Here is a 118,616-nt window from a genome sequence, read left to right on the forward strand (position 1 = left end):
GATCCCAAAATTCTCCTGTTCCCCCTCCTAGCCTCCATCACTCTCTTCTCATATCCTTTCTCTCTGTCCCTGTTCCCTGAGACCCAAGAGCTCTTTCTGTGTCCCCGGGAGGAGGCAGGGTCCCCTATAAAAAACTCAACAGAGCTGGTATAGGTGTGGACTTGACCTCCTGGCTCCTTTCAGGACAGGCCCAAGGACCAGGCATGATTCACACACAGCCTGGTACACTCCCTGTCAATCTTCCCTTAAGCATTTCCACATTTCACACCAAGGTTCCAGTTGGCCTGTGTAGCCCCACCGAGAGCAGATCTCCGAAAAAGCCCCATCTTCCCTCTGGTGCTGTGGGCTGGGATGCCAACACGAGCTGGGACTCTAGGTCCAGGCAGTGGCTGAAGACAGAGCACAGCATCCCCCACCAGTCCGTCGGCGCTGTGGGCATGGGGGGGGGGTGCAAGGAGGCTGGGAGAAGGGGACACTTAAAGGCTGGACTCCAGGGAGCAGATTTACAGAGAGGACGTTTTTACAAGTTTCTAATTATATTTATTTGGAGTTTTCCTCTGGCGGTTGAAAGCTGTTAACAGCAGGAACCTGTACCCCTGGTGTTTGTTTTTGTTTCTAACCAGCTGCTTGGCGCCGCATTGGCCCCGTGAATCCCAGGGCAGAGACACCTGCCCACATGCTCCTCCTGCAGCTGGGTCTTTGCCCACCTTTCCCGGGGCACCCCACAGCCCTGCCCTGCCCTCGATGGTTTGGGATCACTGGGGGTCGCTTCTAGGCTGGTCGGCGCAGCCTGCTCTCTTGGATGCTTAAGAGAAAGGAAGCCAAGGATGAAAGTGTAACTTCCGGATCCCCGGAAAAGGGGAGGCTATGGGGTGAGCTGGCTGAGGGTCAGGTCAGGCTCCCGGCCCCTCACTGACTGCCACTCTTTCCTGGCTCTCCTCTCCAGGCCGCTTCCTCAGAGGTACAGTGAGAGTGAGAACCCTGCACAGAATAGGCTGCATGGATCTCATCATTGTGTTTTGTGATTATCCTGTTTATTTGGAGAAAATCCATCCTCAGCCGCGGGGACCCCCCACCTCTGCCCACTCTGTCCCCTCTCCAATGTGTAGTCCTTATGCCATCCCCAAAGCCCCCAAATGCTTGGTTCTCTTCTCTCCACCAAAGGCTCTGATTTGTCCTAATGCTCCCAGCTTTCCAGAACAAAATTATGAGGCCAGGAGCCAGAGCGGGAGTACAGCAGGTAGGGCATTTGCTTTGCCTGAGCCAACCCGGGTTCAATTCCCGGCACCTCGTGTGATTCCTCGAGCCCTCCCAGGAAGTGATCCCTGAGCACAGAACCAGGAGCAAACCCTGAGCACCTTCAGGTGTGGCTCCACCCCAAAAATTATTCAGGGCCCCTGAAAACCTACCTGCTTTAAATGAACAAACAGATAGCACACACCCAATTGTACATAAGCTCCTGCTGTCCCTTGATCCTTCCTGCGTACGCTCCCAGATCTTTGGGGGGGGGGGAGTTAATTGGGGATGTTCGAATGAGTAGATTTGAGCCAGGGTTCATAGCTGTGCAAGGGGTCTGATGAATGAGGAGACGCTGGGGCTTACCCACACCCCCTTACACTCACCAGACACCAAGTGCTTTTCCCAAATCTTCGAGGAGCAGCCTGAGCTTGTGTGAGAGCGAGGGATACTGTCTTGTTCCTTATTTTTCAGTTTTGAGGCCACACCCTGCAGTGCTCAGGGCTTACTGCTGGCTTTGTGCTCAGGGGTCACTCCTGGAGGGGCTCAGGGGCTCAAATGTGATGCAGGAAATAGAACCTGTGTAGTTGTGTTTAAGCCTTAACCCATATCCAAAGGATACTATTTTTTGGTCTCTGGTTTATGGGCCACACCCGGCAGTGCTCAGGCTCTGTGCCCAGGGATTATTCGGCAAGGCTCAAGATACCATATGTAATACCAGGGATTGAACCCAAATTGGCCATGTGCAAGGCAAGTGCCCCACCTGTCATTATAGTATCTCTTTGGGCTTCCAAAGGGTATTTCCTGGAAATGCAGTGCTCTATCTCCTCTCCTGGGCCCCATATGTGGTTTTAGGGTTTTCTTCTGGCCCCTCTGACTCCTGCAAGGCTTTGTTCACGCTGAGCATGAGCTCAGGACTTCATCTTTCCAAATGGGGAAGAGCCTAGGTAGCAGTCTCTGCCTGATTCTCCCTCTGGGGTAGCAGTGGGCGAGCCATGCATGATCTATGGTCCGAGGTCCTACTGGTTCCAGCCGATTTGGGTTCAATCCCTGGTACCACATATGGTCTCTTGAGCCTTGCCAGAATGATCCCTGGGCACAGAGCCTGAGCACTGCCAGGTGTGGCCCATAAACCAGAGACTGGGATGCTTTAAGCCACTTGAATAGAAGACTGGGTGCCCACCAACAGTGGCCGTGGACTGGCTTCATTCAAACCACCCCAATGTCCTGTCATTGGATGTTTACTTTGAGGCCTAGGTACTTCCTAGGAGAGTCTGAGATGATGTTGGTAGCTTCTGAGGACCCCAGATTCTGTGGGTCCCTCAGGACTTTCTAGAGATCTGTGAATCGTGAGTCTAGTTTCCTAGATGCATGGCTCTCAGCATCACCAAATGTGAGGGCACCTTCCCCTTTCTGTCTCCTGTCTCCCTGCTCTTATGGCCAACTTCCTGTGACTACCCTACACCCATAACAAATGCAAAGTAGGGGCAGGAGAGATAGCATGGAGGTAACGCATTTGCCTTTCATGCAGGAGGTCATCGGTTCGAATCCCGGCGTCCCATATGGTCCCCCGTGCCTGCCAGGAGCAGTTTCTGAGCCTGGAGCAGGAATAACCCCTGAGCACTGCCAGGTGTGACCCAAAAACCACAAAACAACAACAATAACAACAACAACAACAAAAAAAAACAAATGCAAAGTTGTAGGGAAGTGAAGAGGAGAGTTTCTTCTTTACAGGGACATAGAACAGAAAGGATACCAAAGTGTGTACTCACCTATACACCTATTATCCATCCATCATTCTCCCGTCATTCATCATCCATTCATCCATCAACCACCCTTCTACCATCCATCCATTATTCATCCTCCCCTGTGTCCATCCATCCATCTTTCATTTATCATCCACCTTTCCATCACTCATCATCTGCCATCCATCTACACATCATTTATTCATTTATCCATCCATCACCCATCCTCTCATGCATCACCCATCTATTTCCCTGTCTACCAATTGGACGAATATTTACCAGATTCTTGCAAGTTTTTGTCTCCTACACTTCTTTCTGCCTGCCCAACACCTAGCACATGACCTACCAGGACATAGATAGCCTGTTACTCTTGGTTGAGTGGTAGAATGACTCTCAACTCTATTCTAGCTGCTGAAAGTGTTTCAGAGGCTGCAGAGGGGGAGGGATACAGCACCAGAATAAAAGTTAGTTCATGGTGCAAGGGAGCAGATAAAGGATATTACAGAATGGTGAGTGGCTAATTCATCAGAGAACCTAACCATAAAAAGTCTTAGGAACCAGTCAGGGGTAGCACCTGAGCAAAGGGTCCTCATGCTAGTGAGATTAAAGAGCATCAGAGGGGAGGGGAAGAGAGAAGTGAGGTGAGCTCACCCATGCCCAGGGCTCCTGACTGTCCCAAGCAGGCTGTGTGGGAGCTTCCTCTCCTCCTCATTTTCTTCTTCCACACCAAGTGGTGCTCAGGGCTTCCCTCGCTCTGTGCTTAGGGATCACTCCTGGGGGGACTCAGGAGACTAGACATGGTGCTGAGAATCCAGCCTGAGTCAGCTGCCTGCAAGGCAAGCGCCTAGCCCTGTGCTATCTCTCTGGGACAGAACTTGGCAGATGTAGTATATATATCTGTGTGTGTGTGTGTGTACGTGTGTGTGTGTGTGTGTGTGTGTGTGTGCGTGCGCACGCGCTTGTGTGCGTGCACTCAGGATCCTTTTGTGGAAACCCTTACAAAGGGCTCAGGACTGCCTGTGTGATATTATCCATCCTCCTGGTCAGCCTTTGAACCCTCCGCTCCCACCCTGCACTGAGTGCTAAGTGGGTGTGGGGTGCTGCTGTCTGCAAAGGAGCTGGAAGTTGTCAGGGAAGCCAGAAGTTGTCAGGGAAGCCGAGGGACTGCAGCCCATGTGCTGGTGCCCGAAGAGGGTGAGGCAGGGAGGGTCTCCCTGCCGTTGCCAATCTCCCCACACCAGCATTTGTTTATTTCAACTCCCCAATGGGATGGGACATAAAGATGGGGTCTTCTCCAGGGGTCTTCCTCCAGCATTCCATTCTACCTGTGGAGTTGGGTCTGCCCATGTTTTCTTTTTTTTATTATTCTTTTTTTTTGGGGGGGGGGTCACACCCGGCAGTGCTCAGGGGTTATTCCTGGCTCCAGGCTCAGAAATTGCTCCTGGCAGGCACGGGGGACCATATGGGACGCCAAGATTCGAACCGATGACCTCCTGCATGAAAGGCAAACGCCTTACCTCCATGCTATCTCTCCGGCCCCACTGCCCATGTTTTCTACTTGCTCTCCTGGGTTGTGTCTCCCTCTCTATGCCAGGCCCCAAGTGGGACTTTCCCGAGAAGAAGCTGGTAGAAGAGAAATGCTCAGAAGGGATTCTGGGGAGAAAGTCAGAGAGAATAAAAATAATGAGGCAGGAATCCCAAATATAGTACAGGGGGTTAATGTGCTTGTCTTGCACTTGGTCAACCATGGTTTTAACCCCCAGGTCTCCATATAGTCCCCTAAGCCTGCTAGGAGTGACCCCTGAGCACTGCCACATATGGCTCCAAAACAACAACAGAATAGTGAGGCATTCTGCATGCTTCACACATAGCAAATCCTGGTTCACTTCCCAGCAGTACCACCCCCACCACCACCACCACCACCACATACACAAATAAACCCATATAAGTACTTACAAACTTTCTCTTTAAGTTTTTTAAAAATTTGAGTCATTGTGATTTCAATACTGGTAAAGTTTTATGCGTACAATGTTCCAACACCAAACCCTTCCCCAGAGTGCCCCACCCCAACCTCCCACATTGGGAAGCTCATTGGTAAGCTCCATTTTGTAGACCTGTTCTCAGGTTCTGTAGCCTTTGGCCATTCAAAGTGAACTTTCACTGAGCTAAAGACCTGATAAGAATCAATTCTGGCTGTGGCAGCCCCAGGAAAAGAAGCTATTTATATTAACACTCAATTTGTTGATGATGTTGGTCCTAATCATTCGCCTTTGCAAAGGAGGGAGTAAGGAAGTTCAGAGGCTGACCAGGATCACAAGGATCCTGGGGTGGGGCAGATGGACTTGACGTAGAGTGGCTCCAGAATATTCCTTTCAGCCCCTCAATTCCATTGCTACTCTTGGTCTTTGCCAGGGTAGAGAGCTCAGACACACAGCCTTGCCCAAAACTCTACAGCAGGGAGGGCAGGCTGTGGTAGACATCTCCAGGAGTCCCAACAAGCAATCCAGGCGACAAAGCTCTAGTGTCCAGCCATCAGCTGGCCAGTGAGCCCAGTGGCTCAGCACCAAACTAGAGAGTGAGCACTAAGGCGAGGCTGCACCCAGGACTCCCGGAGCTCCTGCACACTTGTATGCAAGAATGCACGATTCCTTCCAGGGACCAGAAGAGGAGGAGCTCGCTCTCTCTGCTGCGTAAAGTGAGACTCTCTTTCCAAACTCAGTGTTAGGTCTGTTCTCCTGTGAAAGCTTCCAGCCAAGCAAACAGTTGAAAGGTCCTTTCTCAGGGAGGGCTCAGTCAAGGGAGGAAAGCTGGCCAAAGCAGGCCATAGGAGGTGGCTTTAAAACAAGGACAGAGGAGGCTGGAGAAATAGTATAGTAGATGCAGGCCTTGGCCTTGCACGCAGCTGACCCAAGTTTGATTCCTGGCATACAAATGGTCCCCTGTGGGGTCGGAGAGATAGCATGGAGGTAAGGCATTACCTTTCATGCAGAAGGTCATTGGTTCGAATCCCGTCGTCCCATATGGTCCCCTGTGCCTGCCAGGAGCAATTTCTGAGCACGGAGCTAGGAAAAACCCCTGAGCACTGCCAGGTGTGACCCCCCCACCCCCCAAAAAAAACCATAAAAAAAAATGGTCCCCTGAGCCCAAAGGCACAGAGCCAAGGAGTAAGCCTTGAGTACCACTGGGTGTGACCCAAAATAAAAACGAAAAAGATAATCACAGAAGGCCAGGGAAATGAATGACTCCAAAGACTAATAATCATAAGTTTTGCATGAGGGAGGCCCAGCACCACATGGTCTTCTGATTTCAGAACCATGAGGAGTTCCCCGGCACTGGTAGGTGTGGCCTCAGAACTCAAAAAAATAAAAATATTTTAATTAAGGGCCGGCGCGATAGCACAGTGATAGGGCGTTTGCCTTGCTCGCGGCTGATCCAGGACAGACTGCGGTTTGATCCCCTGCGTCCCATATGGACCCCCAAGTCAGGAGTAACCCCTGAGCATCACCAGGTGTGGCCCAAAAAACGAACAAATAAAAAATAATAATCATTAATACTGAAACCAGAACAGAGTCCCCAGGACCACTTAGCAAGAAGAGAAAAGTGGGGATGCCTCTCTTCTATGAAGGTGGAGTGTGCGGACATGGAGGGTAGGAGAATGGCTATGGAGGTGCTGAATACACAGAGGAGAGACAAGCCTTTGAGTCTTCCTGAGCAAAGCCTGCTGGCAGGAGGACCAGAAGGTGAGCTGGAGGCTGTAAGGGCTTGGCTGGTCCTCAGGAGCTCTAGGTGAAGCCAAGTTAGAGGCAGCACAAAGACTGGGATCTCAGATATCTTGAGGCCAGCCAAGTACCAGCTGAGTGAGAAGTCACCTGTGTCCCTGCAGCTGGCCCCAAAGGAGATGCTTTCAGATGAATTTCTAAGTTGCTTCCTTGGCTGCAGGGAAGAGGAGAGATGAGGGGAGAGTGCGCTGTTAGTGGGACTGGAGTGATGCTGTCATGTAGGATCCTGGGTTGGAATCCCAGCACCACATGGTCCATCCATCCTCCATATTGCCAGTAGACCACTGAGCACTAGGTTGGGAGTCTCTGGACATGACCTCCAAGCATGACCCCCTGATAAACAAAAGCAGCTTCTGGAATGAGTAAATCCTAGGATTGTCCCAGAGGGGACCCAACAAGACAAAGAAAAGGAGGCCTGACGCCATTCACAGACAGGAAGAAGTGGTTCATAACTTCAGGGGACTCAGGGCTTCTGGGTACCTGACTTTCCTCACAGGCTCCAATCACCACCCTGACACTTCTGCTCTTGCCTTCTGCACAGCTGATGCAGATTCACCCCAACCGTCCCCCCTTGAATCCTGAGGTGCTTCAGAGATATTTTCTGGTTTGCCCAGGCCCAGGCACACCCACAAGGCTGTGCCAGGAAGTCTCATGAAATGTTCCACATCTGTGCTGTGAACCTACTGGGAAGACAGGCTCCAGTCCACCTGTCCTATTTTATTTTGTTTTATTTTTTGTGCCACACCCGCCTGCGCTCAGGGGCTACTCGTGGCTATGCGTTCAGAAATTGCTCCTGGCACAGGGGATCAAATGCAATGCTGAGGATCGAACCCTCGTCCATTCTGGTCAGCCGCATGCAAGGCAAACAGCCTACCTCTGTGCAACCACTCCAGCCCACCCCACCTGTTCTATTTTAAAGGCGAGGAACCAAGAGAAACTGGGAGCCTCCCTGGCATATGGCAGGATAGAATTTGATCATGGAATTGACTGGTCCAGGAGCTCAGGCTTTTTCTGTATTGGCGTGCTTGTTATCAGCATTCTCTCTCCATCAGTTGGACAAACTGATTTTCAGGCAGCCTGTTGCTGACTGGAGAGGCTCTTGAGTCTGACTTAAGAATTGGTCTTCACCCCTCTGTTCTCCATTCTTCCCCTTGGACTGGCTTCTCAGCAGGCTTACCCTGGGACTGCACAACCTCACTGAGGTGAGGCGATGAGGCTCCCAGCAGTAGAACTGTAGGGCAGGATTGCTGGAGGGCAACTTGCAGAACTGCAGGAAGTCCAGATTTGAGGCTGAGTGCTTGGGACACACCTCCAGGTTTCTTCACTTCTTTTCTTGGTCTCTGGAACCCTCAAACCAACCCTGGAACCTGAAAGCAGAAACAGTTTCTTGTTTCAAGCTAGCATACGTGGTCATCTAAATCAGAGTGATTCCTGGGTCACTCCTTTAGCAAAAGGATAAAATAAAATAGAAAGCAGTGGGGTCTGGGGGTAGAGGGATGTCCCCCATACTGTATCTCCCCTCCTAAGGCCTACAAGTGTAGACATGGTGGTCCCAAGCACTGCTGAGTATGGCTCCTAATTTTAAAAGTTCTATATTTGTGGGCCACAGATTTGCACACAGGCTAAGGTGTTTTCCTTGTGTGTCACCAACTTCAGTTTGATCCCCAGCAATATATATGGTACCCTAACACAGCCAGGATGAATCCTAGAGCACCCCAAGACCAAAAAGTAATTTGGGGGAGTTGGGTCAGCAAAACCGGCAGCACTCAGGGGTTACTCTTGGCTCTTCACTTAGAAATCACTCCTGACAGGCTCGGGGGACCATATGGGATGCTAGGGATCAAACCAGGATCTGTCCTGAGTTGGCCACGTGCAAGGCAAACACTGTACTGTTGTGCTATCGCTCCAACCCAAAAAAGTAATTTTTGTTTGTTTGTTTGTTTGTTTTTTGGCTACACCCAGTTGTGCTTAGGGCTTACTCCGGACTCTGTACTCAGGGATCACTCCTGGCAGTGCTCAGGGGAATGTATGGGATTGAATTTGGGTCAGCCATATAGCAGGTAAACACCTTATCCACTACATTATTTTCCCAATAATTTTTTAAGTTTTATACATACATATATTTGTATATATAGGGTTTTTTTTGTTTTTGGTTTTGTTTTTTTGGTTTTGGGGCCACACCTGGCGGTGCTCAGGGGTTACTCATGACTGTCTGCTCAGAAATAGCTCCTGGTAGGCATGGGGGACCATATGGGACACCGGGATTCGAACCAACTACCTTAGGTCCTGGATCGGCTGCTTGCATGGCAAACGCCGCTATGCTATCTCTCCGGGCCCATATAGTTTGTTTTGAGGGGCCACACTCAATAGTGTTTAGTGTTCACTCCTGGTTCAACACTCAGGAATCACTCCTGGCAGACCATATAAAGTGCCATGGATTGAACCCAGGTCAGGCAAGGCAAATAACTGTTGTATTATCACTCTAGCACCTAAGTCTTATGTTTAAATATATATTATATTTAAATAAATATATTGATATTATATGTCAAATATATCAATGAGCTGGAGGGATAATACAGGGGTTAAGGCACTTGCCTTACACCAAATCAACCCCAGTGCCACATATAGTTTTTGTTTTTGTTTTTGTTTTTGGGTCACACCCGGCAGCACTCAGGGGTTACTCCTGGCTCTATGCTCAGAAATCGCTCCTGGAAGGCTTGGGGGACCATATGGGTTGCCGGGATTCGAACCACAGTCCTTCTGCATGCAAGACAAACGCCTTACCTCCATGCTATCTCTCCTGCCCCAGTGCCACATATGGTTTCCCCAAGCACCATGAGGAATGACCACTGAGCAGAGCCAGAAATAAGACCCAAGTACTCAAGTGTGGCCCAAAAACAAGCAAACAAAATACTGTGCCAGAGAGATAGTATAGCAGGTAGTGTATTTGCCTTGCACATGACCAACCAAATTTGATTACCAGCATCTCATATGGTCCCCCAAGCCTGCAATAGTAATTTCTGAGTGCAAAGTCAGGAGAAACCCCTGAGCATGACTGGGTGTGACTGAAAACTAAACAATACAAAGCACACACACACACACACATACACACACACACAAAACCAAGCATCTAAATGATTTAGAATCGATAGGTCAGTAATAAAACTGAATGTCTGCATTTTTTGTTTGCTTATTAATTTATGTTGGTTGGCCACTTCTGATGGTGTTCAGGGACACAGGGGATGCTGGGACTCAAATTGGAGTCAGTTATATTCAAAGCAAGTGCATTTCCCCCTGTTCTATCTTTCTGCCCACACCCCAATTTCTTCTTCTTCTTCTTCTTCTTCTTCTTCTTCTTCTTCTTCTTCTTCTTCTTCTTCTTCTTCTTCTTCTTCTTCTTCTTTCTTCTTCTCTTCTTCTTCTTCTTCTCTTCTTCTTCTTCTTCTTCTTCTTCTTCTCTCTCCTCCTTCTTCTTCTCCTCCTTCTCCTCCTCCTTCTCCTTCTCCTCCTCCTTCTCCTTCTCCTCCTCCTCCTCCTCCTCCTCCTCCTCCTCCTCTTCTTCTTTTTTTTTTTTTTGCTTTTTGGGCCACACCCGGTGACACTCAGGGGTTACTCCTGGCTCTGCTCTCAGAAATCACTCCTGGCTTGGGGGATCATATGAGACGCCGGGGGATCCAAACTCACTCCATCCTAGATTAGCGCCTGCTAGGTAAAAGCCCTACTACTTGCGCCACCACTCCGGATCCATCCCAGTTTTAACAAAACCTGAAATTCTGTCATTTACAGATTACACTCTGGAGCCCCCTAGTTTGCATTTAAACCTCATATCTTACACATAGGTCACTGTTTATCCTGCCCCGGATCCCCAGGAAGAGAAGAAGCTTCTTCTGCCTCTGTGCTTGCTTTTAGTGGAGCTTCTCAGATCTTATGAGATGCTCATGAGGCTCATCTGAGGGGTTCTAGAAACTTCTGAGATCCGATCACAGTCCAGACATCAGAGCAGTATCTCCGAGAGTGGCTTTTTGTTTTCGTTTTTGTTTTGTTTCTTGGATCACATCCGGCAGCGCTCAGGGGTTCCTCCTGGCTCTACACTCAGAAATCCCTCCTGGCAGGCTCGGGGGAACCACATGGGATGCCGGGATTCGAACTACCATGCTTCTGCATGCAAGGCAAATGCCCTAACGTTGTGCTACCTCTCAGCCCCCGGGGCTGACTTTGGGGGTCTTTCCAGTTCACCTGTCTGTTCTCCCGGATGCTTTGGAACCTCTGTTAAACCCCTTTCTCAGACTTGCCAAGAACATGTGATGGAACAAAACTTTTTGTTTGTTTGTTTGTTTGTTTTTGTTTTGAGCTCTATGCTCTATGCTCAGAAATCGCTCCTGGCAGGCTCGGGGCATCATATGGGATGCCGGGATTCGAACCACCATTCTTCTGCATGCAAGGCAAATACCCTACCACTGTGCTATCTCTCTGGCCCAGAACAAAACATTTGTCTGTGTTTTTACCTCAGCTTTACATGTCTCCAGAAACTGGGGTCTTGACCAAAGACACTCCTTGAGTCTTCCCCACCTCCTTTCAATCTTTCTTTGCTTTTTGTTTTTTGGGCAGCACCCAGTGATGCTCCTGGCATCAGAAGTTACTCCTGGCAGGCTCCAGCAACCATATGGAATGCTGGAGATCAAAACTAGGTCGGCTGCATGTAAGGCAAGCGCCCTACCCACTGTACTATCTCTCCCCCATTCCTTTCAGTTCTCTCTCTCTCTCTCTCTCTCTCTCTCTCTCTCTCTCTCTCAAGTTTGATTTTGGGACCACACCTGACTGTGTTCAAGTCTCTATGCTCATGAGAGTCACTCCTGGTGGTGCTTAGGGGACCATTTCAAGTGTTGGGAATCAAGCCAGGGTCACCCACATGCAAAGCAAGTGCTTTCTTCCCAACCCCTAACTGAGCCATCTTTTTGTTGATAGCTCTTGAGTGGCTGTGTGAGGAATATAATTATTTCTTGGTCAGGTTGGGGAGCCAGGGCCAGCAGCTCTGGGGGTAAGAATCCCCCATGGGTGGGGCAGTGTGGGGGGAAGCAGGACAGCTGGAGCCACCAAGGCCACACTTAGCAGACATGGAATGGCAGGTGCCAGCCTCTGCCAGCTTCCCAGTGCCTCCGCTGTTGACAGTACCAGGGCCAAGGAAAATCTCCCAGGATGAAACTGCCTTCCTCTAAAGTTTCTTGGTGCCACGGTGGGCAAGTGGGAGCAGGCCTGGCCTGGTGCAGGCAGGTGTGGACGCCCCTTCTCAGCTCCCTTTATTCCTCCCTAATTACCAGGGTCCTCTGTCACTGCCACCCTCTCTCCTGTGCTTCTCCCCTCCCCTTCCTTCCTTCTAAGCCTGCTCTGGTCACCTGGTTCCTGCTCCAAGGAATATTTCTAATCAACTTAAGTGTGCTGTGCTGCAGTCCCAGGGATTTTTGTTTGTTTTTAAAGCCAAGGGGAGCGTTTGAATGATGGGATTTTAGCTGTTAGGGCAGATTAAGTGTATTGGGGCTTCGGGGTGGGGAGGTGGTGGTGGGGTGTCTTTCTGGATTCCTGACATGACAGGATGCAGGATTGTCGTGTCACTCCACTGTCAGAGGGGGGCCGGTGACTGCCTGCTGCTGGTGTGTATTTTCGAGGGGATTTTTTTTTTTGTCCCTGGGGAATTGCTTTCATGCTGCTTCTTGAGAGGCACCAGTGAAGGGTCTCACAAGGTCCCCTCTGACCCTGGCAGATGTGGACGAGTGTGTGGAGGGGACCGACAACTGTCACATCGATGCCATCTGCCAGAACACACCGCGATCCTACAAATGCATGTGCAAGTCTGGATACACGGGAGACGGGAAACACTGCAAAGGTGAGGCCGGCGCCACATCCCAACAAACCACTTGTATCCTGCCAAGGCCAGATGGCAGAGGAGGGGAGAAGTACCACTTTCTACTTTGCCAAGACCCTTAGGGGTGAGGGGACAGCAGAATGGGACTGAGACCTCAGGTCATCCGCCCCCTCCACTGTGGGAATCTGTGTCTTGACACTGCCACATCTTGGGGGTTCTTGCAGAAAACAAGCTCACCTTCCCCGTTTTTGAGGAAGCAAGTACAGGGGGCCACACCTGGCAATGCTTGGGGCCTATTCCTGGCTCTGTGCTCAGGGATTGCTCCTGGTCAAACTCAGAGGATCAGATATGCTGCTGGGAATCTATCCTGGCTTGATCATGTGCAAGGCAAGCACCTTAACCTCTGGACTATTCTCTGGGTCCACCTTTTTCTTTTTTTATTGTAATTAAGAGACCCCAATTAAGCAGCAGTGAGATGCTTTGAAATGTGCAAACTTGGGGCCAGAGAGATAGCATGGAGATAAGGAGTTTGCCTTGCATGCTGAAGGTCAGTGGTTCGAATCCCAGCATCCCATATGGTCCCCCGAGACTGCCAGGAGCAATTTCTGAGGGTAGAGCCAGGAGTAACCCCTGAGCACTGTCGAGTGTAACCCAAAAATCAAAAAAAGAAATGTGTAAACTTTTGGTTTAATAAGGTTTCAGTAGAGAGGGTACACTCCTTCTTGTTTTAAGAGGAGGTATTTGGGTCATGCTTGGCAGTGCTCAGGGGTTACTCCTGGCTCTGCGCTCAGAGGTCATTTCTGGCAGTGACGGGGGCACCATATGGGATGCTGGGGCTCAAACCCAGGTCAGCCTCATGCAAAGCAAATGCTCTATCATTGTACTATACTATCACTCCAGCCCTGAGGTACACTCATTCATTTCTGGTCACTTTATTTGGTTGGGTTTTGTTCTGTATTATTTTTAGTTTTTGAGTCACACCCAGCAATACTTGGGTTGTTTCTGGCTCTATACTCAGGAATTATTCCTGCTGGTGTTCAGGGGACCATATGAGTTGCAGAGGGGATTGAAACCCAGATTGATTGACTACAAGGCAAGGACCCTACCTCCCCTATTGTCACTCAGGCCGCATTTCTGGTAACTTTACAAACTGAAAAGTGATTTTGTCTTACCTATTAATGCTCTTAAAAGTTATTCGAGGGAGTCAGTACAGAGCTTAAGGCACTTGCCTTGGATGCAGCTGCTGCCAGACAATGTCTCAACTCATGATCCTAAGCATTGCCAGATGTGGCCCTTGAGCATAGTCAGCCTTGAACTCTTAGCACCACTATGTGTGGACTCCCCCAAAAAATAAATATTGGAAGGACCAAAGAGATTGTACAGGGGGTTAGGGCACTTGCCTTGCATACAGCCAACCCTGGTTCAATCACCAGCACTGCACGGGGTGCATAAAAATCATCAGAAGAGGGGCCCGGAGAGATAGCACAGCGGTGTTTGCCTTGCAAGCAGCCGATCCAGGACCTAAGGTGGTTGGTTCGAATCCCGGTGTCCCATATGGTCCCCCGTGCCTGCCAGGAGCTATTTCTGAGCAGACAGCCAGGAGTAACCCCTGAGCACTGCCAGGTGTGGCCCAAAAACCAAAAAAAAAAAAAAATCATCAGAAGAGGCCTCTGAGCCCCGTAGGGGTAAGGAAGGAGTTATTTTATACTCTGACTAAGGAATAGTAGAGACGGATTCAAAGGAACTGTAAGGAACAAAGCAGAATAGGTACCAAGATGTTCTTTGAAGCATTATTTATGATAGCAAAAAAAATGTAAGGAATCCAACAAGAATCAGAAAGGATTAATAGATTGGGGGGGCAGAGAGATGGCACAGCAGTAGGGCATTTGCCTCACACACAGCCGATCCAGGATGGATGGTGGTTCAAATCCTGGCAGCCCATATGGTCCCCCGAGCCTGCCAGGAGCGATTTCTGAGTGTAGAGCCAGGAGTAACACCTGAGGCACTGCCAAGTGTGACCCAAAATCCAAAAAAAAAAAGATTTGGGAACCATAGCAATAGTACAGCAGGTAGAGCGCTTGCCTTGCATGCAGCCAACCCAGGTACAATTGCTGGTATCTCATATAAGCACCACCAGGTGGAACCCCAATACAAACCCCAAAAGAAGGATTAATAGATTATGATTATTATTAAATTTTGGACCACGCCCAGCACTGCTCTGAATTTACTTCTGATTCTTGAGGAATCGCTGCTAGTAGGGTTCAGTGGGATGCCAAACTCCAGCCTAGGTTAGCTGTATGCATGGTTATTGCCTTACCCACTGTACCCTTTCGGCAGGCTCATTGTCATTTTTTTAAACTTTATTATTTCATTTTTTTTTTAATTAAGTCACTGTGAAATTACAAAGTCATTCATGTCTGGGCTTTAGGCATACAGTAGTTTAATGCCACCATCCCTTCATCAGGGTCCACTTCTTTCCACCATTACCACCACCCTTAGCATACTATTTGCTTCCCACCCACCAATGTGCAGCTATAAGAGGCACTTCTGGGCCAGAAGGATAGCACAGTGGGTAGGGCAGTTGTCTTGCTTGGGTTCAATTCCCAGCATCACATACGGTCCCCAAGTCTGCCAGGAGTAATTCTTGAGCACAGAGCCAGGAGTAACCCCTGAATGCCACGGATGTAGCCCTCTCCCCCCAAATAAGAGAGACTTCCACTGCCAGGTTTTTTTTGTTTGTTTTTTGTTTTTTAATTTTTGGGTCACACCTGGCAGCACTCAGGGGTTACTCCTGGATTTATGCTCAGAAATCGCTCCTGGCAGGCTCGGGGACCATATGGGATGCCGGGATTCGAACCACCGTCCTTCTGCATGCAAGGCAAACGCCCTACCTCCATGCTATCTCGCTGGCCCTCCACTGCCAGTTTTAAAGCACCAGCAGTTGACCCTGGGGCAAATGGGGAGGCTGGGCTTGCAGGCAGATGCAGCCACTCACCCGCTCTCTGCCCGCAGATGTGGATGAGTGTGAACGAGAAGACAATGCGGGCTGCGTACACGACTGTGTCAACATCCCTGGCAACTACCGGTGCACCTGCTATGACGGCTTCCACCTGGCACACGACGGACACAACTGTCTGGGTGAGCAAGGAGGGCAGTGGGGTGGAGAGCTCCACGGTTCCTGGACTTACCTAACATGCACGCACCCCAGGTTCAATTTTCAGCATCTCCTGGTCCCTTGAGCATGTCCTGTGCAGCCCTTAGCAGGGGTCTTCAAACTACAGCCCGTGGGCCACATATTGTATTTATTCCCATTTTGTTTCTTCACTTCTAAATAAGAAGTGTGCATAGAAATTTGTTCATAATTTTTGTTTTTACTATAATCTGGCCCTCCAAGAGTCTGAAGGACAGTGAACTGGCCCCCTGTTTAAAAAGTTTGAGGACCCCTGCTAGAGGATCCCAGTAATCCTGCGCCCAGGCAGCATCTCATCCTCAAGGGCTTGCATTGAGCCACCTGTTGATCAGGAACCATCAATGGGACACACACACACACACACACACACACACACATCCTCAAGGGCTTGCATTGAGCCACCTGTTGATCAGGAACCATCAATGGGACACACACACACACACACACACACACACACACACACACACACACACACACACACACCACCTCCCAAACACCACTTGGGAGACACAAAATCAGAACTGGTTGAGGGAAGGAAAATATAGTGGGTAGGATGCTTGCCTTGCACATAGCTAACCCAGTTCTATACCCTGCATCCCATATGGTCCCCTGAGCACCATCAAGAGTAATTTCTGAGTGCAGAGCCAGGAGTGACCCTTGAGCATCACCCAAAAACAAACAAAAAAATCAAGCAAAACATATACAAGATAAGTGTCCCCAAGGAATCGGGTGCTGAGGTAGAAATAATCAGGAGTTGGATGAAACACAGGAGGGAAGATTTCCAGTGAGGCTCGGCTCAAGAGACAGCAGGACAGGGATGTGCTCTGTGGCCTGTTAGATGGGTATTCCTGGATATCCTAGCTTCCTCAGCAGGCACAGAGGCCTGCAGCTCTGGGATACCACAGTAGCATGTGCCAAGAGCCCCCCTTGTGCTCCTCAGCATGCAGCAAGCACTGAGATGTGGAAGGACAGAGGTCACAGATAAGGTTTTTGGCCTGGTGGAGCCCTGAATACTGAAGGCTGATTTTCTTCAATGGTCAGATTTTCTTCCAGCTTATCCTGCAGTCTCTCGATCTCTTCAAGTCTGTTCTGGAGTTCTAAGAAATTGGCAAAATAGGGGCAGAAAGATGGTATAGTGTAAGGTATAGGGTATAGGGTAAGGCCAGGGAGTGGCTACAAGGACTGAAACATCTGTACCTCCCTGGCATCTCCTTGTTCCCCCGAGCTCTACAGAGTGTGGCTCTCATGGTCTCCAGAATCGAGGGGCTAGGCAGCATTGGACTCTGGCCTGTGCACTGAACAGCCAGCCAGTCAGTCTCAGTAGTGCCTGGAGGAGCTCCTGACACTAAGCTCTGCCCAAAGGGCCCAAAAGAAAAAAATTAAGTCACGTTCCACTTCAGAGGAGGCTCAGAGGGTCTCACACCCTGCCCAGGCCTCCCCAGTCTGGCTACCTCTCCCCACGGGACACAGCCCACTTCCCACGTGGACCCCTTTGGGAAGAGAAACTGGGACATTGGACCTACTGCAGACAGTGGCTCTGGGCACCTTGGTTGGCCCTAATGCCTACCAAGGCCTGATTAGCCTATGCCAATCAGCCCAGAGTCAAGAATAGTCATATATAGGGTTTGAGTTGAAAGTTTTGGGGTTGAAAGCTGCCTTCGGCATTTAGGGGAGGCTGAGAAGGGGCCCTGGGCCCTGGACTTCAGCCCAACCCCAAAACTAGAAAAGGAATTTGCTAGAGTGGCTCCATCCCTTGACTTTCCTGATAGAGCCTTCTGGGGCAGGAGCCAGCGGGTCCAGGCCTTTGCTCTTTGTCAGCAAGTCAAGGATGGGGCTTCAGGGGAAGAAGAAGGGCAGCGGGACCCTTGGGGACCCAGATTCCCCACAGTCCAGCTTGGGGATTCGTCTCCCTGATGCACTTAGATAAATCAGACTAGAAAGGTTGACATCTGGGGCCTAAGTGGATACAGTCACGCAGGAAGGATTCCCAGGAAGAACTGGGCCCTGGGGACCCGGTTGGTGATTTGGGGTGTTGATTCAGCCTGGCAGATCTCCCCCACTTTTCCCTGCCAAGTTACCAGACTTTGTTTTGTTAAACCAAAATAGGAGAAAGCTGGGGAGTATATGGCAGCAAGCCCAGGCATGATGTGGTGGGGGAGGGAGCAGGCCCTGGAGGGGCCCGGAAATGTTCTCCCAAGGGGTGACACTGCTCTCCAAACCTGGATCATGGCTGTGGTGCTCCCTCATGCATGTACAGTGCTCCCTGGTTTCCACCTTTCCTGGCTGCTCATCATAGCCTGTAACCCACTTCTTTCAGGGCTGACCTGCCCATCCCGCCCCATCTCATCCCGCATGTCACTCCTCCCATCCTTCACTCTTGCCTTGCATGCTGACTCACTTGCACTCTCTCTTTTCTGTTCCTTTCTCTCTTTTTCTTTCTTTTTATCTCTCTTTTTATCTTTTATCTTTTTCTCTCTTTTTCTTTCTCTTTCTCTTATTACCTTTTTCTTTCTCTCTCTTTTTATCTCTCTCTTTTTGTCTTTCTCCTTTTGTCTTTCTTTCTCTTTTTTTTTCAACTTCCTGTTGCTGTTTCCATCTCTGTGCTCAGGAATGACCCTTGTGGGTGCTCCAAGGACCTTAGCCAGCCAGCTCTAGGAACAGAACAAGGGTGGGCCCAGATGCAGGTACAAGCCCCTTCCCCACTCTGCCATCTCTCTGCTCGCCTCCCTTTCCAGATCTCTGCGCTTAGACCCTGTCAATGGGAGAGCAAGTTGCCACTTAAGGGAGCCACGTCCAAACACCGGGTCCCTGCTTGCTTAGCTCTCCAGCTCTGCGTCTAAGTTAGATGGTGCTGAGCTGATGGAGCAGAGTACCAGGTCTAAGGCACCTCTGTTTAGGGTCCCACACTGCACTCAGGCCCCGCCTCTCTTGCACAGATGTGGACGAGTGTGCCGAGGGCAATGGGGGCTGTCAGCAGAGCTGTGTCAACATGATGGGCAGCTACGAGTGCCACTGCCGGGAGGGCTTCTTCCTCAGCGACAACCAGCATACCTGCATCCAGCGGCCAGAAGGTCAGTCTGCCCAGCACACCTATTTCCCTCCATCCCATACTGTGGGCAGAAGTCACCTGGCATGGTGGAAACCACCATGGCTGTGTCCATGTCCTAGAGCCCCCAGACACCTCATTCCCTAGACTGGGTTGGGTGGTGTGGCCTAAGGACTGCATAGTTCAAAGAGTGTCCTGATATCTCATCCATCTGTCACCCGAGGACCTCACCTTACCTGCATGTAATGGGAACTTCATAAATATTAGTTGATTAAAATTGCATTTATATGGGGCTGGAGCGGTGGTGCAAGTGGTAGGGTGTTTGCCTTGCACGCGCTGACCTAGGATGGACCAAGGTTCAATCTCCAGGCATCCCATATGGCCCTCCAAGCCAGGACAGGTTTCTGAGCACATAGCCAGGAGTAACCCCTGAGTGTCACCGAGTGTGGCCCAAAAACCAATAATAATAATAATAAATAAAATTTGCATTTATACAATTGTATGGGGAGATAGTATTGGGGTAAAGTGTTCACATGCAACACACCCTCATTCTATTCCCTGCACCTTATATTGTCCCCCGAGTCCAGCCAGATGTGAACCTCTGAGCACAGAGCTGAAAGTAACCCCAAAGCAGTGCCATTCATGACCCCACCACCACTCCCCTCAATGAGATTATTTTGTCTATACCAGTGATGCCCCTCGCATAATCCAGATTGGCTCATTCTCTCTCTTCCCTGGTTTGACTGTGAGCTCTTAGGCCAGAGATGATGTTTATATTTTTTCTGGGTGCTTCCTAAATTCACCCGGTGCCTAGCATGGGCTGGGTGGGCCACATACCATGACCTGGTGCCTAACACATGTTGGGCCACGCATCATGGGGGACTAGTTGAAGGAGAGGTAATGGGATTAGGTATGGGGGTCAGGTATCAATGCCCTCCAAACATGGTTGTGCTCAGGACCATCCACTCTAGGCAGGACAGGAGGCCACAAGGAGCAGGAGATGCTCTTCTCAGCCAACATGCCCAGTTCCCTGTGCCCCAGTCATCTCTTCCATCTCCTCTTCTTTATCGGGGTGGGGGGTCCCCAAAGCACAGAGCATTCACTTGCCCTCTTTGTCCCTTTTAGAAGGAATGAACTGCATGAACAAAAACCATGGCTGTGCCCACATCTGCCGGGAAACCCCCAAAGGGGGCATTGCCTGTGAATGCCGCCCTGGCTTTGAGCTCACCAAGAACCAGCGGGACTGTAAATGTGAGATAATCGATCCTTGGGGTGGCTGGGGGTGATTGGGGGGTAGTGAGGAAAAGGCAGTGGCACCTGGGAAGAGGCCAATACTGTCCCCTCTTCGGGACCCCGCTGAATCTCAGCCCTCTGTGACAGGAGCCCCCTGGCTTTGTGGGATCTGAACTCAAGATCCTGGGAGAGGGAGAGTGTTTTAAGCCACTGAACCCTCTTCAGGGGACCCCAAGCAAGGGCCTGACCCACCTCTCTTCTGCCTCTCCTGCAGTGACCTGTAACTATGGGAATGGCGGCTGCCAACACACATGCGATGACACAGAGCAGGGGCCCCGGTGTGGCTGCCATGTCAAGTTCGTGCTGCACACAGATGGGAAGACGTGCATTGGTGGGTGAGGTTGGGGGTCTGGAGGGCTGGGAGTGGGCATAGGCCCAGCCATGATGCTAGGGATAGTGAGGGGCGAGTCTGACAACCCCTAACCCCCACCCCTGTTCAAAGCATCCTTCCAGCTTCCTCCCAGGCTGGGTGTCATCAAGGTGCCAGGGCCTACGTGCCACAGAGATGTGGGGGAGACCCAGGACTGGGAGGGCAAGTCCCCCCAGTCGGGCCACCTAGCCCACACAGCCCCATGGGGTCTCCTTACTCTCTTCCTGGGAGTTCTCTCTCAAGACCCCCAGTGACTCAGGCCTGATGCCATCAAAACACCTGTACCCTCTCTCCTGTGTCCCTGCACCCCCTTTCCTGTGTCCCGGCTACATTGCCTATCTCCTGGCAGTGTGGATGAAATAACCAGCTTGTCAATAACTCCTCTTTAATCCCAGCTCTAAGTGATCCCAGCTCCCAGGACAACTAGTTACCCTGTGCTCCCATGAACTGAGAAAGACCAGGGGGGCTGGGGTCCCCTTTTCTGGGAAGACAGCAGGGAGAAAGCTTGTCTGGAGGGTATGATGGCCGCATTCATTTGTGGGTGACATCGTGTTGGGGCGGGAGGTAAGCACAGTCCCCAGAAGCAGGAGAAGCAGCTGCCTGCCCTTCCCTCTTACCCCTCAGTCCCGTCTGTATGCCCAAAATGGTAAATGTGGGGACCGAGTGTTGCACATTGGGTAGGGTACGCGCCTGACCTGGATTCAATCCCTGGCATTCCATATGGTCCCATGAACCTGTCAGAAGTAAGTGGCTGCTGAGTGCAAAGCCAGTAGTAACCCCTGAGCATCACCGGATGTGGCTCAAAAACCAAAACAACAACAACAAAAGGCCCCTGGACTGTTCTCAGAGCTCACTGTTGGGTGGGAATCCCTCACACACCCTTGCGGTCCCTCTGGGGTGCTGTCTGTCACTTCTCCCTTCCTCTGCTTTCCAGTCTCCCATCCCCCTGAACACACCCTGACCCCCATGAAATGCTGCCCTCCTGGATGTGAGGAGCTACCTGGCCTCTTTCTGGCACCCAGGCTCAGCTGCATTTAGTTCAATTCAATAACCCACAGCCCAGCTGTGCCCCCTTCCCTTGCAGGCCTGGGGGAGCTAAGTGGGGTCCCCATTGTCCCTTTCTCCCTCCACCCCAAGGCAGCTCATTTCTGCTTGCCCTGGGTTCTCTTTGTTCTCCGCTGTCCTTTTGGGGGAGATGGGACACACAAGACACTTCACTGTGGACTTTGCAGAGAGGGAGGCAGAGTTGAGCAGAAGCAGTTGGCGCCCGTGTAGTATTTTGGCCTCCCAGCGCCTCACTAGGTGGGATGGGGTGTGGGGGGGTCTGAGCCCTAGTTGGGCCTCATATTGGTCCCCCACATCAGTCATAGATGTAACCCCACCTCCTGGAGGAAACCAAGCTGGGAACCCACTCAGTGGGTGTCTGGCTGGCTCGGGTACAGGGTGGAGGAGGAGGGCGTGGGCCCAGCGTCTAAACCATTTTTTTACGACGTTGCACAGGGGAAAGGCGGCTAGAGCAGCACGCGCCCCCCCAGGCCGTTTCTAATGGTAAATATGTCCCCAACCCGCTTTGCTCTCCTGGCTGGAGGGGAGACCTAACTGCGGGGCCCCACTAACTGCATGCCCGCTGGGTGACCACCAAGTCCCCGAGACCGGCTCAGGTGGCCCCTGCAGGCCCTTCCTGCTTTGCTCCTGCACCCCTGCTGGCCGTCTCCCTGCCCCTGCCTGCCTCCCCTCGCCTTCTAACCCCTGCGTGTGACCCCCAAGAGCAGGTGGGCTCAGGCAGAGCCCCCCAGGTCCATCCCTGCCCACCCTCCTCCCACACTGCATCAGGGTGCCATCACAGCCTATAAGTTTAGATGCCCCCCATCCCGTCTTGTCTTTGCATCTAGGGGGTCTTGAGACTGTGGGGTGGTTGAGAGCAGCATAGTGGGGCATGGCAGAACAACCCCCCCCCAGACAGTGCTGCAAGAAGAGCAGCATTACTCAGTGACCTGCTCCAGCTGGACACCCGCCTGGTGCCAACCCAGCTGCCCCATGCTAGACTCAAGTAGAATTAGGGGGGGCTGCCCTTGTTCATCCCCCAATGCCAGGAATGGGGGGGGGTTCTCTCTTCTTAAGCTCTGAGCAGTCTTGAATAGTAGGTATGGCTGGGCTCAAAGGTCCTCAAAGGAAGCTCCTGAGAGACTAAGGAAGAAACAGGGGACCCCATGAAGTATGAGGGGAGCAGGGCGTGCAGGCTCAGAGGGGAACTGGGCCTTATAGGGATGTGTCTCAGATCCTTGGAAAGGAGCAGTACCTTTATTGTCGGGTCTCCCAGTTCTGCACCTCTCTGTCCTGAGGGGCCAAGGAGGTTTGTCTCAGGGGGAGGCCCACTGTGACTCTAGACCCTGGGTCAGTGCCGTGCACTCAGTTGATGGGTTTGGGGTATCTGTTTTGTGGTACCCATGATACTAGGGGCCTCTCCCACAGTGCTTAGGGGAACCAGGGATGCCTGGGTGAAACAGGGGTCTCCTGTCTGCAGGGGGCACCGCTGCTCTCTGAACTGCCCCTGCTAAGTGGACAGACAGACCCTGCGGTCACCTCATTCCTTAGAGGTCCTTCCATCCCTTTGTTCCTGCTCTGAATTCAACACATTGGGGTGTGACCCCCTTCCCAACCTCGTACTGAAATCCCAGCTAAGAAAAGAGACCCTGGTGGTCCCCAGTTCTGGGTGCAAGCCCCCCACTCACCTCCTCACCCTCTGCCGCTCCCTGGTCTTCCCCACGCCACAATCAGCAGCCACTTTCCCAGCTTGGTAGGAGTAGAAAGGCTGCTGGGTGGGCAGCGCAGCCTCTGGGCTCTGCATCTCTGGGTAGATGAACAGCTGGCTGCCCCCCCCCCCAGCTGCCTGAGGGGGAATCTCAGAGATAGGTGAAAAAGGAGGGGGCCTCTCTCTGCCCCCCTCCGCATTCCTGCCTGACAGCCTGGCTGGTACCTGCCGCCACTGCTGTCCACCTTGTTTCAATCAACGAGGGGGCAGGGATGGGGCTGGATTGCTTGTCTGCACTTGGTGATGGGCCTGGGGGCTGGTTGCTCCGCTTCATGCTCCTGGGGCAGCGGCGCCTCATGGCCTCTCGACCCCCACTCCCCCGCGTGGGGGGCTCCTCCAGGCCCGTAACCCTGCTCCCCTCTCTTCCCCACAGAGACCTGCGCCGTGAACAATGGTGGCTGCGACAGTAAGTGCCACGATGCCGCCACGGGTGTGCACTGCAGCTGTCCCGTGGGCTTCATGCTGCAGCCAGACAGGAAGACCTGCAAAGGTAGGGCAGTAGAGGAGGGGGAAAGGATGGGGGGGGGGCCCTCCCTCCCCAAACTGCTCAGAGGACTAGGGAAGTTCCTCAGCTCCCATCCCTCCGCTTTCCCTCCTCAAAGAATCTGCAGATCCCAGGGCCCTTCATAAACTTGCCCTTGGGCTGGAGAAAAGATAGGACAGTGGTAGGGAGTTTGCCTTGCACGCTGCTGATCCAGGATGGAGCTGGGTTCAATTCCTGGCCTCCCATATGGTCCTCCGAACCTGCCAGGAGTGATTTCTGAGTGCAGAGCCAGGAGTAACCCCTGAGCGCGGCTGGGTGTGGCCCAAAAATCAAAATATAAAATAAAATGAAATAAATAAACCTGCCCTGACATGTGTCCCCAGGTGAAACCTATGTGTGCACAAGATGAGGTCACAGGTGTGTTCCATGACCTCTGGATCCACTTAGCACAGACCGTCTTAGGACACTAGTAGCACCAGACAAGGGAGCCGCTGGTTCTTTGGCTCTAAATGACCAGCGTGATGACAACTTGACTGTGCATGCAGGAAGCCCAGTTTCCTACCCGATGATGCCCAGAACCACACCCTCTTTTTCTGGCTGGGTGGGAAATGGCCCCTCCGCAATGCTGGGTGTGTCCCCCATGGCCACCACTATAAAGACCAAAGGACTAAGAGTCTGGAGCAGTGGCCAGAGCAGTGGCACAAGCTGTGGGGGATTTGCCTTGCACTCACTAACCTAGAACGGACCACGGTTCGATCCCTCAGTATCCCATATGGTCTCCTAAGCCAGGAGTGATTTCTGAGCACAGAGCCAGGAGTAACCCCTGAGAGTCACCAGGTGTGGCCCAAAAACCAAAAAAGGGGAGGGAGCTGGAGCAATAGGATAGCAGGTTTTTGCATGCTGTGTCTTTTTGTTGTTGTTGTTGTTTTTGGGCCACACCCGGCGGTGCTCAGAGGTTACTCCTGGCTGTCTGCTCAGAAATATCTCCTGGCAGGCTCGGGGGACCATATGGGACACCGGGATTCGAACCAACCACCTTTGGTCCTGGATCGGCTGCTTGCAAGGCAAACGCCGCTGTGCTATCTCTCCGGGCCCTTTTTTTTTTTTGCACTTGCACACAGCATATCTGGGCTTGATTCCTGGCAACCCATATGGTTCCTCCAAACCCTCCAGGAATGAACACAGAGCCAGTCCTGAGCACTGCTGGGTGTACTCCCCATAAATGAGAAGGAAAAGGGAGAGGAGGAAGGGAAGGAAAGAAGGAAAAGGAAAAGAACTGAGGCATGAGAGACAGAACAGGGGTTACGGTCCTGCCTTACATGTGGCCAAACAAGCTATAGCACCACATGGTCCCCCGCACTCTGCCGAACTGGTCCCCCAGCCCCCCACAATAGGAAGTAGATTGGTGTTGGCCTATGGTATGTCCTGTGTAGGGCTTGTGTAGATGCTGGGAGCAACACCAGTATGCAGGGAAATTCTGGGCTCTGTGAGGAGGTCACCCCCACATGGCTCCCACATCTTAAGTCCTGGCCATGGAGCTGGCCAGATCTGGGGTGTGGGTGGGAGTACTGTTTCCGGCTCCCACTGTGTCGTTGGCCTCTCTGGGAACAGGACCTGTTGGGGTGCAGGTCCGCAGGTTTGAGAGGTTCCTGCAGGGAAGGACAGGGACCAGCTAATCTAAGTGCTGTGGGCAGACACCAGAGTCGAGGTGAGCAGCACCCTATGCCCCCAGCCCAGCTCTCCTGGGTGCTGAAAGCTGCCGGGTCGAGTCTCCCCCCACACTCCACGCTCACTGTGGCCCCCTTTCCCGCTCCAAGGTCATGTAGTCTCCACATCCACGCCCAAGGCTTCTGTGGGAGGCTAGAAAGGAGGGATTAGAACTAATGACGCCCACCCCACCCCAATTTTGGAAGGGACCCACCCCAAGCAGCCTGGCCCAGAGGACAAAGCCCAGGCATCGTCCCCCAGCCCCTGGCCAGAAAGGTCACTAGTGACCACGGGTCCCTCCCAAGCAGGGGAGCAACCACGAGTGAGGAGAGGGTGAGGGCAGATCCTGTCCCCCATGGAACCCAGAGCCCCTCACACCCCTCCCCGTGTACTGCTTCCCAGACATCGATGAGTGTCGCCTCAACAACGGGGGCTGTGACCACATCTGCCGGAACACGGTGGGCAGCTTCGAGTGCAGCTGCCGCAAGGGATACAAGCTGCTTATCAATGAGCGGAGCTGCCAGGGTAAGTGGGGGGCCCTATAGGGGGGGCTGCATTGGGGTACAGAGGGCCTTGTCAGGGGTAGGGGCCATATTGAGGGGCAGGGGTCTTATGGGGGGCAGGACAAAATCGGGGCAGATGGGGGCCATGTCAGGGTTCAGGGGACCCATGCTGGGGTGCATGGGGGGCCACATCAGGTGGGTGGAGCTCATGTCAGGTTCAGGGGGCCACATTGGGTACAAAGGGGCTGTGTCAGGGCGCAAGGGGCCAAGTCAGGTACTGTGATGGGGTGCAGGAGGCGATGTCAGGGTGCACAGGGGCTGCACTGGGGTGCATTGGGTCTGTGTCAGAGTGCAGGCATGCCACATTGAGGTTCTAGGGCCATATTGGGGGTGTTTGGGGGCACATAGTGGGATGCTTTGGAGATAGAATATTTGGTCCCAGGGCCGAGTCCAAAGCCTCTGGATGGCGCCACTGATACAGCCTGCAAGCGCCCCCTCGTGGCCTTTCAGCCCCCCCAGGGCTCATGGTATACTGTGGGGGAGACCTCAGACCTTCTAGGCCAGGCCAGAGGGTCTCCTAAGCCCCAGTGCAAGGGGGAAGCACTGCAGAATGGTGGATGGGTGCCTAATTCAGACCCCCAGACTCAGGACTTCTACTGCCCCCACCATCTTGCAGACATCGACGAGTGCTCCTTCGACCGGACCTGTGACCATATGTGCATCAACACACCTGGCAGCTTCCAATGCGTGTGCCACCACGGCTACCTGCTCTACGGCCTTACCCACTGTGGGGGTGAGCGGCTGCCCCCCCCACCCCGCCTACCTTCCGCTGAGCCACATCTGTGTGTGTGGTGCTGACCCAGATGTGGTACTGAAATGGGGTGTCAGGCCACAGCCTGCATTAACCTCTCCCATTCTTGCCATGGTCCCGTTAGATGGGGACAGTGGACTCTGACCTGCTCTGCTCCTGGCTCCTGTCACTGGCCAGCATCCAGTGCCGAGGGAAGGAGTTTCTGGGTTTATGTTGAGCCCCTGAAATTCAAACCTAGTGATTCGAGCCCTTAAGGGTATGATGCAATAGTAGGGTGACTATATGAGCCTTGGATGCAATAAGGGTGTGTTTTCAGTCTTTTTCCATAAAGAAAGTTGATTTCCAGGGGAACAAGCGAGTCTTAATTTTTTTTTTTCCCTGAAAAGGAAGCAGAAGGCCAACTCGGTTTAGGAATCTCCCATTGCTGCCTGTTCTCGGGCATCTAACCTGCCCTTTTCCTGTGCCCCCAGATGTGGACGAGTGCAGCATCAACCGCGGAGGCTGCCGCTTTGGCTGCATCAACACCCCAGGCAGCTACCAGTGTACCTGCCCCGCAGGCCACGGCCGGCTGCACTGGAACGGCAAGGATTGCACAGGTTCGTGGCGCTCTCTGCCGGCTATGGCCGGCACTGCGGGTCCCGAAGGGTGATGCTCCAGGCCTGCTAGCTAGAGAAAGCTTTGAGTTGTGGCATGGAATTTCTCGGTGAATAAGCACTGCTTCAGCTTTCATGCACTATCAGAGTCAGCCAGGTGCGGGAGAGGGAGGCAGGAGAGCGTCCTCCCCCTCCTCAGGCCTCTCTCCTCCCTGCCTAGAGCCGGTGAAGTGTCAGGGCGGAGCTGGTGCCTTGAAAGCCATGCTCAGCTGCAGCCGCTCAGGCAAGAAGGACACCTGTGCTCTCTCCTGCCCGTCCCGAGCACGCTTCCTGCCAGGTACCTGTGGGTGGTAGGTACTAAGGGTGGGTGATGGGCAGTGAACTGGCTGTTGGGGCATCCCATCCCGGGTTTCTCTGCACATGAGGTGCTGGGAGGTGCATCTGGGGCTGACAACCCCTTTTTTCTCAGAGTCTGAGAATGGCTTCACCATGAGCTGTGGGACCCCCAGTCCTCGGGCGGCTGCGGCACGTGCAGGTCATGCTGGAAACAGCACGCATTCCGGCCACTGCCATGGTAAGCTGCCCTCACTCACCCCTATTGCATCTTTATGTTTGAAGTCTCTGGCCACTCCCTCTGCCCCACCTCTGATTCCTGGGGTGTCACCAATCCTGGGTGGGGGTGCCCTGCCCAGCTTCTCCAACACCCCCGAAGCACGAGGGGTGCTGAGCTTCTCCTGCCCCTCCAGAGGCCTCAGTGCTGGCCGTCAAACAGCGCGCCTCCTTCAAGGTCAAGGATGCCAAGTGCCGTCTGCACCTGCGCAACAAAGGCAAAACGGATGAGGCTGGCCGGACACAGGGCCCAGGTGTGCACGGGACCCCTTAAGCCTTTTCCCACCCCTATCTCCACACTGAGATGAGTCTTCAGAAACCCACGGTGTCCCATGAGCCTCTCTATGGTGGGAGAAGCAGCTGTAGGCACAAGGCCTGGGCAGCCCTGATGGTCTGCATGTCCTGGTTTGAGAATGAGGGGCAGAAGGTTCTTACTTTTTTATTTTGGTTTTTGGGCCACACTCGATGGCACTCATGGGTTACTCTTGGCTCTGCACTCAGAAATAGCTCCTGGCAGGTTTGGGGGACCGTATGGGATGCCAGAGATTGAACCTGGGTCCATCCTGGATCAGCAGCGTGCAAACGCCTTACCGCTATGCTATCGCTCTGGTCCCTGGAAGGTTCTTTGTGATTTGGAATGCCAGAAGACAGATCATGAGATGGGAGTGGGTAGGGGTGGAGGGAGGGAGCCCCAGGGTGACGAGGCCTCCCTGCTCCCCCCAGGTGGTGCTCCGTGCTCCGACTGCCAGGTGACCTTCATCCACCTCAAGTGTGACTCTTCTCGGAAGGGCAAAGGCCGCAGGGCCAGGACCCCTCCCGGCAAGGAGGTCACTCGGCTCACCCTAGAACTGGAGGCCGAGGTCAGAGCGGAAGAAACCACAGGTGGGACTGGGCTGGGGAGCACGGACAGAGGAAGGACAACCCCTGCCCCGTGCCAGGCACCCTCTGCAGGCACTGACATCCCTGCCCCATCTATCCTCCCTTCCTGCAGCTGGCTGCGGGCTGGGCTGCCTCCGGCAGCGGATGGAGCGGCGGCTGAAGGGCTCCCTGAAGATGCTGCGCAAGTCCATCAACCAGGACCGCTTCTTGCTACGCCTGGCCGGCCTTGACTATGAGCTGGCCCACAAGCCCGGCCTGGCCGCCGGCGAGCGCCCTGAGCTGGTGGAGGCCTGCCGGCCTGGACAGCACCGAGCCGGTGTCAAGTGTGGTAAGGGCGTCTGCTGGGTCCCAGGGATGCAGGGTGGGGTAGGGTGGGCCCAGCCGGGGCCTGGCTCCTGTAGTTCACCCCATGACTTTGATTGCACCCCTCAAATCACAAGGCAGCCAGCACCTTCCTGGCCCAATATCCTCCCATCTCTGGTCCCCGACTGACTGCCAGGACAGAGTGGGAGCCACTATTTCCCCTTACAGGGCTGTGCCTTCTGGCAGAGTTCTGTCTATACCCAAAGATTCTCTGGGAGAGAGTAGGGGAGCGGGCAAGGGAGCCCCAGGCCTGGGGGGTGGGCAGCAGGGGGTGGGGGGCTAGCACGGCCGACTCTCCCTCAGTCAGCTGCCCGCAGGGAACTTATTACCACGGCCAGACGGAGCAATGCGCGCCGTGCCCGGCGGGCACCTTCCAGGAGAGGGAAGGACAGCTGTCCTGCGACCTTTGCCCTGGAAGTGATGCCCACGGGCCTCTCGGAGCCACCAACGTCACCACGTGTGCAGGTGCCCTGGGAACAAACCATGCAGAGTGGGCTCGGGTGGGCAGGGGTCCCCCCAGGGCAGGCCCCGGCTCCTGTCCATGTCTGGCTGTGTCTAACCCCCTGTCCACGAGCTGGGCGCCCCCTGGGATGGCCGTTCCGTCAGAGCCGGGCCCTGGCTCGTTGCAGGTCAGTGCGCCCCAGGTTCCCACTCTGCTGATGGCTTCAAGCCCTGCCAGCCGTGTCCCCGAGGCTCCTACCAGCCCGAAGCCGGACGAACCCTCTGCTTCCCATGTGGGGGTGGCCTCACCACCAAGCACGAAGGGGCCGTCTCCTTCCAGGACTGTGACACCAAAGGTGAGAGGCCCCTCCCCAGTTCTCCCTAGTAGGGACTCAGCAGCCAGAGCACCCCCACCTCAGTTCCAGCTCACCCCCTCTGCAAGCTCCCCTCTGCCCCAGCCTTCCCAACGAGTTTCTGTCCTGCTTTGCCATCAGGCTCCGAGCCCGGCATAGTCTGTCTGTCGGATCTGTCTTTCCTTGGGCTCCAGGCCCTTCCCAACTCCTGTCTTTCCACACACACCCCTGCAGTCCAGTGCTCGCCAGGCCACTACTACAACACCAGCAGCCACCGCTGCATCCGCTGCGCCATGGGCTCCTACCAGCCCGACTTCCGCCAGAACTTCTGCACCCGGTGTCCCGGAAACACCAGCACCGACTTTGACGGCTCCACCAGCGTGGCCCAGTGCAAGAGTATGTGGCTGGCCAGGCTGCAGGCAAGGGGGTCGCGGAGCCCAGGGGGACAGGCAGAGGAAGCAAGGGAGGGGGAGAGCAGCAAGGAGCAGCAGGGTAGGGGGACCCTCCAGCTCCACATCTAGCCCCAGCCCAGGAGATCTCACAGCAGGGCCACTCCCTGGGATGTCAGCCACTGCTTGGGATGAGGGAGCAGCAGGATGGGGGAGGCGGACCCTGCACCTGGGAAGGTGAATGTCCACCCCAGAATTTGAGGCTCTCTTTGACCCCACACCCCACTAATATCTGTCTGTCTCTCTCTTTTTTTGTTTATTTTTCTGTCTCTTTTTCTCTCTCCTCTTCCTCTCCTCTCCTCTTCCTCTCCTCTCCTCTTCCTCTCCTCTCTTCTCCTCTTCTCTCCTCTTCCTCTCCTCTTCCTCTCCTCTTCCTCTCCTCTCCTCTCTTGTCTTCTCCTCTTCCTCTTCTCTTCCTCTCCTCTTCTTCTCCTCTCCTCTCCTCTTTCTCTCCTCTTCCTCTCTTCTCCTCTTCCTCTCCTCCTACTCTCCTCTCCTCTCCTCTCCTGTCTTCTCCTCTTCCTCTCCTCTTCCTCTCCTCTCCTCTTCCTCTCCTCTCCTGTCTTCTCCTCTTCCTCTCCTCTTCTCTCCTTTCCTCTTCCTCTCCTCTTCTCTCCTGTCTTCTCCTCTTCCTCTCCTCTCCTCTTCCTCTCCTCTTCCTCTTCCTCTCCTCTCCTCTTCCTCTCCTGTCTTCTCCTCTTCCTCTCCTCTCCCTCTCTCTCCTCTTCCTCTCCTCTTCCTCTCCTCTCCTGTCTTCTCCTCTTCCTCTCCTCTTCCTCTCCTCTCCTCTCCTTTCCTCTTCCTCTTCCTCTTCCTCTTCCTCTCCTCTCCTCTCCTCTCCTCCTCTCTCCTCTCCTCCTCTCTCCCCTACAGATCGCCAGTGTGGTGGGGAGTTGGGTGAGTTCACCGGCTATATCGAGTCCCCCAACTACCCAGGCAACTACCCAGCCGGCGTGGAATGTGTCTGGAACATCAACCCTCCGCCCAAGCGCAAGATCCTGATCGTGGTCCCCGAGATCTTCCTGCCCTCTGAGGACGAGTGTGGGGATGTCCTGGTCATGAGGAAGAACTGTGGGTGGCTGCAGGGCTGGGCTGGGCTGGGCTGGGCTGGGCTGGGCTGGCGGGGCTGGGGAAAAACTGGAGGAACAGGGGCCATGAGTCCAAGTGTGTGTGCGTGTGATTGCAAATATGCATACAAGCATGCATTGTGTGAATGCGGTGTGTGTCTATGATGTGAGTATAGGTGCATACAGGTATGTGTGTGTAAGCCTACGTGAGTTAGGAGCTTGCGTGCGAGCGCAGACATACATGTATTCATGCATGAGTACATCCATGTGAGTTGTATAATAAATCCAAGCATGTACATGTAAGTACAAGCATGCATGCTTTCTAGTGTCTGCATGCATGAGCAGGAACATGCATTAAAGCGTGTGTGCACGTGTATGCAAGTGAGTGGATGCTTACATCTCGGGAGGAGAGAAGCTCACAGAGGAATGCAGCAGGAGGGACGCTGGCTCTGTGGGGTACAAAGAGGGGTACCCGTGGGTGTCGGCCAGAAACTCCAGTGTGCTACATGCCTCCCTGTCCTGTTGGATCATTTCAGCAGGCCAGTCTCTAATGTCACGTTTCTTACCCACTGAGAATGCCCAGCTGTCAGGGGAGCTGGAGGCTAAAGGGGGGGGTTAGGTGGGTCCCAGGGGCAGGGAAGGTCTATGGGGTAACTCTGCCCCTCCCAGCCCCATAGCAGTCAGCCCGCCACCCTCACCCTCCTCTTGCCCTCTCAGCCTCGCCATCCTCCATCACCACCTATGAGACGTGCCAAACCTACGAACGCCCCATCGCCTTCACCGCACGTTCCCGCAAGCTCTGGATCAACTTCAAGACAAGCGAAGCCAACAGTGCCCGTGGCTTCCAGATCCCCTACGTGACTTATGATGGTGAGCCCCGGGTCGCTGGGGAGGTTGAAAAGCAAGGGGTGCCCAGGGAGGGAGCAGAGGCTGCAGAAACAGCACTAGCCACCCCCTGAATGCCTTCCCTGGGGACCCCACAGAGGACTACGAACAGCTGGTGGAGGACATCGTGAGAGATGGCCGGCTCTATGCCTCAGAGAACCACCAGGAGATCTTAAAGGTGAGTGCAGAGTGATGGCAGTGAGGATGGGAGGCAGGTAAGGAGCAAGTAGCCAGGCTCTGGTCGTGTGCCTCGGACACAAGTGGGTATATTTGACTGATGCATACAGTCCTATTTGAAGCTGGCAATTGGTGGTTCCCATTTGACTTCAGGCAAAGGGGTTGAGGAGGCTGGAAAAGGCAGGCAGGTGGGGAAGCCAAGACCTGAGGAATGATAGGAACTGCCCAGTGGCAAACCAGGTTTGGCACCCAGGCCCTCTGACTGCAAGGGTCCCCCGCCCACCAACACTCTCGAAGAAATGAGGACATGAAACCTCCCCTCGTTCCTCTGTCCAGAAAACAGGAGGTCGAGAGAGACTTGGGCATAAGGGCCTGCCTGCCCTGGCTCCCTCCTCAGCTCCCTTGGAGAAACAACAGAACATCCTTGCACTTCCCAGAGTCAAGGCCTTGTAGACCTCTCTTTATTTATTTTCTTTTTTGAGTGTCATACCAGTGCTCAGGGGCTGCTCCTGGTTCTGCACTCAGAAATCACTCTTGGTGGTCAATACTGTTGGTGAAAATGGCTCTAATTCGCTGTCACTATGTGCCTGAAATACAACTGTGAAAGACTTGTAATTCACATTGGTCTCAATAAAAAAAAAAAAGAAAGAAAGAAAAAGAAAAAATAAATCTCTCTGGCAGGCTTAGGGGACCCTATGGAATGCCAGGGATTGAATCTGGGTTGGCCACATGCAAGGCAAATGCCCTACCCACTGTGTTATCGCTCTAACCCCAAGATTTCTTTTAAAGGAATATTAAAATTGAGGCACTTGGATCGAGGGATGCTAGTTTAGGAATCCATAGTTAAGAAATTAGTTCTGGGGCCGGAGAGATAGCATGGAGGTAAGGTGTTTGCCTTTCATGCAGAAGGTCATTGGTTCGAATCCCTGCATCCCAAATAGTCCCCCAAGCCTGCCAGGAGTGGTTTCTGAGCATGGAGCCAGGACTTACCCATGAGTGCTGCTGGGTGTGACCCAAAAACCAAAAAAATAAAAACAACAACAAAAAGAAATTAGTTCTGGGTGCCAGAGAGATAGTACAGAGGGTAAAGCATTTATTTGCCTTGCACACTACTGACCTAGGTTCCACCCCCAGTTTTGTATATCACTAGAAGTGATTCCCAACCGCAAAGCCAAGAGTAACTCTTGAGTATCGCTGGGTGTGATTCATCCCACCCCAGAGGAAAATAAAAGTGATTTTAGGCTGAATGATAGGATGCTTGCCTTGTACATGACCAACCCAGGTTCAAAACCCAGCACCCTATACATATGGTCCCACAAGCCAGCCAGGAGTGGTCTCTGAGCACAGATTCAGCAGTGGTGAGTCCTGAGTACCTCCAGGTATGGCAGAAAAGGAAAGGAAAGGGAAGGTGAGGGGAAGGGGAAGGAGAAGAAGAAGGAAGGGAAGGAAAGGGAAGGTGAGGGGAAGGGGAAGGAGAAGAAGAAGGAAGGGAAGGGAAGGGAAGGGAGGGGGAGGTTAAGGAAAAGAAAAGAACAGAAAAGAAAGGCGAGGCTGAAGTAGTAGCATAAGCTGTAGGACATTTGCCTTGCACACGCTGACCTAGGATGGACCACTGTTCTATCCCCCTGCGTCCCATATGGTCCCCCAAACCAAGAGCGCTTTCTGAGTGCATAGCCAGAAGTAACTCCTGAGCACCATAATATGCTTTATAACCTATTAATAATGCAAAAGGTCATTAAATTTTATCAATTAACAGTAATAAAGATGAACAACTTTAACAACTAATATAATATATTGGCATAGAATTGCAACCAAATGACAAAAATCTAGAGCTTAGAAAGTACAAAGAATTTAATTTTAGATGCCAGAAAGATGGTACAGGGGGTAAGTCACCTTCCTTGCATTCAATCTACCCCAGTTCTATCCTTCCCGCTCTTTATGATCTCTTGGGAACTTCCACGATTGAACCTTGAGCACAGAACCTGGAGTGAGCCCTGAGCACAACCAAGTGTGGGCCCCAATGCCCCCCCAAGAGAATTTCACGAATGACCTTTCAACTTTGGGGTTATGTGTATGCACCTGTGTTGGTTGTTGTGGCCACATTAAACAATGTTATAGGTTACTGTTGGCTTGATGCTCAGGGTGCCATGTGATGCCAGAGATGGAATCTGGGCTTCCTGAATACGCAGCAAACATTCATCCCTTTGAGCCATCTCTCAGCCCTTCTCACCTTGTTTTAAAAATCTAAACCCTTGGGGCCGGAGAGATAGCATGGAGGTAAGGCGTTTGCCTCACAATCAGAAGGGTGGTGGTTCAAATCCCGGCGTCCCATATGGTCCCCCCGAGCCTGCCAGGAGCGATTTCTGAGTGTAGAGCCAGGAGTAACCCCTGAGTACTGCCGGGTGTGACCCAAAAACCAAACAAAAACAAAAACAAAAACAAAAATCTAAACCCTTATTTTAGTGTGGTATTTGGTGTGGGGGCACTGCACTCAGAAATCGCTCCTGGGGGGCCGAAGAGATAGCATGGAGGTAGGACATTTGCCTTGCATGCTGAAGGACAGCAGTTCAAATCCCAGCATCCCATAGGTCCCCGAGTCTGCCATGAGCAATTTCTGAGCGTAGAGCCAGGAATAGCCCTGAGCACCACCAGGTGTGACCAAAAAAACAAAACAAAACAAAACAAAATTAAAAAATCTCCTAATGCTAAGAAAGAGCATTTGTCCAGGAGTTCAAGCTGAGTCCTGATGCTTGTTTGGAACTGGGGTAGGCACCTGGTAAGTTCTGGGCCCAGGTGGGTTTCTCAGGCCAAAGAGTGGGGAATCTCAGGCTGTGGGCAGGACTCTCAGGCCAAGGCATGGGGCTACCAGCCTCTCAGTGGGACTCTCCTGCTGTGTGGGGGTTTCTGCTGTAATGAGGTTCTCAGGCTGGGGGCAGGGCCACCCTATAGACCAAGTGACATGTTCCACTTAGTGTTCAGGGGCCAGAGCAGAATGGAAAGTTCACATTGGTGTCTCTGTTAGTCATCCTGGGGCATCTGATATTCCTCTTTTCTTTTTCTTTTTTTTCTTTTTGGATTTTGGGCCACACTTGGTGACACTTAGGGGTTACTCCTATCTACGTGCTCACAAATTGCTCCTGGCTTGAGATACCATATGGAACACATGGGGATCGAACCGTGGTCGGTCCTGGGTCAGCTGCGTGCAAGGCAAACGCCCTACTGCTGCGCCACTGCTGTGGCCCCTCATATTCCTCTTTTCTACCCTGCCGCTGGCTAACACTGCCCTCCCCCAACCTCATCCTCCACAGGACAAGAAGCTCATCAAGGCCTTCTTTGAGGTGCTGGCCCACCCCCAGAACTACTTCAAGTACACAGAGAAACACAAGGAAATGCTGCCCAAGTCCTTCATCAAGCTGCTCCGGTCCAAAGTTTCCAGCTTCCTGAGGCCCTACAAATAGTGCCGTTCAACCCTCAACCCAGGTTTTAAAGCCCCCACACGCCTTAGCCCTCAGAGCCAGCAACCCCAGCCTCAGGCCCAGAGCCCTCTTGTCTCTCTTTCTAGAGAGAAAAGTATCTGTCTGTCCACCGGGTCCTCTCCCTCAGGGTCCTACGAACCCCTTGTCCTTGTCTATCTGTCTGTCTGTCTGTCTTATCCCTCTCTTTTGTTTCCTATTTTCCCTGGAAAAGCCATTCAGCACAGGCTCTGTTCCCTCACCAGCTCGAACCCTGGGCCTCATCAGCTTGGAAGGTGCTAGAGGCCCACAGAGGAAAGGGGGTCCAGTGGGGGAACAGGGAGAGGAAATGGGGCTTCTGCCCTTTGAGGGTTGTGCCTTGTTAGTCGGGAGGCTGAATGTACCCTGGCAGGCCTACCCAGGGTGACTCTGCCCACTGTGCAGCTCTGCCATAAAGGTCTCTGACCCCAGACTCGCTGCCAGCACATGTGGGAGCCTTGATCTGCCTCCCACGGCCAGCTTTTTCTCCTCTATCCAGCTCTTCTCTTCCCCCTCCCCCAGATCTAATGGGGGTGTCTTCCCATGGGGCTTACAAAGGCTCACACCCCTGGACTAGTGGGGCACCGGCCAGATGAGGAAGAACAACGGATCAGGCTCTGTTAAACTCAGCCCTGGGAAGAGACGCTAAGTTTGCAGAATGGAATCCAGGTCTTCAAGTATCACGGAAAGAGGAAGGCAAAGAAGCAGAGAAGAAAGATGTATCCTCTGAAGCCTGTACTATAGAACAGTGGGAAGCCAGCCTCGAACACCTTACCTGTCGCCCCTGGCCCAGCCAGTCCCTCAACCCCTCCACCCAAGTGCTCCCTGGGGGAGCACCCCTGCCCTTGCCCGGCATTGCCCTTCAGGAAACGAGGCTGCTAACCAGACACTAGCCTGGGCCCTTCCCCAGACTTTTTCCCCTTGTCACCCCAGACGGCTCTGGGGGGGCTTCACCAAAGAGGACCCCACCGCTCTGCAGCCAGCCCAGAGCCACCTACCTCGGGCCCGAACTTTTGGGGAGCGAGGTGCATGCACTCAGCAAGCCTCCTGCCCAGCCCGTCCACCGCTAAAAAGTGCAATCAAGTTGGAGTCTGTCTGTGTTGTCCGGAGGGAAGGATCGTGTTTTCTGGTTTGGGTTTTGTTTTTAATTTCCTTTTGCTCTGTCAAAGCAATCCTATTTATAGCTGCCCCCCAAGAGAAGAGTGTGTTCAGTGTGGAAGAGACGGTTTTGAATCTCCAAAACCTGGAAGGCTGGAGAATTGGATGCGACTCTAGCCCCCCACTGCCCCTGCCCACTAGTGCTCCTCCAAACCCAGAAAGCTCACAGCAAAGACACCTGGTGTGTAGGACTTGCATTCTGGGCATTCAGAGGAGCAGGCAAGAAAGGGATCTGTGTTTGCTAACCCTGTCCTGCCAGCCTTACGCCTCCCCGTGGATCCAGCCTGGACCTCACAATTGCAGAGGCCAATGGGGTTGATTAGTACCTCTTCACCTCAAGTAAGGAGAGCGTCCATCTCTCCCTGCTCACATCCTGTGTTCTCCTGCGGTACAGATGGAGGAAGAACAGAACAAAGACGATGGGTTGATTTAAGGGCCTCCAGGCCAGAGACTGTGGGAATCAAGAACAGAACAGTTACCCAGGCCCAAAGTTGTTTTGCCTTGGCCAATCTGCCAACCCCTGCCTGTCTGCTCCGCCTTCAAGAACTTGACTTCAAGCCTAGCTTTCTCAGCTGCTGCTTTTCAGAAGGAAGAAGACTCCAGTCCATGAACAAACCCAGATTCTGCAAAGACTCCACCCTCCATTTAACTGCTGCCCAGAAAATTATTTTCCGTTTTCCTACTAGTTTTCCCCAAAGCTGTAGTCCTAGTAAACCAAAGGCTCACCGTTGATTCCTAGGGTTTCTTTTTGAGTCTGTCCTAGGTTACTGGTCCATCTCCCACTCCCTTGACTTCCTCCCCAGGTGACTCAACTCTAAAGAGTCTGACATCCTTCCAACCAATCAGGAGTCTCCAGCCAAAACAGCTTAGATCGTAGGTGATCAGTGCTGGCTCCCATGACATCCATTAGTCATTGTGTTGGCCCTTGGCGGTGGGTATCTGCCTGCCTTTGCTTCTGTGGGTCAACACACACACACACACACACACACACACACACACACACACACACACACACTCTCTCTTCAGAAAAACGAAAGAACTGCTTTCAGGTAAAGAAATGGTCATTGAATACAACTTTGTATTTGATCTACTCTGGCCATCTTAATTCCCCTCCAGAAGCGAGGGTGACTTTGTGGTTACTGGCTCTCTCTGCGCCATTTTGTGTCTTTCATGGAAAGCCAAGTAGAATACTTCCTGACTAATACCAGTGGGGCAATCTGACTTCTCTTTATTCTTTCTACCCCTTCTCCACCTCACATAAACACATAGTCACACTTCCTATATTTCATAGTTTCTGGAACCTGCAGTTAATCTTTACAATACAAAGAGTACAGACCACTAAATCCTTTGAAGTGATGTCAAGACAAAATGGTGTGTGTGTCTGTGTGTGTGTGTGGTGCCAGGGATCACACACAGAACCTTACACATGTGGGGCACAGGCTCAACATGGAGTCAGTTCCCTAGTCCAAGACAAATTTGAATGAGCAGGTGAAGACCTGCCCAATGCCCACCAGGTTTAACTGCATCCAAGTTGGGATAAGAACCAAGCAATGATGCTGCTGCTACACCTCTGGAGGAAGTGGGCCCTGGGCATCAAATCAGGGATTAAGTGGACTCAGTGAGGAGTCAACACTCAGGGACTCTCTAGGCCTCTGGAGGTGAGACAGCAAGAAGGGTGTTTACCTTTGACCGTGTGGGTCCAAGGAAAGATGGTGTCAGTGGGTGCTCTTGAGGAACCAGCCCAGAGACCTCTGTCAGATGTGCTGCTTTCAGGACACAGTGATGCCTGTTTGTCTACAAGGCCAGCAGTGATCGGAGTCTGGGATCAGGGAGTCATTTGTGCAAGTGCTTTGAGTCTAACCAACAGATACCAGAAAGGCACTTACTTCCTCTGTAGTGTGACAACTCCTCGACTCCTAGACCTCTCTTGCCCTATTAGTAGGCCAGGCCCATCCCCTAAGATTGAGAGACTAAAGAATCAAGAGAAAACTAACCAGATCCTGAACTTGAGCTACCGTAACCCCACGCGTACACATCCCCAAGGCTGAGATTTTACTCTGACTGCTCTGATTTGCCCAGAGATGGTAGAGACTCAGATTTCTCCCCCCCCCCCCCGAAAGATTAGTAATCTATAATCCTGGTCTTTGGTACCAAGGATTTTTTTTCTTCTCCCCTAGTAGAGATATGTTTTCTGTATTGCAACAGCCGACAATTCTGGAATGGATCAATTAGGAAGTCATCTCTCTCAGACTGCCAGAAAATGATATCAGGTCTTCAAACTCTTGCATTTGCTGCTTTTCACTCTGATTTAACAGGCTCAAAGTAGGGAAAGGGAGAAGAGTACCAAGGACCATAAGCAGAAAAGAATGATAACCTACTTGACTTCTTTATTACTGCCCTAAGAGAAAAACAAACAAACCTGGAAGCAAAGGAAGATATCTTTAAATCTGACCTGTCTCAAAGGTAGTACACTTTGTCCTTGAGCAAGTCCATGGCCTTGTAAGAAACTATTTGATGAGATCGACCAGAATCCCCAGTATGTTACTTATTTTCTAGACAACACAGATTGGAGCAGTTTGGACAAGTGGAAAACTTGATTCTGTGTGAATTGAACTGAAGTTTCAGAGACTAATCATAACCAGGTGGGAGGCTTGTCTTTTTTTTTTTGTCTAATACAGAAGAAATCTCAAAATATTGTATTTATATCTGCCTTCCACTGCTGCCAACATAGAAAGCATCTCCTACACAATCACAATAAACAGTAAATGATGCGGTTCATAGAGTATTTTGCACTTGGGGGAAAATGTATCTGAACTTGTAAAAAGAAATGTTTGGGTTTTGTATTGTCTTTTTTATTATTATTATTATTATTATTGTTATTATTATTATTAAAATACTAAATGAAATGCCTGAACCTGGTGTCTTCCTGTCTCAGTAGCATAGCCTCTAGAACATGGGGAAAGTTCTGAAAAAAAAAATGTCATTGCTTTCAGACAAATTTACCCAATACCTCCATTTCTCACTCTTAGTCCTAATCATTTTAGAATTTAAAAAGTTTGGGGGTCAGGGCCCGGAGAGATAGCACAGCGGCGTTTGCCTTGCAAGCAGCCGATCCAGGACCTAAGGTGGTTGGTTCGAATCCTGGTGTCCCATATGGTCCCCCGTGCCTGCCAGGAGCTACTTCTGAGCAGACAGCCAGGAGTAACCCCTGAGCAATGCCGGTTGTGGCCCAAAAACCAAAAAAAAAAAAAAAAAAACCAAAAAACCAAAAAAAAAAAAAAACAAAAACAGAAATGCAAGTGTCTTTTCTGCAGTATTTTTGGGCTCATAAGGTATAGCCCTAGGATGGGTATTGCTGAATGGAATGAAAACTCAACTTCTAGTTTTTGAGTAATGTTCTATATTGTTTTCCACAAAGCCTCCAATAGTCGACATTCCCACCAGCAGTGAATGAGAGTCCCTTTCTCCCAGCATCTGCGCCAGCGTTGGTTGTTCTTGTTCTTTCTGATGTTTTCCAATCTCTATGGTAGGAGATGATAAGCAAGATAGTCTTTATTGATAAAATTTACTTAGAAAGACATGAGAAAATGATCCATTTTGACCTCACAATGGAGAATTAAGACATCATAGTCGTGTGAATCATAATGTCCATTGTGATGCCACAATCATGAATTGTGACCTCCTAGCGGTGTGTTTCTTTTTTTTTTTTTTTTTTTTTTTTTTTTTTTTTTGGTTTTTGGGTCTCACCCGGCAGTGCTCAGGGGTTACTCCTGGCTCCAGGCTCAGAAGTCGCTCCTGGCAAGCATGGGGGACCATATGGGACGCCGGGATTCGAACCGATAACCTTCTGCATGAGAGGCAAACGCCTTACCTCCATGCTATCTCTCCGGCCCCAGCGGTGTGTTTCTTAATGTCAGGATTGTAAACTATGACACTGTATTTGTGTGCATCATAGTGGTGTGCAGCATAATATCCACTGTGAAACCACAGTGGTAAACTATGACATTATATTGTGGTGTGTCAGAATGACATCATAGTGTTGCACATGATAATGTCCATTGTGACACCACAAACTTGAATTGTGACCTACTGGCAGTGTGTATCTCAATGTCTACTGTGATTTCACAATTTAGAACTATGACGTCAGGCATGGCGTTTCATAATATTCCTTGTGACTTCGTAACCATGAATTATGACATTATAGTGTTGTGCATCATAATGTTCATTGTGACGCTACAAAAAGAAAAAGAAAAAAGAAAGAGAAAAAAAGACATGCGGAAGAGAGTGTAATATATGTTCAAGAGAAAACTCCGGGCTTTTTCAGAGTGGAAAAAAAAGCAGAAAGATGTATGCAAGGCAGAACACAGCCTTGCCAGAGCAAACCAAACTGAAGTTTTTGTTTGTTTTTGGGTCACAGGAGGCTGAGCTCAGGGCTTACTCCTGGTTCTATGCTCAGAAATCACTCCTGGCAGGCACGGGGGATCATATGGGATGCTGGGATTCGAACCACTGTCCTTCTTTATGCAAGGCAAATGCTTTACCACCATGCTATTTCTCTGGCCCCCAAACTGCATATTTTGTATATATTTCAAGCTTATTGGAATATGTTTAAATTTATTTTTTCTTGTTTTTTGAGTCACACCGGCCACGCTCAGGGGTTACTCCTGGTTCTATGCTCAGAAGTCGGTCCTGGCAGGCTCAGGGGACCATATAGGATGCCAGGATTTGAACCACCAACCTTCTACATGCAAGGCAAACCTTTTACCTCCATGCTATCTCTCTGGCCCCCGTGTTTAAATTTATTTTTATTTTCTAATCATTTACTTTGATTTTTGTGTCACACCCAGCTGTGCTCAAGGCTTACTTTTGGCTCTGCGATCAGGAATCATTCCTGGTTGGACTGAGGGAATCAAATGAGACTTGGAGGATAGAACCTGGGCTGGCTGCATGCAAGACAGGAGATGCACTTGCTGTACTATTTATTTTTAATATATAAAATCTTTATGTAAGCACCATGTTTACAAGCATGATTCTAGTTGGGTTTCAGTCATAAATAGAATACCCCTCTTCACCAGTGTAACATTCCCACTATCATTGCCCCCCCCACCCTTGAGACAGGCATTCTACTTCTCTCACTCATTAATATTGTCATGCTAGTTGTTAGTGTAGTTATTTCCCTAATTGCACCACTACTCTTTGTGATGAGCTTCATATTGTGAGCCGGTCCTTCCAGCCCTCATCTTTATTGTCTCTGGGGATTATTACAATAATATCCTTAATTTTTCTTAAAACCCATAGAGAGTGAGACTATTCTGTGTCTATTTCTCTCCCTCTGACTTATTTTACTCAGCATAATAGATTCCATGCACATCCACGTATAGGAAAATTTCATGACTTCATCTCTTCTGATGGCTGCATAATATTCCATTGTGTATATGTACCACAGTTTCTTTAGCCATTCATCTGTTGAAGGGCATCTTGGTTGTTTCCAGAGTCTGACTATTGTAAATAGTGCTGCGATGAATATAGGTGAGAGGAAAGGATTTTTGAGTTCCTAGGGTATATCCCTAGGAAGGAGTGGTATAGCTGGATCATATGAGAGCTCAATTCCCAGTTTTTGGAGGAATCTCCATGTTGTTTTTCATAGAGGTGGACTAGATGGCATTTCCACCAGCAGGGAATGAGAGCTCCTTTCTCTCTACATCCCTGCCAGATGGATTGTTCTTGTTCTTTGTGATGTGTGCCAGTCTCTGTGGTGTGAGATGGTACCTCATTGTTGTTTTAGTCTCTATTTTAAAGGGTTAACTGGTGGGTGAGGGCAGAGGTGGAGAGACAGTACAGCAGCAAAATGTTTGCCCTGCATGGGGCCAACTTTGCTAGATCCCTGAGTCCTGTTCTAAGGACCATGACCTCCCCAGACCAATATTTTAAGTTAAATTCAGAAGTATTGTGCATGTATATAGTACAAAGGGCAATGCATTTGTTTTGCCAACCCATGTTTAAATCCCCAGGACCACAAATGAGCACCCTCAGGAAAGAAGCCTGAGCATGGAACCAAAAACAGTTCCTAAACACTGCTGGCCCAAACACACCCATCATTCCTCACCCCAGAAAGTTAAATTGCAAGTGTTAGACCCTTAACCACTTACACAAAATAAGGAAATAAAAGATAAATGGTTGCAGGGAAGGTCACAATACAGACACAACACACACACACACACATGTATGCACAATGAGGAGATATATAACAGGATAAAGTGAAATGTCTCACTTCCATTTAAGCAATTCATCAGCCAAAAGCCACTCTTTAGGGGCTTGCCTTGCACATGGCTGACCCGAGATGGATTTCTGGGATCTTATCTGGTGCCCTGAACCTGCCAGGAGAGGTTCCTGAGTGCAGAGAGAACCGGGCCAGAGCTATAGCAAAGCGGGGAGGACTTTAGCCTTGCACACTGCGACCCAGCTTCGATCTTCAGCATCCCATTGGGTTCCCCCAGCACTGCCAGGTTTAATTACTGAGTGTAGAGTCAGGAGTAAAACCCTGGGCACTGTCAGGTGTGGATCAAAAGAGCAAATAAAATAAAATGAAACAGGAGCCGGAGAGATAGCACAGCGGTAAGGCATTTGCCTTGCATGTGGCCGACCCAGGACAGACCCGGTTCGATTCCCGGCATCCCATACAGTCCCTCGAGCTTGCCAGGAGTAATTTCTGAGCACAGTGCCAGGAGTAACCCCTGAGCATCGCCAGGGAAGCCCTGAACCAATCAATTAATATTAATAAATAAATAAACTGAAAAAATAAAATAAAGGGGTCGGAGAGATAACATGGAAATAAGGTGTTTGTCTTGCACGCAGAAGGATGGTGGTTCAAATCCCGGCATCTCAGATGGTCCACCGAGCCTGCCAGGAGCGATTTCTGAGTGTAGAGCCAGGAGTAACCCCTGAGCGCTGCCGGGTGTGACCTAAACACCAAAAAATAAGTTAAAATAAAATAAAACAGAGAGTGCTGGGCACAGCCAGGTGTTGGACCCTTATTCCCTGCGACATCTTCCTCCAGGTCCCCCAAGTCGCAGACAGCAATGCAGTTTAAGACGCTTAGAGGGGCACTGTGAGGGGCAGGAGAACACCTGTTTTATTATTTTATTTTATTTTATTTTATTTTTTGGTTTTTGGGTCACACCCGGCGGTGCTCAGGGGTTACTCCTGGCTGTCTGCTCAGAAATAGCTCCTGGCAGGCACGGGGGACCATATGGGACACCGGGATTCGAACCAACCACCTTTGGTCCTGGATCGGCTTCTTGCAAGGCAAACGCTGCTGTGCTATCTCTCCAGGCCCTATTATTTTATTTTATTTTATTCTGTTCTATTTATTTAGTTATTTATTCTATTTATTTATTTAAATTCTATTCTATTTATTTATTTTAATTATATTCTATTTATTTATTTTAATTTTATTCTATTCTATTTATTAATTTTAATTTTATTTTATTTTAATCTATTTATTTATTTTAATTTTATTCTATGTTATTCTGTTTATTTATTTATTTTGTATTCTATTTTGTTTTATTCTATTTTTTCATTCTATTTTTAACTCCGGGTGGGCACACGGGGTGCCGTGGGCCCCGCCCGGGATCCGAACCCGAGGCAGCAGTCTCCGGAAGCCGCAGGTGTCTCCTTCCCGCCTCCCCATCTCCATCCCCATCCTCATCCCCATCTGCGTCCCTATCCCGGGGGGCGGGGCCAGGCGGCGGCGGCGGCGCCCGTCGCTATGGTGACGACGGGGCTGGACCGGGGCGTGGTTACGATGACGTCAGCACGTCGCCGGCAGGGGCGGGGCGTGACGCGAGCGCCGGCCGGCCGGGCTGCGGGGCCCGGGAACCGGGATAGGAGGCCGGGCCTGGAGGGGCGGGGGAGAGAGTGGGATTCCGTACACAGGTTCCGGGGCCCGGGCTCTGCGCGGCGAGAAGAGCTGCAAAAGCGCGGCGGCCCCGGAACCTGGATCCGTAACGCGCGAGGCGAGGCGAGGCGAGGCGAGCTTGCGCGCGGGCGGGCGGGCGATGGCGCAGGCGGGTAGCGGGGCCGGCGCTGGTGGCGGGGCCCGGTGCATGGCGGTCTGTCGGCGGAGTCGCCCTCGGGGGCTGTCAGGTTGGTGGCTGCGGGAAAGGAAGTGGGGTTGCACCATGCCCCTGGGGTGGGAGTGGGAGAGGCCGGGCGGGTGCTGGGCCTCGAACCCGGCGTGCCCAAGCTCCCAGGCCTGCCCCCTTCCCTCCTCCACCCGGCCCCCCAATACTTGCCCCCATGATCCCCAAATCCCCTACCCCATGACCAAACACACACACACCCCACTCACTCACCCTGGTTTCTGCTTCATGGACTCTGCCCCCAAGCAGGCATCTTCCCTCCAGTGGCTGCCCAGGGACCCCCCCCCCCCCCAGAATCCCCCATGACTCCCTTAGTTCCTAAGAGAGTGACTCACTCACCTGACACCCCCCCATTTCTTGGGGGTCCCACCTATACAACCCCCCAACTACCCTATGCACTTCTACAAACTTGGTGGCTTCCCCCCACCAACCTTAGCTGCAATGGTTTGCCAAAGGCATCTTCCCTCCAAGCAGCTGCCCAGGGACACACACACACACACACCCAAATCCTCCAGTGACTCCCTCAGTTCCTAAGAGAGTGATTCACTCACCTGACACCCCCCCGAACTTCTCGGGGATCCCACCTATCACAACTCCCCCATCTGCCCTGTGCCCTTCTACAAACTTGGTGGCTTCCCCGCCAACCTTAGCTGCAGTGGTTTGCCATCATGGTCTTCAGTACTTGACAAGCTTGTGGTCCTCATGATATCTGTGCCAAAACCAACACCCCCCCCCCAACCCACTGACATGCCTCTCCACTTCCAGTCCCCAGCGTCTGTCAGTACATGACTTGACAAATGCCCCTGTACCACCTAGAGAGATGAGGGGAGAGAGAGGAGTTGAGAAGTGGTGGTGGCATGCGTCGGATACCTCAGGGTTTGTATGGTTCTGGATTCAGGGCCCAGCTCTGTCTCATATCATGCTGAGGGTAGGGAAGGGACCTGGGAGCAGTCTCCTCCAAACTCTGAACCATAGTGTCTCCATATTGTGATTATAGTTAGGTTAAATCCCCCCACCCCCACTTCTTTCCAGCTGTGAAATTCTGTTCACAATGTTTGCAGCCCTTGCCCTGAGAAGTTTATTCCTATAATCAGCCCACGGTCAGCTTGCTTTCCAGACCTTCATTTTTCATCTCTCTGACCCTTGAATGGTCAGATCCACTTCCCTTGATCAGTCCTCACCAATTAATTTTGAAAATCAGGTAGCAGAACGTTCCTGAGCCCCAGGGCACAGATGAGACAAGACCCATGTTCCTGAGGGTCATGACCCTTCAGCTCTGAGGCTACCCCGTTTCTCCTGCCTGAACCTGTCTTCATCCCAGGGCAGAGAAAATTATGGTGTCTGCAAAGTGGTGAACACCAGGCCCTTCTACATAAGTCGAGAGGCTCCCAGTAGGTCTTGTTCTGTCCTGGATGCTGAAGACTCAGCAGCGACTCATACCACGTATTAACTGACTTCCTCTGGCCGCCTGGTATTCCTAGTCTCTTCTTCACTCTGCCAAGGCCTCCTCACTTCTCTCTTGTTTCTTTATCCTTGTCCTTGTAGTGCCTTGATGATGGTTGCCACTCAGTGCCCAGTGCCTAAGATCTGACAAGCTTTGAATGTATAAATTAATTTCTCTCTCAATCGACCCAAAGGAAAATTGTTTTGACTTACTTCCCCTTATTCTCTCCTGTCTCTCTGTCTGTCTCTTTCTATTTCTGTCGCTCTCATTTTAAGTAAGTGGAGGGAGAAAATGAAACTTAGATCCCAAACAGCTGTAACTGGACCCAGTTTTCAAAACCCGTTTGTTCTGTTGTCTGTCTGGCCTGAAACCTACAGAGTTTTCCACATTATTCTCGGCCTTTTGTTCCTTGTTGTTTGATGGTTGTTTTTTTTTTTTGTTTTTTGTTTTTTTTTTAAATTGACTCCTAGGACCGCCTCTCTATTCCTCAGGTTTTCTATGACTTTTTGTCCCGTGAGTTGGTGACTTCCTCAAACTGTCCCTAGCATTTGTCTCTGAGACCCCTGCTCTTCACTGAAGCTTTCTTCCTCCTTTGTGCAGGCAGCCAGCTGCTCTTTCACCCTCAGGATCCCTGGGTCTGTAACCCCAGAGCCATGCTCTTACCCTGAGGTGTCTACCACTTCCTGGCTTTCTTCCTAATCCTCACCTGCAGTTCAGCTCCTTACTGCCCAGGATTCTTGCATTCTAAGCCCCTCCAGCCCAGTGGTGGTTTATCATATGATCTCCTTCTATTTTCAGTTTCTGCTCCCGTGTTCTATCTGCCTGCTGTTCTTGGCCTCAGTCTGTTACCTGAAACCACCTATTACCCTTCATCTATTAAAGCCTTTTAAAAAACCCAGCCCCCTCCAGACTCTTGCAAACATGCTCTTTTTTGTTTACTTGCTTTATTTTTGTTTTGGATCTGCACTGGCTGAGCTCCGGACTTATTCCTTCCTCCGTGCTTAGGGATCACTCCTTGCAATGATTGGGGGGGCTGGGAGCATATGTATCACTTGGGATCAAATCACCATCAACCTACCTACTGTGCTATATCTCTGGCCCTCACCTTTCCCATCTTAGCCTGTATACTGTCCCACCCTAAGATCCAGCCTTTTTGTATGCTGACCAGTGGCTTATTCTCTGATTTCCACATCTCCTGGCATCTTCTTCATTTTCATCAGTGCCTGTATGGCTGGAATTTCCCTCCCTGTGTCCTTGTGCCTACCACTCCTAACGTCCTCTTCCTGCCTTCCTCTTGTCCCCCAGACTATCTTGATCAGATAGTCTGATGCTGTAACACTCTGTCCCTTCTAAACTTTTGAATTTAGCCTCTTCCTGCTGTCTGGTGCAACTCCAGGGCCATGGAGTGACCCAGTGGGTCCTCAATCCCTCACATAGGACTGTGAGCAGACCTCACTGGCCTCTTTGATTTGTCCACAGAACTGCGTTCTTCCCCAGCAGCTCGTAGTACTCATTGTGAAGGCCTCAGTTCTTTGGGGAGTAGGAAGGAGAGAGGCCTTGGGACTCCTCTGGAATGTCTGCTGTCGGTGACAGCTCCCAGCATCCTGCTCTGTTTAAGCAGCCTTGCTGTCTGTTCCCCCGGGGGTAGAATGCTTTGAATGTCAGCCTCTTGCCAGCTTTGAATTGGTCTCTTTGTTCCCCAAGCCCTGGGAGGACTGGATGGTGTGTAGCCAGAGGTGACTTTAAAACTCCCCCTCCAAAAGTCTCTTTTGTGGGCCACCCAATTCCCAGGTTTCTCTGATGTACTCAGTGACCCTCTGGCAGTCTGTACAGCAGAGAGCAAAAGGCTGGGATTGGTTTTCAGATCCTGTTATTTTTGTTTTGTTTTATTTGTTTGTTTGAAGGAGCATTTGCCTTTGCCTTGTGAGTGTTTTGTCTCTTCAGAGCACAGAACTTATTCTACCTCGTGTGTTTCTTTTCTCTCTCTTTTTTTTTTTCTGCCTCGTGTTTTTCATGTGCTTTTCTCACCCACTTCCATGGTGATGACCTTGAAGAGAGGTTGGATCTTCTTATTCTTCTGTCATCCATTGTTTTGAAATTTTTTAATGGGAGAGTGGGAGGCGCCATGGGTCAGAGCAGAGAGACAGTCTAGCTGGTAAAAAGCGCTCGCCTTGTTTTTAGCTGGCTCAAGTTCTTCCCCAGGTTCCAAATCAAAATAAGCCCCAGCATTGCCAGGTATAGTGCAGCCCCCACCCCACCAATCAAAATTATTCCTGTTTTTTTTTTTTTTTTTTTGGTCCACACCCTGCTGTGCCTGAATGCTGTGTCTAGTGGTGCATGGGGCAACATGCTATGCCTGCGTCCAACTTGGCCCTTCCACTTACACTTTGCTCAGTCCATTGAGCTCTTTCCAAGCCCTGGTCTCCTGTCATCTTTATCTTGTTGCTTTTTTGCTGCAGGTCATCACTAAACACATCATTGAGTGAATTCAGTCAGAAATCCCGATGATTAAAGAAAATACGGAGTCGGGCAAGCAGCGATGCAGAGGTTTATTCTGTAGCCATGACAACCTCTGAAGCACTTTGCTTCATCCCTGAAAATGGGCACATCCCTTGGTTTATAGAGTCTGGAATTTAGACCTTCCTTTTAGTCATTCTCCAGGTGAGGGAATGAGCATGTTTGCTTTTATCATATTTCTGGCAGGAGCAGACAGATTGGTTGGCATCGCTGCTAGAATACAGTGGTAACAAGGCCAGGATCTGTCACATCCCGACTAGTTCTCAAGACAACAGCTAGTTTAAATATTTGCTGGGCGTTGCAGTGATGATCAAAGAATAGTTTGACTCCAGAATGGCCAATGTAGGTAATTGTAGAAGTTGCTTAGTGGGTCCGTAGGGTTTCTTTATCATTCTTTTTCTGCTTTGGCATGTGTCTTAAAATCTATGGTAAAAATGGGGAAACGTTTTCTTCAGAAGCACCTCAGAGCAAATACCACTTAGCTGGGTTACATTATACATTTAGTCTTGGTATGTGTGTGTGGTTTTAGTGTTTTTCTTTTTTGCTTTTTTGGGGGGGCCACATCCTATGACGCTCAGGGGTTACTCCTGGCCAATCGCTCAGAAATCGCTCCTGGCCTGGGGTACCATATGGGATGGCAGGGATCGAACCAAGGTCTGTCCTGGGTCGGCCACGTGCAAGGCAAACACCTTACCACTGAGCTATCGCTCCGGCCCTGCATGTGATTTTTGGCACCACGCCTGACAGTTACTCTGGGAACTAGTCCCAACTCCGTGTTTGGGAGTCATTCCTGGTGGTATTTGGGCAACCATGCACTGCCAGGGACCGGACCCAAATCCCCACAAGCAAACCATGCACAAAGCCCATTGAGCTATCTTTCCAGCTCCTACATAAACTATATTTCATTTCAGTTGATTGCTGGCCTCTTTCCTCAGATATACCGAAGCTAAATGCAATAATTGGCAACTTGCACTACTTGGGTGGAAAAGAATTGGGAATGTCCTGCCATAGACACCCAGTGCGTCAGTTTACTGCTTCCTAGCCCTGGAGCAGTGCCTAGCGTTAAAGAGAAGATGGGGGGTGGGGGTTGGTTGGGAAGGGAGAGAGAAAGAGATCATGAGAGCGAGAGCTAGCTCTAAGGTCTCTTTCCCTTTTGCCTTAATACCCTCAGGTTTCTAGAAGATCATGAAGGTATAAATGTTCATTGGTTTTTCTCATTCATTCCACAAATGTTTGGCGAATTTTTGTAATAGGTTTTTTTCTAGTATCTGGGGTAAAGCAGTGAATAAAACAAAGTTCTAGGACTTAACAAGCTCATCTAGTAGGCTTGGATATGGGAAGAACATGAAATAAGCCAGTAAGTAAAGTATATACTGAGAATGAAACCAAGAAGAGAGGTGAGTTCTGGAAGTCATGGTGTTTGACCTTTTGAAAATTGAAGTACGGGCCAGAGAGATTAAACAATGGTTGTTAGAGCATTTGCCATGCACGCAGCCAAACTGAGTTCGATCCCTTATACCTCATAAGGCCCTTGAGTGTAGAGCCAGGAGTAAACTCTAAATACCGCCAGGTGTGGATCAAAACACAAACAAAAAATTGAAGTAGTTTTGGGGCTGGAGAAATAGGACAGTGGATAGGGCACTTGACTTGCACATGACTCACCCAGGATCAGTATCTAGCAACTCTATAGGTCCCTGAGCCTGCCAAAAGTGCAGAGCCAGGAGTAAGTCCTGGGCAGAGTCAGGTGTGACCTAGAAACCAAAAATAAAAAATAAATCAAGCCCTCCAGACCTGGGATGTAGTCTCAGTGGTTAAGTGCCTCCCTTGCATGCAAGCGACCTGGGTTTGATCCTCAGCACTTCTGGTACTCCCTTCTATTACTGCTATCATTACTACTACTTATTATTGTTGTTGATGTTGTTGTTGTTATTATTATTACTATTTGGAACTCTCCAGGACATTGTTATGAAAAAGTAACGTTTGAGCTAAGAGTCTGAAAGAAGTTTAGAGGTGAGCAGAGCATGGATCTGGGGGAAGGGTATTCCCATCAGAGGAAACAACTAGCAGCAGGCCCCGAGACAAGAATGTGTGTGGTGTGTTTGAGAAACATGAATACCTCAGTCAGTGCTCCTGTTGTTGGGAAGAGGGGAGACAGCAGGAAGTATGGCAGTGGAGGTAGATGGGGGATAGATCATGTTGAGTCTTGGGTGGGGGATATCACACCTTGGTGCTCAGGGCTCACTCCTATCTATGCACTAGGGGATCACCCCTGGTGAGAATTTGGGGGACTTTACGGGGTGCCAGATTATAAGGAGGGTGAGCATCTTACCCGACTTATTTTCTCTAACACCAGGTTGAGTCTCAAAGACTTTATTGGGACCTGAGCAATAGCACAGCAGGCAGAGCATTTACCATGCATGCTACCAACTGGGATTCAATCCCCAGACTTCCATATGTTGTATACACACACACACACACACACACCAATACTAACCCATCAGAAATAATTCCTTAGCACAGAACCAGGAGTAAAACCTGAGCACCCCAAAACAAACAAACAAACTATTGTGAATTTTAAGTGAGATGGGAGCCATCAAAGCACCCTAGGAAGGCAGGTGGGGTGATTGAGAAGAAACTACCAGGGCAAGGGAGGAAACTGATGGGGAGGCCACTGTATGCCCAGGCAAGAGGAGTTGGTGGCCAGAAGCCAGTGTAAAGCCGAAGTGGAGGAAGAAGTGGTTGGATTCACGGACAAGTCAGCAGTTTTGCTAATGGACTTGCCGTGGCAAGTGAACAAAATAGAGAAAGTGAGGCTGGCTCCCTCAGTGTGCCTCGAGCAAGGTGGCTCTTGAGAAGAAGCTAGGGAGTTAACTTGGGAACACACCCGGGTCTGGGAGGCTCATGGATGGGCCATGTGAAGTGTGCAGGTGGACGCACGAATCTGTCCAGCTAGGAGCCGTCCACTGTCCTGGGAATGGAAGGGCCCAGGAGGGACCTGTGTGCCCCTTTGGGATTCTGATGCGTCTGCCCTCTGGGATTTCGTGTGCTAGATAACACTGCTTACTCTCAGCAGTGCCAAGGGTAGAAGATGGGCCTCCTGCACCAAGCCTGATAGCTCCAGCCTTGCCTGACCCCTCTTTAAGACTAGGAATGAGTGACTGGAAAAGGGGTGAAAGTGCTCAGGGTAGAAATAGATTATCTGGGTACCTCAGAGCATTTTGGAAGCACTGGTGTCGGTGGTAAAGTTTCGTGTTTTTTGTTTTTGGGTCACAGCTGGCCTGGCAGGCTCGGGGGACAATATGGGATGCAGGGAATCGAACCATTATTCATCCTGAGTTGGCTGCATGCAAGGCAAATGCCCTACAGCTGAGCTATCTCTCCAACCCCTTAAGGCTTGTTCTTGGTCCAGTTCTAGAGAGAGATGAGGCAAAGGAGGAAAAAGTAAGGGAAAAGGGTGGTGGAACAGGAGTAAGGTGACTCCATTGCCACCCTCTTGTTCCTGCTTAGCCTAGAAAGCTCCTACTTTCTCTAGTCAATGGAGGTCTTCAAATCGGATCTCCAGGATTTCATTTAGGCCCAATTCATAGTAAACGGGACTGATTTAGGATTCAAACACGAGCTGGAAGCCCTGTTAGCTCTGTGGCCTAACAGTTCTTCGGTCCTCGGGTATATATTCTCTGTTAGGTGATGAGGATTACGCCAAGGATGTGTATTCTCTGGAAACTTAAATTCTAATCAGAAGAACAGGAAAAAAGAGTGTGTTACTTATTTCCTGCTCTGCCAGAAGTCAAGATCCAGGCAGACACAGAGCAGTTGAGTAGTGCCCTACCGCTCCGTCCATGCACTGTGGTTTGTCATTTGGTTGTTGACGTTAAATTATAGAGTGGGAGAGAGCCGTCCCATTGACAGTTGCCCACAGAGTTGGTACAGGCTGACCTTGCAGCTAGCAGAATGAAGACATTTATTTCACTTAATGGAATAGAGACATTTATTCTGTTCTGGTGAGTGAGTGAAAGAAAAACCCACCAAGAAATGACCTCAAGTGCCACTGAAGCCATTGCCTTTAGTGGCCTTAAGCTTCTTACAGTTTCCCATGTGCCTCTTGCCCCAACACTCCTCAGGCAGGTAGAGAAATGGCGAGTGTGGGTCCTGCGGTGACCTTTGTATTGCTGACAGCAGTGTGGGTCCTGCACATGCAGTTTGAAGTCAGGGCACTGTCGAGTTTGATCATGAGTGTCAAGCCTCCGGCCAGAAGGCAGGCAGAGTGCTTCAGTGCCTCATGGTTAAACCCAGACTCTGCCGACCCAGTCATTCACCTCCAAGAAGCCCAGACTGGACTTGTTGAACTTCATACTGGTACCCTTTGCTTAACTTTTAAGCTCTGTTTTGTTTGGAGGCCATTCCTAGTGATGCTCAGTGCTTCCTCCTATTCTGTGCTCAGGGATCACTCCTGGTGGGGCTCTGGAGACCAAAGAGGCTGCTGGGGATTGAGCCTCAGTTCATTGTCCATAAAGCAAATGTCCTATCTACTGTACTACAGCTTCAGGCCATTCTGCTTAACTTTTGTTAGAAATGCCCACTGTAGGGCCAGAGAGATAGCATGGAACATGCGTGCAGAAGATCGGTGGTTCGAATTCTGACATCTCGTATGGTCCCCTGAGCCTGCCAGGAGCGATTTCTGAGCATAGAGCCAGGAGAACCCTTGAGCGCAGCCCGGTGTGACCCAAAAACCAAAAATAAATAAATAAATAGAATGCCCACTGTGTCTATTCCCTTGCAGACACAAATTTACTTCATATTGTTTTACAAAACAAAGGCAAGTGGAATTATCAAAATTTAGATTAATATAAAAGTCAATTTGGGATAATTGTTATATTTCTCAGTGGTGTTACTAAAGTCATTGAAGATACACTGGGCTAGTTGGTACTAATTGAGCCTTAATACAAATTAAGTTGTTCTGTTTTTTGTTTGTTTGTTTGTTTTGGGACCATACCCAGTGCCACTCAGAGGTTACTCCTGGTTCTGCGTTCAGAAATCACTCCTGGCAGGCTCAGGGGGACCATATGGGATGCCGGGGATTGAACCTGGGTCTGACCAGGTCAGCCACATGCAAGGCAAATGCCCTGCTGTTCTGCTATCACTCCAGCCCCAACTTAAGTTGTTCTGTTGTTCAGGTTCACTAAGCTGGGTTGTTTTCTATGTAAATTTCTGTCAGATTTGCTCTGATCCTACTGGGTTGACACTACTAAAATTTGGAGGTGTTGCACTCCAAGTCCTTATTTATTTTAATTTATTTAGTTTTGTGGCTATATCTGGCGGCGCTCAGTGGTTACTTCTGGCTCTGCACTCAGGAATCACTCCTGGCAGGCTCAAGGGACCATATGGGATGCCAGGGATTGAATCCAGGTAGGCTGCATGCAAAGCAAGCTCCTTACCTATTTAATAAACACATTGGCCCCCAAGCCCTTTTTTTGTTTGGTTTTTGGGCCACACCCAGCGATGCTCAGGGGTTAGTTACTCCTGGCTCTGCATTCAGAAATTGCTCCTGGCAGGCTTGGGGGACCATATGGGATGACTGGGACCAAACCCAGGTCTGTCCTGAGTCAGCTGTGTGCAAGGCAAACGCCCTACCACTGTGCTCTCTCTTCGGCCCAAAACCCTTTTGTGGTGTGTGTGTGTGTGTGTTTCTGTTTTTTGTTTTTTTTTTGGGGGGGGGTTTGCACCTAGCGGCACTTGGTTACTCCTGGCTCTGTGCTCAGAAATCGTTCCTGGTAGGCACAGGGGACCATATGGGATGCCAGGATTTGAACCACTGTTTGTCCTGAGTTGGCTGCTTGCAAGGCAAACGCCCCACTGCTATGCTATTATTATTTTTTTTAATAATATTTTTATTTAAACACCATGACTACACACATGATTGTAGTTAGGTTTCAGTCATAAAAAGAACACACCCCCCCCCCTTCACCAGTGCAATCTTCCCACCACCAATGCCTCCACCTCCTCCCTCCCCCATCCCCTGCCTATATTCGAGACAGGCTTTCTACATCCTTCACTCGATGACATTGTTATGATAGTTCTCAGCGTTGTTATTTCTCTAACTGCACTCACCACTCTTTGTGATGAGCTTCATACCTTGAGCCGGACCTTCCGACAAACCTTATTTTTTTCTTTTGTTTTTCTTCTGACTAGTCAACCATCTTTCCCAGATTCTTTATGCCACTGGTAACACCCAGGAGACCTTAGTCTGTGCCTTGTTTTTTTATTTAATATATTTTGAGGATCTTTCCATGTTAATATGTAAAGCATCTCCTCACTTATTTATCTCTCCATTGTATGGAAGTTCTGAATGACCCAGCATTTGCAATGCTCTAATTTTTTGCTGTCATCGCAGGCAGGGAAGCCACAAATAACCTTGGCCAATGCCATTTTCTCACACCGGTGCCTCTCTCCATAGGCTAGTCATGAAATTGCTGGGCCCGACTGTATGTATACTTGTATCACCTTGGTATCACCAAGGGTGTATGCTCCACGCACCTTGTAATTCTGTGTGCTCCACCAACAGTAGAAGATGCTTCCCAGGAGCCCTGGGACTATGTTTTGTGTTCAGATGAACTGGAAATCAATGCAGGATACCCACCAGGGCACTTTTCTACAAGACGCACAACGCACAACACAGCCCTGTTGGATGAATATTGCACCTTACGGGGGATACAAAGCCAAGTATAGGGCCTATGGTGGTCATGAAAGAAGAAAGGAAGAAAATCTCCAGGGGCTCTGTGAAGAGGGAAGTCCTCTGCCCCTGTCCCTAGCCAGGCAGGATCTAATGGGACAGTGATGTCTTTCTGTGCCTGAAGGGAGGTGGTACAGCCGGGACTGGAAAATGGAGAGACCGAAGGAGCACTCAGGAAGATGCACACGGGGTCTTGTTCACTGGGGAGCTGTCTCACACAAAGGCTTGTGGCATTTGACTTCAGGAATATTTTTCTGTCTTCCTTTAAAAAAAAAAAAACAAAAACAGGGGCCGGAGAGATAGCATGGAGGTAAAGCGTTTGCCTTTCATGCAGGAGGTCATCGGTTCGAATCCCGGCGTCCCATATGGTCCCCCGTGCCTGCCAGGAGCAATTTCTGAGCCTGGAGCCAGGAATAACCCCTGAGCACTGCCTGGTGTGACCCAAAAACCAAAAAAAAAAAAAAAAAAAAAAAAAACGTGTCTCCTTTTAGCACATCTCCTTCCAGCTCTTCTGCCCTCTTCTCACTTGGAAGTTAGGGTTTCTTAACTGGAAATTGGTTGAACTTAAGTTGAAACTGGATAAACTTTGAATCTTCTGTCTTTTCTTTCTCCTTTTTCTTGAGTGTTTGGCCTACACTTGGCAGTACTTGGGGATCATTTCTGGTGGGTTCAGAGGGCCACATGTGGTGTCAGGGATCACAGTTGGTGACTGCCTGCATACCTTTTAACCTACTGTAAAATAAGATCCATCTGTCTTTTTGGTTCTTTTATTGGTTTTTGGGTCACACCTGGTGGCACTCAGGGGTTACTCCTGGCTCTGCATTCAGAAATTGCTCCTGGCAGGCATGGGGGACCATATGGGATGCTGGGATTTGAATCACCATCAGTCCTGGATTGGCTGTGTGCAAGGAAAACAACCTACCACTGTGCTATTTCTCCAGCCCCTTTGTTTTTTTATTTTGGGGCCACACTCAGGGTTGTTGAGGGGTTACTTCTGGTTCTGCAGTCAGTAATCACTCCTGCTGGCTCAGAGGAATATATCGAAGCCAGGGATTGAACCTGGGTTGACCATGTGCAAGGCAAAACCCTTTACTCGCTCCAGGCTCCCATCACTTAGTATCTTAACACTGTTCTGTAAAACTCTGTCTTTGTGGTTCTTGATTTGTTTTGGTGCCTACCCAGTAGTGCTCATGGCATGGGTCAAGGGCATTGACTCCAAAGACCCATGTTCAATAGCTTATACATGGTCCCATGAGCACTGCTGGGCATCAGCCTGGAGGTTTCTGAGCACTATTGGGCCCAGGCAGTGCCATGCGTCCAGAAGTTAGTATTGATGCCTGTGGCCACATCGCTGAATAACATCAGGCGTGGTTCCTGTGTCCCCCTGACCCTGTTCTGGATGGAAACTAATCCTTGTCCCCTTCCCCACAAATGGGAAAAACTTCAAAACTTCCCTTTATTTCTAAATGTTATAGTTTTTGTTTGGATTAACTGATGAAAAATATATAATCTTTTTATTTGTCCCAGAAGTAGTTTTTATTAATACAGTGCTTTAAAATAACTACTGTAGGGGACAGAGAGATAGCATAGAGGTAGGGTGTTTGCCTTGCATGCAGAAGGAGGGTGGCTCGAATCCCAGCATCCCATATGGTCCCCCGAGCCTGCCAGGAGCGATTTCCGAGCATAGAGCGAGGAGTAACTCCTAAGTACTGTCGGGTGTGACCCAAAAACCAAAACAAAAAACAAAAAAATAACTAATATAATTTGTGACTACTCTACATATAATAACTAGATTCTGATGAAATACTTCATTTTATGGGGGACACATTCAGTAAATTTTTTGGGGGGTTTGGGTCACACATGGCAGTGCTCAGGGGTTAGTCCTGGTTCTGCACTCAGAAATTGCTTCTGGAAGGCTTGGGGGACTATATGGGATGCTAGGAATTGAACCAATTCCTGGGTTGGCTGTGTGCAAGGCAAATGCCCAGTCACTGTGCTATCACTCCGGCCCAATACATACAATAATTTTTAGGAGTTACTTCTAGCTCTGCACTCAAGAACTATTTCTGGTGGTGTTCAGGGATCATATGGGATGACAGGGATTAATCCTGGGTCAGCTGCCTGTACTGTATCTCTAGCCCCTGAAATATTTCCATTTCCAATGCCCCTCTCAACCCAAGAGTACTCCAGGCTGAATTACAAATACAATTAACATGTAACTTTGTCCTGCCTGTATCAGTTGACTTTGGTGTATGGAATAACCCTTGCAGAACTAGACTTCTGGGACTATAGACTATAGCCTTAGTATAACAAGTAGGACCTCCGTTGCACACAACTGACCCAGGTTTGAACCCTGTCATTCCAGATGGTCCCCTGAGCATCTCAGGGTGTGGCCTCCAAACAAAAACCACAGCTCCTTTCATGGACTAAAGATTGGTTTGAAACTCAGCCATAGTTGCTCTTCTGGATGTTTATAGTATGAAAATTTACCAAAAAAATATATATGACTGAAAATCAGATTAACAAATTGTTTTAGGTTAAATGAATTCCTTTCCCCAGTAACAGTAACAGAGTCTACTTTTTTTTTTTTTTTTTTTTTTGGTTTTTGGGCCACACCCAGCAGTGCTCAGGGGTTACTCCTGGCTGTCTGCTCAGAAATAGCTCCTGGCAGGCACAGGGGACCATATGAGACACCGGGATTTGAACCAACCACCTTGGGTCCTGGATCGGCTGCTTGCAAGGCAAACGCTGCTGTGCTATCCCTCCGGGCCCAGAGTCTACATTTTCAGTCCCTTTGGAATGGAAAATAATCCACTTTGCCTAATTACTCCCTCTTCTGAGACTAATTCAAGTAGAAAAACACTGTAGCTGCAATATAGGAACCAGACTAAAATGTCACTCGGAGTTTTCACATCCCTGTGCCTTTTGCAAAGAGATGTGTAGCTACATTCTAAATTTTTTTTTTTTTTTTGTTTTTGGGCCAACCCGTTTGACGCTCAGGGGTTACTCCTGGCTATGCGCTCAGAAATCGTCCCTGGCTTGGGGGGACCATATGGGACACCGGGGGATCCAACCGAGGTCCTTCCTTGGCTAGCGCTTGCAAGGCAGACACCTTACCTCTAGCGCCACCTTCCCGGCCCCACATTCTAAATTTTTATGGCATTAATGCAAATGCAGGTTTCTGTTGGGAATTTCCTGCATTCTATTTTTTGTTTTTGATTTTTTTTGTTTGGTTTTTGGTTTTAGGGTCACACCTGGCGACACTCAGGGGTTACTCCTGGCTCTGTACTCAGAAATTACCCCTGGCAGGCTCAGGGGACCTTATGGGATGCTGGAATTTGAACCACCGTTTGGCTGCGTTCAAGGCAAATGCCCTACTTACCGCTGTGTTCTCTCTCCAGCCCCTATTTTTGAATTTGGGCCACACCTGGCTACACTCTGGCTCTGTGCTCAAAAATTGCTCCTGGCAGGCTGGGGGATGCTGGGGATTGAGCCCGGGTCCATCCCATGCCCATCCCATGTCTGCGGCCTGCAAGGCAAATGCTCTACCTCTGTGCTATCATTCCGCCAACCCCTGCTTGCTCTTTAGCATTTGGAAACTCACAGAAGTAGCCGGTTTCACTAGGCCTTTATTGTATGACAACAAATATGGAGTCATTTTGCTACAGTTCTTTCAAATCTGGGTCTCATTTGGTTGTTCCTTTATTCTCTCAGCCTTCTTCTCTTAGCCTGCTGCCTCTGTGTTCACATTCTGAGTGAAAATTAGGATAGGCATTTGCCTTGTACTCGGCGATCTGGGTTCGATTCCTGGCATGTCACCTGGTCCGCCCAAGCCTACCAGGAGTAATTTCTGAGTGCAGAGCTGGGAGTAACCCCTGAGTGCTGCCAGGTGTGGCCCAAAAACAAAAAACAAAAAAAAGGAAAATAAAATAAAATTAACTGACATGTATTCTTTCCAGTCAAAGTAGAATAGCCCTTTTTCCCCCCAAGCAAATCCCTTCCCTCTTCTTATTTATACATTATTATTTATACATTATTTATATTTTGGGCCCTTGTTCCAAATAGCCAAAGTGTTAGGTACTGGTTGGCAGAAGACAGACTCTGGAGTTTGTCCCCATCAAGGAAAACCAGTTTGGATGTGGATCTGATTTGGATGTGGATTCAATTTGATGGCTTCCATAGAGAAGCACAGACTGTGGCTGCTGCTTACCGCCCTGTCTTTCTCCGCCCTTCACTGCCTGCTTTGAGAGGCAGTTTAATCCTGTCTTGCCTCATACGGAGTCCTGAGACAGGCTGTCTAGAAGGGAGAGCACTCGGCATACGCTGTATGCAGGAACCCGAGGGTCAGGTCTGTTGCTAGTCCTGAAAGAGTTGTCAGAGTTCATTTTTGGCCTTTCTTTTGCCCTGACTTATTTTTCCTTTGTGTGTGTGTGGGGGGGGGGAGGGCAGTGCTCAGGGCCAACTCCTGGCTCTGCTCTCAGGGATCACTACTGGAGATGCTCCAGGGACCCATCTGGGCTGTGTGGCCTGTAAGCAACCTGTCTGGCTCTGTACTCAGGAATTACTCCTGGTGGTGCTTGAGGGACCACAAGGGATGGTGAACCTGGGTTGGTTGGTTGCTTGCAAGGCAAATACCCTATCCACTATACTATCATCCCGGCCCCAGAATTTTTTGTTTTAGCAGGCTTGGGACCATATGGAATGCTAAGGATTGAACTCGGGTGGGCTGCATGCAAAGCAAATGCCCTACCTACTATGCTATTACCACACACACACAGTTTTCTTTGAGGCACACACACACACACACACACACACACACACACACAGTTTTCTTTGAGGCTAAGGAGTTTTTGTTAGTTTGTTTTTGGGTTATACTCAGCGGTGCTCAGGGGTTATTCCTGACTCTGCACTCAGAAATCGCCCCTGGCAAGCTCGGGGAACCATATGGGATTCTGGAATTCAAACTACCATCCATTCTGGGTTGGCCGTGTGCAAGGCAAATGCCCCATCACTGTGTTATCTCTCTGGCCCCAAGAGAGTTGTTGTTTTGAGGAACTCTGCTGCTGGCATTTCTGTTGTCATGAGGCCAAGAAAGAATGAGTTGAAGCTACAGTGGGTTAGATGGAACCATTTGACAATCAATATTTAAGTATTTAGAGTGCTGTCTGCATGTCACAGTGGGCCAACAGAAGGAAGATGAAATGTGTCAGATCCCACACAGTAGAGATCTGGGGCCAGCCAGACAGACTTCAGCACTCAACTTGCTACAGGAATAGGTGCCTGTCATTCCCTCTGGCAGGCACAAGGGACCATATGGGATGCCAGGATTCAAACCACTGTCCTTCTGGATGTAAGGCAAATGCCCTACCTCCATGCTATCTCTCCAGCCCCATCAACATAATCTGTTTTGAATCCTTATGATCAAACTCAACAAGTTCTCAGCTTGGGAGGATTCGTCTTCTTTTTTCCTTTGGTTTTGGCAGTGCCAGAGATCAAACCTAGAGCCTCACCTGCAAGGCCAGTGGCCACGCCACTACAGAGCCACATTCTGCCCCGTCTCTTCCCACTTGACATGCTTTATTTGCTCTGTCCCTGTGTCCCTGCTGTGGAAAGATGCTGTGAACACTTACGTGACTTTGTCCATCTTCTTAGATCTGTGACCCAGAAGGACGTCTCTGACCTCAGCCGTGGCTCCTGGTGCTGGCCAGAAGCCAGCTTCATGTCTGAGTGCGTGGGTAACAGTGGGCCATGGAGAGCTTGGGGCTGCAGCCGGTAACCCTCAGCGATGGGACGATGGCCTACATCCAGCAAGCCGTCAAAGGTGAGTCTGTGGCCATGGGTCCCATCCCCTCTCTGCAGTTCTCTCCGCCAAGTAGTCTTGGATGAGCCTAGTGAGGAAGGAGGCCTGGGGAGAACCTCATCTGGGCTCAGCACTAGGAGTCAAAACGGGCCATAGGCCGAGTGTCTTCCATCTTGTCGGTAGTTGCTGTATTTTTGGGAAGAATGAATGTGATGGTTAGGATGTCAAGCTGTCCAGCTGTCCCCTGCCCAGGGTCTCAGTACTTCACTGCTCTTGAATCTCAGCAAGTAGATTCTCTAGAAGTAGATCATCGTAATTCAAGGTTGACCCTCATGAGGCTTAGTAATATATGTGCCAGACCTCTAAAAGAACCATTTTAAGTAATTTTTTGTCACTTAAACTGTCTACTAAGTACAGTAGGTAGGGTGCTTGCCTTGGACATGCAGGACCCTTCTTTGGATATGCAGGTTCACTTCCTGGCATCCTCTAACGTTCCTCAAGCACCACCAGAAGTGATCCCTGATAACAGAGCTTGAAGTAACCTCTGGGCGTTGTTGGATGTGACCCCAAAACAGTAACAAAAACAACAACAACCACCAAAAAAGCACAACTAAGGGCTGGAGCAATAGCAAAGCAGTAGGGTGTTTGCTTGAATGCAGCCAACTCAGAACAGACCCGGGTTTGATTCCCAGCATCCCATATGGTCCTCTGAGCCTGCCAGCCAGAGCCGATTTCTGAGTGCAGAGCCAAGAGTAACCACTGTACTCCACCGGGTGTGGCCTCCCAATAAAAACAAACAGAAAAGGAGCAACTACCTACTGAGCATTTACATGTACAAGATCTACCTCTAGTTCCAGAGGGAGGCCCCCAAGCATAGATTCTACATTTGAGTTCACACCAGGGTCACCAGCAATGAAATGTAGAGCTCAGCAAGACTCAACTCAGTGAGGAGTTGGTGTGTATGGGTTCCCCAAAGGTAGAAACACTGCAGGGGGAGCTGAACCAGTATGACTGGGCTTCTTCACATGAGAATCTCAAAATCCTAATTGAAAACAACCAACTAACAACTCATTTTTATATTTTAGTACCCATTTCCTCTTCTTTTTCTTTTAGTTTTTGGAACGTATCTGGCAGTACTCAGGGCTTACTCTTGGCTCTGTGCTCAAGGATTACTCCTGGCAGAGCTAGGGAACTATTTGGGGTGTCAGGGATGGAACCCTAGTGGGCTGCTTACAAGGCAAACATCCTACCAATGGCACCATTTCTTTAGCCTGCCTTCCTTCCTTCCTTCCTTCCTTCCTTCCTTCCTTCCTTCCTTCCTTCCTTCCTTCCTTCCTTCCTTCCTTCCTTCCTTCCTTCCTTCCTTCCTTCCTTCCTTCCTTCCATTTGCCATTAGGCCAGTCTCCCCTTCTGGGTTGGAAATCCCCTCTGAACCCAAGATTGTGGGTCAGTGAGTAAAGCTGTTTGAAGTGGCAGGAAGGAAATTTGTGGGGGACTCTAGGGCTTCTCATGCATGGTGTCTTGTCATCAGTTTCTCCGAGACAGCAGTGAGGAGACAAGAAGACTGTCCCCATTGCTCAGACACATGGGCTGCACCTCCACCAACACCTCCCTACCCCCCATCTCTCGGTTTCCAACCCACAGGAGAGAAGCTGCTTGAAGGCCAAGTTATCCAGCTTGAGGACGGGACGACTGCATACATCCACCAAGTGACTGTGCAGAAAGGTGAGGGCGCCTGAGACATTCTCTCCTCGTGGGAGGGCGGCTGGGGCCTCTCCATCCACCCTGCCCCCTGGGTCCTGGCATCATGCTGGAGAGAAAGGTGGACGTGGCTCTCATTGCAGAAGCTCTTTCCTTCGAGGATGGGCAGCCAGTACAGCTGGAAGATGGCAGCATGGCCTACATACACCGCACCCCCAAAGGTGGGTTCTGCGCGGCACAGGGATCATACCTAGGAGCTGGGGTATGCACAAGAAACTCCCCGCTAGTCTCAGCCATGCTCTCTTTCCCTGGGACAGATCAGCAGGAACCTTGAAGGCAGTTTTTCAAACCCAGAGTCTTTCATGATTGTTTTGTTTTGTTTTTCCACATCTAACAGCACTAGGGTTACTCCTGGCTCTGTGCTCAGAAATCACTCCTCAGAGACCCTGGAGACCATGTGAGATGCCGGAAATCGAACCCAGTTCGGTCACATGCAAGGCAAATGCCCTGTCCACTATCGCTCCAGCCCCTGCAAGTCCAGAGTTTGGGGACTTAAAGTCAGAACCAGCTAAGTGGGCTGGAGAGATAGCATGGAGGTAAGGCGTTTGCCTTGCATGCAGAAGAATGGTGGTTTGACTCTCAGCATTCCATATGGTCCCCTGAACCTGCCAGGAGCAATTTCTGAGCGTAGAGCCTGGAGTAACAGAAAAAGAACCGACTAAGCATATCACTTCAAATCAGGAGTAAAGAGTTACTAACATTTTGATTATCTGGTTTTGTGAAGGTTTTAGGTTGTTTTGTTTTGGGGCCACACCTAGTGGCGTTAGGAGTTACTCCTGGCTCTGTGCTCAGGATTCTTGGCGGTACTCTGGGGAACCTATAGGATGCCAGGGATCAAACTCAGGTCAACCATATGCAAGGCGCATGCCCTACCTGCTATATGATCATGCCAGCCCTATTTGGTTTTGTTTTGGGAACATTCCCAACAATACTCAGGACTTACTCCTGCTCTGGGATCACTGCTGGGGGGCTCAGGGCACCCTATGGGGTACTAGGGATAGAACCCAGGTTGTTATGCTTGCAAGACAAGCTGTACTGTGGCTCTAAGCTCGAGTTAGTGACATTTTTTGTTTTGTTTGTTTTTTATGGATCACACCCGGCAGCACTTGGGGATTACTCCTGGCTCTATGCTCAGAAATCACTCCTGGCAGGCACAGGGGACCATGTGGGATGCCGGGATTTGAACCACCATCCTTCTGCAAGCAAAGCAAATGCCCTACCTCCATGCATGCTATCTCTCTGGCTCCAGTTAGTGACATTTAAGTGAGAAAGTTGTTTGCTTCCAATGAAGTATTTTTTTGGAAAACCTGCAGCCCGGGTCTCCCTGTGCTCAGTGTTGGAGTGCATGAGACACGGCCTCGGCATACATGCTCAGTGGCTCCCACAGGCTCAGGCACCAGCAGGCATGAAAGGAATCATCTGTCCCATCTCTCACTGAGTCACTTGCAGTCAGGTTCCGGGCAGGCTTCTCCTAGGCAGTGACTCAAGCTGGGAGCCGGAGGTGAAGGGGGCTTAGCTCAGGGACTCACCCCGGTGGCAGGGAGGAAAACATTAAGTGTGTCAGTTAGAAGCAACAACAGGGGCCTGGAGAGATAGCACAGTGGTGTTTGCCTTGCAAGCAGCCAATTCAGGACCAAAGGTGGTTGGTTCGAATCCCGGTGTCCCATATGGTCCCCTGTGCCTGCCAGGAGCTATTTCTGAGCAGACAGCCAGGAGTAACCCTTGAGCATCACCGGGTGTGGCCCAAAAACAAAAAACAAAAAACAATAAAAAAAAAAAAAAAAGAAGCAACAACAGGAGAGAGAGCCTAAAGTGAGGAGGAAGCGGGAAAGGAGAGCAGCATGTTCGGTTCTGGGGATGACAGGAGAAGAACGAGGAGGCCATAGTGGGTCGAGGACTCACAGAGTTCCGGAGTGTCGGCAGGAGGGTTTTCATCCTACTTGGGAAGTGTTTCTAGTGTAGTTGGATTTTTGTTTTGTTTTGATTTGTATTGGGGCCACACCTAGCGGTACTCTTGGCAGGCTTGGGGTACCATATCGGATCAAACCCAGTCAGCCTATTCACTGTGCTATTGCTCTGGCCCCTGTTAGTTTTTTTGTTTGTTTGCTTGTTTGTTTGTTTTTTATTGTCTATTTTGTTGTTTCAGGCCATACCTGGCTCTGCACAGGGTTTACTGGCTCTGTGCTTCCGGGGTTCATATATGGTACCAGGGGTTCACTGTTGAATCAGCTGCAGGCAAAGCCAGTGCCTTACCTCCTTATCTGTCAGCCTCTCATTTGGAATATTGATGCTGCTAAAGAGTTTGGTCTGGGTGTGGGAGGTGGACAGAGTGCTAGCACAGCAGTAGGGTGTTTGCCTTGCACGAGGCTGATCTAAGATGGACCTGGGTTTAATCCGGCATCCCATATGGTCCTCCAAGCCAGGAGCAATTTCTTTTTTGTGTGTGTGTGTGTGGTTTTTGGGTCACACTCGGCAGTGCTCAGGGGTTATTCCTGACTCCAGGCTCAGAAATTGCTCCTGGCAGGCACGGGGGACCGTATGGGGCGCCAGGATTCGAACCGATGACCTCCTGCATGAAAGGCAAACGCCTTACCTCCATGCTATCTCTCCAGCCCCGCCAGGAGCAATTTCTGAGCACATAGCCAGGAGTAACCCCTGAGAGTCACCAGGTATGGCCCAAAAATAAAAAACTAAAGAGTTTGGTGTTGGAGTGTTGGGCCCTGATCCCCCTCCTAATGCTGCACAGTCAGGATAGAATGGAGGGCTGGTGTCAGCTCTGGGGATTCTCCAGGACAGGGGACTCACCTGCCCTGTGGCAGCATCCAAACTTACCCATGAACCCTGTAGAGGGCTTTGACCCCAGCACCCTGGAAGCTGTCCAGCTGGAAGATGGCTCTACCGCCTACATCCACCACCCCGTGGCTGTGCCAGCTGACAGTGCCATCCTGGCCGTGCAGACGGAGGTGGGCCTGGAGGAACTGGCCACAGAGGATGAAGAAGGCTTTACTGCAGACACCGTGGTGGCCCTGGAGCAGTATGCCAGCAAGGTGAGGGTGCCAGGCTCTGCTAAAACTATGCCCCCCACCCCAAGGGCCCGGACAGACCTGGGCTGATCCTGGCCTAAGCTTTGGCCACCGCGGGAGGGGGTCCTGGCCGCCTCCCGAACTACCGAAATGCTGCTCTGTGCTTGTTCTTACGGTGGGCTTTGAGAAAACCCTTGCCAGTGACTCTGACCTGTTTTTCAGTCCACTGAGATCAGATGGTCTCTGTTTATTTCTGCTGCGTGCCTGGCTCTGCAGTTTGGGAAGTCACCTCAGTGGGCACAGACAAGTGGAGAAGACAGCAGAGCAGCTGGGATTCCTAAACAGGAGGACCGGCAGTAGCACTGCTGCAGAGAGCTGCCCTCTGCCCTCATGGCTGTCACCCAGCTTTTCCCTAGAGCCTGTCCTAAGCTCAGAGTATTCCTCTAGCCTCTCCCTGTCCTGAGACCTGAGCTTCCCTCTGAGAAGCTGAGGCCTGCTTGTTTGCTTCTCTCACTCCTGCTGGGGTCCCTCAGGCTGCACCCAAGAGCATTGACTTCTTAAAGCACTGACTTTATCCAGACTGAAGAGTGGCCTTTTTCTTGTTTTGTTTATCTTTTGGTACCATACCTAGCAGTGCTCAAGGCTACACTTATGCAGGGCTTACTCCTGGCAGTGCTCAGGTACCATGTGTGGTAAGCGGGGAACAAAAGTATGAGAGGCACAGGCCAGGAAGGGAGCTGACGGGTTCGGGCCTTGGCACTGAGTGGTCCCCGATCACTGCCAGTTGTGCCTCCACTTGTACCCCTCAGCAAATAAAGATCAGGCTCCCCTGGCAAGATCTGTCTTCTCTGCTCCAGTTAGATGTGAAGGAGCAGCAAAGTTTCCTGGGCACAGAAGCAGCTGGTGGGTGATGAGGGACCAAACTGGGTTTGGTGGTATGTAAGGCAAGCACCTTCCCTACCACTTTAGCATAAACCTGACTGCAGGCTGCTTTGGTCTTTGTACCCTCACTCCTGCTCCAACCCGCCACCACCTTAAATATTAGGACCCAGATTTGAAACTCAGACTGCTGCAGGACACCTGGGTCTGAACCCTGTGCTATCTCTTCCTCATTTGACCGTGGGCTCCCCAGTTCGCAGGCTTAGCTCCCTCCATTGAGGCTCGGAGCTGGGACCTGTCATGAGGCCTCTGGCCCTTCTTCTGTGTCTTGATTCCCTCAGTCCCTCAAGAACTGGGGCACCAGGGATATAGGTCTGAACACCTAACTGGGTGGGCCCAGTGATTCCTGTGTTCAGGAAACTTTGCTGCTCCTTCACCTCTAACTGGAGCAGACCAGACAGACCTTGCCAGGGGAGCCTGATCTTTCTCTGCTGAGGGGTGCAGTGGAGGCACAGCTGGCAGAGATCAAGGGACCACTCAGTGCCAAGGCCTGAAAGTCTGTCAGCTCCCTCCCTGGCCTGTGCCTCACACTTTTGTTCTTCGCTTACCCCAGACTTCTGAACTTTTGTCTCTGGGGGCACATTGTCCCAGAAACAGATTAGAGAGCCAACACAGGACGGACCCCAGTTCGATTCCCGGCATCCCATATGGTCCCTGAGATGGCCAGGAGTGATTTCTGAGCGCAGTGCCAGGAGTAACCCCTGAGCGCCGCTGGTGTGACCCAAAAACAAAATAAAGAAAAAGATAGTGTGCAGGGCACACACTACTGCAGGTGTAACAGCTGGTGCCAAAGACAGTGAGAGATGGTGGAAAGGCTGTGATGGGGTACCTGGGTGGGTCTGAGTGCCTCACCCGAGGTAGGCTGCAGAGAAACCAGGAGGCAACAAGCCCAACTAGACAGCTCCCCCCCTAGAAGGGGACACGGTATCCAGGGCCTGTGCTCAGGAGGATGAACAGAGCCCTGCTTTGGGGTCCCAGCTGTGTCTGCCACCCTGCAGTGTGACCCTGTTGGGCTCTATTCCTCCCCCCCTCACTGGCAGAATGCCCCACTGCAACCCCAAGGTTTTTCTCTCAGGTCCTGCAGGACAGCCAATCCCCCACGAATGGCAAAGCACAACAGGTCGGGGACCGAGCATTTCGCTGCGGCTACAAGGGCTGTGGTCGCCTCTACACCACGGCGCATCACCTGAAGGTATATGGGTGTCAGCTCTCTCCAGAGTCCTGCGTCTGGCTGCGGTGGGCACCGAGCCCCACCCTAGGTAGGGGGGAGTCGAGATACGGAGTGCCCCCCGAAGGCCGCTCTGACATGGTGGCGGCGGCCGCTTGTCCCCCAGGTCCACGAGCGCGCTCACACGGGGGACCGGCCGTACAGGTGCGACTTCCCCAGCTGCGGAAAGGCCTTCGCCACAGGTAACTCCCGCTGGCGGACTGAGGCCCCAGGGAGCCAGGCCACCGCCTTCCTGCAGCTCATGTGTGCGAAGCGCTCTCGGGGGGCAGCTGAGACAGAAGATGGGGCATGGGGCATGGTGCTCGGCCGGCAGAGGCCTGGTGGGAAGGAAGCCCTGACCCTGAGCGCCATTCAGGCGTGCGGGTCTTCCGTACTGGCCTCGGGTCCCTCCACGCCATCAATTCCTTCTCACTCTTCGCTGTCCCCAGGGGTTTCCCTGGACCTGCCTGAGCAGAGAGACCCGAACAGACTCAGGTCTTTGTGCCCATGGGGGCTCCGGGTCAGGTAGATGGGAGGGAGGAAGTGAAGTGAGTTCCCCCGAGTGCTGCCTCCAACCCTCCACCCCCCAACACGGACAGGCTACGGGCTCAAGAGCCACGTGCGCACACACACCGGCGAGAAGCCGTACAAGTGCCCGGAGGAGCTGTGCAGCAAGGCCTTCAAGACCTCGGGAGACCTGCAGAAGCACGTCCGGACCCACACCGGTGAGGCCCCGGCATCCTCCCCCCACGCCACCTGCTCCCCGCCAGCCCCTCTGCACCAGCTACACCCCTGTCCCCTCAGGTGAACGCCCGTTCCGGTGCCCCTTCGAGGGCTGCGGCCGCTCCTTCACCACCTCCAACATCCGCAAGGTACATGTGCGCACCCACACGGGCGAGCGGCCCTACACCTGCCCCGAGCCGCACTGCGGCCGCGGCTTCACCAGCGCCACCAACTACAAGAATCACGTGCGCATCCACACAGGTGGGCCCGCTGGCATGCAAGGACCACCCCCCTGCGGCCCCCCAAAGCCTTCCCCAGAGTCATCTCGGGGGCCTCTACCCCCCTCCTTAGCCAGCAACTTCACATGCAGCACGCAACTCCTTCATGCGTGTGACAGGGTTGCCTGCCCCTTCCCCCTACCTGGGCCTTGCCTCAGTTGCTCACTGCCCCTCTCTCCACCCACTTGAAAGGGGTGCCCCCTTTTGCTGAGCGCCCAGCAGGAACCAAGCTCAGGCACATCAGGGCAGAGGAGTCTGGAGGGTCCCCTCCCATCCTCACAGCTGTCCTCAAAGACACCCATGTGTCCTGCCTCTCCATGGGTTTCTGCCCCTCGGTCTCCCCTAGTTCCCGAGGTGCCACTTACTGACCTCTGCAGGTCACAACTCGCCGCCTCACTCCCCTCGCTCTCCTTAGCCAGGCCTGTCCTTGGTTCCATCGGGCGCTGGGCTTCACGCAGGGCCACACCCATGTGTCGCAAGCCATCACCCACACATACACCCACTCTGCACGCGACCACCGGCCGTTAGTGCCCCTCACAGCCCAGTGTCCGCACGCAGGGGAGAAGCCCTACGTGTGCACCGTGCCGGGCTGCGGAAAGCGCTTCACCGAGTACTCCAGCCTGTACAAGCACCACGTGGTGCACACCCACTGCAAGCCCTACACCTGCAGCACCTGCGGCAAGACCTACCGGCAGACCTCCACGCTGGCCATGCACCAGCGCAGCGCCCACGGCGAGCTGGAGACCACGGAGGAGAGTGAGCAGGCCCTGTACGAGCAGCAGCCGCTGGGAGGTGAGCAGGGGCGGGCAGGGGAGGCCGGGAGGGATGGAGGGAGGCAGTCATCGAGCTGGAACAACCTCCCCCCACAGCCACTGCAGTCGAGGAGGGCGCCCCACCGCCCAAGCAGCCCCGCATTGCTTACCTCTCGGAGGTCAAAGAAGAGGGAGATGACATCCCAACTCAGGTGGCCATGGTGACCGAGGGGGATGGTGCCCCTCAGGTGGCTCTCATCACTCAGGACGGCGCCCAGCAGGTACGGGGCAGGGGGTTGCCAAGCACCCTCACTCGCCTCATGGGGACCCCCAAAGTCTGACATTCTCCCGACCAGCCCCTTTCACAACCTTCACACATGTTGTCTTTCTCTCGGGGTTTGTTTTTTTTTTTTTTTTTTTTTTTTTGGAGGGGAGGGGGACTTTTAGGTGCACATTTAGCAATGCTTATGGATACTCCTGACTCTGCACTCAGAAATCACTCCTGGCAGAGCTCTGCAGACACTAAGGGATGCCAGGGATCGAACTGGGTTGGCCACATGCAAGACAAGCGCCCTATCCGCTGAGCTATCACTCCAGCCCCAACACCCAACAGTTTTTCTTTTTAACTGACAGATGTCAGAACTGAGGCCGAGGGTGCCAGTGACCCCAGCAAGGCCCTTGGTCCCCCATGGGCCACAGGTGGCAGTTTCCAACCTCCGATTGTTGATGTCAAACATTTTGAGTATCCAGAAGGGCCTGTTGGCATCAGGGCCACAGCACAGTGTAGGCAGCTGTGGTTCCTAACACTGATTCAGACCCCAGGGTTTCTGTAACACTGAGCTCATCACATCCCCTTTGTCAGTAATTTCTCTGGTGCTGACAGTAGGTGGGGGGAGACCCTTGGGACAGTGCCCCGAGGAGAGTGCAGGTGGATAGAGGCTGCTTGCTGCAACCCCGGGCCTCCTGAGCTCCTGTGTGCTGACCCCTTGTCCTTGTGATGTGCGATGTCCTTCCAAGTACTCAGGGCGACAGAGCAGCCATGTGCACCTGGGAAGCCTACACTCAGGGGCATGGGACCAGATCGATAGCACAGCATGTAGGGCACTGGCCTTTCATGCAGCCAGCCTGAGCTCAATCCTCAGCATTTCATCTGCTCCCCAAACACCTCCTAGAGTAATTCCTGAGTACAAATCTGGGAACAACCCCTGGACATCATTGGGTGTGGCCCTTAAACAAAACAAAACAAAGCAATACACTTTGGGGAGCTCCCCACTCATCACCCTTCCCGCTGGCAGGTCAGCCTGTCCCCGGAAGACCTGCAGGCCCTAGGCAATGCCATCAGTGTGGTGGCCCAGCACGGCAGCACCACCCTCACCATCCCCAGCCACGAGGACGGCCTGGCTGCAGCCGGCACACATACTGTCACCATGGTCAGCGCCGATGGCACCCAGACGCAGCCCGTATGACTAGGCGGTTTGCTTGGGGTTTCTTCTTGTGTTTCCTCTGGGAGTGGTCTTCAGATGCAGGGTTCCAAGGGGCCAGTCCTTAAAAGCGCCAAGACCCTACCACCAAGAAAGGGTCTTCCCCAGCACACATCTCAAAATTCCTTTCTAAAGAGTGGCACTTTCTAATTTTTTTTTATTTATTTATTTTAGTTTTTGCGCCACCCGGGCAATGCTCAAGGCTTACTCCTGACTTTGCTCTCAGAAATCACTCCTGGCAGGCTCAGGAAACCCTATGGCATGCCAGGGGTTGAACCCACGTTGGCCACATGGAAGGCAAATGCCCTACTCTATTGCTATTATATGTTCTATGCTATTGCTCTGGCCCCAGAGGTGCTTTTTCTTTTTAACTGCTATGCTCTGCCCCTGGCAATCGCTGCCCAGAAGCTCATTTTCTTGCTAGAGATGGAAGAAATTATCTCTGCGGCCTATGGAAGTTCAGTCCTACATTAATTAAGTCCTACATTAATGTGGGCTGTAAGTTAGAAAATCCATATCACCTCGTCCCACCCTGAAACCCCCAGAGTGATTCAATCCATTCCTTTTGGGTCTTTCTTCGCCATCTAGCTTGGCAGGATTTGATTGGGGCAGCAGGGCATGGGAGGACTGGCAACACCCCATTACCCCGTGGGTTGCAATGGGTTCTTCTCTGTTACAGGTCACAATCATTACCTCCAGGGCCATGGTAGCTGAGGACGCGGGCATTGCATCCCTTCACCATCAGCAGGTGGCGCTGCTGGCCACAGCCAATGGGACTCACATCGCTGTGCAGGTGGGTGGAGATTCTGGGGATCCCAACTCTCCCCGCCCAGAGAAACCCAGAGAAGCCAGGGCTTCTGTGGGGATTCTGCAAAGCCGGGCATGTGGCCCCTTGAGAACACAAAGCCCTTTCTGCCGCTACCCACTGTTCACACTGCTTCCTGCAGCCTGCAGGCCAACAGTGGCCGCCTGTGCTGTGTCTCTCTGCGTCTCCAGTTCTTCCTTTGGCAAGTGGGGAGACTAAGGGAACAGCATGGCTGAGGTCCTCCTGGGACCAGGGCTCGCTCTGAGCCTGCACTACCATTGTGGTTGCTGGCGTGCCTCCCCAGTAGGATTCTTGTTGGCTTGTTTTGCAACGGCCTTTTGGGGGAACGCTATAAAGCAGCAGTGTGTGCGTGGGGGCGAGCTGTGGGAGTTGGGAGAGATGCTGACTGTGTCCCCCCACAGCTAGAGGAGCAGCAGACTTTAGAGGAAGCCATCAGCGTGGCCACGGCAGCCATGCGGCACGGGGCCGTCACCTTGGAGGCTGCCGAGTCGGAGAGTGCCTGCTGAGCCCAGGGCTGGGGCCCGAACTACGTCCAAGACAGGGCCAGGCCCTGGCCACTTCCGAAAAGTGGCCACGCGTGTCTCCGGGGCCAGGAACGGAAGGAAAACAGCCTGGCTGCCCCCTCAGGAACGGCAGCCCTGCCCCGGCGGAGGGCTGAAAGCTGGAATCAGGGGTGCTCCGGAGGACAGACTGGATGGGGCAGCACCGGCACCCCCTCCCATTCATGCAACCCCTCGCATCTCCTGTCCACTCCGCTGCTCAGGTGGCAGTGGGTCTGCATGGGGACTGGCCGTGCACTCGCGCTAGTCACTGCCCGTTGGGGAGAGGCAGGCAGCTCTCCTGGCCGGCCAACTGACTCCCCTCCCAGCAATAAGCACCTGCCAGAGGCCAGTGGAGACGCCTGGGCCCTGGCACGGGGGCTCCCCCAATCGCAATCAGCATCGCTCAGGGGTCTGCGGCTGGAGAGAAAGTGCCCAGCCCCCCCGCTTCCCTCCTCTTCAGCATCCCCATAGCCTCTCCGGCGGAGAGAGGCAGAGAGCGGCCTTGTACATACTGGGGATTGGGTTTACATTTTTTTTAAATCTCATTTTGATAAATTTTTTTCCTGCTTTGGACGGTGATGGCAAACGGGTGAATGAGTATTTAATAAAAAGTTTCAAGTTTCCACTGGGTCCCTCCCTCCCTCCTTTCCTCCCTTCGTTCCTCCCAACGTGTGCCTTGGTGGCAGGAAGGGCACCGTGGTCTCAACTCGGGGTGCCCGGCACTCGATGTCCCCAGTCTGGGCGTCATGCTGGTGAAAGGGAGTGACTATGAACTGAGCCTCGAGGAGATCTTGGCAGCTTCCTGCCCACAGCTGGAGGTGGGCTTCAAAATGGGCACTCAGGACCGGGGTGGGGCTGGGACGGGCACTGCTTCTAGAGTCACATGGAGTCTTTAGGCCTCTAAAGGTACCGTTGATAGATTGCTGTCTTTAGAGAGATCCACTCGGGCTTGCTTCTAGTGCAGTGCTCAGGGTTAATTCCCTGCAGTGTTTAGGGCCTTGATGGCAAACCTATAGCACACGTGCCAGCCATGGCACACAAAGGTCTTGCCGCTGACAAGCGGGAAGGGGTCTGCAATTAAGATATGCGGCACAGCGGAAGGTGAGCGTGCCAGTGTCTGCTTTGCAGCTCTCCTGGCAACAGGGCCCGACTGGCCATTGGGAAGACCGGGCATTGTGCGGCAGTTCGGGCACTCGGGCTCAAAAAGGTTAGCCATCACTGGTTTAGGGGATCATGTGGTGCCAGGGATGGAACATGGACTTCCTACATGCAAACCATGTGGTTCTCCACCTTTCAGCTGTATGGCTACAATCACCCCACACCCTCTACTCCTAGACTGCTTCAAGCTGCTGGAGCTCCAAATTGGGTGGAAGTAGTGGGGGCCATGTGAGGGGCCTGAAGGTCTCTAGAAATTAGTATGAACATCCTGTCTCTAGTACCCAACCTGGGGTGCCCTCTGGCTGGATTTCATCACAGGCTCTGTAGACCACGGGGAGATGGGAGGAAGCTAGCACACTAGGACTCTGTGGGTGCTAGCCTGCCTGGGTACTCTGACCCCATTCCGCCTCCTGGGGAAGGAGCCCTGCCCTCTGGCCCCAGCATTGCATCCTCTCAGGAGAGGGAACCTCATGCTCTTGAGTCTGCTTCATCCATCTACCAGGCTGGGGCCTGTCTGACTCTCACCTAGCACTCTGAGAGGCACCTGAGTGATATCACTGGGCATTTGCCTTGCATGTGGCCAACCTGGGTTTGATCCCGGGCATCCCAGATGGTTCCCCGAAAGAGCACAACCAGGAATGACCCCTGCATGCAGAGCCAGGAGCAATCCCTGAGCATCCAGTGAGCACCACCAGATGTGACCCAAAAACCGAAACCAAGCCTCCTGCCACCAGCACTCCGGACAGCAGGTCCCAGAAGCCACCCACCCTTAGTTCTGGGTGATGGGTGATCGCTGCCATGTGGCCCCGTTTTTTGAACTGACACAACTTGGTCTTAGCCAAAAGGCCCAGAGGGACAGGGCAGCCGAGTGGCCCAAATGACCCGGACAGGCGCCCTGCCTCTGTATTGGGACCTTTGTCTCCCACCCACGGCTACAGCAAGCAGCCTTGTGGCTGTCAAAGAGCCGCTTTCTCCGCGCCCCCTCTCCTTCCCAGCCGGTCCCCAACATTCCTGAGCCTGGCCGAGGGGCCCTTTTCTTGGCACTTTCCAGGGCTGGTCACCCTGAGATGGAGACGGGACCCCCGGCTCTCCCTCCCAGTTCAGCAACCCTCGTGGTGCTTGCACAAGCCCACCGGGCCCAAGGTCCCCTTCTCGGTCCCCCTGCAGGAGTGGCCGGGCCAGGGACATGCGGCTCGGCCTGAGCAGGCAGGTGGAGCTCGTGCTCCGTGCCTGGGCCCCTCTGCAGCCGTTTGCATTTCCTGAAACCGGATCTCGGTGTCAGAGCCGCCCCCAGCCGGGCGGGTGCTCAGCCATGGCCCTGCGCAAGGAGCTGCTCAAGTCCATCTGGTACGCCTTCACCGCGCTGGACGTGGAGAAGAGCGGGAAGGTCTCCAAGTCGCAGCTCAAGGTGAGGAGCACGCGAGGGGCTGGCCAAGGGCAGCCGTCAGGGAGGCCCGGAACCCGTGCCAACCCGCCAGTCGTGCCACAGGCCCGGGCTGGGGACTGACCAGGGCACCCGGTCCTGAGAAGGGAGGGATAGCCGCTGCCCACTGCCCTTTGGGTCCCAATGAGGGGAATGCAGAGCCCTGGCCCCGGTGTGCTGTGCTGACCCCCCCAGAGTCTGGAGGGTTGAAGGTGGGGTGGATTCTGCGGGCCCGGGGCCAGGCTGTCTGCCAGCCTTGCTGTGATGAGCTGACGGTGCTCAGACGAGCCCAAACATGCATCCTCCTCCCTTAGGGAGACAGTTAGTCGGTGCTTGTCATCCACTTCCTCCTGGACTGGGACCCCCACCCCCACCCCACACCAAATTTCTCCAGCCCTAGACCAGGCAGGTCCGCCAGCTTCCCCCAGATCTTGCCTCCTGGGGGATTGAGACCTTATTCTGCTGCTCCAACTCATCAACACGCAACACACGTTTCAGACACACACACACACACACACACACACACACACACACACATACAACTCATCCTCAGGCTTCATGCCACATGTGGGGCCAGACACTGAGCCCAGGAACAAGCCCCCCACTTGGGCCGGAAGAGCTTTCCCTGGCCAGAGTGAGTGAGTCTTCACCGTCACCATCTCTGATCTGTCCCTGAGGGCTGCCTCCATTCCCCTTAGCAAGTGTAGAAGGGAAAAGACTTGTTTCAGAGGTTCGCTCCCCAGATATTCGGAAGGAAGCAGTCTGGTGACCTCTCAGGCAGGACAGGGCAGAAACCCACAGATGGCTGGAGAGGCTGAGAGTTGAGGGGCTGGATGGGCGACAGCCCACAGGAAGGGGGGGCAGGAAAACTCTGGCCTCCCTCCCTCGTGGGGCTTCCCTAAATGTCAGGCTGCCTGACTCAGTGTCGGGGATGAAACTTGGCCTTAGATTCCTGTCTTGGCCCCTGGACCCCCGCAACCTCATCAGAACGAGGGGGTGCTGTCTCCAGGAACATTGGAGGACCTGAAAGAGGCATAGGTCAGGCTAGGCCGCCTTCATCTTGCTAAACTCGGACCCAGACTAGGCCCCACCCCTCACCTGCCTTTTGAGCACCCAGTGACCGCAACTTCCCCAGGCTCAGGGCCCACCGCTTACTTTGCTCCTCAAAGGAACCTCCTTCCCTTCCTTTTAGACCCTTTTTCTTGCCTCTAGTGGTCCAGCGGGAGGAAAGAAACCACACAGAGCTAGGTGCTATGCTCAGATCTTCAGGAATAATCCTGGCCTCCCCTGGTGGCTGCCAGGTCGCCATTGCCTTTCTCTGGGGCCATGGCCCTAGTGGCCTACACAGGCTCTGTGTGCTCTTCACATGGGCAGGAATGGCCCTCAGGTGGTTCGTCTTTTTCTCATGCCTTCAGTTAGTGGATTTCCTAACTTAGGCCCACTCCCCACCTCCACAAGTGAAGGATTAGAAAGACAATTCTTCCTGAGCAAAGACCAGGAGAGAGATCTCAGTGGACTGAGCACAGGAGGCCTGGGGCCCATCCCTAGCTCCACTTGGCCCATCTCCCTACACAGCTTGGAACAAAACCAACACCCCCAGCCCAGCCCCACAGGTATCACCCCAAAACAAAACAGAAGATTCAGCGAAAGCATGTCTGCTTTGGTTCCACATCACAGCTCACCCCAGCCCCCAACAGCAGCCTGTCTGCACCCCCCAGGATTAGCAGTAGACTTCTCCCTGCTTCCACCCAAAACTGATCTACTTTGGGGATCTGAACAAGCAATAGGGATCTGGGGTCTAGAGAGGGGAATGCAGAAATGGCAGGAGTTTGGGGAGATCCTTCTCCCTAGGCCATAGTGATGGGACTTAGCTGAGAGGAAGTAGTGACGTGGCTGGCGGTGAAGATGCAGCAAGGCCAAGGAGCCATGGAGAAGTGGTCAGAGGCAGGGAGGAGGGTAGACAAGACCAGCGGGTCCCATCATCCCCACCTCTGCAAATTGGGGCGAAGGGAGAAGCTGACAGGATCAGCCTGTGCCCGTGCAAACTCTCTGCTCTGTTCTTCCTCAGGAGCAGACAGGAGGCGAATCTGCCCCTGCCTGGCAGCCGGTGGGTCAACCCTAGGCCAGGCACAAAGGGAGGAGACCCCAAGATCCTCTGAGAGGTGACCTAGCAGCCAACTATTTCCTCCCATGAGGAAAAGATGGGGGGGTGGAAGTGGGGGGGGGGAAGATGAGTTTTCCTCTTTTTAAATCCTTGTAGAAAGCATGCTGGTCTTTTTCTGGGTAGGTTGGGAATAGTAAAACTAGGTCCGTATAAGAATGGTATCCACCCACCTCCCCCATAAAAGCAAAAAATAAAATGATATTTGAAATGTAGTGGGGTGGGGCAATAGCATTTCTTCCCAAAATGAAAATTAATGGAACTCAGAATTTTTCAGATTCTGAGGAAATTTATTTTGGTAGAGGTGTAGGGAATGGGTGGGAAGTGGTAGATGGTAGGTTGGTCGTATCCAAAGGTGTCCAGGGTCCACTCCTGACTCTGTGCTCAGAGGTCATAGCTGACAGGGTTCAGGGGGGACCTTATATGGTACTGGGGATTGAACTGGGGCTGGCCATGTTCAAGGCAAACACCTTAATCTCTGTGTACTCTCCCTGATCCGATTCTGAGAAATTTACAGCGTTCTTAGAACTTTATTCTCCAAAGAATTTGTATTTATTTATCTGTTTATTTGCTTTTGGTTTGGGTCCAAACCTTACTAACCAGAGCTTACTCCTGGCTCTGAGCACATTCTTGCTGGGCCTCTGGAGGACCTTATGTAGTGCTGGGGATTGAACCCATGCAAGTCAAGAGTGTCACCCACTGTATTATCTCTCAATCTTTCTCTAAAGAACTTTTTTGGTTTTATTTATTTATTTATTTATTTTGGTTTTGGGGTCACACCCGGCAGTGCTCAGGGGTTACTCCTGGCTCTGTGCTCAAAAAATTGCTCCTGGTGCCTCACAATTCTTATCACAGGCTGTGTTCTTTACACTGACTGTATAGAAAGAGGAGGTATAGTAATTGCACCCCATATACACCTCAACACAGGCTCTTTGCTTGGTCTATATTGTGAATTGGGGGACAAAAAAATTACTCTTGGTAGGCTCAGGGGACCATATAGGATGCCGGGGATCAAACCTGGGTCTGTCCTGAGTTGTTTGCATGCAAGGCAAATATGCCCTACCACTGTACTATCACTCCAGCCCTCTAAAGAACTTTTAAAGTGAGTGGCTGAGCCAGAATGTCTATTCAGAGGCTGGAGCACATGCCTGACATACAGGAGCTATCCCCAAGCACTAAGCCAGGAGCACCCCATTCCTACAGCACTGCAGAGGTGACACAAAAGTTAAAAAATAAAACAAAACAGGGGCCAGAGCAGTGGCGCAAGTGGTAAGGTGTCTGCCTTGCCTTGCCTGCGCTAGCCTAGGATGGACCTCGGTTCAATCCTTCGGCATCCCATATGGTCCCCCAAGCCAGGAGCAATTTCTGAGCACATAGCCAGGAGTAACCCCTAAGTATCACTGGGTGTGGCCCCCCCCAAAAAAATACAGCAAGAGTGAGTGGCTGTCCTGACAGAGGGCTGCAGGTAACCCAAGGTGTCCTCCAAAATGTCCCATGAACAGCTCTGGTCTTGGGGTTTTCTGGAAAGCAGAGAATGACAGCTGGGCCTAACATCAACAATAGGTCTGGAGTTGGGGTGTGGAGGGGCAGAGCAGAAGGTCTATGAGGCTGACGAGAGATGAGGCATCAGGAAGTAACAGTCCTGTCACCAGTTCTGGGTGGATGAAAGCCTGTGTTCCCCTGAGTCCCTGTGCCATCTTCTGTTCACTGAGTCAGGGACAGCCTTTTCCTTGTGGAGGAGCAGTTAAGAAAAGCTGAGTTGGGGCCAGAGTGGTAGCACAGTGGTAGTACATTTGCCTTGCACGTGGCTGACCCAGGACGTATGTGGGTTCAATCCCCAGCATTCCATATGGTCCCCCAAACCAGGAGTGATTTCTGAGCGCAGAGTCAGGAGTAACCCCTGAGCACTGCTGGGAGTGACCAAAACAAAACAAAACAAAAAATTAACTGCCAAGTCCAGGATTCTATGGACGGGGCTGGGGGCATTAGCCTTACCAGCCCCTTCCTTCCCTGCAGGCAGACTCCTGGGGCCAGGACCACACAGTGGGGCTGAATGATGAGTAGAGGCCAGACTCAGCTCAGGGCTCAGATGCATGCCACTCTCCCATCAGGAGATCTTTTTTTTGGGGGGGGGGCACACCCGGAGGTGCTCAGGGGTTACTCCTGGCTGTCTGCTCAGAAATAGCTCTTGGCAGGCACGGGGGATCATATGGGACACTGGGATTCGAACCAACCACCTTTGGTCCTGGATCGGCTGCTTGCAAGGCAAACGCTGCTGTGCTATCTCTCCGGGCCCCCATCAGGAGATCTTGGCCCAGTCACTACCCACCTCTCCATGTCTCTCTCTGATCTGGGAAACCAAAAAACCAAGCTCTCCTAGCTCACCCCAAGGGGTAGATGTTAGCCAAGTTGCTTGTAGGTGCAGGCCTGGAAATCCAACCTCCACATCCCAGCCCTCCCCTGTCTGTTTGTTCTCAGCCAGGCACACATCCAGAAATTCTCACTCTGTCCCATGTTCGTGTTTCTCACTCATTAGAGTGGCTAAGATCTAGAAGACATAAGAGGAAGAACCGGAGCAATAGTACAGTGGGTCTCTAACCTTGCACACAGTTGAACTGGGTTCTCTCTCCAGCATCCCACTTGGATCCCTATGCACTGTTAGGAGTGATTCCTGAGTGCTGAGTCAGGAATAACTCTTGAGCACCACTGGATATGGCCTAAAAACAAAACTAAACTAAACAAGAAAGAAAAAGAAAACAGAGTAAAAACATTCTGTAACTTCTTTGTTTTGTTTTGGTTTACTTTTGGGGGCCATATTTAGTGGTGTTCAGGGCTTACTCCTGTCTCTGCACTCAGGAGTCACTCCTGGCAAGACGCAGGGGACCAAGAACTGGAGCCACAGCCCAGTGAGTAGGGCATTTGCCTTGTTCATTGGTATCTTAGCTTTTATCCTCATCATCTATGGTTCCTCCAGTACTGCCAGGAGTGATTCCTGAGTGCAAAGCTAGGAGTAAACTCTGAGCATCATCAGGTATGCCCCCTTGCCCCAAAAGAACCAGGAGACCTTATGAGATGACAGGGATTTCTACCTGCTGTACTATTTCTTTGGCCTCATCAGTAACTCTTTTTTTTTTTTTTTTTTTTTTTTTTTTGTGGTTTTTGGGTCACACCCGGCAGTGCTCAGGGGTTACTCCTGGCTCCATGCTCAGAAATTGCTCCTGGCAGGCACGGGGGACCATATGGGACGCTGGGATTCGAACCGATGACCTCTTGCATGAAAGGCAAACGCCTTACCTCCATGCTATCTCTCCAGCCCCTCATCAGTAACTCTTTAAAGATCTGTACTTAAGGGGCCGGAGAGATAGCATGGAGGTAAGGCGTTTGCCTTTCATGCAGGAGGTCATCAGTTCGAATCCCGGCACCCCATATGGTCCCCTGTGCCTGCCAGGAGCAATTTCTGAGCCTGGAGCCAGAAATAACCCCTGAGCACTGCCAGGTGTGACCCAAAAATCACACACACACACACACACACACAAGATCTTTACTTAAAGACCAAGAGATGATTGGGATTTGCCATTCTTGCCATGGTCCCCCAAGAACCTCCAGGAATTATCTCTGAGCATTTTGTAGGGAGTATCCCCAGCTCCACCAGTGTGTCCACTCTCCCTACCAAAAAAAATTGATATTTTTGTGTATGCATTAGGGCTACACCTGTCAGAGACTATGTCAAACCCCGTTGACTGCAAGCGAGGCAAGTGCCCCATCCACGGTCCTATCTCTTTGGCCCTCACATTTTGTGTTTGTAAAGAGCCCCTTGGCACCGAGATGGTGTATCTGGGAGGAGAGATTATTCATTTTCTCTGCAGTCATCAGTTAATGCTTTGGTGCTCCCCTGTACTCCTCAGCACCTCCTCAACCCCATATGCAGCTACTCCTGAAGTCTGGGAGCTGCAGAATACACACAGGCCTGGCAGCCACCCCTTTCCTCTCACTGGGTTCTAAGGGGCCACCACGCCTCCCCAAGCCTCTGGAGGAAACAGTGCAAGAAAGGCGGGCTCTCAAAGGCCATGGCTGCCTGCTCACCCAGAGGTCAGGGGCTGCAGCAGCTCTGATTGGGAGAATAGCAGCTGGACACCACCCCTGGAAACTTTGAGTCAGGAGTGGGGCAGCCTCAGCACATGGACCCAGAGAGAATGGTCAGAGCCCTAGAGCAGGGCAGACCTATGCAGACACCCCCTTTTGGAGCCCCAGGCTCCCCATCAGCAGGTGAGCCCCGCCCTGCCACTTCCTCCCCAGTTGCCCCCCTCAATTCACACCCTGTCCCCGCCCCTACCGCCTGCACTGCACAGGAAGCCAGAATCGAGTATCTGCACCCTTCAGTTTCTCCTGTTCCCACCATGATGACAGGCTCTGCCCAGGTGAAAGGCACAGGCCAGAAAGGGGGATCTTAGCGGACTTGGGGGGGTGGGGTGCAGCAGAGGACATCCCCAGGAAGCGGAGTGACTTAACTGAAATCTCAATTCAACCCTGTTAGCCCCCCCTTTTTTAGAGAGACTCCAGTCCATGTCTGACATCTGTCACTTTTCTGTTTTCTCTCCTGGTCCCCAGGCACAAGTGTCTGTCTGAGCCAGGCGCAGTGACATAGCAATGGGTCAGAAGAGATAGAACAGTGGGGAGGGTATTTGCTTTGCAGGAGACCAACCTGGGTTTGGTCACCAGCAATTCATATGTTCCCCTGAGCCCCCCAGGAGTTATCCCTGAGAATAGAGCCAGGAATAAGCTCCAAGCATGCCTGGTGTGGCCAAAAAATTATATATATATATATATATATATATATATATATATAAAGTGTGGAAAGGTTGAAAAACTCTGATGTTCCTAACGAGAACAAGGAGGAGACTATGTGAGCCAGGTCATGAGCTGGAAGAAAATGTCGTGGGCTGGCACAGAGCATATAGAGGCCTAGAGGCAGGACTGTTTACTGGCATGGTTGAGGAAAGTCCAGGAGGCCCAAGGAGCCAGAGAGAATGAGCGAGAAGGGCAGGAATGAGAATGAGCTGTGGGCCAGGTCATAGGCCCAGAAACCTCTGGGAGGACTCAGTTTCTCTCTGGAGATGCTACCGAAGCATCAGAGCCTCATGGGCAGGCAGAACACTCTCGGAAAGGGGCGCTGTGCCCAGTAGGGAGAGTCCTGGCTACCCTCAGGAATATCCGGCACCCAGAAACAGACTAAAAGGAAAGAGAAAAACATGTTCTTGCTGACCAGCTTAATCATAGGCTCCAGTAGTAGCAGAGTTAATAACACCCCTGATTTTTATCTCTATCGTTTTGGGTTTTTTTAATGTCATAAAAACAACATGTCCTGCTTTTTAAAAACGAAATCAGCTCAGAAGAATATAATTTTAAAGAAGATGGGGCCGGAGTGATAACACAGAGGGTAGGATGTTTGTTTTGCATGCGGCCAACTTGAGTTCGATTACTGGCATCCTGTATGGTCCCCAGAGCCTGCCAGGAGTGATTCCTGAGTGTAGAGCCAGTAGTCATCCCTGAGTGCTGCTGGGCGTGGCCCTTAATTAAAAAAAAAAAAAAGATAAATGTACTATAAAGTCATACACATGACTAGGGAAAACTCATTCCAAGATTGGCAAGTGGCAAGGAAGATGGGATGTCCTGAATGTAGTCAATGGGGAAAGAGGTTATTAGTAGTTACTGAACCAGATTTTTTTTTTTTGAATTATGAGAACAAAAGATGCAAAGAAAGAGGACAAGGTAAAGTTACAGTGGAAGGACAATCAGCCATAACATAATTCTCAGAAGAAGTCCCTTTGCTGATATCTTAACTTTGATCTTTCAGCCAAAGAACGTTAAGATAAATAAAACAGAATCCATGTACAATTACTTTGTCCCTCAAGTCCCCAGATTGTAGCACATTATAATATTTCTTAACAACACACAAGGCAATCTAAAGCCATAAAACTTATGTAACTCCTTAAACATTAGAGGCATAGTATTTTTTACATTTCCATGTACATGCATATTAGCTTACGTTAACCTCAAATTTGAAGTGGGTGCATTTAACCTCAAATTTTAAGTGGGTGCATTTTTTTTTGGTTTTTTTTTTTTGGGCCACACCCGTTTGACGCTCAGGGGTTACTCCTGGTTATGTGCTCAGAAGTTGCCCCTGGCTTGGAGGGACCATATGGGACACCGGGGGATTGAACCGAGGTCCTTCCTTGGCTAGCGCTTGCAAGGCAGACACCTTACCTCCAGCGCCACCTACCCGGCCCAAGTGGGTGCATTTTAAGGATTAGCGTCAAAGGAGCATAGTAAAAACGGTGTTAGAGTGGCAATTGTTGTTTGCATAGGCCCACCAAAATATGAGAGGCATGGAAAGGAATAACCTTGGCCTAAATACAAAGAGATCCTACCCCTGAAGTTTCCTGGCATAAGGCCAACTCTAGGCTTCAGGCAAGTTATCGTCCGATCCAAGACATTGTCCGTAGTGCCAACACACTTTTCACACAGTCTCTGTTGTTGGTATCATGTTTCTGTATTAAAGATTCTGGAATCTGCATATCCTAAATTGAAGTCATGATGTGGAGTGTCTTCTCGTTTCACCTCACCATGAAAGGGCAATGCAGGAAGCCCTGTCCTGTAAGCAGGTCGTTGTTAAGTCTTCTCATTGTTAAGGGAAGTCTCTTTTCAGCAGGACGATGTCTGAGCAGTGGTAGGGTCTTCCGTGGTAGAGGATTGCTTCCAGGTGATGTTATGAACCAGATTTTTCATGTGTACAAATGAATGTGCTGGTCTGTACCAGTTGATATCTGGACTGGATATTTTGGTGTTTATTACTTAGGGTTATTTTGGGTGGTGGTGTTTGAACCATATCCAGCCATGCTCAGTGCTTACTCTTAGAGATGCTCAGGGACCATATGTGATGCTGGAGATTGATCTGGGCTCAGCCACATACAAGGGAAGTGACTGAACCACTGTCCGATGTCTCTGGGCCCTGCCTCTCCACTTCAGCTTCCTCAGGCAACAATTTCCAGTGGTTTAGCCAAGTCTCTATCCATACATTCATTTTGCACAAGCTTTGTTCTACGACTTGCTTTTCCCTTCTGCCAGCATAGTATCCCTATCTTTCCATGTCTGTTCATACAGAAAAACAATAGACAACAGCCAGGGAAATGGCCCAAAGAGCTAGTGTGTGTTGTTCTTGGCCTGCTGGGGGCCTCAGTTCATTCACAAAACTAAAGAATGCCCCAATTCCCTCTAGGAGTGACCCTAAGCAGTGCATCAGGTTTAACCTCTGGTCACTGCCAGATGTTGCTTCCAAATCAAAATAAAAAAGGACCCAAGAATAGTACTGTGGGTAGGGTGTTTGCCTTACACATGGCTGACTTGGCTCTGACCCCTGGCATTCCAAATTGGTGCCGTTAGCACTGCCAGGAGTAAGTTCTGGGCATTGCTGGGTGTGGCTTCAAAACCAACTAACAAAAGACAACTCACTGGGTCTAGAGAGGTAGCAGAGAGCCAGGAGTAAGCCCTGATCACTGCTGGGTGTGGCTGCAAAACAAAAAAACAAACAAATAAAAATAAAATAGCTCACCAGGACCAGAACAATAGGACAGCAGGTAGAGTATTTGCCTTGCACTGGGCCAACCTGTGTTCAATTCCCAGCATCCTATATGGTCCCCTGAGCCCGCCAGGAGTGATTCCTGAGTGTAGAGCCAAAAGGAACCCCTGAGCACTGCCAGGTGTGGCTCAAAAACAAAAACAAATAAGCAAAACAAAACCAACTGTTTCCCCAGTCACTTGCCTCTGTCAGACGTGCAACTTTTTCACCCATGTATAGGCCTAAGACAGGGTCCAGCTGTCCATAGACAGGAACCTGAAGCTGGCTTTTGTTTTCGTTTGTCTGTTTGGTTTGGGGGCCACACCCAAGAGTGATGGGGAGTTACTTCTAGTTCTGTGTTTGAGGGTTGTCCCTGGCATTGTACAGGGAACCCAGGGATACCTAGGATTAGAACTCAGGCCTCCTGTATAGCCTGTAAGCCTCTCAGGCTGGCTTTTGGTCCTTGGACATGAATACTTCTCTGGACATGCTGGTACATACAGCTGTTCCCAGAATGTCTTTTTGGGGGAGGTGGGGTTTGGGTCACACCTGACAGCGCTCTGGGGTCACTCCTGGCTCTAAACTCAGAAATCACTCCTGGCAGGCTCAAGGGACCACATGGGATGCCGAGATTCGAATCACTGTCCTTCTGCATGCAAGGCAAATGCCCTACCTCCACACTATCTCTCTGGCCCTTATTCCTTGGAATGTCTTTGGATGATTCTAAGTTCCCAGTTTTGAGTTTGGTAGATTCTTAAGACTCTTCCAGAAAACCAGTTCATACCTCAAATACCCCAACAGGGCTTCCAAGGCCCCATTTGTCCAAAACCTCCTCCAAACTTGATATCAATAATCTTTTGCATCTATGTCCATCCCTCCCCTCTCAAGGGGACCTTCTGGTTCCCAGCCAGATGATTTAGTATAAGGTCTCAGAGATGCTGGGTGCTACCAGGGACCACCACAGCAATGCTCAGTTCTCCAGGGTTATGCCCACTGGTGCTTGGTAAGCCAAGTGGTGCCATGGATCAAATCCATGTCCTTATGCATAAAAGGCATGTACCTCTGTCCCCATGGCTATCTCCAGAGCCCACATCTATGTCAATTAGTTAGATTCAAAACAACAAAACAAAAGCTTAGGCTAGAGAGGTAAGACACTTGCTTTGCATGTGGCTGACCTGGGTTTGAGTCTCGACACCCCATGTAGTTTCCCAACCCCTGCTAAAACTAATCCCTGCTAAAAGCCAGAAGTTCCCGTTGAGAATTGCTGGGTGTGTCCCCACCCCCCAAAAAATAGTTTGCTCCCTCAAGTCTGTTTTCTCCTTGAATACATATCACACTTGCTTGTCTCTATGCTTTTCTTCCCCACTCTAGAGAAGCCTATATCTTCTCTTGAACGTGTATTGTCTCTCTTTTTCTTTCACTCTCTCTCCTTCTCTCTCACTCTGTTCTCACTTCAAAGTAAGTTTTGTTCAATAGAAATTACCTTGATTCATTAAAATTAAAAAGAAAGCAGGGCTGGAGAGATAGCATGGAGGTAGGGTGTTTGCCTTGTATGCAGAAGGACAGTGGTTCGAATCCCAGCATCCCATATGGTCCCCCGAGCCTGCCAGGAGCAATTTCTGACCATAGAGCCAGGAGTAACCCCTGAGCACTGCCAGGTGTGACCCAAAGCCCCCCCAAAAAAATTAAAAGGGAGGACCAGATAGTACATTGGGTAAGGGAATTGCCATGTACATGGCCAACCCAGGGTTGATCCCTAGCATCCCATGTGGTCCCCTGAGCCCACCAGGAATAATTCCTGAGAGTCAGAAATCCATTGAGCACAGCTCAATGTGAACCAAAAACAAAACACACACAAACACACACACAAAGTATAGTTTCAGGGGCCAGGGAAATAGTACAAGAGGTAAGGTGCTTACCTTACACATGGCCAACTCCTATTTGACTTCCTAATGCTACCATATATGATGCCCAGAACACTACCGGGGGCCACTCCTGAGCACAAAGCTGGGAATAGCCCTTGAACACCACTGGAAGTGACCCAAGCCTTCCCCACTCATCACCTATATCCACAAATCCTACTTTCAGATACAGGGAGATGGCTAGAAAGGCAGGAGTGCATGATTTGCATACAGGAGCCCTGGGATTAATTCCTGATTACCTTCAGGAATTATCCCTAAACACTACCCAGTGGGGACCCCAAATCAAAAAAAAAATATTTTTCAGGCACTTATTTTTCACATGATCAACTCATGTTCAATCTCTGGTACCCCTTATGATCTCCTGGAGTCCACCAAGAGTGATCCCTGGGGGTGGTGAGGTGGCGCTAGAGGTAAGGTGTCTGCCTTGCAAGGCTAGCCAAGGAAGGACCGCAGTTCAATCCCCCGGCTTCTCATATGGTCCCCCCAAGCCAGGGGCGATTTCTGAGTACTTAGCCAGGAGTAACTCCTGAGCATCAAAGGGTGTGGCCCGAAAAACAAAAACAAAAAACAAGAGTGATCCCTGAGCACAGAGTCAGGAGTAATCTCTGAAAAATGGGAAGTATGGGGGCCAGGAAGGTGGCGCTACAGGTTAGGTGTCTGCCTTGCAAGCGGATGGACCGCGGTTCGATCCCACGGTGTCCCATATGGTCCCCCCAAGCCAGGGGTGATTTCTGAGCGCATAGCCAGGAGTAACCCCTGAGCGTCAAACGGGTGTGGCCCAAAAACCAAAAAAAAAAAAAAAATGGGAAGTATGGTCTTAAAACAACAAAACTAACAAAGCTATACTTTCTCTTCAGACAAGATCCTGTCATTTGCTCCTCACAAATCTGCATGCAGTTCTTCATCTTCACAGCCCCTCTGTTTGGCAGGTGTTGTCTTATTTTCTGTGCAGTGAACCTGGGGGCCCTGATAGTGAAAGGGTTCCCCAAGGCTTCTGAATTAGATGTAGAAGATCCCTGTCTTGTGTTCCTCTCCCCTCACTGGACTGTGATCATTTATATGAGGCCAACTGAGGAACTTAAAGAGAGCCCCCAGAAAAAAAATATGGATGATGGTCATTTGAGAAAATACCAAGAGGCTGGAATGTAAATGTAGACAACTCTTATAATAACCTGTTGTTTCAGAAGTGATATAACAATTTTTAAAAATGTATTATAACACGGGGCTGGAGAGATAGCATGGAGGTAAGGCGTTTGCCTTTCATGCAGTAGGTCATTGGTTCGAATCCCAGCATCCCATATGGTCCCCCGAGCCTGCCAGGAACAATTTCTGAGCGTGGAGCCAGGAGTAACCCCTGAACGCTGCCGGGTGTGACCCAAAAATCAAAAAAAAAATCTAAAAAATGTATTATAACACTGTGAGTTAATAAGTTGTTTATAATACAATTGTTTCAGGCATTAAATGCTTCAACACCAATCCCACTGCCATTGTGACTTTCCCTCTAACAGTGTCCCCGGTTTCCCACCCACCACTTCAGCCTACCCCTTTACAGACACAAACAAATCTACTTCATATTGTTCATTATAACACAAAGGCAAATGGAATTATCAACACTTAGATCAACAAGGGTCAATTGAAATAATTGTTTTATTTTTCAATGGTGTTACTAAGTCATTGTCTAAGGATTTACTGGACTGTGTTTGGTGCTAGTTGAGTCTTTGAGGCTCACTGAGCTTGGCAATTTTCTATGTAACTTTCTTATCAGATTTGCTGTGAGCCTACTGGGCTGACAGTACTATACATTTTTTTTTCGTTTGTTTTTGGGTCATACCCAGCTGTGCTCAGGGTTACTCCTGGCTCTAGGCTCAGAAATCGCTCCTGGTAGGCTCAGGGGGCCATATGGGATGCTGGGATTCAAACCACTGTCCTTCTGCATGCAAGGCAAATGTCTTATCTCCATGCTATCTTTCCGGCCCAGTACTATACATTTTTGAGATGTTGTCTGTGTGGTCTAGGACCTATTGATCTGAAGCAAAGTTGGTGGTTTGGAAGATTGATAAGATTTAGTTGTGGAGCTGGACCATTTCTGTTAGAGGGTGTTGGGCGTGGCTGTAGGCTGCTGTGCCTTCACCCAGAAAGGGGAATCTGCTCCTATCCATTCTTTTTTGTTTAAATTTCATTTCATTGAAACCTTGTGATTTACAAAGTCCTTCATAGTTGGGTTTCAGACATACAATGAATCAGGGCCAATCCTACCACCAGTATCCACCTCTCTTCACCAATATTTCCTAAGTACATCCCATACTACCATCCCCCCGAACCCCCGAGCCTGTCATTATCATAGGCCTATTTTATTTATTTATTTATTTATTTATTTTTGGTTTTTGGGTCACACCTGGCAGCACTCAGAGGTTACTCCTGGCTCTATGCTCAGAAGTCGCTCCTGACAGGCTCAGGGGACCATATGGGATGCCAGAATTCGAACCACCGTCCTTCTGCATGCAAGGCAAATGCTTTACCTCCATGCTATCTCTCCGGCTCCATACAGGCCTATTTTAAGTTTAGATTGTTAAAGTTTGAGTCTCTTGGGGCCGGGCGGTGGCATTAGAGGTAAGGTGCCTGCCTTGCCAGCGCTAGCCTAGGACGGACCGCGGTTCGATCCCCCGGTGTCCCATATGGTCTCCCAAGCCAGGAGCGACTTCTGAGCACATAGCCAGGAGTAACCCCTGAGCGTCACCGGGTGTGGCCCAAAAACCAAAAAAAAAAAAAAAAAAGTTTGAGTCTCTTGATTTCATTATTGTTGTCTTTGGCTTGGATATTTAGTTCTGTTCTTTTGTTTTGTTTTGTTTTGTTTTGTTTTGGGATTACAACTGGTAGAGCTCAGAAGTCGCTCCTGGCAGGCTCGAGGGACCATATGGGATACCAGATTCGAACCAGGGTCTGTTCTGTGTTGGCTGAGTGCAAGACAAATGCCTTACTGCTATGCTATTGTTCAGGCCCCTCCTTTCTTTTTTTTTTTTTTTTTTTTTTTTGGTTTTTGGACCACACCCGGTGATGCTCAGGGGTTTCTCCTGGATGTCTGCTCAGAAATAGCTCCTGGCAGGCACGGGGGACCATATGGGACACCGGGATTTGAACCAACCACCTTAGGTCCTGGATTGGCTGCTTGCAAGGCAAACACCGCTGTGCTATCTCTCCGGGCCCAGGCCCCTCCTTTCTAAACACCACCAATGCACCTGAAACCTCTTGACCCCTGGCCCCCATCCTTTCATATTTGTGTTTCTCCTCTTCCACTCAGTTTCTTTCCTCACTCTACTCTGTGGCCAAGTGTTCCCCACTCATTCTGATAAGGCTCCAGAGTTGTCAGTCTGGATTTGACTCCCTGAGGAGAGTTGGTGGGCATCATTTTCCTTTGGAGCTTGATAGAGGAGATGAGCCATTTTTCTGCCGGGAAGATAGCAGGTGTGGGTGGAATTTCTGTCGCGACAATTTAGCAATGCTCAAAAGACCACATAGTACTGGATATTGAACTGTGCTCAACTACATGTAAGGTCAACACCCTCACCCCTGTACTCTGTCTCTAGTCTCTGATTAGCTCTTCTGAGCCAAGTTGTGTGAGCAGGCAAGGAACTGAGGCTCAGAGAACCATTGGACATGCAGTGTCTGGAGGCAGAGCTAGGCTTTGAGCCCAGGGCTATTTCCATGTAGTCGTAGGCCTCTGGGCCTCACTGCCTCTCTCTGGTGACTTGTCCTCTCAGGCCTGATTATCCTTATTGCTGAAGAAAATAGGAGCCAGAGAGATTAGATAGTAGGTTGGATGTTTGACTTTTATGAGGCTGACCTGGGTTTGATCCCCAGAACCGTATATGGTCCTATGAATACAAGAAAGAGTGATCTCTGAGTGCAGAGCAAGGAGTCAGCTCTGAGGCCACCCCTAGTTGTGGCCTCAAGACCAAAACCATCACCCCAAATAGAACAGGCCTCTCTTCCACCCTAGAGAGCAAAAATCCTGGACTGATTCTCTTCGGCCGATTTAGTCATGAGCTCATCCTGAAACCAGTCCCCCAGATGCTGAGGTGCAAATCCCGTGGCCACATAGCTAGGGATGCTATGGTTTTCTCTGAGACTGGGGGGACAGGCACTTCTCAAAGGGAAAATCAAGACTCATTACCAAAATAAGAGCAGGCCACTGTGTTTGTTTGATTTCGGTTTGTGGACCACACCCGGTGGTGTGGGGGCCACTCCCAGGCAGTGCTTGGGGTGTCTCCAAGTGGCACTCAGGGGATGCTGTGGTGTAGGGGACTGAACCCATGTCCTACCACATGCAAAGCGTGTGCTCGGCCCTTGGGAGCTGTCTCCCCCCTACCCCCCACAGTTCATTGGGAAGGACTCCTATGGACTAAGAGAAGGCAGAAAGCACGAGAGCTCATTTAAAGAACATGGGGATGAGGTGTAGATGTGGGGTCAAGGTTGGATGCTCAGAGGGAAGTGAGGAAAGGAGAAATATTGAGCCCCTCCTAGGCTACCCTGCCCTCCAGCTTTTCATGTTGCCAAGTTGGACTTGAAGCCTGGAAGACACCTAGAAAGAATCAGATTCTTTTCTTCCCTCCTGCTACAAAATAGAATAAAGAAATGTGGGGCTGGAGCGATAGCATAGCAATAGTGTAAGGTGTTTGCCTTGCACGCTGCCAACACAGGATGAATCCTGGTTCGAATCCGGCCATCCCATATGGTTGCCTCCTCCCCAGGCCTGTCTGGAGCAACTTCTGAGCACAGAGCCAGGAATAACTCCTGAGTGCCGCCGGGTGTGATCCAAAAACCATAAATAAATAAATAAATAAATAAATAAATAAATAAATAAATAAATAAATAAATAAATAAAAAATTGGGGCCAGAGAGATAGCACATCAGTAGGGCTTTTGCCTTATACCCAACCGATCCAGGTTGGATGGTGGTTCAAATCCTGGCATCCCATATGGTCCCCCAGCGCCTGCCAGGAGCAATTTCTGAGCACAAAGCCAGGAGTAACCCCTGAGTGCTACCAGGTGTGACACCCCCCCAAAAAAAAAGGAATAAAGAAATGAAGAAAAGGTCAAGGGGGGGTGAGAAAATGAATCAGGTTTTTTTGTTTGTTTGTTTGTTTTTTCTTTTTTGTTTTTGGGCCACACCCGGCGGTGCTCAGGGGTTACTCCTGGCTGTCTGCTCAGAAATAGCTCCTAGCAGGGATGGGAACCATATGGGACACTGGGATTCGAACCAACCACCTTTGGTCCTGGATCGGTTGTTTGCAAGGCAAACACCGCTGTGCTATCTCTCTGGGCCCTGGATCAGGTTTTTGATGTGCTCACAATTGAACCCAGTTTAAAAGGTTAGTGGTCCTCCTCTGCCCACCTCAAGTGATCCCTGAGCACAGAGCCAGACATAAGGCCTGAGCAGCCCCAGGAATGGGCCAAAACCAGAGAAGCTGAGTCCAGGATTGACGGTTGGTAAGGAAAACCAGCCTTGAACTGAACATTTTTATAATGAATACTTTTATTTATTCATAACTTCCCCAATTATAGGGGCCAGAGAGCTAGCACAGCAATAGAACGTTTGCCTTGCATTTGGCCAACCCTAGACAGACCCAGGTTCAATTCCCGGCATCCCAATGGTCTCCTGAGCCTGCCAGGAACCATTTCTGAGCTCAGAGCCAGGAGTGACCCCTGAGCACTGCTGAGTGTGGCTCCCCGAAATAAACTTTCCCAATTATGAATTTCAATGATTATTTGAAAATTGTTCTCATATTACTATTGACTGACTGGGAGCTGGAGACATAGTATAGATAGAAGATAAGGCACTTGCCTTGCATGTCACCAATCTGGGTTTAATTCCCAGCATCCCTATGATTCCACATATATCACCAGGTGTGATTACTGAACACAAAGCCAGGAATAACTCTGGAGTACCACCAGAGGTGACCCCCAAAAAATACCCTAATATTGAATAATTTTTTCCTTTTTTTTTTGGTTTTTGGGTCACACCCGGCAGCACTCAGAGGTTACTTCTTCTGACTCTCTGCTCAGAAGTTGCTCCTGGCAGGCTCAGGGAACCATATAGGATGCCGGGATTCAAACTACCATCCTTCTGCATTGAAGGCAAATGCTTTACCTCCATGCTATTTCTTTGGTCCTAATATTGAATGATTTTAAAACATCATTCTTATTTATTTATTTATTTATTTAGGTCTAGGGGTCATACCCAGTAGTGTTCAGAGGTTTTTCATGACTCTGCACTCAGAAACCACCACAGACAGATTCATCCATATGGGATGCTGGGAATTGTACACAGGTTGGCTGTATGCAAGGCAAGTGCCCTACCTGCTGTGCTATCTCTTTGGCCCCAACATTATCACACACACACACACACACACACACACACACACACACCAATATTCTTTTTTTAAAAATTTTTTACTGAGTCAGTATGAATTACAAAGTTATTCATGAATGAGTGTCAAGTGTACAAAGTTCCAACACCAGTGCCCACTGACTTCTACCAGTGTCACTAGTTTCCCTCCCACCTCCTCCCTGCCTCAGTGGCAGACACCTGCCTCCCCCTTTTCTTTCAAGTCTCTGTGGTTTCCGACACTGTTAACCCATGGGCTGTCATTGTCATGCAGGCCACTTCACTGCTCCCTTCCCTGTCCTATCCCTCCCACACACATCCCCGAGCAAACTTCCTGCTGAAAACCAGTTCTCATATTCTTTGTTGAACAGAGCATTTCTTAATGGTTTTGGGGATACTGGGGGTCCTGGTATCCAGAGTTCACAATCCAATTGGAGAACATAGCTTGGGTCAGTATTCAAATACAGCAGCAACCTTCTGGCCTGGTATCCCGGCCAGGGGTCTAACTTTGACCCTTCCATTTATTTTTTGGTGGTGGATGGAGTGGGACAACCAAAAAGGCTGAGGGAAAGCCAGAAGTCAGTCGTGGTGCTCTTCAGCCCAACTGTGTGGGCCTGACAGTTCAGTGTCTGGACATATGGTGCTGCTCATGACCAGTGGTGTTGGGGCCCACTTGGGCCACAATGGGCAGTGTGGGGTGCAGAGCCTACAGTGGAGCATACATGATTGGTGTGTGTTCCACTGCCAAGCCACATTCTTTGCTCTCTCATTTCTCCCTTCCTTCCTTCCTTCCTTTCTTCCTTCCTTCCTTCCTTCCTTCCTTCCTTCCTTCCTTCCTTCCTTCCTTCCTTCCTTCCTTCCTTCCTCCCCCCTCCCTCCCTCCCCCCTCCCTCCCTCCCACCCTTCCACCCTTCCTCCCTCCCTCCCTCCCACCCTTCCACCCTTCCTCCCTCCCTCCCTCCCTCCCTCCCTCCCTCCCTCCCTCCCTTCCTTCCTTCCTTCCTTCCTTCCTTCCTTCCTTCCTTCCTTCCTTCCTTCCTTCCTTCCTTCCTTCCTTTTGTTTGTTTCGGGGCCACATCCAGCAATACTCAAGGGTTGTTCCTGGTTCTGCACTTAGGAATCATTCCTGGTGGTGCTCAGGGAACCATCTAGGATGCCAGAGATCAAACCCAGGTCAACCTCATGCAAGGCAAGCTCCTTATCCACTGTTCCTGCTGACTCTGGGTTCTTGGGGGTGAATTACTGCAGCCCCTGGGGCTTCTTTGCTCCAGGGAAAGGACAGTACCTCCTAATAAAGGGGTGAAGTGCACTGCCTAGCTCAGGGCCCCCGGGGCCTTCTGGGGGCCTCCTCTGTAAGACGTTAATGGTTATTATGGGAACACAGTGGCTCTGTGTGTGGTCCAAAGTCCTGCATAGGGGGTACTAGGGAGGGTGTGGGGTCCAGGGCACAGGACGCAAGTACTTGCTCTCTCTCTCAGGTGCTGTCTCACAACCTGTACACGGTGCTGCACATACCCCATGACCCGGTGGCCCTCGAGGAGCACTTCCGTGATGACGATGACGGCCCTGTGTCCAGCCAGGGCTACATGCCCTACCTCAACAAGTACATCCTGGACAAGGTCAGTGCCTCTCGTGCCCACCTCTCCCACACCCCACACTTCCTGCACCCTCTCACTCAGCTCTTTAACCGCCACTGTGACTCAGTCTCTCTCATCTCTGTCCTGGCCTCCCCTCCAGAGCCCAGCAGGGACCTGATCAAGGGCTCTCTACACCTCCCTCTGTCTACTGTTCCCCCCCTCTTCGTCTCTCCCCACCTCTGCCTCATCTCTATCTCCCCATCACCTCCCTCCCCTATTCTTCCCCATTCTTCCTCTTTCTCCCCATCTCTCTCCCCTTAGTTTCCTCAAACAGTTCACTCTACCTTGAGCCTCCCCTTCTCTCTCTCCCCTGGGCTTGAATTTCTCTGTCCAGAGGCCTGGGGTGCAGGGAGGGCCTGGGCCCAGCTGTGAGGGGGAGCAGGGAAGTTGCTGTCCCTGGGACTGACCTGACAGGCCATGGCAGGTGGAAGAGGGGGCGTTCGTTAAGGAGCACTTCGATGAACTGTGCTGGACGCTGACGGCCAAGAAGAACTACCGGGTGGACAGCAATGGGACTAACTCCCTGTCCAACCAGGACGCCTTTCGCCTCTGGTGCCTCTTCAACTTCCTGTCGGAGGACAAGTACCCACTGATCATGGTTCCCGATGAGGTGAGACAGGCAGACCTGCTCCAGGGCTGAAGGGTGCCCCCACACATGCCCTTTCTGCTCTGCTTGCTCTGTTGGTACCTCTCAAGAGCTGCCTACAAGCAGTTGCTTCTCCTTGGAGAACCCCAATTCCATTTCCCTCAGGGCTGTTGCCCCTCAGCAGGAAAATGGTCTCAAAAGTCTCCTTCCTGTAACATGGAGATAGGAAGGTAAAATGGCAGGTTGGAGCCAAAGTGCAGCAGGAAAGGCACTTTCTGTAGCTAGTTGGGGTTCCCTGAGGACCTTTAGGAATAATTCTTGAGCTAGAACCAGGAGTAACCACTGAGCATCGCTGGGTATGGCAAAAACAACACAACAAAGTGAGGAACCAGAACAAACACATTGTAATGTGGCCCATCTTGGTTTGATCCCTGGCATCCCATATGGTCCCCCATGCCATGCACCACCTGGAGTAATTTCTGGGTGCAGAGTCAGGAGTGACCCCTGAGCCTTGCTGGCTGTGACCTAAAAACCAACCAAACCAACATAAAATAATGGTTGGGTCAGAGAGAAAGTACAGCGGGTAGGGCACTTGCCATCCACACAGCTGACCTGGGTTCAATCCCTGGCACCATTTATATACCCAATGATCCTAAGAGTAAGCCTGAGCACCCTGTCCCGGGTGTGGCCCATCCCTTCTCCCAAACAAAAACCTCTAGTGTCAATCCGAGAAGCGTGTGGGCCCCTTCCTTGGCCATCATCCTGCTCACACCAAGTCTGGAAGCACCCACGTGCCTTCCTGTCTGGAGGGAAGAACCAGGGCACACCCCGTTCAGAGACCTAAATAGAGAAGCCAAGGGAGGGTGGTTTGGGGGGGGGCAGGGAGCTCCTTCTCTCTCTTCTCTGGCAGTGCCAGGAGTCAAACCCAGCGTCTCACCTATGCCAGACGAGTGCTCCCTCTCTGAGCTGTGCCCCCTCCCCAGCCCTCTCTGCAGCCCACCTGCCTCCCTCCACCCCATCTCTCCAGGACCCTAGCTAACTGGAAACTCTCAGGGTACCCCAGATTCTGTGTGTGGGAAGGATAAAAGCCACCTGTGCTTTAAACTGGTGCACCCACCACCCCAGCTGTGTCCCAGTAACCCCCAAAAGAAAAGCCCTAGAGAGAGTTTCCCAGGAGGCTTCCAGGAAGGCACAAGATTGAGGACCAGGTTTCTCCCTGTACAGACCCCAAGCTGGGTGTCCCTGCCCACCCCCCACCCACCCACCCCACCCCCCCACCCCCCGCCAGTCAGAACATGTGGCCTCAGACCCCAAGGCCGAGAGCTCCTGTGAGACTCAGCATGAACAACCGGCTGCAGGATGTGCCCAGCCACCATTTCCTGTTCCTCGGTAACAGGCTTCCGGCCCCTGCCCTGCTTCCCCGCCCCCATCCCACACTCTCCCCACCAGGAAGGATGGGGGGGTCAGGGGGAGCTCAGAATAAGGACTAGTGGGACCCAGTGGATTCAGGGGCTCTGAGATTCAGTCTAGCTGTTCTCCATGTGCTGTGACGTCCCTCTGTACCCTCTCTGACATTTGGGGGGACTTGTTTTCTTTGTCACCTCCCCTTATTTCATATTTAAAAAAGCTTTTGTTTTTGGGGGCCACACCCGGCGATGCTCAGGGATTACTTCCTGGCTCAGCACTCAGGAATCTCGCCTAGCAGTGCTTGGAGGACCATATGGGATGCTGGGGGTCAAACCCTGGTCTGCTTGTGTGTAAGACTAGTGCCTTACCTGCTGCACAATCTCTCCAGCCCCAGCTTTATTATATTATTATTTTATTTATTTTATTATTATAAGACCTTTTGTTTCTGTTTCTCAATGGTTTTTTTAATTGTTGTTGGTTGGTTGAGGTTCTGTGGTTAACAATACAATAGACTAATAATGCCACGAATGGCTTCTCATGTACTTGATTCCAACACCACACCCATCACCAGTGTGCCTCCCTCCTGCTCCCCAGGATCCCAGCATGACTTTCTCTTACCCCCCTCCTCACTGTGTGGCTTGATTCACCCATTAGGTTGCCATTCTTCCTGTCTCTTTCAGGGTGAGGAGTGTGGCATGCAGGTAGACCCCTAACCCCAACCTCCACTGCAGGTTAAGGCTCCCAAATCCCCTCCCACAGAGCTGGAACAACAGTACAGAGGGTTAAGGCATTTATTTGTCTTGCATGCTGTCTACCCAGTTTCGGTCCCTGGCATCCCGGAGTCTACCAGGAATGATGCCTGGGTGCAGAACTAGGAGTAATCCTTGAGCATGTCAGAGTGAGACCCCAAAACAAAACAAACACTCCAAAACAATTCCCTTCCAAGTCTCAACCCTGGTAAAGCGCTTAAGCATCTGGTATGTTGCATGCCCCCTTGACTCACTCCCCCAAACCACTGTCCCTTTTGACAGGTGGAAATGTCCCCTGGGCTGGTGGCCCCTTATGACAAGCTCCCTCTCCCCCAGGTGGAATATCTGCTGAAGAAGGTGCTGAGCAGCATGAGTCTAGAAGTGGGGTTTGGCGAGCTGGAGGAGCTGCTGGCCCAGGAGGCTCAGGGGGCCCAGACCAGCGGGGGCCTGAGCGTCTGGAAGTTCTTGGATCTCTTCAACTCGGGGCGCTGCCTTCGGGGTGTGGGGCGGGACACGCTCAGCATGGCCATCCACGAGGTCTACCTGGAGCTCATCCAAGATGTGCTGAAGCAGGTAAGACCCTCTGGAGAGGCCGGTAAGTGGGTGTGTGGGGTGGAGGGAGGCAGGGCAGGAGGAAGACGCTATAATGTCCTGACTTGGCTCTGGTTGGCAGGGCTACCTGTGGAAACGAGGACACCTGAGAAGAAACTGGACTGAGCGCTGGTTCCAGCTGCAACCCAACTCCCTCTGCTATTTTGGGAGTGAAGAATGCAAAGAGAAAAGGGGAACGATCCCACTAGATGCGCAATGCTGTGTGGAGGTGAGGGCTTCGAGGATGTCACAGAGCAGAGATTAGGGGATCCAGAAGGTCAGTGCAGGGAACCACGGGGAAATTCCTGTTCAGTGAATGTGGCCTGAGAACCATTTTGGCCTCAAGGCAACTCTCATTCATCTTTGCAGCTTTTTTTTTTGTTTGTTTTTGGGCCACACCCGGCAGTGCTCAGGAGTTACTCCTGGCTGTCTGCTCAGAAATAGCTCCTGGCAGGCACGGGGGACCATATGGGACACCGGGATTCGAACCAACCACCTTTGGTCCTGGATCGGCTGCTTGCAAGGCAAATGCCACTGTGCTATCTCTCCGGGCCCATCTTTGCAGCTTTAACAAAAGCTAGAGGGGCCAGGGAGCCAGATCAAGGGGCTGAGCTTAAGTGTTGGAGCCCTGGGTTCCATCCCTGGCACCATCACATGTCCTCAAGCACCACTATTGAGAGTGACTCCTGAGCAATGCTCGGTATGGTTCAAAACAATGCAAAACATCTTACAAATCGAATATGAAAGTGATCGGTGAATAATGTAGATTTTGCTAAAGATTTCAGAGAAAAATACGACATATCTCAACCGATATCGCAGAGTGTATGTGTATGGGGAGGTGAGATTCTCTTTAAATGTCTTCCTCTTTCACTTCAATTCCATCCTCTTTGGCAACTGTTTCTGCATTCCTTCTCTACCCGCTTCATTCACCTTTGGGTCTGTCCATTATTATTTTCTTTTTTTTTTTTTTTTTTTTTTTTTTGGTTTTTGGGCCACACCCTGTGACGCTCAGGGGTTACTCCTGGCTATGCGCTCAGAAGTTGCTCCTGGCTTCTTGGGGGACCATATGGGACGCCGGGGGATCGAACCGCGGTCCGTCCTAGGCTAGCGCAGGTAAGGCAGGCACCTTACCTTTAGCGCCACCGCCCGGCCCCAAAAATGTTCTTTTTTTTTTTTTTTTTTGGTTTTTGGGCCACACCCTGTGACGCTCAGGGGTTACTCCTGGCTATGCGCTCAGAAGTTGCTCCTGGCTTCTTGGGGGACCATATGGGGCACCGGGGGATCGAACCGCGGTCCGTCCTAGGTTAGCGCAGGCAAGGCAGGCACCTTACCTCCAGCGCCACCGCCCGGCCCCATTATTATTTTCGAAGCTGACAACAGTTCTTAAAATCATTGTTAAAAAAGGAACACACACACACACACACACACACACACACACACACACACACCTGGGCCGGAGAGATAACACAATGGTGTTTGCCTTGCAAGTAGCCAACCCAGGACCTAATAAGGTGGTTGGTTCGAATTCTGGCGTCCCTTATGGTTCCCCATGCCTGCCAGGAGCTATTTCTGAGCAGATAGCCAGGAGTAACCCTTGAGCACCGCCGGGTGTGGCCCAAAAACCAAAAACAAACAAACAAAAACCCAAAAACCGAAAAAAAGAAAAAGAAAGAAAAATCATGATATATACATGAAACAAAATGGTACAAGAAACTTGCGTCCTAACCATACAATTCAGTAACAATAAGGATGTCCACAAGCATTGTGTAACCATAACCATTATCTATTTTCAAAACCTTTTCATCATCCCAGGCAGAAACTCTGTACTTGTTAAGCAATAAAGCCTCCTCCCCCAGTCTTCCCAGCCCCTGATAACTTCTACTTTCTGCCTCTGTGAATTTGCCTCTTCTCCACACCTTACGGAAGTGGGGTCAAACCTTTGTCCTCTTATTTCCTAGATTGTTGTATATCATATACTTGTTTTCTTTTGCTTTGGGGCTTCTGTTCTTGCGGGTGCAACCAGTGGTGCTTAGAAGACCATGTAGTGGTGGGGATTGAACCTAGGTCTCCCATAAGCAAAGCCTGCATTCAGTATGTTAAGCTAGTCCTCAGCCCCTCACATAATATGTTTAGAGTGAAGTGTTCAAAGTTCACTCATACAGTGGGATGAATCAGTACTTCATTCCTTTCTTTTCTTTTTGATTTTTTTTTTTGCTTGTTTGGGGAACACACCTGGAAATGCTCAAGGGTTACTCCTGGCTCTGTGCTCAGGAATTACTCCTGACAGTACTTAGGGGACCATATGAGATGCTGGGATTGAATCCTGGTCGGTTCCATGCAAGGCAAGTGACTTACCTGTTATACTCCCTCTTTGGCTCTTTTCTTTTTCTTTTCCTGGTTTTTGGTCTTTATTAAGAATCACTCCTGGGGCTGGGCGGTGGCGCTAGAGGTAAGGTGCCTGCCTTGCCTGCGCTAGCCTTGGACGGACCATGGTTCAATCCCCCGGCATCCCATATGGTCTCCCAAGCCAGGAGCAACTTCTGAGCACATAGCCAGGAGTAACCCCTGAGCGTTACCGGGTGTGGCCCCAAAAAAACAAAACAAAACAAAACAAAAAGAATCACTCCTGAGGGCCCGGAGAGATAGCACAGCAGCGTTTGCCTTGCAAGCAGCCGATCCAGGACCAAAGGTAGTTGGTTCGAATCCTGGTGTCCCATATGGTCCCCCGTGCCTGCCAGGAGCTATTTCTGAGCAGACAGCCAGGAGTAACCCCTGAGCACTGCCGGGTGTGACCCATAAACCAGAAAAAAAAAAAAAAAAAAGAATCACTCCTGAAAGCAATATGTTCAGGGGACCATATAGGGTTTAGGGTATTGAAACCAGATTAGCTGTGTGCAAGGCAAGTGCCTTACTCTCTATACTATCTCTAGCCCTCTTTTATTTGGGGAGGGTTTGTGGTCAAACTCTATGCTACTTGGGGGAATTAGATATGGTGCTGGATTTTAAGCCTAACCTTCCTACATGAAAAGAAGTGTTGGGGCCGGAGAGATAGCATGGAGGTAGGGCATTTTCCTAGCATGCAGAAGGATGGTGGTTCAAATCCAGCATCCCACATGGTCCCCTGAGCCTTTCAGGAGCAAGATTTCTGAACATAGAGTCAGGAGTAACCCCTGAGCACTGCTGGGTGTGACCCAAAAACCAAAGAAAAGAAGTGCTGTTTCTCTGGAGAGATAATACAGAGGGGAGAGTACTTGCCTTGTACTAACCAACTGGGTTGATCCCCAGCATCCTGTATGGTCCCCTTAACCCACCTGGAGTAATCCTTGAATGCAGAACCAGGAGTAAGTCCCAGGTACCACTGGATACAGTCCACAAACAAATAAAAATAATAATTGCTCTAGCCTCTTAAGCTACTTCCAAACCAGAACTTTATTTCTTCTATTATTATTACTTGTCTTTGTTTGGAAGCCACATCTGGTTGTGATTAGGACTGACTCCTGGTGCTCAGGGATCACTCCTGGAAGTACTTGGGGACCACTTGGGGTACCAGATATTGAACATGGGTCAATCATTGCATGCAAGGCAAGGACCTTACTTGCTGTACTTTCTCTCTGGCCTCTTCATTCCTTTTTTTTCTTTGGTTTTTGGACCACACCCTGCAATGCCCAGGATTTACTCCTGGCTCTGCACTCAGAAATCATTCCTGGCAGGCTCAGGGGACCATATGGGATGCTGGGGATTGAACCCGGTCTGTCCAGGTCTGCCAAATGCAAGGCAAATGCTCTACTGCTGTGCTACTACTCCAGCCCCTCTTCATTTCTTTTTATGGTGAAATAAGACAGTATTTCATCCACTGTCTCCATATCTCCATATAAACTGCATTTTGTTAATTTATTGGTGAACAATTTTTTTTTCTGGGTGAATACGTGCCTTGTTTCTGTTGGGTATATGCATACTTGGAGTACAACTCCTAAATCATAAGATAATTCTTTGCTTAATTTCCCTAATGGATAGCCAAGCAGGTTTTTTTTTTTTTCCTTTCTTTTTTGCTTGCTTGTTTTTTTGTGGTGTCAGGGATATGAGACTCAGGGAGTAAGACAAGTGCCTTGCCCCTGAGCCACACCCCCAGCACTGGCCCATCCCTTTCCCATGGGGGCTGAGATTCCCAGCGTGAGAGGATTCCTATTTCTCCGCCTTCTGATTAACACTTAGTGTAAATTTAAAAAATTATTCTCCTGGGCAGCCTGGTCTCTGTGCATTTTGCTACTGTAGGAATGAGTGAGACAATCACAGGCCTAGACAGGGCTTCCTGCCCCCGCTGCAGCCAGAGTGATCAGTATGAGACTAAGTGTTTCCGTTTCTCTATAAAGTGGAGCTCATAAAGCCTGCCTGGGAGTGTTGTACGGAAAGGGATAAGATAATGCAGAAAAAGACTAGTCTACACTTTAGAACAGTAGAGCTCAATTCATGGTAATTGTGATTTTTCCACTAGAAAGTAAACTTAGGTGGGGCCAGAGTGATAGCACAGTGGTAAGGCGGTTTGCCTTGCATGCAGTCAACCCAGGTTCGAACCCCAGCATTCCGTATGGTTCGTATGGTTCCCTAAGCCTGCCAGGAGCAAGTTCTGAGCACAGACCCAGGAGTAACCTCTGAGCACCACTGGGTGCTCCCTCCGCAAATAAAAGTAAACTTGGGACGCTGAGGAGACAATATAGGAGGGAAGGCCTTGGATTCCCCCAAGAGCACAGTAGGATGTGGCCCCCAAACCCCAGGTGTGTGTGTGTATGTCTGTGTGTGTGTGTGTGTGTGTGTGTGTTATGTGCGCGCACATACTCACGTACAAGATTGTAAACTTAGGAAGGCCCAAGATTTGTTTTTTGTTTTTTGTTTTTGTTTTTTGTATGACCAGGGTCATACCTGGTGGTGTTTAGGGGTTACTCCCAGCTCTGCCATCCAAAACAATCCTGGTAAAACTCAGGGAACCATATGGATGCATAGACCAAACCCTGGTCGGCCACAATGCAAAGCTGTGCTATCACTTCAGCTCCAGGATCTGTTCTTCTTTTGTTTGTTTGTTTGTTTGTTTTTGTTTTGGAGCCATACCCGACAGTGCTCAGGGGTTACTCCTGGCTCTGTGTGCAGAAATTGGTCCTAGCAGGCTCTGGGGGGACCATATGGATGCTGGAATCCAACCCAGATCCATCCTGGGCAAAGGCAAATGCCCTACCACTGTGCTATCTTTGAATTTGTTCTTAAGGTACCTTTCAAGACTTTCAAATGCCTAGAAGGATGAGTGACACTGCAGACTCGGCAGAAATGTCTGTGGAGGCGTAGCTCATGAGAGAGTGCCTACGTGATAGCTGGATGAGGACTCGGGCTCTCTCTCTCCTCTCTCTCTCTCTCTCTCTCTCTCTCTCTCTCTCTCTCTCTCTCTCTCTCTCTCTCTCTCTGTCACACACACACACACACACACACACACGCACACACATCAAAAGAGAAAAAAAGCTATGGGTGTAGGGACCGGAGAGCTAGCACATCAGTAGGGCGTTTGCCTTGCACGCAACCAACCCAAGACAGACCAGGTTCGATCCCTGGCATCCCAAATGATCCCCTGAGTCTGCCAGGAGTCACTTCTGAGTGTAGAGCCAGGAGTAACCCCTGAGGGCCTCCAGGTGTGACCCAAAAACAGAAAATGAAAACCATCTATGGGTGTAAAAAGTGATGAATTTCTCAATAGGCCACGCTCTGGGAGAATGAAGTTCTGTGTAGCTACAGCTAAACTTCCTCACTGGAATCCTAACATGACCCCCAAAATCACAGACTGGTGGTGGTGGTGGGAGCTGACTGTGGGGTGATCAATCCCTTCACCCCAAAGCCTACAAGCATTGCAGGGAGAACAAATATCTCATGCTTAGCTCTCCAGGATGGGTCACAGAATGCCCAGGGAAACAGGCCCAGTCTAGACCAAAGGAGTTTTGGGGGGTGATTGTTAGTAGCTGCAGATCCTAATGTGTGTGTGTGTGTGTGTGTGTGTGTGTGTGTGTGTGTGTGTGTGTGTGTGTGTGTGTGTGTGTGTGTGTGTGTGTGTGCCACAGGTGCTGCCCGACCGGGAGGGAAAGCGCTGCATGTTCTGCGTGAAGACAGTCACCCGCACTTACGAGATGAGCGCCTCGGACACTCGCCAGCGCCAGGAGTGGACAGCTGGTGAGCACTGTGGGGCTGAGCCACACTCCTAACGGTCCCACCTAGCTCTGCCTTCCCCTCGCCAGACCCCCGCCGACCCTCTCCCCTGGCTCTCCCGCAGCCATCCAGACTGCGATCCGGCTGCAGGCCGAGGGCAAGTCGTCCCTCCACAAGGACCTGAAGCAAAAGAGGCGAGAACAGAGGGAGCAGAGGGAGAAGCGCCGCCTGGCCAAGGAGGAGGAGCTGGTGCGGCTGCAGCAGCTGCAGGAGGAGAAGGAGCGGAAGCTGCAGGAGTTGGAGCTGCTGCAGGAGGCGCAGCGGCAGGCCGAGCGGCTGCTGCAGGAGGAGGAGGAGCGGCGCCGCAGCCAGCACCGGGAGTTGCAGCAGGCCCTGGAGGGGCAACTGCGAGAGGCCGAGCAGGTGATGGGCGTGGCCGGGGCGGGGTCTAGGCAATTTAGCACATCTGGATCCAGTACTGGCACAGCTGGGGGCGTGTCTGGGCGTGGAAAGGGCGGGTGTGTGGGCGTGGCTTAGGGAGAAGGGATTGGATGCAATGAAGGCCGGCCTTTATATAAAGGACTATATGTGGCTGGAGAGATCCCATGGAGGTAGGGCGTTCGCCTTGCACGCAGAGGGACGGTGGTTCGAATCCCAGCATCCCATATGGTCCCCCGAGCCTGCCAGGAGCGATTTCTGAGTATAGAGTCAAGAGTAACCCCTGAGCCTGCCGGGTGTGACCCAAAAAAACAAAAAAATAAAATAAAAATAAAGGACTGGGGCCGGAGAGGTGGCACTAGAGGTAAGGTGTCTGCCTTGCAAGTGCTAGCCAAGGAAGGACCGTGGTTCGATCCCTTGGCATCCCATAGGGTCCCCCCAAGCCAGGGGCAATTTCTGAGCGCTTAGCCAGGAGTAACCCCTGAGTGTCACCAGGTGTGGTCCCCCCAAAAAAAATACACTTCAAAACTTTTGGGGCTGGAGAGGTGGTGCAAGCGGTAGGGCATTGCCTTGCAGGCACTAACCTAGGATGGACCTCGGTACGATCCCCTGGTGTCCCATATGGTCCCCCAAGCCAGGAGCAATTTCTGAGCGCATAGCCAGGAGTAACCCCTGAGCATCACTGGGTGTGGCCAACAAAGCAAAATAAATAATGATAATAATAATAATAAAATAAAGGACTATAGGGACAGTCCCTATAGTTCCTATAGTGTGACCCCAGCCTTTGATCAAGGTCGGGCCAGAGATTGGACCCAGATCACTGCAAATTTGATCTAGGTTGATGGCAAAACCAGTTTGGGGACTGTAGGAAGGAAGGAAGGATGACAAATGTGGAGCCGACCAGGCAGGTACAGGCACTTTGATCTCGTATCTAGATCTGGATGGAGCCCGAGGGCCCCTGCGATTCAGCCCCAGCCCAGACTCCGGAGTTCGAGATCTCAGAGCCTCTCTGAGCCCTTCGTTTTGTGGCTGTTAATACACATTTACTGGGGCCAGAGAGAAAGACAGCACAGCGGTAGGGCCTTTGCCTTGCACGCGGCTGACCCAGGATGGACCTGGGTTCCATCCCTGGCTTTCTATAACGTCCCCTGAACCTGCCAGGATTGATTTCTGAGCGGAGAGCCAAGAAGAACCCCTGAGCGCCACCTGGTGTGGCTCAAAAAACAAAACAACAACAAAATAGACCTTTACTTAGAGCCTTATGGTGAGCTCCAAAGAGGAGGGTTTCAGTGGTTATCACAATACCTTAGTTATAAACTACAGGGGAAAAATATACGGGGAGCACACCTGGTGATGGGCCCTGGGGACCATATGAAGTGCTGGGAACCAAATACGGGTTGGCCATGTGGGAAGGCAAGTGCACCACCCGCTAAACTGTATTATTATTACTATGATTTTTTTTTTTTGGTTTTTGGGCCACACCCGGCGGTGCTCAGGGGTTCCTCCTGGCTGTCTGCTCAGAAATAGCTAGCTCCTGGCAGGCACAGAGGACCATATGGGACACCGGGATTCAAACCAACCACCTTTGATCCTGGATCCGCTGCTTGCAAGGCAAACACCACTGTGCTATCTCTCCCGGCCCATTATTACTATGATTATTAATAATACTAATTATTACTAGTGGGGCTGGAGAGATAGCACAGCAGTAGGGCGTTTGCCTTGCACGCAGTTGACCCAGGATAGACGGTGGTTCGAATCCCGGCATCCCACATGGTCCAACGAGCCTGCCAGGAGTGATTTCTGAGTACACAGCCAGGAGTAACCCCTGAGTGCAGCCGGGTGTGACCCAAAATCCAATAATTGTTGTTGTTGTTGTTGTTGTTGTTGTTGTTGTTACTGGGTTGGAGCTGACCATGGAACCTCTGTTCACTGGCCTCCATTCGACCTAGTCAAGCCCTCAGCAAGCCATTAGATCACTGAGCCCTACCTAGGGCCTCCTGCCCCCTTTGCCCTCACCCTGCCTCTGTGCCCCTGCGCAGGCCCGGGCCACCATGCAGGCGGAGATGGAGCTGAAGAAGGAGGAGGCGGCCAGGCAGCGGCAGCGCATCCAGGAGCTGGAGGATATGCAGCAGCGGTTGCAAGAAGCCCTGCACCTGGAGGTGAAGGCCCGGCGCGACGAGGAGGCCGTGCGCCTAGCCCAGGCCAGGTAGGGACCCTGGGGCTTCTCCTGGGACTCTCCCCCAGCCACCTGGTCGCCTGCCTGGGCCACTCAATGACCCCGCGCCTGCCTGCCTGCCTGCAGGCTGCTGGAGGAGGAGGAGGAGAAGCTGAAGCAGCTGCTGCTGCTGAAGGAAGAGCAGGAGCGCTACATCGAGCGAGCGCAGCAGGAGAAGCAGGAGCTGCAGCAGGAGATGGCACTGCAGACCCGCTCCTTGCAGCAGGCCCAGCAGCAGCTGGAGGAGGTGCGGCAGAACCGGCAGCGGGCCGACGAGGACGTGGAGGTGAGCCCTGCCCAGCGCCTGGGTGGCACCTGACTGGAATCCTGGGGGCACACACATGACCACACACACACACACACACACACACACACACACACACACACACACACCAGACCGCCTGGCACTCAGGGGTTACTCTTGGCTCTGCGCTCAGAAGTCCTCCTGGCAGGCTTGGGAGACCATATGGGATGCCGGGATTTGAACTGGGTCGGTCCTGTATTGGCCACTTGCAAGGCAAATGCCTTACTGCTGCTGTGCTATCGCTCCAGCCCTCTGGCCCCTTTATTTTATTTTTGTTTTTGTTTTGGGGCCACACCCATTGATCCTCATAGGTTACTCCTGGCTGTGCGCTCAGAAATTGCTTCTGGCTTGGGGGACCATAGGGAACGCCAGGGGATAGGACTGCGGTCCATCCTAGGCTAGAGTTTGCAAGGCAGATGCCTTACCTCTAGCACCACTGCTCCTTCTGGCCCCTTTTTAAAAAAATTTTTATATCGATTGTTTGGTTGGCTTACATGGTCATGGTTAAAACCCCCCCCCCCCCCCGCCTTCAAATGAAATGAGAAAGGGCAAGTTCCTCTATGAATGCTGGCAGAATGCTGGAGAGAGATTTCATGGAGAAGCTGTGTGGTGGTGGTGGAATATGTTTGTTTGGATTTTGGCTCAGTGCGCTTAAAAAGACCATAAACGGGGCTGGAGAGATAGCATGGAGGTAAGGCGTTTGCCTTTCATGCAAAAGGATGATGGTTCAATTCCTGGCATCTCATATGGCCCCCCCGAGCCTGCCAGGAGCGATTTCTGGGCATAGAGCCAGGAGTAACCCCTGAGCGATGCCAAGTGTGACTCAAAAACCAAAAAAATAAAAATAAAAATATCATAAACAGACTCGCACCTCTTAGCTACTTGATACACAGGAGCTATAATTATGCTTCATTCTTATCCTTCAGGGATCTCTGAGTTCCCTAAAAATGAGGGTCACCTCTGCTCACACATATGACTCGGTAGCCAACATACATGAGTTCCCCACCCCGCGCCCTGCTGAGCTTTTAAGGCCTCTTGTCAAGTTCTAAAGGGCCAAGACACTGTCTGGGTTGGGGATTCTGACCCACCCAGACCACGTACAACACACTGGCCCTGCTCCTACAGGCTGCCCAGAGAAAGCTGCACCAGGCCAGCACCAACGTGAAACACTGGAATGTCCAGATGAACCGGCTCATGCACCCGATTGAGCCTGGAGGTGAGTAGGGTGAGACTCGGTCATCTCCAGATCTCCAGAGCCAGCAAAGAGCCGACAGGCCGGAAGCTCTGTGCTCCCCCTCCATCCACCTCAGGGCAGGGTCCCTCAGCCTCTGCCCTGGGCACAGACCTTTGTCCTGACCATACTCGCCTTTTCTCTTCAGACAAACGCCCCGCCACCAGCAAGTCCTTCACAGGCTTCCAGGCCCCTTTCCTGGCCCGCCGGGACTCCTCCCTCAAGCGCCTGACCCGCTGGAGCTCCCAGGGGGACAGGACCCCCTCCCCAAGCAGCTCGGAGCTGCAGAAGCCCCTCAACGGTGCCAATGAAGCTCCCCCACCAGCGACTCCACCTCAGGAAAATAAGCTGGATTCACCTGCAGAAAACGAGCCCGTGTAAGCCTTGTCACTCGCTCCTTGGCTTCCTGCACACCTGGCGGTCACAGCAGGCCTGGGGGTGACAGCAGCCCCTATGGAAGAAGGAGCTGAGGGCCTGGGGCCCCTCCAAAAGGAAGAAGTCACAACTAAACCTGGTGTGGCTCTTGCAGCAGCATCAAGCCCCTCGCATTGAGGCTGCCATGGACCTGATCCTTGGGACTTGACCTTGTGCCTTCTCCCTGAGGACCCTGGCATCAGTGCTGGGATGGAAAGTAAACAAGCAGGCACCGGGCCCACTGCCTCCAGGTTGCCATTGGGTGGTGGAGATCTATTTTCAAATAAAAACTGTTCCCGGAATCAGCTGTGGCCAGGCCTGCGAGCAGGCCCTGCTGTCGCCGCTGCCTCCTTCTCCTCCTCCTCTTCTTAGGCTCTTTGGCACCTAAGGAAATACTCTGCCACTTGCTGACTGTGTGAGTGGCTACTGTCCCATTTTGTCACTTCTGCCTTCTGCACTTCTGTTCCTGCTGTGTTTTCATGTTGGCAACTCAGAGATAGTGAGCGATGGTGCCTGGCTTTTAGAGTGTTGTAAGATGGTATAGTTGGGTAGCTGGCAATGAGCTACTGTTCTTAGTAGTTTTTATTTGTTTTTTTGTTTGTTTTTTTGAGGTCATACTCAACAGGGCTTACTCCTGGCTCTGCACTCAAGAATCACTCTTGGGGGGCCTGAGAGATAGCATGGAGGTAGGGCATTTGCCTTACATGCAGAAGGACAGTGGTTCAAATCCCAGCATCCCATATGGTCACCCTCCCAGCCTGCCAGGAGTGATTTCTGAGGTAGAGCCAGGAGTAACCCCTGAGCATCACCGGGTATGACCCAAAAACCAAAAAAATAAAAAAATAGAATCACTCCTGGGCCAGAACGATAGCACAACAGATAGGGCATTTGCTTTGCATTGCGGCTGACCTGGATTTGATCCCCGGCATCCCATATGGTCCCCCAAGCCTACCAGGAGTAATTTTGAGTGCAGTCCAGAGTAATCCCTGAGCACTGCTGGGTATGCCCCCCTCAAACAAACAAATAAACAAACAAAGAATTACTCCTGCTGGTGCTCAGGTTGCCATATGGGATGTCAGGGATCAAACCTGGGTCAGCCACGTACAAAGGAAATGCCTTATCCACTGTACTAGCTCTCTGGCCAGCCCCACCTCAGAAGTTCTTATCGAGGGGCTAGAGATAATGCAGGGGTTAAGATGCTTACCTTTGGTCTCCTAGTCTATGCCTTGTAATTTCCCAAGTTCTTCAGTTCTCGTGACATTACTGAGAGGTTGGTACTAGACTTCTTATCTTCCATGTGGAATTAGTGGGGATCAGAGAGGTCAAGTAACTTGTTCAGTGTCTCCAGAAATCAGGACTGGAATAATAGTCCAGTAGGTAGGACATTTGCCTTGCATATATGGCCAACTCAGGTTCAATTCCCAGCATTTCACATGGTCCACTGAGAACTGCCAGAAGTGGTCCCTGAGTGCAGCCAGGAGTAACCCCTGAGCATCAAAGTAATAAACAAAACATAAAACAAAAACAAAAATAACAGTCTCCTGACATCATGCTGCTTGCATCCCTGACCCATTGACCTTTTCACCTGAGATGGATCTGGTGATCTCTCCATCTGGAGAGACTTGTTCTCTCCTCCTTCATTGGCCCACATAAAGCTATCATTGGATCCTAGACTCCTTCCTATCTATCCTCCGGGCCACCCCATGGCTGCTGCATAACTGAAGCCTCTATCTCTGCTGTCAGCAAACTCCCCCTGGACTCTACCCTCACCCTTCCTGAGCTAATCAGTCTACAAGTTCAAGGGTTACTGGTAATTCATACCCCCTGGGGCCATGTCTCATGCCCTCATGCCCTCCCAGCTGGCTAAGAATAGTCTCATCTGGTCTCCCCATGATTCCTCCCTCTATGCAGATCTTCTGAGCCCTCATTTTCCAGTCACTCAGGGAAGTTCCTGTATGGCACTCAATGTGGTCCAGGAAGGCCTCTGTCTTGCAGATCTCCAGGCAGCCTCTCCTGGAGTTCCTCTGGCCACACCCTGCAGGCTTCCCCTGCAGCTTCACATAGAGCCTCCCTCACTGGATACTCAGTTCTAAGGGGACAGGGGTGTGTCTCCTTTAGCTTCTTAGGAGGAATGTCTGCAACAAACACCTGTTCAGTGAATTCATGGATGAATAAGTTCAATAATGAGTGACTGACTTGGCTTCACACAACTTAAAAGTGATGCAGTTTAAGGAACAGTGAGAGAGTTCAACTGGCTCAGTGCATGTTTGGCATGGGGGGAGGCCCAGGTTTGATTCCCTTGAATCAAACCAGGTTTGGTTCCTTGAACATAGCCACGAGGGACTCCCTAAGCACAGATACAGGAATGGCCCCTGAGCACTGCTAGACATGACCCCTCTCCCCCAAAAGTGATGCATCAATTTTCAGGGGCTGGAGAGATAGCATGGAGGAAAGGCGTTGCCTTGCATGCAGAAGGACGGTGGTTTGAATCCCAGTATCCCATATGGTCCCCCGAGCCTGCCAGGAGTGATTTCTGAGCATAGAGCCAGGAGTAACCCCTGAGCACTACCGGGTGTGACCCAAAAACCAAAAACAAAAACAAAAAAAACTCAACTTTCAAAATCAAGTTCATTGACTTGTGTGTTCATTTTTTTTTTTAAATTTATCTCTTGTTATAGGACAGGTATTGTGCTAGAAGCTTCCTACCTGGCACAAAACAAACAGGTAAGAAAAGTCTTGCCGGGCCTGGAGAGATAGCACAGCGGCTTTTGCCTTGCAAGCAGTTGATCCAGGACCAAAGGTGGTTGGTTCAAATCCCGGTGTCCCATATGGTCCCCTGTGCCTGCAAGGAGCTATTTCTGAGCAGACAGCCAGGAGTAACCCCTGAGCACTGCCGGGTGTGACCCAAAAAACAAAAACAAAAACAAAAAAAAAAAAAAAAAAGAAGAGTCTTGCCTTTAGGAGCTCCTATGGGTTCTGCTGTCAGTTCTGAAAATCTATCAAACTCTATTGCAGGGAACTTCAGTAAAGTCTAGAGTACCATGAAACAAAACTGCAGGTACACATGGTATATATTACAGTGATGGGAAGTGAGATTCAAACTCTTCAGTGCAGGGCCGGAGAGATAGCATGGAGGTAAAGCATTTGCCTCTCATGCAGAAGGTCAGTGGTTCGAATCCCGGTGTCTCATATGGTCCCCTGAGCCTGCCAGGAGCGATTTCTGAGTGTAGAGCCAGGAGTAACCCCTGAGTGCTGCCAGGTGTGACCCAAAAAACAAAACAAAACAAACTCTTCAGTGCAGCTCTAAGCATAAAGGAGAAGTATTAGGTAGAAACTGGGAGCCCCGCCAAGAGTGATCACTGGGTACAGAGAGGAGGAAGTAAGCCCTGAGCACCACAAATGGACCACTGCCCTTAAAAAAAAAAAAAAAAAGGAAAAGGGAATAAAATCAGGCCAGAGAAAGAGGTAAGAAGCTTGCCCTGCGTGCCGCCAACCCCTATTCAAATCCTTGTTTCTACATATGATTCCCCCTGACCACCACCAGAGGTCACTCTTGAGCATAGTGGGGGGGGGGTGGGGGGTGGGGGGGGTGGGGAAGCCACTGAGTCCCTCTAGGTGTCACCTAGGCAGGGCAGGAAGTCTCAAAGGGCCAGAGCAAGTGTTTTGCATCCCAGAGACTCAAGACCTATCCCCTCACTGTATGGTCCTATGAGCACGAACTGGAGTGAATCCCAAGCACTAAGCTTGGAGAAGCACTGGAGAACTTTCAGGTGTGGCCCAAAATCGCAAAACAAAAATCAATTTGTACATCCTCAATTTCTAAATGTTCTTTTTCAAAATTGTCCCCTCTTTGATAATTTCACCTTCCATACTTACAAAGTTCAGAGAATGTGACTTGGCAATACAGCTTATGTGAGGCCCTGGATTTGATCTCTGGTTATACACACAAACACACACACTTACTTATTCTTTTTTTTTTTTTCCAGTTTTTGGGCCACATCTGGTGACACTCAGGGGTTACTCCTGGCTATGTGCTCAGAAATTGCCCCTGGCTTGGGGGACCATATGGGACGCCAGGGGATTGAACCATGGTCCGTCCTAGGTTAGTTCGTGCAAAGCAAACACCCTACTACCTGCGCCATCGCTCCGGCCCCACTTACTTATTCTTTATCTCTCAATCCTGGGCCAGTTAAATTTGAGTCTTCAGGTCCCTGAGATATAGATGACCCTGTGATAGGTCAGTGGCAGATTCCTGCCTTGTAAATCAGAGGCTGTGAGTTCAATCTTCAGCACTATCACATATGTGCCCAATGAGATCATGGTGGCACTACTATTTGGGATCCTAATAGTCAGATGTATGAGGGTATGAGCACTGCCACTAAACTGTGTGCCCAGCAGCACAACACAACTAAGCATGGGTACTCTGCTCTGCTCATAACAACCAAGAAAGGGAGCAAGAAATAAAAAAACAAAAATTCCTGGAACGCTAAGCAAAGTAATGACTTGAAATACTGGAATAGTGGGGATGCCAATAAATGAATGGCTCAGGGCTGGAGGGTTGCTCCCAGCCATGCTCAGGGGACCCTGGTGTACTGGAGACTGAACCCAGGCTAGCAGCCTGCAAAGTGTGTGCTCAAATACCCAGCAGTATTTTTAATAATAGCATACTGTAATTTGGGGGAACAAACAACTTAGAGTCAGATGTTACGCCTATAGGAAAACTCAGTTTTTTGGTTTGTTTGTTTGTTTGTTTTGTTTTTGTTTGTTTTTGGGCCACACCCGGCAGTGCTCAGGGGTTACTCCTGGCTGTCTGCTCAGAAATAGCTCCTGACAGGCACAGGGGACTATATGGGACACCGGGATTCGAACCAACCACCCTTGGTCCTGGATCAGCTGCTTGCAAGGCAAACACCGCTGTGCTATCTCTCCGAGCCCAGGAAAACTCAGTTTTACCCACCAATGTACGTGAGCAAGGTTTTCAGCTTAACATAAAAAAGTAGAGCCTGTGGGATACAGTTCAGTGGTAGTACATTTGTCTATTCTTGCCTATGTCAGATTCTGGGTTCCATCTGTGTAAAATCACCCCACACGCCATAGCTCCAAACCCAAGTGAACGAGTCTAAAGGAGGGTTGCGCATGAAATAATCCAAACCAGGCTGAGGGTGAAACATAGTCTGGCAATCTTCTACCTCATATTGAGGACCACTGGCTGCCAGAACTCTCGATTTTTATTGAGTACAGAGACCACCCCCAGGTGTGGAGTAAGGACAGATTGCTCAGACTATCCTGAGCTAGTCCCACTCAGGTTTACATGTAAAATAATCTCTGTTTGAGGGTAAAACCAAGTTGTAAACAAATAAATACAAAGGAACCAGGAATTATTGTTGTTTTGGGTGAAACTAACTTGTAAACAAACAGATATAAAGAAACCAGGGATGATCTTTGTTTTGGGTAAAATGAGGTGTGACCTAACACATCTGGCATGGCAAACATATTTATTCAAAATAAAACAGGGGGCTGGAGTTGTGGTGCAAGCGGTAGGGCATTTGCCTTGCACGTGGCTGACCTAGGATGGGTCACGGTTTGATCCTCCAGTGTCCCATATGGTCCCCCAAGTCAGGAGTGATTTCTGAGTGCATAGCAAAAAATAACCCTTGAGCATCACCAGGTGTGGCCCAAAAACCAAAAATAAATGAATGAATAAATAAATAAATAAATAAATAAATAAATAAATAAATAAATAAATAAAACATAGGCTAGTTTTGGTTTGGTTTTGGGGTCATACCTGGTGGTACTTGCAGCTTACTCCTAGCTCTGTGTTTATGGATCACTCCTGGTGGTGCTTAGGGAATCATATATATATATGTGATCTGGCCAGTCAAGGTTAAGATTGATACGCCAGAGCAATAGTACAGTGGGTAGGGCACTTGCCTTGCATGCAATCAACCATTGTGTGCAGGGCGTAAGGCATCTGCCAGTGTGCGCTAACCTAGGACAGACCTCGGTTCGATTTCCTGGCGTCCCATATGGTCTAACAAGCCAGGAGTGATTTCTGAGTGCATAGCCAGGAGTAACCCCTGAGTGTCACTGGGTGTGGCCAAAAAACAAAACCAAAATAAAACAGACAAAAAAAAAACCAAAACAAAAAACTAATGCCTTACTGTTTATACTATCTCTCTGGATACAGAAAATTTTTGTTTGTTTGTTTTTGAGCCACACCTGGCAGTGCTCAGGGGTCATTCCTGGCTCTGTGCTCAGAGGTCACTCCTGGCTCTGTGTGTAGGGGTCACTCTTGGAAGGATTCAGGAAATCCTATAAGGAAAGATTGAAACAAAGTTGGCCAGGTGCAAGACAAAACAAGCACCATACCTACCATATCTACTGTACTATCCTCCAGCCCCAGAAATATTTCTTTTCTTTTCTTTTTTCTTTTTTTTTCTTCTGGTTTTTGGGTCACACACAGCAGCACTCAGGGATTACTCCTGGCTCTGTGATCAGAAGTCACTCCAGGCAGGCTCAGGGGACCATATGCGATGCCAGGAATCCCTAGCATCTCACGTGGTTTCCTGAGCCCACTAGGAGCTCTTCCTGAGTGCAGAGCCAAGAGTAACCCCTAAGCATTGCTGGATGTGGCCTAAAAACAAAACAAAACAAAAAGAAAAGTATTGATTAACATACGAATACTTAGGGAGAAAATAGCTATCTATTTTATTAAGAAATGTGGGCCCGGAGAGATAGCACAGCGGCGTTTGCCTTGCAAGCAGCCGATACAGGACCAAAGGTGGTTGGTTTGAATCCCAGTGTCCATTCTGGTCCCCCATGCCTGCCAGGAGCTATTTCTGAGCAGACAGCCAGGAGTAACCCCTGAGCACTGCGGGTGTGACCCAAAAACCAAACAAACAAAACAAAACAAAAAAAAAAAGAAAATGAATTTCTGGTGCCGGAGCAATAGCACAATGGTAAGGCGTTTGCCTTGCATGAGGCCAATACAGGACGGACAGTGGTTAGAATTCCGGCATCCTATATGATCCCCCGAGCCTGCCAGGAGTGACTTCTGAATGTAAAGCCAGGAGTAACCCCTGAGTGCCACTGGGTGTCACAAAAAAAATGAAGAAGGAGAAGAAGAAGAAGAAGCAGAAGAAGAAGAAGAAGAAGAAGAAGAAGAAGAAGAAGAAGAAGAAGAAGAAGAAGAAGAAGAAGAAGAAGAGGAGGAGGAGGAGGAGGAGGAGGAGGAGGAGGAGGAGGAGGAGGAGGAGGAGGAGGAGGAGGAGGAGGAAGGAGGAGAAGAAGAAGGAGGAGGAGGAGGAGGAGGAGGAAGAAGAAGAAGAAGAAGAAGAGGAGGAGGAGGAGGAGGAGGAGGAGGAGGAGGCTGGAGGGCATTTGCCCTGTACAAAGCTGACCTAGGACAAACCTCGTTTTGATCTTCTGACATCCAATATGGTCCCCAAGCCAGGAGCGATTTCTCAGCACAGAGCCAGGAGTAACCCCTGAGCATCACCAGGTGTGACCCCCCCCCCCAAAAAAAATACAAAACGAAACAAAACAAAAGAAATGGATTTCTGGAGCCAGGTGATAGTACAGCGGTAGGGCATTTGCTTTCCATGCTGCCACCCTGGGACCAACCTGGGTTCGATTCCCAGCATCCCATATGGTCCCCTGAGCCTGCCAGGAGTGACCTCTGAGGACAGAGCCAGGAGTGACCCCTGAGCACTGCCAGGTGTGGCTCAAAAACAAAAAAACATTTTTTTTTCTGAATCCAGAGAGATAGGATAGGTGTTAAACCATTTGTTTTGTGTGTGGTAACCACAGTCTCCCCAGTAGTACATGGATGATCTCTGAGCACCGTGGGGAGCAGCAATCTCTGAGTACAGGCTAGGACTAGCCCTGAGCACCTTCAGTTGTGACTCAAACTCCCCCCTACCAAACACACACATATACATATCTTTAGGTGAAAAAGAGAAAAAAGGAGACAGAGTATAGAGCAGGGGTCTCAAACTCAATTTACCTGGGGGCCGCAGGAGGCAAAGTCGGTGTGAGGCAGGGCCGCATAAGGGATTTCACAAAAAAAGAAGTCCTCAAATGTCATTATTAACAGTTTTAATTATTTCTTCTGAACATGAATAGAACATTGAGTGAAGATCATGAACAGTTCTGAACATGGCATCTTTTGCCTATTCCTTGCTGCCAGAGACTTGGCAGTGCTTCTTCTCACAAATCAGAACCACATTTGGCTTTAGAGAGGAAGCAGTTGAGACCCTCAGTATGTCTTGAAGATGATCATCATTAAGTCTAGGCCTGTACTTTGACTTATTGAAGTTCAATGTGGAGAATAACTTTTCACACAAATATGTGCTCCCAAAAAGGCACATGGTGCACTTGAACATTTGGGAAAGTTCAGGGAAGCTGGGGGTGCAATTCTCTCAAAAATTGCCCCTGCATTTCTGCTTTTCCACTAGTCTCCCTGAACTTGGCTTTGAGATCAGAGTTGCATTGTAGGTCAATGAGCTCCATTTGAAGCACAGGAGGGGCATCTTGCACATCAAAGAAAAAGGGATCCACAAAAATTTGGAAAGTGTCTCTGTGCTTTTTGAAGTCTGCAAATCTGTGATCAAATTCCTTCTCTAGCTTAAAAATAGCATCTAGCATCAACATATTTCTCACCACTGAATGGTATGCCTGCATCCACAAGTTCCTTGCATGCTGGGAAATGGCAAAGGTTTGTCTGAGAGAGCTGGG

The 118,616-nt window shown here is 50.8% G+C and overlaps 3 protein-coding genes and 1 non-coding gene across 5 annotated transcripts; all 4 read left to right on the forward strand.

Moving 5' to 3' along the window:
- The first annotated feature begins 6,621 nt into the window (after nt 1-6,621).
- SCUBE3 (signal peptide, CUB domain and EGF like domain containing 3) lies at nt 6,622-36,317 on the forward strand. Its single transcript, XM_049764798.1, has 23 exons — nt 6,622-6,721; nt 12,519-12,641; nt 15,633-15,758; nt 18,747-18,881; nt 19,982-20,107; nt 20,364-20,480; nt 22,020-22,067; nt 23,705-23,821; nt 25,925-26,047; nt 26,702-26,818; nt 27,307-27,432; nt 27,650-27,766; nt 27,899-28,003; nt 28,176-28,292; nt 28,762-28,920; nt 29,030-29,245; nt 29,584-29,745; nt 29,910-30,077; nt 30,309-30,470; nt 31,397-31,594; nt 32,308-32,460; nt 32,574-32,653; nt 35,961-36,317. The coding sequence occupies exons 1-23, from the start codon at nt 6,622-6,624 to the stop codon at nt 36,108-36,110; spliced, it is 3,045 nt and encodes a 1,014-aa protein (XP_049620755.1). The 3' UTR covers nt 36,111-36,317.
- Nucleotides 36,318-45,331: 9,014 nt separating this feature from the next.
- On the forward strand, nt 45,332-74,088 carry ZNF76 (zinc finger protein 76). 2 transcript variants are annotated; one of them, XM_049765254.1, is made up of 14 exons: nt 45,332-45,446; nt 61,786-61,954; nt 63,578-63,658; nt 63,778-63,855; nt 66,542-66,741; nt 68,732-68,848; nt 68,991-69,066; nt 69,463-69,588; nt 69,668-69,847; nt 70,423-70,656; nt 70,734-70,897; nt 71,912-72,076; nt 72,777-72,890; nt 73,325-74,088. In XM_049765254.1, the coding sequence occupies exons 2-14, from the start codon at nt 61,882-61,884 to the stop codon at nt 73,427-73,429; spliced, it is 1,713 nt and encodes a 570-aa protein (XP_049621211.1). In that variant the 5' UTR covers nt 45,332-45,446; nt 61,786-61,881; the 3' UTR covers nt 73,430-74,088. The 2 variants fall into 2 exon arrangements, with proteins under 2 accessions (XP_049621211.1, XP_049621212.1); XM_049765255.1 differs by having other exon boundaries at nt 70,803-70,897.
- Nucleotides 74,089-75,920: 1,832 nt separating this feature from the next.
- On the forward strand, nt 75,921-110,183 carry DEF6 (DEF6 guanine nucleotide exchange factor). The gene is made up of 11 exons (XM_049765303.1): nt 75,921-76,031; nt 95,607-95,747; nt 96,190-96,375; nt 98,844-99,080; nt 99,181-99,327; nt 105,194-105,302; nt 105,403-105,701; nt 107,756-107,922; nt 108,019-108,217; nt 109,361-109,451; nt 109,615-110,183. The coding sequence occupies exons 1-11, from the start codon at nt 75,936-75,938 to the stop codon at nt 109,845-109,847; spliced, it is 1,905 nt and encodes a 634-aa protein (XP_049621260.1). The 5' UTR covers nt 75,921-75,935; the 3' UTR covers nt 109,848-110,183.
- On the forward strand, nt 79,041-79,173 carry LOC125996925 (small nucleolar RNA SNORA51). The gene has a single exon (XR_007491584.1). It is a non-coding gene; the product is annotated as a small nucleolar RNA SNORA51 (small nucleolar RNA).
- Nucleotides 110,184-118,616: the final 8,433 nt, after the last annotated feature.

The sequence above is a fragment of the Suncus etruscus genome, chromosome 18 (assembly GCF_024139225.1).
Source record: "Suncus etruscus isolate mSunEtr1 chromosome 18, mSunEtr1.pri.cur, whole genome shotgun sequence".
NCBI classification, from domain to species: Eukaryota; Metazoa; Chordata; class Mammalia; order Eulipotyphla; family Soricidae; genus Suncus; species Suncus etruscus.

Coding starts and splice junctions, on each gene's coding strand:
- DEF6 (XM_049765303.1), top strand. CDS start 75,936: ATGGCCCTGCGCAAGGAGCTGCTCAAGTCCATCTGGTACGCCTTCACC. Junction 95,748..96,189: donor ACAAGTACATCCTGGACAAG/GTCAGTGCCTCT, acceptor AGGCCATGGCAG/GTGGAAGAGGGGGCGTTCGT. Junction 96,376..98,843: donor TGATCATGGTTCCCGATGAG/GTGAGACAGGCA, acceptor CCTCTCCCCCAG/GTGGAATATCTGCTGAAGAA.
- SCUBE3 (XM_049764798.1), top strand. CDS start 6,622: ATGGAGGGTAGGAGAATGGCTATGGAGGTGCTGAATACACAGAGGAGA. Junction 30,078..30,308: donor CCAGGACTGTGACACCAAAG/GTGAGAGGCCCC, acceptor ACACCCCTGCAG/TCCAGTGCTCGCCAGGCCAC. Junction 31,595..32,307: donor CCTGGTCATGAGGAAGAACT/GTGGGTGGCTGC, acceptor TTGCCCTCTCAG/CCTCGCCATCCTCCATCACC.
- ZNF76 (XM_049765254.1), top strand. CDS start 61,882: ATGGAGAGCTTGGGGCTGCAGCCGGTAACCCTCAGCGATGGGACGATG. Junction 61,955..63,577: donor CATCCAGCAAGCCGTCAAAG/GTGAGTCTGTGG, acceptor TCCAACCCACAG/GAGAGAAGCTGCTTGAAGGC. Junction 70,898..71,911: donor CTCAGGACGGCGCCCAGCAG/GTACGGGGCAGG, acceptor TCCCGCTGGCAG/GTCAGCCTGTCCCCGGAAGA.